The 114,802-nt window shown below is 45.4% G+C and overlaps 2 protein-coding genes across 5 annotated transcripts; both read right to left on the bottom strand.

The window, feature by feature from the left end:
* Window positions 1–5,004: 5,004 nt before the first annotated feature.
* LOC141106542 (uncharacterized) lies at window positions 5,005–60,730 on the bottom strand. The gene is given in 10 exon segments (XM_073597398.1): window positions 5,005–6,173; window positions 21,898–22,347; window positions 36,638–36,655; window positions 47,012–47,837; window positions 49,516–49,620; window positions 49,912–50,001; window positions 53,911–54,016; window positions 54,110–54,228; window positions 58,795–58,895; window positions 60,586–60,730. Coding segments are annotated over 9 exon segments (2,580 nt in total). The 5' UTR covers window positions 58,838–58,895; window positions 60,586–60,730; the 3' UTR covers window positions 5,005–5,350.
* Window positions 60,731–71,070: 10,340 nt separating this feature from the next.
* LOC141106526 (uncharacterized) lies at window positions 71,071–102,907 on the bottom strand. 4 transcript variants are annotated; one of them, XM_073597363.1, is made up of 8 exons: window positions 102,760–102,907; window positions 91,907–92,028; window positions 91,499–91,602; window positions 91,308–91,419; window positions 90,903–91,016; window positions 89,211–90,024; window positions 88,792–89,138; window positions 71,071–71,768 (listed from the first exon to the last, which is right to left on the bottom strand). In XM_073597363.1, the coding sequence occupies exons 2-8, from the start codon at window positions 91,935–91,937 to the stop codon at window positions 71,260–71,262; spliced, it is 2,031 nt and encodes a 676-aa protein (XP_073453464.1). In that variant the 5' UTR covers window positions 91,938–92,028; window positions 102,760–102,907; the 3' UTR covers window positions 71,071–71,259. The 4 variants fall into 4 exon arrangements, with proteins under 4 accessions (XP_073453464.1, XP_073453463.1, XP_073453461.1 ...); XM_073597362.1 differs by lacking the exon at window positions 71,071–71,768 and having other exon boundaries at window positions 88,596–90,024; window positions 91,505–91,602; XM_073597360.1 differs by lacking the exon at window positions 71,071–71,768 and having other exon boundaries at window positions 88,596–90,024; window positions 102,764–102,885.
* Between the last annotated feature and the right edge of the window lie 11,895 nt (window positions 102,908–114,802).

Here is a 114,802-nt window from a genome sequence, read left to right as displayed (position 1 = left end):
GTAGTGTTCAATATTGAGTTGACCCACCCTTTGCAGCTATAACAGTTGCAACTCTTCTGAGAAGGCTGTCCACAAGGTTTAGGAGTGTGTCTATGGGAATGTTTGACCATTCTTCCAGAAGCGCATTTGTGAGGTCAGGCACAGATGTTGGACAAGAAGGCCTGGCTCCCATTCTCCCATCAAATTCATCCCCCAAGGTGTTGAGGTCAGGACTCTGTACAGGCCAGTCAAGCTCCTCCACCCCAAATTAGCTCATCCATGTGTTTATGGACCTTGCTTTGTACACTGGTGCGCAGTCATGTTGGAACAGGAAGGGGCCGTCCCCAAAATGTTCCCACAAAGATGGGAGCATGAAAATGTCCAAAATGTCTTGGTATGCTGCCGCCTTAAGAGTTCTCTTCACTGGAACTAAGGGACAAGACCAACCCCTGAAAAACAAACAACCCCACACCATAATCCCCCCTCCACCAAATGATTTGGACCAGAAGATTTTCAAATACTTTGGCTCATGCACACTGCATCTCAAAGAAGCTGCTCCTACAAGCTTTTCAAGCTTTTTTTTCTGCCTGAAAACTCCCCTCCATGTTAGCCATAGTGGGCATGAACATATTGGCTTTTTCATGAGTTTACAGGCAGAACCCCCCAAACTTACATTTTTGAGAGGAGTTTTCAGGCAGAAAAGACACCCAAGTAGCCAAAACTGTGCAAAAATGTGTGAAAAAACAAGAAAACACACAAAAAAAAATAAAATAAAAAATAAAAATAAAAATAAGCTCAATAAAAATCCACAAAAAAGCACAAGCTTCTTCAAGCTTTTAGACAGAGAAATAAAAGCTGAAAATGCATGTAAAAGCAGCTTTTTTGTTTGTATGAGCCCTAAGTCTTTCATTGTACTGGTAGTGAGAAAATATAGTAGACACAAATACAGGACTATAATACAATTACAATTTTTACTGGTATTTGGTGGGACTATGATAGAGAGGGAGCTAGTTCAACAACAACTCGGTGCAGTAGAGCTGCATGATTAATCATTAAAGAATCAGATCGTGATTCTTCCCCTCGCAATCGTAACAAATCATTTTCCCGATTCTATGCAGAGTTCTCTGCTCGCGGCTGTCTTAAAGAAATAATATAAAAATCCAGGCAGCCCGCCAATTTTATGACAACATCGCTGAGACGGAGATAAAGAGATACAATGGAGTTGATTTACTAAAGGCAAATCCACTTTGCATTACAAGTGCACTGCAAGTGCAGTCGCTTTAAATCTCAGGGGAAGATCTGAAATGAGGGGAAGCTCTGCTGATTTTATCATCCAATCATGTACAAGCAAAAAAGCAGGTTATTTTCCTTGCATGTCCCCCTCAGATCTACAGCCACTGCACTTCCAAGTGCGCTTGTAGTGCAAAGTGGATTTGCCTTTAGTAAATAAACCCCATAGTAACACTAAGGCCTCATGTACACTGCTGCTGGTAAATGGATGTTTAGGAGCAGTTGGGTGTTTTTTTTTCAGCTGTACCTGAACTGTCCTCTATGTTATCTTATCAGTACATGTACACAGGGTCGTTTATAGTCGTTTCTAGGCAGTTTAGAAGCATTTTTGGAAAGCAAAAAAAATAATGCATTCAGGACGGATGTTCAGAGGCATTTGAAATGCCAAACGCCTGTAACAACTTGTAAAACGCAGTAACTCGCGTTTAGTTTACAGGCGTTTTTCATTTTTAACGATTTGGAAAAAACAAAAAAAAAAGATTCTAAAACGCAAACGCGGCTAAACACAGCAAAATGGACGTTTTTAAACGTTGGTTACTATCTGTCAAGTTGAATCGTTCAGGAGAGGTTGTAAAACTGTACATTAAAGAGGACTCCTTAATGTGTCTTCCCTCTTTGCTATACAAATTCGGGTGGTTAAACACCCCTTCCCCCATTTGACACATGGGAGTTAGACATGAGCTGTGCACTGTCTGTTCTCCTGTATATATCCCTCTGTGTTAATCCTAGACACCACATTAGATTATATCCATATATTTTCCAAAAATGTGTTAAATCGCATGTTAAATCGCACATTAGGATTTTAAGTAGACTCTCAATAAGAGGACTAAATTGGAATTATATTTCTTCCCTTGAGCTCACTAAATCAGTTACGCTCTTGTATTGTGAGTCTGTATTATTATTATACTTAATCGAGTCTATAATCCATAGCCTTGTTCGTGGTTGCGAATAGAGTAAAATCGCATCGCAACCGTGAGCAATGAGGGATCTACTGGATCCGATGCAAATTTCCTTATCTGGGTTGTTATACACTTACTATTTTGTGTATCTGGGAGATATTTTTGTGTATTTGAGAGTTATGTCCTTTCAAACAAATCTATTTAAACGTTGAAATTATGTTGCCATTTCTGGGTGGCTGTGGTTCTTACATACTTTTGGGAATATTGTTAGAATTGTCAGTGCGCAGTTTCTAATGTTTACCTTGTATTATTAATAAGTAATTATGTAGAAAACTTTTGTCATTTGTTGTTTTTCACAAATCGCATATGTGAGCTCGTTTGTGTGCCTCTCGATCGGCGCCTCCCCGCTTGCAGCTTGCGCCATTGGGGCCCCTGTGATGCCTGCACTGTCGCATGCTCCCTGGGTCGGGGATCATGTTCCCTGATGTGTCTTCCCGGCAGGGTGGGGAGCTCAGTCACCTGCGCTCCCCTTGTCTCTCCCCTTGGGTGGCCGGATTCCCGGGTCGGCCGCCCACGGGTGTGATTACCCTGCCGGCGGCATCCCTCATCACCTTCGGACATTGCGTGCGGTGTGCGCGCATGTGCGGTTCGCATGTGCGTGCGGCCTCATGATGTCACGTATTTTACGGCGAAGGTGACGACAGATGTCGGGGCTTCGCCTTGATGGATGCCGAGGGAGCCACACGAGGCCTGCCAATGGCGGCCATAGTCTCCCTCTACACTCCGGGGTTAAGGGGCGGAAGAAACGATACCTGTTGTTAATTTCAGTACTAATTAAGGACACTATTTAATGAGGGTGGATTTGGGTGTGATCCCTCCACTTCCTCCTTGGACAGCCAGACTCTTTTCCTCAACAGTAGGAGTGAGTAAGAACTTATGATACCTCTGATTATCAATGCTTTGTCAGACCCCATAGAATAATATTTTACTTATATTTAATTTTGATTTATGTGCACATTAGCTCTGGATGCCGTAGACTTAGATACTTGGCAATATCATGCACTTTTTCCTCAAATTCACACATCACATTCACTGTGCACATCCTTCACTTCTCTTCCTATCACTGCCATTGTCAGCATTTAAGGACAAGGTCATCCCTGACATATTCTATATTAGTTATACCAATATAGTCACTTTACTCATTCTATTATCCTTCACATGATCAATTCAAGTTGCAATAGATTATTACAACACTTTCTGACCGCCCAATAGTTAAATCTAACTACTAACCTATATGGGTATATTCAGGAGCTAACGCTCTGACAATTTTCGTAGGTTCCGGCCCCACCCCCCAGTGGTGTGTTGGTGGGGGGCAATTATACGTGTGACTCCTTGCAAGCCATATCAAGTGGATTCCTGTTCCCCCTTCTTCCTGGGGTACTGCTACGTGCGGGCACACTGGATGGTCTGGCTGCTGTGTGGGGAGGCTCTGATCGAGGGGTACATCCAAACTCAGTGGTAATTATGTGCAAAGTGTTGTTAAACAAACTTGCCTATGCTGTAATTCTTTTAAATAAGCTGGACATACTGTTATAAATTTTTCTTTTTTTTTGTAGCAAACTCATCCTCTGAAGAGACCCCAAAATTCATGGGTCGAAACGCGTCAGGATTGTTATGCAATAGCCTTATCATATGCTGTGTATAACCTATGTTTGCTATTATATGTATTTGGTATGGGTATTTCCCCACTGGAGCTCCCAATTTATATTTATATGTTGTTACATTCATTCATTACCCTTCAATAAAGCACTTTAATATTTTATTTAATGCCGTGTTCATATCTATGGTTAGCTGCCTAAAAACCCCGCTCGGGGGACCTTTTTCCATTTTTTTTGTCCATATTGGGGTGAGCAGCATTGACTCCTTAATGTGTCTTCCCTCTTTGCTATTAAAGAGGAAGTAAACCCCAGCCAGTTTTTCTTTTTTTTTTAAATTATAACATTCAGTAGCTCATTAAAAGTGATAATCAATTGAAAATCGCCCCTAAACAAGGTCTGTAAGTACCTTATTTTGGGTGTTTGTCTTCTCTTGATTTCCGGGTATTGACCGTGCCATTTTTAGTGATGTTTGTTGAATCAGTTCTCTACTTCACTTCTGCCCTTACTAGGTTTCCCTAAGAAAATCTTGCGCATGCGCCATAGCGCCCTGTGGCGCTACGGCACAAGAACTGCTTCCTTCCAATGTGTATCTGCCTGCTCTGATTCACTCCTCTGTGTGACGTCTTATTCAGCCACAAGGGGGAGTTATAGGAAGACGAGAATCATTGCAGCATCGCAAGACCTCTCCTCTGTGCCGTTCAGTGGGGAATCTCGCACACAATAATTTCCCGACATGCAGGAAATACACAAACGGCACAATTTACATGCCGTTAATGAAAGAGCATACTGAGCAATCGCGCATGACGTCATCGACGATAAAAAGACGATTTACATTGAAACTACACGAGTAAGTGCACTTTCACAGGCAGCGATTAGCTGCCTGTGTTATCTATTATCTGCTATGATTAAGTCGACTCTGAGGGTTTACAACCACTTTAAGCCTTAGTCCTTTTAGATCAAAGAAATGAACTTCGGTCCGTAAATGATGTCGGTTTAACCACTTAATGACTAAACCTTTTTCTGACATTTGTTGCTTACAAGTTGAAATCAGTATTTTTTTGCTAGAAAATTACTTAGAACCCCCCCCCCCCCAAAAAAATATAATATATATAATATATATATATATATATATATATAATTTTAGCAGAGACCCTAGAGAATAAAATGGCGGTAGATGCAATATTTTATGTCACACTGTATTTGTGCAACAGTCTTTCAAAGGCAATTTTTTTGTAAAAAAAAACACACTTTAATGAATTATTAAAAAGCTAAACAGTAAAGTTAGCCCAATTTTTTTGTATAATGTGAAAGATGTTACGTCGCAAGAATCATGATCTTTATTCTAAGCCAAAAAAATTGCGATTCTCATTTTGGCCAAAATCGTGCAGCTCTATGGTGCAGTCAGTGAAACCCTCAACCTTTGGTGTTTCAGCTTGACCACAAGACATGGGAGTCATCTCATGACAAAGAAGATAAGATCTAGAGTCACTGGGTAAAAGAAGATGAGGTCTGCAGACATGGCTTCTATCCCGTGTGCACACGCTGATGTCTGATCAGGCACATCTTCCAGGAAAAACATTTCCCGCACTCCGAACAGGAAAATGGCTTTTCCCCGGTGTGAGTTTTACGGTGTGAATTAAGATTTGCTGAGGTGGAAAAACCTCTTCCACAGTCGGTGCAGGAATATGGCTTCTCTCCGGTGTGACTTCTCTCGTGTGTATTGAGATTGCTTCTCTGAGTAAATAATTTCCCACATTCCCGGCATGAAAAAGGTTTTTCCCCCAGGTGACATATTTGGGGTTTCGTAAGTCCATCTTTGTCAGAAACACATTTCCCTAAGTCGGGCCAAGAGCACACCTGAGTTTTCTTATGCGTTTTAAGACTGGACAAGTCGCCAAAACATTTCCCACATTCAGGACATGAATATGGCTTCTCTCCCGTGTGTGTCCTCTCATGTCTTTTAAGACTATGTGACACAGAAAAACATCTTCCACATTCCAGACAGGAAAATGGCTTCTCTCCCGTGTGTACACGTTCATGGTCAAGCAGTGCTAGTTTCCGGGGAAAACATTTTCCACATTCAGAACATGAAAATGGCCTCACTCCGGCATGAATTTTCTGGTGCATTGTTAAAGAATATTTCTGTGCAAAACATTTTCCACATTCAGGACATGAAAATGGCTTCTCTCCAGTGTGCGTTCTCTCGTGTTTAATAAGAATGGACGATTGGGTAAAACACTTCCCACACTCTGAACATGAATAAGGCTTTTCCCCCGTGTGATTTCTTTGGTGCATCTTAAGTTGAGCTTTACAAGAGAAAATTTTCCCACATTCGGAACATGGAAATGTCATATGTGTAAAGGAACCAGACGACAGATCTGCACCATGAGGTGTTGGCTGGATATTTTGGGTAATGGGGTTTTCTTCTGAAGAATTCAATGTGATGTCTTCACCTTCTGTTTTACCAAATGTAGATACGACAGCGATTTTTTTAATGCTATAGTTTCTGTGTTGTCCACCTATGAGGAAGAAGAAGTGACAACTATTCAAGTGTATGTCAAGCCAAAAATGTATATTTGGGTAGAGTAGGAAGCGTTATATATTGCGGTCAGTGTTGCTATTGGAGAGTTTCTTTAACCACTTCAAGACCAGGCCTATTTTGACACTTTGTTTAAAATCAGTATTTTTGCTAGAAAATTACTTAAAGCGGAAGTAAACCCATCCATAAAAAAGTTTTATTTCCAACATTTTTCTTTTTAAATACATTATAATGAATTTTAATGCACATTAACACAATATAATACTCAATTGTTTGGTAAAATATAAAACACGATGTTACGCCAAGTAAATAGATACCAAATTTGTCATGCTTTAAAATTGCGCACGCCTGTGCAATGGCAACAAACCACATACATTTTTATCATCCATAGGCCAGGGCTTGAAAAATTTGCTTTGAATCTAGGAGCCCGCTAAAAAAAGTTAGCCAGATAACCCCCAAATCCCCCCTCTTAGAACAAATCTCTCCCAAATCCCACCACTAGTACAAATCCTTCCCCCAAAGCCCTCCTCTTAGCACACCCCACTCCAAAATTACCCTTTCCGGCACAAATGGAAATACTTACCTATTCTGAAGTCGCTGCAATCACATGATCAGCTGTTTGGTAAAACATTGTCAGCAGGACAGAAAGTGAGGAGGAATCTCTCTAAGGGAGCCCATGGTTAGCAGTCAAATCCCCCTTAGGGGGTGCTAACCCTTCCTTAAATGTTGACTGGACATACATCTTAAAGGGGTTGTAAAGGTTCATGTTTTTTTACCTTAATGTATCCTATGCATTAAGGTGAAAAAACATCTGATGATTAACGGCCCCCCAGCCCCCTGGTTTACTTACCTGAGCCCTCGAAAGTCCCACGCTCGATCGTTGCCTGGGCTTCTCAGCTCTTTATTGGATAGATTGATAGCAGCGCAGCCATCGACTTGCTGTGCTGTCAATCAAATCCAATGACGTGCGGGGGGGCGGGGGCCGAGTCCTGCACTCGGCGGCTATGGACACCGAATGCAGGACTCGGGAGCGCGCCCGCAAGGTAACCCCCCCCGGGAAAGCGCTTCTCCCAGGGGGTTATCTGGGACGGGGAGGAGCTAGGAGAGCTGCCGAGAGACCCCAGAAAATGCCATTCGGGGCCACTCTGTGCAAAACAAGCAGCATAGTGGAGGTAAGTATGACATGTTTGTTATTTTTAAAAAATAAAAATCGAACCTTTAGTGTCACTTTAACTCCTTTGCATTTTAAAAAAAGCAGGATATTTAGATGTCAGAAGGGTCAATTTCTTGAAATATGCAGGCTTCAAGATCAAGAATTCACAATTTTACAGTAGCTGATTTATCAACCTAACACCTCATTGTGGAAAGTCTCTAATAACATTTTAATTATCCCATAAAAGATAAAATGATTTTATAAATCATAACTGTATTTAGTGATTACTGTAGGAATTTCCTCCGTTTTAAACCTAACTTGTCCTTTGATGTCTCTCAGAGGTCTGTGAATAAAGATGAGAGTGAAGCCCCCTGTACTGAGATGTATGAGAGACCCCAGAGAGTGTGTGTGGGGGGAGACTGGTCACATCTCTTGGCTGGTAACACACAATGACATGATGTGAGGAGGAGAGCCGGAGTCTAATAGAGGCTGATGTCTCCTGACTCCCCCACTGGGCACATACTGTCTCCCCATTACTGTCTACTGACAGAGGAGGGGGGAGAAGAAGAGATTGTTGTAGTGACTGAACAAGGAGAATCTGGGACTCTTCTCTGGATTTAGTGTTTATCACTCACCTGTACTGATCTCTGGAGGGATTTCCTCCTCTTTAATCCTCTCAAGTCCTTCTTCCTCCTCCTCAGCTTTGATGTCTTCCCAAATCTCTCCGGGGTCTGTGAATAAACGTAAGAGTGAAGTTCCCTGTACTGAGATGTATAAGAGACCCCAGAGAAAGTGGGTGCAGGGTAAGAGACTGGTCACGTCTCTTTGCTGTTAATACTTACCTGTGCTGATCTCTGGAGTTTTCTCCTCCTTACATAGATCATCACCTCTCACACATGACTCTTTTGTTTCTTCTTTCACTTTAACGCTTAAAGATGCCTTCTTAAAAATACAAATATTACAATAATTCACTATGAATTGTATAAATTGTTTAGTATATTCAGTAAAATGTAAATGCAAGTTACCTGATCCTCCTGAGGGATCTCCTGATGTTCCTGTGTGGAGTCCCGGGAATACAGAGGACGGGGACATCTCTCTGGGGGATTTCTGTTACTGGATCCATCTGTAGGAAACACACACACTGACTGAATACATTGTTTCTATGTCTTTATATCAGAGGATGTGTGTATCTAGGTGGATCCTCAATACTCTTCTCTCCTTTACAAGAAATGAAAGTCTCCTCTTACCCGGTGATGTGAGGGGCGGCCGGTTCTCCATCATGACGTCCTTGTAGAGATCCTTGTTTCTTTCTATATACTCCAACTTTTCTGTATGTCTCTGTATATGAAATATAGGGAGGGGGGCTTAAAAATCTCACAAAATCATAAAAAACAAACCTTACATTTTACCTTGGAAAATAAATGTAGATGGCACAGTGCAGTTTGTGTCCCCTCTGTCTCGGAGAGGACAGTTCCATTAACAGAAGTCAAAACATAGAGTAGAGCTGCACGGTTCTGTCTAAAATGAGAATCGCAATTTTTTTTAGCTTAGAATAAAGATCACGACTCTCTCGGAGTAACATTATCTTTCACATTATACAAAAAAATGGGCTAACTTAATTCACCGCTGTGCAAATACAATGTGATTATATATATATATATATATATATATATATATATATATAAAATGTTTGGTGGTTCTAAGTAATTTTCTAGCAAAAAATAACAGATTTTAACTTGTAAGCAACAAGTGTCAGAAAAAGTTTCAGTCTTTAAGTGGTTAAACTGACCTCCTTTACAGACCGAAGTTCATTCCTTTGATCTAAGCACTAAATGTTACCATGTTTCTCTTTATTTCCACCTAAGATGTTGTGATAAACTTGGCAGCCTGCCTGTGTTTTGTTTTTGTTTGTTTATTTGACAGCTGTCAGCAGTGAGCAGAGAACAGCTCTGCACTGAATTGAGGAAATGCGGTTTTAAGATTGTGAGGGGGGGGTTGAATCACGATCTTGATTCTTTAAAGATTAATCATGCAGCTCTAGCATACAGTATATCGCCATCACACATGCCTAATAAAGGAGTCCTGCGTGGCCCCTAAATGTTGAAATTTACGGCTGTGATCACTTTAATACATTTTTGGACGTTCATTTGAAGATATATGGTGAGCTGGCAATATATGCTATGATTTGTGTAGATACCGGTTCCCAGCTGGTAGTCAATATGGCACCCACTTGCTTCACCCCATCTCCTAGAATGTGTGTAATGGGAATATTCTACTTGGTTTCCCCAACAGGCCACATACTTATCACCACAAGAACTGAATATTAAGCATGGCTTTAATTGAAAGATCAGCAAGACAATAAAACCAGTCAGATTATGAGGCCTAAAAAGTCCTTAATTCCTAAAAGTCATGGCTCCCTGTCCTGCATCGAGAGAGAGACTAACAAGCCTGAAATGTACTTAAAGGAAAAGTCCAGCCAAAGCTGGTTTGGCTGGACTTCTTCTATGAAGTACAGTTCTTTTTGCACTCCTATGACCCGTTTTCAGCTGAGAGCGGGCTGAAGTCCACTCTACTGACGTCACAGAAGTCAGTCCAGGCACCACGTCATCACGACAATGGAAGTCGGGATCCGCCAGGTCCCTGGGCCAACACCCAGCTCAGCCTCTCAGCGAGCCGCTGGAAGGCCAAGCTGGCTGCTCCCGCCCCTTCCACAGCTCGGCACTCCAGTGAGCGAGGACGGGGCAGAGCAGAGAGCTGTGACTGACAGTCAGCAGCTCTCTGCTCGGGGAGATGTCAGAACCGAGCGATCAGCTGTGTTAGATCGCTCGGTTCTCAGTGTAGAGGCTCTGAGGGACAGATGCAGCATCCATCTAGGCAAGTATGATTCTGCAAAAAAGCCCAAACCCTTACTTCTCTTTTAATTCCTAAACGTCATGGCTCCTTGTCCTGCATTGAGAGAGAGACTAACAAGCCTGAAATGCATGCAAGTTGGATTAAATGGTTTAATAATTTTAAGCTGCATCTTCCCCTCTCTGTTCAATGTTGAGAGCTGGAGGAGATATTCATTGTCATTGATAGGGTAAGAAGACCCCATTCATTGGTATTGATAGGATGATAAAAGCCCCTCACTGGTGCCAGCGGAATAAGACCCAATTGATAGCTTTAGTGGGATAATAAGTCCCAGTAATTAGCAGTGATTGGATAAGATCCAACCGTCGGCGGCATCACAGGGGCCCCAACCCCTGACGGCATCAAAGGGGCCCCAATCCCTGGCGGCATCAAGGAGGCCCCAACCCCTGGCGGCATTCAGTTTAGGCCAATATGTATTCTACATATTTTTGGTTAAAAATAAATCAATAAGCATATAATGATTGGTTTGCGCAAAAGTTATAGCATCTAAAAAAATAAGGGATAGATTTATAGCATTTTTATTATTTATTTAGGTTTTCTTTACTAGTAATGGCGGTGATCTGTGATTTTTAGCGGGACTGTGACATTGCGGCAGACAGCTAACTGACATTTTTTTGACACTTATTTGGGAAGCAGTGACATTATTACAGTAATCAGTGCTAAAAATATGCAACTGACATTGTACTAATGAAACTGGCAGGGAAGGGGTTAACATCAGGGGCGATCAAGGGGTTACCTGTGTTCCCTCTGTGTGTTTACTAACTGTATGGGGGATGGGCTGCCTGGGACAACACACAGATCCATCTTCCTGCATAGCAGAGACAAGATCTCAGTGTCATCTCCTGTCAGAATAGAGATCTGCCTCATTTACTTCAGTCTCTGCGGGGCACGATCGCTGGCGGCCGGCAGACATAGAGTCCGCCAGATCCGCTGGCCAATCGGAGCGCCCACAAATGCTGGTGCACGAATTGCCGTATCGGTACGGCGATTTGCGCAGCCGAGCCACCTTGCCGCAGTACATCTGCAGCGGGTGGTCAGCAAGTAGTTAAATGGCAACACAACATACAGACTCAAATACATCTCATTCCCAACGCACACTTTGCAGGGTGACCAGACCCTTTGTCTCCCAGGAGACCACCCCAAAATACTAAGTTTTTCCTATGGCTTTCCAGAGACCAGCCCCAGCAGAGCCCCCCATCTAATGTTCTACACATCAGATCCCCCCATCCAGTCCACACACAGTGCTGGGACCTCCTTCTCTCATAATAAGAAGACATTATTACCTCCTCCTCACTGGACACACACTCTCCACACTCACACTCCTTCACCACGGCTAGTTCCCATCCTGCAGATTAACCTTGTGATGTCACAGGAAACATGTGACCAGGAAGCAGGAAATCGAGGGCGGGAACTTGAAGTGAATAGTAATGAATAGGAGGCTGCAAGCAGAGCAGAGAGAGAACACGTTTTCACCCTGAAGGTCTCTTCCTCCCATCTTCTTTTATATTATATCTTCTCTGTGTATCCCTCTGTATATCTCTCTGTATACCCCTCTCTCTGTATATCTCCCTGTATATCTCCCTGTATACCCCTCTCTGTATATCTCCCTGTATACCCCTCTCTGTATATCTCCCTGTATACCCCTCTCTCTGTAAATCTCCCTGTATACCCCTCTCTCTGTAAATCTCCCTGTATACCCCTCTCTCTGTATATCTCCCTGTATATCTCCCTGTATACCCCTCTCTGTATATCTCCCTGTATACCCCTCTCTGTATATCTCCCTGTATACCCCTCTCTGTATATCTCCCTGTATACCCCTCTCTCTGTATATCTCCCTGTATACCCCTCTCTCTGTATATCTCCCTGTATACCCCTCTCTGTATATCTCCCTGTATACCCCTCTCTCTGTATATCTCCCTGTATACCCCTCTCTCTGTATATCTCCCTGTATACCCCTCTCTCTGTATATCTCCCTGTATACCCCTCTCTCTGTATATCTCCCTGTATACCCCTCTCTGTATATCTCCCTGTATACCCCTCTCTGTATATCTCCCTGTATACCCCTCTCTGTATATCTCCCTGTATACCCCTCTCTGTGTATATCTCCCTGTATACCCCTCTCTGTATATCTCCCTGTATACCCCTCTCTCTGTAAATCTCCCTGTATACCCCTCTCTCTGTAAATCTCCCTGTATACCCCTCTCTCTGTAAATCTCCCTGTATACCCCTCTCTCTGTAAATCTTCCTGTATATCTCCCCGTATACTCCTTCACCACGTTTCTCTCTCAGTCCCAACACTTCCGGGCTTTAACACAATGGCCGCCGTCCATCCCATTCTCAGGACACTTCCTCTAGTCACGTGACAAACCAGCGCCCTCTAGTGATAGCTTCATGGGCTTTAGAGGGCAGTCCAATCACGCCACTGGACGTCCCTGTGGTAACCCGGAAGCGGCGACGTTGATGTGGGCGTGATATAGAGCGGAAGTGAGGAGTGCTTCCAGTGTGGGCGGAGCACATGGATGTTAGAGAGGAGATGTGTGGTGTTGATGGGTTCATATATTACTCAGTTTGAGCTACAATGATAATTAGACCTCAGTATTAAAATGATTCTCTGTAGTGTTCCCCCCAGAGCAGCCAATCAGATTGTAGGTGTCATTGTCCTGCTGCACATCAGGAGATGAGAGGAAATGTCTGGTTGTCATGGCAACACCTCCTATCTCATCCTGCCTAAATGTCATCTGTGTTATGGAAGGAGGAAAGTCCTCCAGCTCGGATATTATTTATTATATTCGTAGATGTGCTCAACTTTCACAAGAAACTATAATATATATATATATATATACATACACTCACTGGCCACTTTATTAGGTACACCTGTTTAGTCGCTTATTTTGTGAAGAAACATCAGCTGGGGACTTTTTTAAATTAATATCGGTAGATGTAAAGTGTATTATGTTTTTTTTCTTGGGTCATAGAAGACTGCATCCATCCAACAAGCCCGCAGGTTATTGATCACTTGACCTCAAAGATTTACCCCCCCCTTCCTGACCAGGCCATTTTTTGTGATACTTTGACACTTACGCAGTCCTAGGACATTGTACCCAAATAAAATATATGTCCTTTTTTTCCCCATGTAGCACCCTGGGGTTTAGTTAGAGATGCCCCTCACAAATTTACTTGCCAGGAGTAGTTACCCTGGTCAGTTGTTAGAAATCCATTGATTTCTCCCTAAGCTTGGCCTTGTTGTATTTTTCTCTTCTACCACTAGGTGGCCAGGCACTTGGTGGTAGTAGATATAAGAAGGATATAAGAATGGGAGAGATGACATCACTAAGGGAGCTAGGGAGGAGGTGAAATCCTTATGGATAGAGCTCCAAAAGGGATGAAGCTAAGGGGAAAATAATACTGGGAGTATTCTATAGGCCCCCTAACCTGAGGAAGGAAGGGGAGACGGATCTCCTATCACAATTTGGATTAGCAGCAAAGGTGGGAAGTGTTATCATAATGGGGGATTTTAAGTATCCAGACATAGACTGGACGGAGGGAACCGCGCATTCATCTAAGGCTCTCCAGTTCCTAAATGTCTTGCAGGACAATTTCATGGTTCAGATGGTAGACGCACCAACTAGAAATAAAGCATTACTAGATCTACTGATTACCAACAATACAGACCTGGTCACGGATGTGGAAATACGGGGCAATTTAGGAAACAGCGATCATAGGTCAATTGTCTTCAGTATAAATCACACAAATAGGAAACATAAGGTGAATACAAAAGACACTGAATTTCAAAAGAGCCAACTTCCCTAAACTATGAACCTTGTTAAAAGGCATGAATTGGGATAAAATCTTAGGAACAAAGAACATGGAGGTGAGATGGGTTTGCTTTAAGAGCATATTAAATAAGGGCATTAGCCAATGCATCCCATTGGGTACTACATTTAAAGAGCGAACAAAAGTCCTGGATGGCTTAACGCCAATGTAAAAATGCATATACAAGCAAAGGAGAAGGCCTTCAAAAAACACAAGGTTGAGGGATCATCATGAGCATTCAGACTTTATAAAGAATGCAACAAGATATGTAAGGGTGCAATAAGGACAGCTAAGATAGAACACGAAAGACACATAGCGGAGGAGAGCAAAGAAAATCCCAAGAAATTATTTAAGTATGTAAACAGTTAAAAAGGGAGGACAGACCATATTGGCCCCATAAAGAATGAGGAAGGACATCTGGTTACAAACGATGGGAAATGGCGAAGGTATTGAATTTATTCTTCTCAGTCTTCACAAAGGAATCAGGGGGCTTCAGTAACCAAAACTGCAGTGTTTATCCTCATGACACATCACAGGAAACACCTCCATGGTTAACAGAGGACAGAATTAAAATTAGACTTGGGCAACTTAACATTAATAAATCACCGGAACCAGATGGCTTGCATCTGAGGGTACTTAGGGAACTCAGTCAAATAATTGCTGACTGGAATGGTACCAGCTGATTGGAGAAAAGCCAATGTAGCACCAATATTTAAAAAGGGCCCAAAATACGTACCTGGGAATTACAGACAAGTTAGCCTAACATCAATAGTATGCAAGCTCTTGGAGGGGGCAATAAGGGACTATGTACAAGATTTTAGTAATGAGAACGGTATCATTAGCAGTAATCAGCATGGATTCATGAAGAATCATTCTTGCCAAACCAATCTATTAACCTTCTATGAGGAGGTGAGTTGTCATCTAAATAAAGGAAGGCCCGTAGACGTGGTGTATCTAGATTTTGCAAAAGCATTTGACATAGTTCCCCATAAACATTTACTGTACAAAATAAGGTCAGTTGGAATGGACCACAGGGTGAGTACATGGATTGAAAACTGGCTACAAGGGCGAGTTTAGTGGGTGGTGATAAATGGGGAGTAATCGGAATGGTCAGAGGTGGGTAGTGGGGTCCCCCAGGGTTCTGTGCTGGAACCAATCCTATTTATTATGTTCATAAACGACCTGGAGGATGGGGTAAACAGTTCAATCTCTGTATTTGCGAACAATACTAAGCTAAGCAGGGCAATAACTTCTCCGCAGGATATGGAAACCTTGCAAAAAGATCTGAACAAATTAATGGTGTGGGCAACTACATGGCAAATGAGGAAAAAATATGAATGCAATCTATACACTGAGAGGAGAACCTCTGGCGGAATGGAGGATGGAAAAGGACCTGGGGGTCCCAGTAGATGATAGGCTCAGCAATGGCATGCAATGCCAAGCTGCTGCTAACAAAGCAAACAGAATATTGGCATGCATTTAAAAGGGGATCAACTCCAGAGATAAAAAGATAATTCTTCCTCTCTACAAGACTCTGGTCTGGCCGCACCTAGAGTATGCTGTCCAGTTCTGGGCACCAGTCCTCAGGAAGGATGTACTGGAAATGGACCAAGTACAAAGAAGGGCAACTAAGCTAATAAAGGGTCTGGAGGATCTTAGTTATGAGGAAAGGTTGCGAGCACTGAACTTATTCTCTCTGAAGAAGAGACGCTTGAGAGGGGATATGGTTTCAATTCATAAATACCGTACTGGTGACCCCACAATAGGGATAAAACATTTTTGCGGAAGGGAGTTTAACAAGACTCGTGGCCACTCATTAAAATTAGAAGAAAAGAGATTTAACCTTACACTACGTAGAGGGTTCTTTACCGCAAGAGCGGCAAGGATGTGGAATTCCCTTCCACAGGTGGTGGTCTCAGGGGGGGGGCATCGCTAGTTTCAAGAAACTATTAGATAAGCACCTGAGTGACCACAACATACAGGGATATACAATGTAATACTGACATATAATCACACACATAGGTTGGACTTGTGTCTTTTTTCAACCTCACCTACTGTGTAACTATGTAACTCAAGGTCAGGTTATGGGTATATGATATGGGGTATCTCAGCCAATGGGCAGGGGATTTCTTGAATCTGCTGTGAGAGCCTATATATTCGGGTGAGGTCAGGTATTCTGTGCCACCTGGACGGCTGTCTGGGTGGATGTGTGTTGCGTGCCCCGGGCTGCTAGGCCAAAGATTGGGCCTATCCCGGGGGCAACCGGCTGCTAGGCTGTCTGAGGGCCTATCCAATAGTGAAAGAGCAGCGCAGGGTTTGGACTGTGGCTTGCAGTCCAACCAGAAGTGACGGTTCTGCCAGCCGGAGAACCTGTCAGTGGTCGGAGGTAGAGGGGAAGCTGTCGCCACAAAGGGACCAACCACCTTGTTACCAGGGACCACAGTGAGTAACTAAAGCAAGTAACGGAGCAGCATTCTCACCGAACGGACATGGTGGAGAATTGAGAATCTTCAGGCGGTGATCAAGTCAGGGACCCAACCAGTGGAGGAGATGCTTGCAGAGCAGCCTTGTGTGTCAAGCCAGGGACCGAGCCAGTCATCAGGGGTGAAGCTTGAGAAGTATCTCGAGTGCCAAGCTAGGGACTCAGCAGAGAGGCGGGGTGACCCTTGAGGGAGATACCACCATGAAGATTGGAGGAGCTCAAGGGATTCAGAGTTAGTGAATCAGTGGGTCTAGTGAGAGATCGAGAGCTCAGTGTTGAAGACTACAAGAGGCAGTTGTAGTGAAGCTGAAGGAACTGTTAAAGACTGTTACCATAGGAGACAGTATTCCTCCATGTGCAGATGTGGTGCCTTGCTGGGGCCTTTCCCTGCATGGCTGTCTTCCTATTGAAGTCTCTGAGTCTGACAAGTGAATCTACAACTACTTAAGGGTGTCCTGGGTCTAACGCGCTTTCCCTCAAAAACATAAAAAGAACTGTTAAGAGAAATAAAACTTCTTTTACATCCAAGAAGTGTCTGGCGCCCAAAAACTTTGTCCACCTTGCACCCACTATGCCTCACAATCCACCCTTTTCAGAAGGATGTCAGCTATCTTTGGCCGGGAATGTTCTCATTGGACTGGACAAGGCCAGAGACCTTGCTACACTCACAAATAGAGCTTTCTTTTGGTGGTATTTGATCACTCCTCGTTTTTTTATTCTTTGCGATATAAACAAAAAACGACCAATAATTTTGAAAAAAAAAAAAAACTATATTTTTTAGTTTCTGCTATATAACATCCAATAAAAAAATGTAAATAATTTAAATTTCTTCATCAAGTTAGGCCAATATGTATTCTGCTACATATATTTGGTAAAAAATACCAATAAGCGTATATTGATTGTTTTGCGGAAAAAGTTATTGTGTCTACAAAACTATGGGATATTTTATTTTACTAGTAATGGCAAATCAGTGACTTATGCAATATTTCAGCGGACAAATCTGACACCTGACACTTTTTTTGGGGACCAGTGACACTAATACAGTGATCAGTACTAAAAAAAAAATATGCAGTCACTGTACTAATGACACTGGCTGGGAAGAGGTTAACATCAGGGGTGATCAAAGGGTTAACTGTGTGCCTAGTCTGTGTTTCAGTGTAGTGGGGGAGGTGCTTGTACTGCTGGAAGGCATGGATCGGTGTTCCTGCTTTACAGGAACACAGGATCTCATGCCTTCTGTACTGACAGAAAGGCAATCTGCCTTGTTTACAAAGTCAAAGTACCAAAAGATCAGCGGGTGCAGGCGGACATCGAGTCAGCAGGTCTCGCTGTGTAAAATCACATAAAATCACAGTGGGAGCGAGCCACTGGTGACACGCACATTTGCACCCGATACCCGGAAATGCAGGATCACACACACACGGGGGGATGGGGGCAAAGGCGCTTCTTTGTTTATAATGTACCCTGGTGTGGAATGATTTGTCTGCAACCATTCACTATCCTAACGTCCTCCATACACTGTGCATACCACAAAAGGGGAATTCCCATATGATTGCCTACTTCCTGTCTTCCTATAAACTAAGGGGGCTTATAGAGGATGAATGAGGAGTTGTTTTTTTTGCAGAGCTCCAATCTCATTTTGCAGAGGCATTTACAAGTATATTTTTTATCTGAGCTGCCTGACTGACGCACACCAGTAATACCAGAGACTGCATGTTACTACCCCACAGTGCACCAGAGACCCTGCATTATTATTATTCGAGATTTATATAGCACCAACAGTTTACGCAGCGCTTTACAAGGTATAAGGGGGACAACACAATTACAGTACAGTTCAATACAAAAGGTACAGGAGGGCCCTGCTCATAGAGCTTATATTCTAAAGGGAGGGGGTGGTGGTACAAAAGGGAATAGCTGCAAAGAATGATTTGATGGGGGTGGCTCAGGGACAGTTATGTGGGTGTGGGATAGGCTTCCCTGAATAAATTAGTTTTCAGGGATCTCCTAAAGGTGGACAGGGTAGGGGCTGATCGGACATACTGGGGCAGGGAATTCCAGAGGATGGGAGAGGCTCTGGAGAAGTCTTGAAGGCGAGCATGGGAGGAGGTAACAAGTGAGCTAGAGAGGCATAGGCACCAGGGACCCCACACAGCCACCAGGGACCCCACACAGAGACCCTGCATAGCCATTAGAGACCCCACATAGTCCCCCAGAGACTCCTCACAGCCACCAGGGACCCTGCATAGTCACCAGTGGTCCTGCATAGCAACCAGAGACTCCACATAGCCAACAGAGACCCCACATAGCCAACCCTGCATAGCAACCAGAGACCCCCACATAGACACTAGAGACCCAACATAGCCTCCAGAGACCCTGCATAGCCACTTGAGAAGGAAGAGGTGGGATATATTTAGATGGGAGGAGAGGGCATCTAATTTTAGTCTTTTGCTAAGCAGAACAAAACCAAAATACACCGCTGACTCTGCCTGTACCTGCCGCCCGCTCACAGTAGAATTACTCTGAGCGGTTGGCAGGTGGTTAACCAAGTGCAAGCAAAGATAAACAAAACCAGACTTTAGGTTGGTGAAACAATTAATCTAACACCTTCCTGCGGACCACACATGCAGCCTCATGGAAATGAGCTTTTTTTCCCCATGGGGCCGCATATATGCAGACTCCCCATTCTGCTGGGAGCGCGCCTCCCAGCACAGCGACCGGTCTTTCACTGAGACCCCCGGGTCATTAATGATCAGAAACTCAGGACTCTCAATTCTGGGTCACCTGATAGCTGGGATAGCCTCTGATTGGCTATCACAGTGATCAGTCACTGTGAGCCCACCCCTGTGTTTAGTTCCTCCTTTGAATGAAGAGAAAGATACATTGTATCTTCCTCTTGCAAGAGAGGAAAATTTAAAAAAAGCCCAAGTATAAAAAAAAAAAAAACAACAAGATCAGGGTTTGCCAGGGTTAGTGTTAGGGTCAAGGTTGGGGGTCACGGTCAGCAGATTTTTGGGTAAAATTAAAAAATAAAAAAATGAAATTAATGTCAGTTAGCATCACTGTGTTTTAGGTAGAGTGAAAAGAAAGCAAAATAATAAATAAATAAATATATATATTTTTTTTACTGTTATGGGACAATTTTTCATTCAAAATACCCCCCCCCCAAAAAAAAAATCAGGAGATAGCCGTTACCATTTACCACCAAAAGAAAGCCTAAATTGTCTTGAAAAAAAAAAACAAGAAACAAAAACAAAAAAAACACGGTATAATCCACCTGGATACACAAAGTAGTTGTGATGATATGTACAGTTTTACTAATACATGTCAAAGTTGCAAAATTTTGCTTTGGACAATATTCTGCTGGGAAAGCTTGGTTCCTTCCATTCATGTGGATGTTACCCTGACACATACCACCTACTCAAACATTGTTGGTGACCAAGTACACCCCTTTGTGGAAATGATATTCCCTGATGGCTGCGGCCTCCTTCAGCAGGATAATGTACCCTGCCACATTGCAAAAATGGTTCAAGAATGGTTTGAGGAACTCAACAAGTTCACGGTGTTACCTTGGACTCCGAATCCTCAAAATTACAGTCCATTGAGCATCTCGCAACTTACAGGACTTAAAGTGGTTGTAAAGACAGGAAGTTTTTTTTTATCTTAATGCATTCAATGCATTAGGATAAAAAAAAAAAAAAAAATCTGTGTGCAGCAGCCCCCCTAATACTTACTCGAGCCCTATCTAGACCCAGTGATGTTACACGAGAGTCTTGGTTGTCCGGGACGCCCCCTCCTCATTTGCTGTGCCATTGGCTCCCGCTGCTGTCAAATTCAATAAGCCAATGAGGAGAAGGAGGGTGGGGCCGAGCCACGGCATTTGTCTGAATAGACACACAGAGCAGCGGCTCGGCTCAGGTGACCCCATAGCTAGCTGCTTGCTGTGGGGGCACTAGGCAGGAGTGAGGGGCAGGAGCGCCGGCGAGGAACACAAAAAGAGGATCTGGGCTGCTCTGTGCAAAACCACTGCACAGAGCAGGTAAGTATAACATGTTTGTTATTTTTAAACAAACATAAAAAAAGACTTTAATATCACTTTAAATGATTTGCTACTGATGGCTTGGTGCCAGATACCACAGCATCCCTTCACAGGTATAGTGGTGTCCATTTTGCTGCCAAAACAGCCTTGACCTGCATGCAACAGGTCAAGGCTGTTTTGGCAGCAAAAGGGGTACCTAGTCAATATTAGGTGGGTCATCATTAATATGGTTGTGATTTTATATATATATATATATATATATATATATATATATATATATATATATATATATACATACATATATACATACATACACACACACACGGCAACTCAAATAAAGGATAACAGTATAATAATGATTTTTTACAAGAAAAACAGAAATGGTAATGCACTAGGTGTGCGCGCCCTCCAACGATACTTTAATAATAAGAATTTTTTGTATAAAAGTGGGTACTCACAAAATGCAACTGACAAAAGGCCATACACACAGTGCATGGACATGCACAGAACACGGGGTACAGCTAATGCGTTTCGGGGGCGCTGAGGAAGGGGGTGCGCACCTGAAACGCGTTAGCTTTCCCCTGTGTTCTGTGCATTTCCATGCACTGTGTTTATGGCCTTTTGTCAGTTGCATTTTGTGAGTACCCACTTTTATACAAAAAATTTCTTATTATTAAATTATCTTTGGTAATGCACTAGGTGTGCACACCTTCCATTTCTGTTTTTCTTGTAGTCCCTTTCGGATTACCCCATCTGAGTAAGGCGGCATCCACCTAGTTTTGGGATACCACATATACCTTTCACACCACCATTTTATCTGACATCTGTTACTCCACACCTTGGAAGACCTATTAGCGCTGGAAGTGACTGTGTTTTTTGTAATAATTAATTTTTATTTAACTTTGGTGTGATGGTGATGAAAGAGTATCCAGTTCAGTATAAGCCCAGACAAATTACTTTTTGGCGTTTCAACTCAGGTATATTGACGACAAGACGAGCAAGACTTCTCATTATATATAAGATCGAGAGACAAGTCATTTTCTAAACACCTAACACCTTCCCTCCTGTATGTACACTTTGATGCCTGATGAGGGATCTTTTACAGGAAAAGCAGCTCCCGCATTCTAAACACGAATATGGCTTCTCTCCGGTGTGAGTCCTCTGGTGCAAACTAAGTTTTTGTTTGCTGGAAAAACATCTCCCGCACTCGGTGCAGGTGAACGGCTTTTCCCCCGTGTGACACCTCTGGTGTCTAATAACGCTGTCTTTGAGCGGAAAACATTTCCCGCATTCGGGGCATGAAAACGGCTTCTCCCTCGTGTGGACAGGTTGATGTCTCATCAAGGCTCGTTTCCGGGGGAAGGATTTTCCACATTCGGAGCAGGAAAACGGCTTCAATCCGGTGTGAGTTCTCTGGTGCATTACTGCAGTCGATTTCTGTCGAAAGCATCTCCCGCATTCGGGACATGAAAATGGTTTCTCTCCGGTGTGTATCCTCTCATGTTTAATAAGACTGGACACCAGAGAAAAGCACTTCCCGCACTCTGAACATTTATATGGCTTCTCCCCCGTGTGAACTCTTGTGTGTCTGATAAGAGACCCTTTTGAAGTAAAACTTTTCCCGCATTCAGAACATGAAAATGGTTTCATTTCATCCTGATCTTCAATCTGAACTTTTTCAATACACTCCCCATGAGTAGAGGGACCAGGTGACTGATCTGCACCATGAGGTGTTGGATGGATATTTAGAGTATTTTTTTTCTCTGAAGAATCTGATGGGACATCATCATCTTCTGTTTTAGAATATGTCATATTACACTTTCTGTATCGTCCATCTGCACAACAAGAGGAGAAAACCATTAACTGCTCTGCAATTAAAACAGCAAGACATTGCTTAGACGTGAGAAGGTCTAAATATCATGGACTATATCCAAGAACAAGGATTGACAATTTTATAGTATCTGAACTACGATCCCAAGAGTCCATATTTTGGTTTACCTCTCAATAGATACAATCACTTTATAAATTGTTACTGTATATTTTGTTACTCACCTGTGTTGATCTCTATAGGAACTTCCTCCTCTTTAATCACACATGCTTCATCCTCCTCCTCAACTTCTGAGCCATCTGTGAATAAAGAAGAGAGTGAAGCCCCCTGTACTGAGATGTATGAGAGACCCCAGAGAGTGTGTGTGGGGGGAGACTGATCACATCTCTTGGCTGGTAACACACAATGACATGATGTGAGGAGGAGAGCCGGAGTCTAATAGAGGCTGATGTCTCCTGACTCCCCCACTGGGCACATACTGTCTCCCCATTACTGTCTACTGACAGAGGAGGGGGGAGAAGAAGAAATTGTTGTAGTGACTGAACAAGGAGAATTTGGGATTCTTTTCTGGATTGAGACTGTATTCACACCTGAAGGACGCAACGCGTTTGGCTTCATAGTAGCTTTTCTGAGTTTAGTGTTTATTACTCACCTATGGTGATATATGGAGGAATTTCCTCCTTTTGAATAACTTGTAGTTCCTCCTCTTCACGTTTGACCTTTGTCTGAGTGGCTCTGGTGTTTGTGAATAAAGATGAGAGTGAAGCCCCCTGTACTGAGATGTATGAGAGACCCCAGAGAGTGTGTGTGGGGGGAGATTGGTCACGTCTCTTGGCTGGTAACACACAATGACATGATGTGATGAGGAGAGCCGGAGTCTAATAGAGTCTGATGTCTCCTGACTCCCCCACTGGGCACATACTGTCTCCCCATTACTGTCTACTGACAGAGGAGGGGGGAGAAGAAGAGATTGTTGTAGTGACTGAACAAGGAGAATCTGGGACTCTTCTCTGGATTTACTGTTTATTACTCACCTGTGCTGATCTCTGGAGGGATTTCCTTCTCATTACCTGGATCATCACCACTCATGTATGACTCCTCTTCTTCTTTCACTTCAACTTTAACAAACGTTAGGCCTTCACCCTATAGGAGACAAAATACAGACTTTATTATATATAACTCATCCACTTGCTGACAATACATATTACTGTGATAGGGTGGCTCTTACGGGCACAGGGATGTACCCGAACGTCATCACCTGTTTCCGTGTTTCAAGCACGTGTGCGCTCTGCCCGCCTACTCTTCTGTGATTTGTCACAGCGGGAATTTGTTAGCAGATCCTAGCCAATGATTCATGGCTGGGACCTGCTGATCGGCTGTGTTGAAACACAGCCCAGAGCTCTGTGTTGACAAACAACAAAGGGGCTCTGTACAGAGGGAACACTCGCTTTGTTTTTTTTTTCCCGCAGGGAAAAGAAACAAATTGATCTGTAGTAAAAAGTAGCATGCATTACATATTGTTAAGCACATAATTAACCCCTCGACGTTAACCCCTTCCCAGCCAATGCCATTAGTACAGTGACAGTGTATAGTATTATCACTGTATTAGTGTCACTGGTGATGTCAGTGGCAGTTAGTCAGTTCCCACAAAGTGTCAGATTGCCTGCCGCACTATCACATTCCTACTATAAGGTCGCTGATTGTCGCATTTACTAGCCACTTGCCAACCGCAATACGCATACTCGCCGGACACTTTATTAGGTACACCTGTTCAATTGCTTGGTAACACAAATTGCTAATCAGCCAATCACATGTCAGCAACTCAGTGAATTTAGACTACTTGCTGAAGTTCAAACCAAGTATCAGAATGGAGAAGAAAGGGCATTTAAGGGACTTTGAACGTGGCATGGTTGTTGGTGCCATCTGGGCTGGTCTGAGTATTAACAAAAACTGCTGATCTACTGGGATTTTCACACACAACCATCTCTTGGGTTTACAGAAAATAGTCAGAAAAAGAGAAAATATCCAGTGAGCGGCAGTTGTGTGGAGGAAAATGCCTTGTCGATGTCAGAGGTCAGAGGAGAATGGACAGACTGGTTGAGATGATAGAAACAAGAACAGTAACCACTCGTTACAACCAAGGTATGCAGAATACCATCTCTGAATGTACAACACATCACACCTTGAAGCAGATGGGCTACAGCAGCAGAAGACCACACTGGGTGCCACTCCTATCAGCTAAGAACAGGAAACTGAGGCTACAATTCACACAGGCTCACCAAAATTGGACAATAGAAGATTGGAAAAACGTTGCCTGGTCTGATGGGTCTCAAATTTCAGCTGCAACATTCAGATGGTGAGGTCAGACTTTGGCATAGACAACATGAAAGCATGGATCCATCCTGCCTTATATCAATGGTTCAGGCTGGTGGTGTAATGGTGTGGGGGATATTTTCTTGGCACACTTAAGGCCCCTTAGTACCAATAGAGCATCATTTAAACACCACAACCTACCTGAGTATTGTTGCTGACCATGTCCATCCCTTTATGACTACAGTGTACTCATCTTCTGATGGCTCCTTCCAGCAGGATAATGCTCCATGTCACAAACCTCCAATCATCTCACCACTGGTTTCTTGAACAAGACAATGAGATCACTGTACTCCAATGGCCTCCACACTCACCAGATCACAATCCAACAGAGCAATAGGGCACCGTTGGGATGTGGTGGAACGGGAGATTGGCATCATGTATATGCAAACGACAAATCTGCAGCAACTGCTTGATGCTATCATGTCAATATGGACCAAAATCTCTGAGGAATGTCTCCAACACCTTGTAGAATCTATGCCATGAAAAATGAAGGCAGTTCTGAAGGCAAAAGGGGGCCCAACCCGGGACTAGCAAGGTGTACCTAATAAAGTGGCCGGCGAGTGTGTATTATATATATAGATATATCTATCTCTCTCTCTATATATAATACACACTCGCCGGCCACTTTATTAGGTACACCTTGCTAGTCCCGGGTTGGGCCCCCTTTTGCTTTCAGAACTGCCTTCATTTTTCATGACATAGATTCTACAAGGTGTTGGAGAATGGAAATTAGCCGATGAATGGCTTTTTCATGAAAGCAGTTTGGCAGTTTGGGTAGCTCATTAAATGTCCCTTCCCGGGACTTGCCGTGTTTCTCAGGCTTAGTGTTTTTACCAGCGAACACGGGAAACAAACCTTCCAGGAGTGCTTACAGAGAAGATGAATATCGGTTCTAATTAAAATCCTCAGTTCCACCTACCTGATCCTCCTGAGGGATCTCCTGATGTTCCTGTGTGGAGTCCCGGGAATACAGAGGACGGGGACATCTCTCTGGGGGATTTCTGTTACTGGATCCATCTGTAGGAAACACACACACTGACTGAATACATTGTTTCTATGTCTTTATATCAGAGGATGTGTGTATCTAGGTGGATCCTCAATACTCTTCTCTTCTTTATAAGAAATGAAAGTCTCCTCTTACCCGGTGATGTGAGGGGCGGCCGGTTCTCCATCATGACGTCCTTCTACAGATCCTTGTGTCCTTCTATATACTCTGTCTCTGTATTTGAAAGGGATTGTAAAATTATAAGTAATTAAAAATAAAGTTTATGCTAAAAAAAAATGTAAACCTTACATGGGGCTGACTGCCATACATGCCTCTGTCTTGGAGGGCGGGGCATTTCCAGTAACAGAACAAAGCGAAAGAGGACCTCGGCACAAGCTTAACTACTTGCTGACCGGCTCACGCTGATATGCTTCGGCAAAGTGGCACAGGTGCGCAAAACAACGTACCCGTACGTCACTGCATCACCCGCGGCTAGCAGACGCGTGCCTGTGGGTCCCGCTGACTCGATGTCCGCCTGTGGCCTGCGATTGTGGCACGGAGAGGCAGAACGGGGAGATGTCTATGTAAACAAGGCATTTCCCTGTTCTGCCTAGCAACATGACAGAGATCTACTGCTCCCAGTGATCGGGAGCAGTGATCTCTGTGAGTGATCTCACAGATCCCCCCCCCCCCCAAACAGTCCCCAAAAAACATCTGTCAGTGCACAAAACATCTGTCTGTCCCCATCACATCTGTCTGTCCCCATCACATCTGTCTGTCCCCATCACATCCGTCACAGTGCACAAAACATCTGTCTGTCCCCATTACATCTGTCACAGTGCACAAAACATCTGTCTGTCCCCATTACATCTGTCACAGTGCACAAAACATCTGTCTGTCCCCATTACATCTGTCACAGTGCACAAAACATCTGTCTGTCCCCATTACATCTGTCACAGTGCACAAAACATCTGTCTGTCCCCATTACATCTGTCTGTCCCCATTACATCTGTCACAGTGCACAAAACATCTGTCTGTCCCCATTACATCTGTCACAGTGCACAAAACATCTGTCTGTCCCCATTACATCTGTCACAGTGCACAAAAAATCTGTCTGTCACATCTGTCTGTCTGTCCCCATCATATCTGTCACAGTGCACAAAACCATCTGTCTGTCCCCATCACATCCATCACAGTGCACAAAACCATCTGTCTGTCCCCATCACATCTGTCACAGTGCACAAAACATCTGTCCCAATCACATCGATGACAGTGCACAAAACATCTGTCTGTCCCCATCACATCCATCACAGTGCACAAAACATCTGTCTGTCCCCATCACAGTCTGTCCCCATTACATCCGTCACAGAGCACAAAACATCTGTCTGTCCCCCCGTCACATCTGTCTGTCCCCATCACATCCGTCACAGTGCACAAAATGTCTGTCCCCATCACATCTGTCACAGTGCACAAAATGTCTGTCCCCATCACATCCATCACAGTGCACAAAACCATCTGTCTTTCCCCCATCATATCTGTCACAGTGCACAAAACATCTGTCTGTCCCCATCACAGTCTGTCCCCATTACATCCGTCACAGTGCACAAAACATCTGTCTGTCCCCCCGTCACATCTGTCTGTCCCCATCACATCCGTCACAGTGCACAAAACATCTGTCTGTCCCCATCACATCTGTCTGTCCCCATCACATCCATCACAGTGCACAAAACATCTGTCTGTCCCCCCGTCACATCTGTCTGTCCCCATCACATCCATCACAGTGCACAAAACATCTGTCTGTCCCCCCGTCACATCTGTCTGTCCCCATCACATCCATCACAGTGCACAAAACATCTGTCCCAATCACATCGATGACAGTGCACAAAACATCTGTCTGTCCCCATCACAGTCTGTCCCCATTACATCCGTCACAGTGCACAAAACATCTGTCTGTCCCCCGTCACATCTGTCTGTCCCCATCACATCCATCACAGTGCACAAAATGTCTGTCCCCATCACATCTGTCACAGTGCACAAAATGTCTGTCCCCATCACATCCATCACAGTGCACAAAACATCTGTCTTTCCCCCATCACATCCGTCACAGTGCACAAAACATCTGTCTGTCCCCATCACAGTCTGTCCCCATTACATCCGTCACAGAGCACAAAACATTTGTCTGTCCCCCGTCACATCTGTCTGTCCCCATCACATCCATCACAGTGCACAAAACATCTGTCTGTCCCCATCACATCCCCCATCACCGCTGGTGGCCGATCAACATCTGTCAGTGTACCAACGTCCCATCAATTAATAAAACATTTAAAGCGCCCCCGTCCCCCATGCTCACATGCAAAGGTGAATGCACATGTTGGTCCCATGTGAGAGTGGGATCCCTAACTATCTGAATCCCCAGCTATAGGACATACACCAATCAGCCATAACATTATGACCACTGACAGACAAAGTGAATAACATTGATTATCTCATTACAATGGCACCTGAAAGCGGGTGGGATATATTAGGCAGCAAGTGAACATGTTGTTCCTGAAGTTGATGTGTTGAAAGCAGAAAACAAAAAAAAAAAAAAAAAAAAAAAAAAGAAAAAGGCAAGCGTAAGGATTTGAGGGACTTTGACAAGGGTTGTCATGGCTGGATGACTGGATCAGAGCAACTCCAATACTGCAGCCCTTGTGGGATGTTCCTGATTTGCAGGGGTGAGGACCGGCCAAAAGAGGTCCAAGGAAGGAAAACAGGCCAAGGCTCATTGATGCACATGGGAAGCAAATGTTTCCTTCTGTAGACCAATCCAATAGAAGAGCCCCATAGTTCAAATTGCTGAAAAAGTGAATGCTGGTTCTAATAGAAAGGAGTCAGAACACACAGAGCAGTGTTGTTTGTTGTGTATTGGACTGTGTAGCCGCAGACTTGTCAGGGTGCCCATGCTGACCCCCCATGTCCACAGCCAAAAGCTCCTAGACCTAGAGCGGGCACATAAGCATCAGAACTGGACCACGGAGCAATGGCAGAAGGTGGTCTGTTCTGATGAATTCAAGAATGGTTGGAGGATCACAATGAGTTTGAGGCGATGTGTTGGTCTCCAAATTCTTCAGATCTCGAACCAATAGAGTACCTGTGGGTTGTGCTGGAAAAACAAGTTCGATCCATAGAGGCCCCACCTCACAACTTACAGGACATAAAGGATCTGCTACTGATGGCTTGGTGCCAGATATCACAAGGTACCTTCAGAGATCTAGTGGAGTCCATGCTTGTATGGGTTATGGTGGGTGGTCATAATGTTATGGCTGATCAGTGGCAGTGTGCTTTCAACATGTATTTGCAAACGTATACAACGGAAACCTCTGTCTTGGCTTGGTTCGTTTTTTTTTTTGTGCTGACTAGCTTGAAAATGTGCTGGGGATCTTTTGTATTGATTGGTATGTTGCCCTGCCCATGTGCACCTTTCCCCTTTTTTGCTGCTATTCAATCCAATACCCAATCAAAAGAGAGAAGAACCTAAAGAGGAACCGGTCTCAAAGCTCCTCATCAGGCTCTGGCCACCCCACAACAAAACTATCCGGATGCTGCCCCTGTCTGTGTACTGTGCTGCACCGAGGAGAAACATTCAGTATGGACACTCCAGCCTCAGTGCCCGTGCCCTGCGACAAATTCCAGAGAGTGAATACAGTGTGCACAGGTCCAGGACTGAGGAATGTACAACATAATTATATACGGCACATGGGGTGAGGACTATGTAAAGCACAACCTAGTGCATAAAGTGCAGGGGTGAGGACTGGATAATGTACAACATACTGTATACAGTGCAGGGGGTGAGAACTGTGTAATGTACAACATAGTGTATACAGTGCAGGGGGTGAGAACTGTGTAATGTACAACATAGTGTATACAGTGCAGGGGGTGAGAACTGTGTAATGTACAACATAGTGTATACAGTACAGGGGGTGAGGACTGGGTAATGTACAACATAGTGTATACAGTGCAGGGGGTGAGAACTGTGTAATGTACAACATAGTGTATACAGTACAGGGGGTGAGGACTGGGTAATGTACAACATAGTGTATACAGTGCAGGGGGTGAGGACTATGTAATGTACAACATACTGTATACAGTGCAGGGGGTGAGAACTGTGTAATGTACAACATAGTGTATACAGTACAGGGGGTGAGGACTGGGTAATGTACAACATAGTGTATACAGTGCAGGGGGTGAGGACTATGTAATGTACAACATACTGTATACAGTGCAGGGGGTGAGAACTGTGTGATGTACAACATAGTGTATACAGTACAGGGGGTGAGGACTGGGTAATGTACAACATAGTGTATACAGTGCAGGGGGTGAGGACTGGGTAATGTACAACATAGTGTATACAGTACAGGGGGTGAGGACTGGGTAATGTACAACATAGTGTATACAGTGCAGGGATGAGGATTGGGTAATGTACAACATAGTGTATACAGTGCAGGGATGAGGATTGGGTAATGTACAACATAGTGTATACAGTGCAGGGGTGAGGACTGTGTAATGTACAACAGTGTATACAGTACAGGGGGTGAGGACTATGTAATGTACAACATAGTGTATACAGTGCAGGGGGTGAGGACTATGTAATGTACAACATACTGTATACAGTGCAGGGGGTGAGGACTATGTAATGTACAACAGTGTATACAGTACAGGGGGTGAGGACTATGTAATGTACAACATACTGTATACAGTGCAGGGGGTGAGGACTGTGTAATGTACAACATACTGTATACAGTACAGGGGGTGAGGACTATGTAATGTACAACAGTGTATACAGTACAGGGGGTGAGGACTATGTAATGTACAACATAGTGTATACAGTACAGGGGGTGAGGACTATGTAATGTACAACAGTGTATACAGTACAGGGGGTGAGGACTATGTAATGTACAACATACTGTATACAGTGCAGGGGGTGAGGACTGTGTAATGTACAACAGTGTATACAGTACAGGGGGTGAGGACTATGTAATGTACAACAGTGCATACAGTACAGGGGGTGAGGACTATGTAATGTACAACATAGTGTATACAGTACAGGGGGTGAGGACTATGTAATGTACAACATAGTGTATACAGTGCAGGGGGTGAGGACTATGTAATGTACAACATAGTGTATACAGTGCAGGGGGTGAGGACTGTGAAGAAATAAATGTCCAGACATTGGTGATCAGTCGGGGAAAGCCCTCTAAGTTGGTGTGAGGAAATGATGGTTAAATTGCAGCATCAGTCGACTCTAACATATATAGAAAGCTCACCCCCACCACCCCTCAGTGCCTATATATATATATATATATATATATATATATATATATATATATATATATATATATATAGTGAGTGCTCATCAGTTTGGCTCCAGTTCTTGTACACAACACAGAAATACCAGAATTAACTGGGACCTGGCCCCACCCCCAAGGGAGACATGTCTCCGCCCCCTAGGGAGACAATGCCCCACCTCTGCGGCACAAAACAACATCCTGGAACATTTCTGACAAATGGGATGTAATTAGGAGCTGACAGGTAGCCAATCAGTGTGTGGAGGGAAGTCACGTGGGTGTGTGTATTGTGTAGCATTGGAAGCAGCCTTCCATCACATGGATGTGAGGACTGTAGTCATCCCCAGGTCACTTCTGCAGGATGTGGGATGGCTGGGGGAGTCTGTCCATAGAACTGTGTAGGCTGCAACCCCTGTACCCCATAACACACATAGAGGATTCCCAGCGGGAGGGTAGGGAGAGTGCATGTAGGGGCTGAGGAAGTCTGCATATAACCCAGTTCACACACAGTGCTGGGACCCCCTTCTCTCATAATAAGAAGACAATATTACCTCCTCCTCACTGGACACACACTCTCCACATTTACACCGCTTCACGAAGATTCTTCCTCTCCAAACAAGTCTTCCGGGCTCCAACAAAATGGCCCCCAACCCACCTTTACTAAGGACACGTCTTCCTGTCTTGTGGCGGACTTGCGCCCTCTAGTGCTAGCTCTGTCTCTATACGGTTCTGGGTCATCCAAGCTCAGCAGCTCGGCGACCAGTAAGCAGCCAGAGTTGAATTTCAGTTTCAGGGGGACACAGTAATGAAAGAGGAAGCAGGGTGATGTGTGGTGGTGAGCTACAATAATAATTCCATCTGAGTATTAAATTATTATTATTAACCACTTAAGGACCGAGCCCATTTCACTTGGTTACAAGTTAAAATCTGTATTTTTTACTAGAAAATTACTTAGAACCCCCAAACATATATATATTAGCAAAGACTGGAGGAAAAAAATGGCGGTCATTGCAATATTTTATGTCACACGGTATTTGCGCAGCGGTCTTTCAAACGCAATTTTAAAAAATACACCTTTTTGAAATAAAAAAAAAAAGAAAACTGTAAAGTTAGCCCAATTGTTTTGTACATTGTGAAAGAGGATGTTACGCCGAGTAAATAGATACCAAACATGTTACAGTTGAAAAATTACGCACACTTGTGAAATGGCGAAAAAAGGACGGTACTTAAAAATCCCCATAGGCGATGCTTTTTTTTTTTTTTAACAGTTACCAGGTTAGAGTTACAGAGAAGGTCTGGTGCTAGAATTATTGCTCACACTCTGACGATCGCGGCAATACCTCACCTGTGTGATTTGAATAGCGTTTACATTTGCGGGTGCGACCTACGTATGCATTTTTTTTGCTGCATGAGCATGTAGGGACGGGGCGCTTTAAAAAAAAAAAAAAAAAAAAAAAATATTTATTTTATTTTATTTTTATTTTTTGACACTAACCCTTTAAAAAAAAACAAATAAATCTGATCAGTTTTATTACTGTCACAAGGAATATATACATCGGAGACCCGATCGAAGCCAAATCCGGCTTTGTTCAGGTGACAGCCTACCTGGGACAACGGCTGTGCGGCTGCCAAGCTGGATTGGCCGATATAACCAGATAGCCGACCGCCCGTTCCGAAAAACGGTACCGGGGTATAGCCTGCAGCTGCAACTGCAGAGAGCGACCAATCAGATTGTAGATATAATTTTCCTAGTGAAGATCAGGAGATGAGAGGAAAAATCTGATTGAAAGCTCTAACAAAGCGGAGCCCTCTGATTCCTCCTGTATTGAATTGTTTTGTAACGGTACTGTCTGCCCTCATGTTGTAAAGTGCTGTGCAAACTGTTGGCACTATATAAATCCTGCAGAGCTGGCTCTAGGCTTTGTGAGGCCTTAGGCAAAACTTAGACATGAGGCCCCACTCACACCCATAATGAGAAAAAATAATTCAAGAGATAAAAAATAACGGTGCCCCCCCCCACAGCGCTGCCGACTTCCCTCCTTTGTCTCCCGCTGACTGCTGTGGGGGATCTTCAGGATGGAGGCTGGAAAAAGGGGCTGGTAATTTACCAGCCCCTACCTTTTCTAAAAGAACACAGTGAGTGATCGAGACTGATCACTCACTGTGTTCATTTATAGCTGAAGCATAGTAAACTGTTTACTATGCTTTAGTTTATGAATTAACAGGAGCCTCTGTCTCCTGTTCATTCATCTGCAGTGCAGCTGAGACAACAGAGAAAGGAACTGGGGAATGTGTTTCCTCAGTCCCTTTCTCTGTCTCAAAAGTGAGAATTCAGGGGTCTGTTTAGACCCCTAATATCTCACCAAAGCAACCAAAAAACTCTCACCAAAAACGTAAAAAAAAAAAAAAACTGTAAAAAAAAAAATTTAAACTAAGATTTCTAATCAACCTAAAAAGCAATGCCTAATATGTAGCCACGCTCACAGTTTTTTTCTGTATGCCACAGGTTACCATCCCCGTAGTAGGGGCCCCAGTGCCTTACTTTACCCATGAGGCTATTATGATGGTACTGTACAATGGCGGTAAAGTAGGAGAGGAAAGTGGAGGGTATGACGGCGGGTAATATGTACATGAGAGGGGTACAGAGTCTATGGAGGCAAGTAGTATGTAGTAGCAAGTAGTATGTAGAGGAGAGAGGTGCCGAGTGTATGGCGGTGGGTAGTATATACATGAGAGGGGTGCGAGTGTATGGCGGTGGGTAGTAAGTATATGAGAGGGGTGTGGAGTGTATGGCGGTGGGTAGTATATACATGAGAGGGGTGCGAGTGTATGGCGGTGGGTAGTATGTACATGAGAGGGGTGCGGAGTGAATGGCGGTGGGTAGTATGTACATGAGAGGGGTGTGGAGTGTATGGCAGTGGGTAGTATGTATATGAGAGGGATGCGGAATGTATGGCGGTGGGTAGTATGTACATGAGAAGTGTGCGGAGTGTATGGCGTTGGGTAGTATGTACATGAGAAGGGTGCGGAATGTATGGCGGTGGGTAGCATGTACATGAGAAGGGTGCGGAATGTATGGCGGTGGGTAGCATGTACATGAGAAGGATGCAGAGTGTATGGCGGTGGGTAGTATGTACATGAGAAGGATGCAGAGTGTATGGCGGTGGGTAGTATGTACATGAGAAGGATGCAGAGTGTATGGCGGTGGGTAGTATGTACATGAGAAGGGTGCAGAGTGTATGGCGGTGGGTAGTATGTACATGAGAAGGGTGCGGAGTGTATGGCAGTGGGTAGTATGACATGAGAGAGGTGTGGAGTGTATGGTGGTAGGTAGCATGACATGAGAAGGGTGCGGAATGTATGGCGGTGGGTAGTATGACATGAGAGGGGTGCGGAGTGTATGGCGGTGGGTAGTATGTACATGAGAGGGGTGCGGAGTGTATGGCGGTGGGTAGTATGACATGAGAGGGGTGCGGAGTGTATGGCGGTGGGTAGTATGTACATGAGAGGGGTGCGGAGTGTATGGCGGTGGGTAGTATGTACATGAGAGGGGTGCGGAGTGTATGACGGTGGGTAGTATGACATGAGAGGGGTGCGGAGTGTATGGCGGTGGGTAGTATGTACATGAGAGGGGTGCGGAGTGTATGGCGGTGGGTAGTATGTACATGAGAGGGGTGCGGAGTGTATGGCGGTGGGTAGTATGACATGAGAGGGGTGTGGAGTGTATGGCGGTGGGTAGTATGACATGAGAGGGGTGCGGAGTGTATGGCGGTGGGTAGTATGTACATGAGAGGGGTGCGGAGTGTATGGCGGTGGGTAGTATGTACATGAGAGGGGTGCGGAGTGTATGGCGGTGGGTAGTATGTACATGAGAGGGGTGCGGAGTGTATGGCGGTGGGTAGTATGTACATGAGAGGGGTGCGGAGTGTATGGCGGTGGGTAGTATGTACATGAGAGGGGTGTGGAGTGTATGATGGTGGGTAGTATGACATGAGAGGGGTGCGGAGTGTATGGCGGTGGGTAGTATGTACATGAGAGGGGTGTGGAGTGTATGATGGTGGGTAGTATGACATGAGAGGGGTGCGGAGTGTATGGCGGTGGGTAGTATGACATGAGAGGGGTGTGGAGTGTATGGCGGTGGGTAGTATGTACATGAGAAGGGTGCGGAGTGTATGGCGGTGGGTAGTATGTACATGAGAAGGGTACCAGTACTACTAATGCAGCACAAAGGGGTTAATTAAGTGCCACTGGTCACTAATGCATCAGTGACCAATGGCAGTACATTAACCCCCTCCATGCTGCATATTACAAATACCATTGTAAATTACCCCCCCAAAGAGTTAATCACTTCCGGCAGTTATCACAGCTAAGCCACTGACACAATAGTGCCTTATGCCCCGTACACATGATCGGAAATTCGGCCAGCAAAAGACCGATGAGCTTTTGGTCGGAAAATGCGACCGTGTGTATGCTCCCTCGGACTTTTGCTGGCCGATTCCAGCCAGCAAAAAATTGAGAGCAGGTTCTCAATTTTTCGGTCGGAAAAAGATACGATTGGAAATTCCGATCGTCTGTACACATTCCGACGTGCAAAATTCCTACGCATGCTCGGAAACAATTCAACGCATGCTCAGAAGCATTGAACTTCATTTCCTCGGCTCGTTGTAGTGTTGTACGTCACCGTGTTCTTGACGGTCGTAAGTTCAGCAAACTTTTGTGTGACCGTGTGTATGCAAGCCAAGCTTGAGCGGAATTCAAGCTTGGCTTGCATACACACGGTCCATCCAAGACGAAAAACCATCCAAGATTTTTCCGACGGAAAACCCGCTCGTGTGTAGGCGGCATTAGGTAAGGTTTTTAGCCTCTGCAAACTTGCTTGCACTGTTGCACGGGGCTTCACTGGCTGCTAGCAGGTCTTGGAAGCAGCACTCTGCTCTGCTCTTTCATCCGCCTCCCGGCCTGTGAATGACATCACGCCGGGTGGGCCTAGGAAGCTCCTGTCCGGCGGAGATCGCTCCGCCTGACAGGGAAGTGACTGCATTGGACTCAAAGCATGTTGGCACCGCTCTGCTGCAGATATAACAGTGTAGCGGTGGCTGGCGGGTGTCATGCCTGTCTGCAGCAGTGCAGAGCAAGCAGCATCTCGTCTGCAGCAGGCATTGCTGTATACTAAAGACTGGGACCCTTTACCAGCCAGGCCCGCTCACCCTGCCACCTTAGGGACACTGACCGGGACATTCCCTCCCATTCTACCACATGCATCAGGCAAATTAGGCGGCTGCAAGGCCCCTGGGAGCGCGAGGCCTTAGGCGACTGCCTTATTTGCCGAATTAGAGAGTCGCCTCTGGCTCACACTACACGTCACCATCTGAATGAAAAGGGATACTACGGTAGGAGACCCACTGCTGACACAGAAACATAAAAAAGCCAGAATGGAGTTTGCCAAAACTTACCTGAGGAAGCCAAAATCCTTTTGGGAAAATGTGCTGTGGACAGACGAAACAAAATTACAGGTTTTTGGTAAAGCCCATCAAAAGCCCAGAAAAAGAAATGAGGCTTTTAAAGAAATAAATACAGTCCCTACAGTTAAACACGGTAAAAGTTCACTGATGTTTTGTGGTTGCTTTGCTGCTTCAGGCACTGGATGTCTTGACCGTATGTATGGCATTATGAAATCTGAAGACTACCAATGATCTCTGGGGTGGACTGTAGGGCTCAGTGTCAGAAAGTTGGTTTTCTGTCAGAAGTCATGGGTCTTACAGCGGGACATTGACCCAAGGCAAATGTCAAAAAGCACCCAGAAATGGTATAAGACAAAGTGCTGGAGAATACTGAACTGGTCAGCAATGAGTCCAGATCTAAATCCCATAGAGCACCTGTGGAGAGATCTCAAAACAGCAGTTGGGAAAGGGAATCCTTCCAATCTGAGAGACCTGGAGCAGTTGGCTAAGGAAGAGAGGTCCAAAATTCCATTAGAGAGGTGGAAGAAATTCATTGATGGTTACAGGAAGCAATTGATTTCAGTCATTTTTTCCATGGGATGTGCTACCAAATATTAAATTGAGGGTGCCAATAATTTTGTCCATAGCATTTTTGGAGTTTTGCCTGGAATGTGTCAGATTTGCTTTTTGCTTCTCCACTTTTTTTTTCATACCAATACAAACAAAATAAATAAACATGAGAATGCCTAAACATTTGTAATTGCAACAATTTTTTGGGCGAAGTTGTACATTATCTGACAGAAATGCAGGGGTGACAATATTTTTGGGTATGACTGTATCTATATATACATCAGATACACAACAGATCTCAATGAAGATAAAAATCATAGTTGCCAACATTGTAGAAAAAATTAAAGGGATGCTTTTTTACCTGTAGGCGGGGTCTTGTTATAATTAGAGGGCAGGGCATGCGTTTGTAGGCATGGCATAGCTGGAAAGAAAAATGAGGCTCGCAAAGCGTGCCGCAATGAAAATTTGGCGTGGTTTAAACTAAATATTGCGTGTGGCTTAAAGGGGATGTGGCTCAAAGGGGGTGTGGTTAGAGTCTGAGATGAAAGATAGATGGAGGGAGAAAGAAAGGGAGAGAGAGAAAGAGGTAGGGAGGGAGGGAAGGAGAAGAAAGGAAAGATAGAGGGATGGAGGGACAGCAGGCCCAGATCCTACACCACAACAGCAATATTCGTATTCCAGAATGTATAACAATCAGCAGATAAAGATACTCCAAACATCTGGTGTTAGCGCTTCAAAGACAAAAACAGAACATTCCATAGCTCAACTCACCGACCAGTCTGCCAACTGACCAAATTAACCTGTCCAACAGTCTGCGTTAAAAACAGGGATTTAGTTAGCATGCATTTGCAAACGCCTGTGTAAGCTGCAAGGCCTCTTCACGGAACCCTGTGTATTGCTTGCAGTCCTAACGCTACTGAATTTATAAGCGTCTTCACAATAGAAGCACATGCATTAAATGGATAGATGAGGGGCAGGTGGACCTGGAGGCAGCCCAATCCCCCTTAAAGGAACAGGAGCACACTGGAACCCAGCAATAGCACAGTGTCAGTGAAGGTGCCCAGTGTGTCCCCGGACCATATTTACACTGTTAGCACTTCAGTCATCACAGCACCATGGTTGTTATGGTGTCAGGATGATTGAAGTGCATTACTTTCCACGTTACCTGCTACCAGATGCCATAAGGGGTCCCCAGCAGAGTCCCTCCTTACACCAGGCATTCCCAGCAGAGTCCATCCTTACATCAGGTGCAACAGCAGAATCCCTCCTTACACCAGGCATTCCCAGAGGAGTCCGTCCTTACATCAGGTGCCTCCAGCGGAGTCCCTCCGCTCCTTACATTAGGTGTGCCCAGCGAGGTCCCTCTTTACATCAGGTTCCCCCAGCAGAGTCCCTCCGCTCCTTACATCAGATGTGCCCAGCGGAGTCCCTCCTTACATCAGGTGTGCCCAGCGGAGTCCCTCCTTACATCACTAGTGCCCAGTGGAGTCCCTCCACTCCATACATCAGGTGTGCCCAGCAGAGTCCCTCCACTCCTTACATTGTGTGCCCAGCGGAATCCCTCCACTGCTTACATCAGGTGTGCCCAGTGGAGTCCTACAGCTCCTTACATAAGGTGTGCCTAGCGGAGTCCCTCCGCTCCTTACATCAGGTGTGCCTAGCAGAGTCCCTCCACTCCTTACATCAGGTGTGCCCAGCGGAGTCCCTCCGCTCCTTACATCAGGTGTGCCCAGTGGAGTCCTACAGCTCCTTACATAAGGTGTGCCTAGTGGAGTCCCTCCGCTCCTTACATCAGGTGTGCCTAGCGGAGTCCCTCCGCTCCTTACATCAGGTGTGCCCTGCGGAGTCCCTCTGCTCCTTACATCAGGTGCGCCTAGCGGAGTCCCTCCGCTCCTTACATCAGGTGTGCCCAGCGGAGTCCCTCCACTCCTTACATCAGGTGTGACCAGCAGAGTCCCTCCACTCCTTACATCAGGTGTGCCCAGTGGAGTCCCTCCGCTGCTTACATAAGGTGTGCCTAGCGGAGTCCCTCCGCTCCTTACATCAGGTGTGCCCAGTGGAGTCCCTCCTTACATCAGGTGTGCCCAGCGGAGTCCCTCCACTCCTTACATCAGGTGTGCCCAGCGGAATCCCTCCACTCCTTACATCAGGTGTGCCTAGCTGAGTCCCTCTGCTCCTTACATCAGGTGTGCCCAGCTGAGTCCCTCCTTACATCAGGTGTGCCCAGCGGAGTCCCTCCGCTCCTTACATCAGGTGTGCCCAGTGGAGTCCCTCCGCTCCTTAGATCAGGTGTGCCCAGCAGTGTCCCTCCGCTCCTTACATCAGGTGTGCCCAGCGGAGTCCCTCCACTCCTTACATCAGGTGTGCCTAGCTGAGTCCCTCCGCTCCTTACATCAGGTGTGCCCAGCTGAGTCCCTCCTTACATCAGGTGTGCCCAGCGGAGTCCCTCCGCTCCTTACATCAGGTGTTCCCAGCGGAGTCCCTCCGCTCCTTAGATCAGGTGTGCCCAGCAGTGTCCCTCCGCTCCTTACATCAGGTGTGCCCAGCGGAGTCCTACCGCTCCTTACATCAGGTGTTCCTAGCAGAGTAGCAGAGTCCCTCCGTTCCTTACATCAGGTGTGCCCTGCGGAGTTCCTCCGCTGCTTACATCAGGTGTGCCCAGCGGAGTTCCTCCACTCCTTACATCAGGTGTGCCCAGCAGAGTCCCTCCACTCCTTACATCAGGTGTGCCTAGCGGAGTCCTTCCACTCACTACATCAGGTGTGCCTAGCTGTGTCCCTCCGCTCCTTACATCAGGTGTGCCCAGCTGAGTCCCTCCTTACATCAGGTGTGCCCAGCAGAGTCCCTCCGCTCCTTAGATCAGGTGTGCCCAGCAGTGTCCCTCCGCTCCTTACATCAGGTGTGCCCAGCGGAGTCCTACCGCTCCTTACATCAGGTGTGCCTAGCAGAGTAGCAGAGTCCCTCCGTTCCTTACATCAGGTGTGCCCTGCGGAGTTCCTCCGCTGCTTACATCAGGTGTGCCCAGCGGAGTCCCTCTACTCCTTACATCAGGTGTGCCCAGCAGAGTCCCTCCACTCCCTACATCAGGTGTGCCTAGCGGAGTCCTTCCACTCCTTACATCAGGTGTGCCCTGCAGAGTTCCTCCACTGCTTACATCAGGTGTGCCTAGCGGAGTGCCTCCACACCTTACATCAGGTGTGCCCAGCAGAGTCCCTCCTTACATCAGGTGTGCACAGCAGAATCCCTCCACTCCTTACATCAGGTGTGCCTAGCGAAGTCCCTCCGCTCCTTACATCAGGTGTGCCCAGCGGAGTCCCTCCTTACATCAGGTGTGCCCAGAGCAATCCCTCCACTCCTTACATCAGGTGTGCCCAGCGGAGTCCCTCCACTCCTTACATCAGGTGTGCCTAGCGGAGTCCCTCCACTCCTTACATCAGGTGTGCCTAGCGGAGTCCCTCCGCTCCTTTACATTAGGTGTGCCCAGCTGAGTCCCTCCTTACATCAGGTGTGCCCAGCGGAGTCCCTCTGCTCTTTAGATCAGGTGTGCCCAGCAGTGTCCCTCCACTCCTTACATCAGGTGTGCCCAGCGGAGTCCGACCACTCCTTACATCAGGTGTGCCCAGCGGAGTCCCTCCGTTCCTTACATCAGGTGTGCCCTGCGGAGTTCCTCTGCTGCTTACAACAGGTGTGCCTAGCAGGGTCCCTCCGCTCCTTACATCAGGTGTGCCCAGAAGTGTCCCTCCCCTCCTTACATCAGGTGTGCCTAGCAGAGTCCCTCCGCTTCTTACATCAGGTGTGCTCTTTCGTCGGACACACAGGACGGAGGGTTGGCAGCAGCTTCATTTACAGGTCTCGTTCCCCGTATGTTCAGTGGAGAGTGGAGGGGCCTCGGATCGTGCAGCTAACTGGCTTCAGTGTACAAGGAAATTGCCTACTTGTACAATGAAGAGAGAAGCCGATTGGCTGCACGGATCGGAGACCCCTCCCCACTGAACACACGGGGAAAGAGACCTGCTAGGATCTGAGTCGCGGACATGTTTTCGTAGCCCACTGCGGTGCCAAAAACAGTCCCGATTCCCAGAACAAAAGTAAAATCCCGGCATTTTGATTGGGACGAGGGTCCAATTATTGGGATTATCCTGGGAAAATCGGGTCTGTAAGCAAGTATGAAATATCTGGATATCTATACTGATATGGATTGGGTAACGTGTTAGGAATGAAAGGATGCCACATCATTTGCTGGAAATGACAATTATCAACCTACAAAAGGCTGAATTCAAAGACACCCCGAAAATCAAAGTGAAAAAAGTATGCAGCAGGCTAGTCCATTTTGCTGAACACAAATGCATGCCACACTTTTCAGATATTTATATTGTAAAAAATGTTGAAACCCAGTTTTAATTTTTCTTCCACTTCACAATTATGTGCCACTTTGTGTTGGTCCACCACATAAAATCCCAATAAAATACATTTACGTTTTTGGTTGTAAGATGACAAAATGGAAAATTTCAAGGGGTATAAATACTTTTTCATGGCACTGTATATAAAGTATATATTCTGTATATACCGATCAGCCATAACATTGTGGTGACCCATGAGTGGGTCCCCCTCCTGAGGTTTGAGAAAGAAGCAGATGCTATGAAACGCATAACTATGTTCATCTGCGGCACCCTGGCTCCCAGCTAACATCACTTCTGGTCCGGCCTCCCTTGCGCTCCACGCTGGTTATCACTGCTTCTGGCTGCATCTCCTCACCATTCGCCAAGTACGCTGTGGAACAGGAGCACCACGCTACACCAGGATGACCACAGGATGCTTTAACACCTTGCCACAGATCACCAGATATGCCTGTTTGTCTTTTGCACGTGTAAGTTGCCAACTGGCTGTTAATAATTGTGCTCTTTTATTCTGCACTTAGTTTGGCGCCCCCTTGTTTTTCCTTTTGTATCTCACCGTGGATTAACACCTGTCATCCGCAGGCAAGTCCACCCGTGTGTAATTTCATCTCAGTATAAATACAGCTGCTCTGTGAAGCCCTCCGTTTGTTGGAGAACCTTAGTGAACAAACAGCATCATGAAGGCCAAGGAACACACCAGACAGGTCAGAGATAAAGTTGTGGAGTTTAAAGCAGGGTTAGGTTATAAAAAATATCCCAAGCTTTAAACATCTCACGGAGCACTGTTCAAACCATCATCTAAAACAGGGATCCTCAAACTACAGCCCTCCAGCTGTTGTAGAACTACAAATCCCATGAGGCATTGTAAAACTCTGACATTCACAGACATGACTAGGCATGATGGGAATTGTAGTTCCTGAACACCTGGAGGGCCGCAGTTTTCAGACCCCTGATCTAAAACATAACAACTGCAAACCTACCAAGACATGACCGTCCACCTAAACTGACAGGCCGGGCAAGGAAAGCATCAATCAGAGAAGCAGCCAAGAGGTCCATGGTAACTCTGGAGGAGCTGCAGAGATCCACAGCTCAGGTGGGAGAATCTGTCCACAGGACAACTATTAGTCGTGCTCTCCACAAATCTGGCCTTTATGGAAGAGTGGCAAGAAAAAAGCCATTGTTGAAAGAAAGCCATAAGAAGTCCCGTTTGCAGTCTGCGAGAAGCCATGTGGGGGACACAGCAAACATGTGGAAGAAGGTGCTCTGGTCAGATGAGAACAAAATTGAACTTTTTGGTCTAAAAGCAAACCGCTATGTGTGGCAGAAAACTAACATTGCACATCCCCCTGAACACACCATCTCCACTGTGAAACATGGTGGTGGTAGCATCATGTTGTGGGGATGGTTTTCTTCAACAGGGAGAGGGAAGCTGGTCAGGGTTAATGGAAAGATGGATTGAGCCAAATACAGGGCAATCTTAGAAGAAAACCTGTTAAGGTTTGCAAAAGACTTGAGACTGGGGCGGAGGTTCAAATTCCAGCAGGACAATGACCCTAAACATACAGCCAGAGCTACAATGGAATGGTTTAGATCAAAGCATATTCATGTGTTAGAATGGCCCAATCAAAGTCCAGACCTAAATCCAATTGAGAATCTGTGGCAAGACTTGAAAATTGCTGTTCACAGACGTTCTCCATCCAATCTGACAGAGCTTGAGATATTTTGCAAAGAATAGGCAAAAATGTCCCTCTCTAGATGTGCAAAGCTGGTAGAGACATCCCCAAAAAGACTTGCAGCTGTAATTGCAGCAAAAGGTGGTTCTACAAAGTATTGACTCATAGCATCTGCTTCTTTCTTAAACCTCAGGAGGCGTTATGGCTGATCGTACCGTATCTGCATATACAGAATATATACTTTATATACAGTGCCATGAAAAAGTATTCATACCCCTTGACATTTTCCATTTTGTCATGTTACAACCAAAAACGTAAATGTATTTTATTGGGATTTTATGTGGTAGACCAACACAAAGTGGAACATAATTGTGAAGTGGAAGGAAAATTAAAAATGGGTTTCAAAATTTTTTACAAAATAAATATTTGAAAAGTGTGGTGTGTATTTGTGTTCAGCTCCCTTTACTCCGATACCCCTAACTAAAATCTAGTGGAACCAACTGCCTTCATAAATATTGCCTTCACCTAATTAGTAAATAGTCACTCTCTAGATGTGCAAAGCTGGTAGAGACATCCCCAAAAAGACTTGCAGCTGTAATTGCAGCGAAAGGTGGTTCTACAAAGTATTGACTCAGGGGGCTGAATACAAATGCACACCACACTTTTCACATATTTATTTGTAAAAAATGTTGAAAAAAACATTTATCATTTTCCTTCCACTTCACAATTATGTGCCTCTTTGTGTTGGTCTATCACATAAAGTCCCAATAAATTACATTTATGTTTTTGGTTGTAACATGACAAAATGTGGAAAATTTCAAGGGACTGTATATATTACAGAACAAACAGTGCACAGTTCACTGTGGTTTTTCTGCTGCTTAACTGCAAACAGGAAACTTTATTATAGAAAAAAAGACAGAGTTTACCATACAGCAGCTACAAACATATAAACATTTCCATAACACTGCCATCTACTGGCTGATGTAGTTGTTGCACAAAATACATGAACAACATATTCCAACAAAATTATTTTTTCACCCAATTTACATGTATGTACATACCATCAAATGCTTTAAAATACATTGGTAGGTTTTCCAATCCGTTGTTTCCTCTATTTTGGAGAGACATTCCCTCGATACCCTGCAGCTGCCAAATATTGGGAAAGGTCTAGAACTTCTAGAAAAATGGATATGGTATAACGCCCCCTACAGCCACAGCCACTGCTTATAAAGCTCTCACAAATTCTCTTTATCCACTTGTGAACCGCCCACCGACACTGTACTGTGGACAGGTCGCATGCAGAGGTAAAGCATTGTACTGGAACGTCACTGCCTGGTTCTGGGATTTGTGTGCGCGCATGTGCGCCCCCCGACACCCGCTGTGATTAGGCACAGCGGGAGTCTGTCAGAAGGTCCCGGCCAAAGATTCATGGATTCAAAGATCAGCTGCGTTCAATGAAAGCCCTGTGTTGGCAGTTAACACAGGGCTCTGTACAGAGGGGAAAAGCTCTCCGTTGCAAAGCAGGGATAAGAAACTTAGAGATCTTTAGAGATGTCTCCATAAAGAGGACCTGTCACTGCCTTATTTCTATCACAAGGGATAATTATATTTCTTGTGATAGGAATAAGAGCGATAAAAAAAAAATGTAAGAGATAGAGTAAAAAAAATAAAACATGTTTGTAAACAGTGTTCACACCACATATGCGCGTTATCGCCACAAACATTACAGCGAGAGCACTAATTCTACCGCTAGACCTCCTCTAACTCTAAACTGGTAACCTGTAAAAATTTATAAAGCATCACCTATTGAGATTTTTATGTAGCGTGGTTTGGCACCATTCCACAAACGTGTGCAAATTTAACCCGTTCGCCGCCAGGTCTGTCATACGGACCTAACGGCGGGGGATATGGCTGCAGCCACTGGGATTGTGTTTGAATCTGACAGACTCCTGCCAGTCAGGTGAGAGAATTCGGGTGGCTTCGCTGCCACCCCCGATCACTCTCACACACCCCGAGAACCAGCGCTCGTCTCCCCCCGCCACGGCGCCCGCCATACTTACCGGGCTCCCCTTGCCCATCGGCGGGCCTGGGATCTCCATGGCGGGTGCCAGCTGGTAGAGGGGGAGGAAAAGAGCAGATACACGTCTGCTCTCCTCCCCTTCTTCTTGTGACCCGGAAATCGACATCTCTGACGACACTTTAGGGGCAAGCTCTCGATGTCCCCGGCTCGCTTTGCCGAGAAAGGATATATTGAAATGCGTCCTGCATTGTAAAACATTCAGTGGAGTACAGGGGAGACATTGGGGGTCTTTTAGATCCTGCATATCTCAATAAAGAGAACCTGTCACCTAAAAATCAACATATAGGGGACTGTTTGTCCCCTATGTGATGAAAAAAAAAGTTAAGTAAAAACATTTTTTTTTTTTGCAAAAAAAAAAAAAAAGTTACACCCAAGCACATAACCCTCCCCAAAAATTTTTTTGAGGACGCCTACGCGTGAAAACGTTGATAGTGATACATGTTACATATCGCCACGTACCCCGGAGTCAGAGCAATAATTCCAACACCAGACTCCTCCTCTGTAACACTAAACTGATACCTATAGGGGGCTTTTGAAGAGTTGCCTATAGAAAATATAGGGTACTGAAGTTTGTCGCCATTTCACGAGCACACATAAATTTAAAGTTTGGCATGTTGGGTATCTGGGATTGTCTGGATCAACTGTGGGTATAGGATTGGGTATATGGGATTGTATGGCATTTTTATTTTATTTTTTTATGGTTGAACTAGATGGACTTGTCTTTTTTCAACCTGACTAACTATGTATCTATTTACTCGGTGCAACCTCATCTTTTAGATTGTGTAATCTTCAGGCCTAAAATTATTTTTTAAACGTGTGCAAAAAAAACCACAAAAACGGCTCTGGCAGCGAAAGAGTTAAAGCATTACATGTTTAGATATCTATTTACATAGCAAATCTTTTATATTTCACCAAAAATGTATTGTGTTTTTTTTTGCATTAAAATTGAATAAATTGTATTTTTTCCCAAAAAAAAAAGTGTCTGAAAAACCACTGTGCTAGTGCTACGTGAAATAAAAAAAAATTGCAACAACCACCATTTTATTCTCTAGGGCCTCTGTAAAAAAAAAAAAAATATTATTTATATATATATACTGTATATATATATATATATATATATATATAAATAATATATATTTATATATAGTTCCAAGTCATTTTCTAGCAAAAAATGTTGATTTTTCCATGTAAACAAAAAGTGCCATAATAGGTCTTCAAGTGGTTAAAGCATACACAGTCTGCTCTCGGTCTCCTAAGTGTAGTTACACAGATTTGACCACCCTGCTGCTGATTCCTGACAACTAGTAGTGAGAAGGCAAAGATAGATACGCACACAACTACAGGATAATAAAGATCTTTATTGAACTTTAGTGTGATGGTGATAAAAGAGTAGCCAGTCCAATGACAACATTAAGGTGAAAATGCTCAACCTTAAGCGTTTCAGTTCAGGTAAGTTGTTCACAAGATAGGGCACTCCTCATATGGTAAATAGGATCTAAACACAAACATTTTCTGAAATCCTAGGAATACGGCTACTCCCCTGTGTGTACACATCGATGTCTGAGCAAGGATCTTTTCCAGGAGAAGGAGTTTCCACATTCAGAACATGAATATGGCTTCACTCCCGTGTGAGTCCTCTGGTGTGCACTGCGATTTTGCGTGGTAGCAAAACATCTCCCGCACTCGGTGCAGGGAAACGGCTTTTCCCCCGTGTGACATCTCTGGTGAATAGTAAGGCTCATTTTGTGGGGAAAACATTTTCCGCATTCGGGACATGAAAACGGCTTTTCCCCCGTGTGCACAGGCTGGTGTTTGATCAAGGCTCGTTTCGTGGCAAAACACTTTCCACATTCAGAACATGAGAACGGCTTCACTCCGGTGTGAGTTCTCTGATGCATTACTGCCGCCGATTTCTGTCGAAAGCATCTCCCGCATTCGGGACATGAAAACGGCTTTTCTCCAGAGTGTGTTTTCTGATGTTTAATAAGAATGGTCCTCAGGCAAAAAGATTTCCCACATTCCGAACATGTATGTGGCTTTTCCCCCGTGTCGACTCTTTGGTGTCTTATAAGAGATGCTTTAGAATTATAACTTTTCCCACATTCAGAGCATGAAAATGGTTTCATTCTGCTTTGATGTTCAGCGAGAACTTTTCTAGAGGAGGAGGAACAAGTGGATGTTTTCCCCGCTCTACCAACTGTCTGATGGGTTGTCTGGGAGAGATCTGAAAAACATTCCCCTTGAGTAGAAGGACCAGATGACAGATCTTCACCATGAGGGGTTGGATGGAGATTTATGGTACTGGGGTTTTCTTTTAAAAAATCTGATGTGATGTAATTTTCTGTTTTAGTATATGTTAAAATAACGGGACTCTTTCTCATGTTACACTTCATGAACCGTCCATCTGCATGACATATGAAGCGGAAACAATTAACTTCTACAATTAAAACAGCAGGAAATTAAGACATCAGAAGGTGTTAAAGTTTCAGTAAACCCAGACTATAAAAACCTCTCATGCTATATAATGGATGGTGCAAACTTACAAAGCCACTGAAGCATTTGTTTTGTGTAGAGGGAAATATACCTGGTTGATCCTGCCTTCAGCTGTCCCTCCCATCTTCTCTGTTTTTCCCCATTGCAGCCTGGGATTTTGTAGATCAGCTGGTGTCCTCTATGGGGTATGCTCCAGTTTCAGTTCCCCTTTAAGCTCTTAATTTCCTCCTTTTCTTATCTGTGCAGCCCACATGACTATAGAGTCACACGTGTGGGTGTATACACGGTGGTAAATGACACTCTCCTCCCTCCTCTTTCAAGTCCTCCTATTGCTAAACACTATGGGGGTGGGATATAGTATGCCGATTGACAACTTTCACTTTTTTTCACAAAAACGCTTATTTGTAATATGGATCAGTAAGAACTATATCAAATTTAATTGCTAATACCTGTAAAATAAAAAAGCCTTGGATGCAGATGCAGTCAGAACAAAGTGAAAGCGCAGCCCCCCCGAGGATGCCCACCAGGGATGCCACTAGGACCACCAGGGATGTCACCACGAGGTATGCCACCCTAGACCAACAGGGATGCCAATCAGTGCCCACAATGAATGCCAATCAGTGCCCATAATGGGCATCACTGACCGAAAATTGTTTCTCTTAAAATTTTTTGTAAATAGGTACGTTTTCTTCTTCAATGACGGGCACTGATATGGCTGCACTGACGGGCACTGATAAGGTGGCACCGATGAGGTGGCACTGATGATGGGCTCTGATAGGCGGCACTGATGGGCACTGATAGGTGGCACTGGTATGCAGCACTGATGGGCACTCATAGGAGGCATTGATGGGTACTTATGGGTGGCACAGATGGGCACTGATAGGTGACACTGAGGGACACTGATACGTGGCACTGATTACATTGGTGGGTGGCATTGCTGGACATCACTGATTTTATTAGTTCTATAACAGTGCCAGTCAGTGCCCATTTGTGGGCACTGATTGGCATATGTTGGGCATAAGTTGGCACATGTGGATAGCCATGGGGGATGTACCTGGGCGGCCACATGTTATGTGCCTCTCTGGTGGTCCTGGCGGCTTCTCTGGTGGTCCAGTGTGGGCATCTGAGGGGGAGCTGCGCTGATAAACAATCAGTGCAAAACCCCCCTGGTAGGAGAGCCACCGATCTGCTCTCCTCTACTCGTGTCTGTCAGACGCGAGTGAAGAAAAACCGATCAACAGCTCTTCCTCTTTACATCGTGATCAACCGTGATTGGACACAGCTGATCACGTGGTAAAGACTGCATCCGTTGGAGGCTCTTTACCGAGATCGGTGTAGCAGTGTGTCAGACTGACATGCCGCACCATCGACCGCTGCGATCATATGACGTCCAGTCAGGATATCCTGACTGTTAAAATAAACCTCCCATTAAAAGTATAGACTGATCATTTCTTTATCAATGGGTAAACGTACAAAATCAGCAGGGGATCAAATACTTTTTTCACTCACTGTATAACATACTCTGCTTTACCCCTCAATGAATGCTATTATTTTATTAAATGTTTCTTCATTTTGAGTTTATTGCTCACCTGTGCTGATCTCTATAGGAACCGCTTCTTCTTTAATCATCACATGTCCTTCATCCTCCTCCTCAGCTTTGACATCTCTCTGAGTCTCTCTGGTGTCTTCGGGGTCTGTGAATAAAGATGAGAGTGAAGCCCCCTGTACTGAGATGTATGAGAGACCCCAGAGAGTGTGTGTGGGGGAGACTGGTCACGTCTCTTGGCTGGTAACACACAATGACATGATGTGAGGAGGAGAGCCGGAGTCTAATAGAGGCTGATGTCTCCTGACTCCCCCACTGGGCACATACTGTCTCCCCATTACTGTCTACTGACAGAGGAGGGGGGAGAAGAAGAGATTGTTGTAGTGACTGAACAAGGAGAATCTGGGACTCTTCTCTGGATTTAGTGTTTATTACTCACCTGTGCTGATCTCTGGAGGATTATCATCCTCTTCAATTTTCATATGCTCCTCTTCCTCAGCTTTGACATTTCTCTGAGTGTCTCCGGGGTCTGTGAATAAAGATGAGAGTGAAGCCCCCTGTACTGAGATGTATAAGAGACCCCAGAGAGTGTGTGTGGGGGGAGACTGGTCACGTCTCAATGACATGATGTAAGAGGGAGAGCCTAACGCTGGCCATGAATAAGTACATTTTTTTAGTTATTTTTAACTAAATAAAAAACCTGACCCAATTCTCCCATCTGTCATGAACACGCTGCGCAAAGAGCTGTAACTGATCACAGGCGCACTGGTCCATTGAGATGTGTTCCAGCTCACAGGCATCCAGCGGTGAACAGACTTGTGCCAATGCGCATGTGCATGTAGCGGAGATCGTGCACGCGCGCACAGTGACGCTGCTTTGGTGCCCAGTGATCTTTAAAAGGGGCCTCTTCTGAATGCATCCTTGCTGTTTGATCTGCAGCTCATCCTGTAACCTGATCCTGAACCCGCATCTGATCCAGTACTTACCCGGCTTCCTGACCTCGCTGCTGTCTCCAGTCCTGACCCTTGGCTTGCCTTTGACCCTGCTCTGTCTGTCCGTTTGCCTGACCTCCTGTTACCGACCCTGCCCGAACTTTGACCATTCTTTGCCTGCTGCTTCTGCCTGATTGATCCGCTGTTGTGACCTGGGTAGTCTGACCCTGCTCCTGCCTGCTGTCCTGCACCTGCCTGCTGCTGCTCAGGGTACCTGCATCCACAGCAGTCAAGCCTGTTCCTGTCTCTGTTCCTGTCCTGTACAAAAAAAAATCGTAAGAGCAAGACTCCACATGCTCAGAAATGAAAGAACACATACAAAACTAGTCAACACATTACATCACTTCTGAAGTTGTATTCTGTCGTACAAGAATTTTGATAGGGTGAGTAACCTCTTCACTTTCGACATGAGACTAGCATGCAACAAAAATCGGACAAACGGTCGTCTGAAAATCCGATCTTGTTTACAAGGCTTTAGTCAAATTAGGCAACAGGCACAAGCCATAGGTGATTGGGAATTCCCACCTAGACAATGCTTTGATTAATCAGGGATCCCAGACTGTCCAGCAACAGTATTCAAGAAGACCCAGGGCTGTCCAAATCTCATTAGCCAGCTTTTATTTCTGTTTCAATCGTTTTTTATTATTATTTTTTGAAAAGAACAAAAAGTAAGTGATCACTTTCCAGAGCAGCAAACAATCCTTGCATGCTCTGTGCATAAAACAAAAATGATACATAAAAGTGGAGGTGAGAGGAACAAATATACCAAAAGGGGAAACCATAGAAGATCTTGCTAGTTAGGTTAAGTCCTTCATAAGGCCACAGGTGTATACTCGATCTCCATATAGCACAAACTTTATTAACATTTGGAAATAGCTGTCTAGACAGCTGCTCTTAAAAACTGAATAAAAGCAACAAGTCATAAAGATCTGGAGGTCAACACCTCACCAATGTGTAATCACTATAAGGAGGCCTGCAAAGGAGAAAAGCCTTAAGCCAGTGCGTATAGCTTCTTAAGTATTTCCCGTTATCATACAATAAAACAATCCCACATAAGAATCTCAAACCCCCCAGCTGTAAACGTGAGCAGCTCTGTTAAGAAAAGGACAGAAGAGCTGCTAGAGCATGAAGCCAAGACTGGCAAGAATGAAAAGAACAATAGAAAAGGTAAGGATAGGAAAAAGAATAAAGAAAGAAGTCTTCTGTTCGGGGATCCTCCATACAATTGGGGGTGTTGAATATAATCATAGCATCGATGCATCGCGATTCGGGTGTCCACGATGAGGCATCAATGCTACAACCGGCATAATCGATTGGCGGGTTACGTCATCCCGACTTGCCCCGCCCCTCCGGGGAGAGCGCTCCCATCGTACTCCACTTACAAGTTTTAAACTGTGTCTTATTGAATCCCGTGGTATAGTTCATTAAGCGCACCACTGTACATGCCTTTTAAAAACATGTAGCTACATACCGCATTTTAGACTGTCCCTCCGCTCTCATGTGACTCAGATTGCCTGGCCCTCCACTCTGAGAATCCACTGCTGACGTCAGCCGAGAGGAGAGCAGCAAGCGGCGAGCCAGGCAGTCTAATTCACATGACAGCGGAGAGACAGTCTGAAATGCAGTATGTAGCTACATATTTTTCAAAAGGTATGTACAGTGGGGCACTTAATGTACTATAACACGGAATTCAATAAGACACAGTTTAACACGTGTAAGAGTACTTATGGGTGTACTCTGCTTACAACTCGTACTGGCCCCGTGCTGAAAGTTCAGCTCCATCTTCCTCGTTCACACCTCCCAAAGTGTGTTAACTTCTAGTGTGCTGGAATGTGCAACAGGGAAGAGCTGAACTCCCAGCATGGAGCCAGTACAGTACTTCACAGGGCTGTTTGTCAGCTGTGGATTCCATCAATCCTGTCCTCCCAGCAGCAGTGTGTTTGCCTGTACCCTGAGTGCCAGTGTCACTGATCCCATCCCTCCACTACCATCACCCCTCTGCCTGATTCCACCATCCGTCTGCCTGATCCCACTATCCCTCTGCCTGATCCCTCTGCCTCTGATCCCACCATCCGTTTGCCTGATCCCTCTGCCTCTGATCCCACCATCCATCTGCCTGATCCAAACCATCCCTCTGCCTGATCCCACCACCTCTGATCCCCCCATGCATCTTCCTGATCCCCCCATCCCTCTGCCTCTGATCCCACCATCCGGTGTCTGCCCAATCCCACCACCTCTGATCCCACCATCCGTCTGCCTGATCCCACCACTAATCTGCCTGATCCCTCTGCCTCTGATCCCACCATCCCTCTGCCTGATCCCACCATCCGTCTGCCTCATCCCACTATCCATCTGCCTGATCCCACCACTAATCTGCCTGATCCCAAGACCCCTCTGCCTCTGATCCCACCATCCCTCTGCCTGATCCCATCTATCCCTCTGCCTGATCCCATCTATCCCTCTGCCTGATCCCATCTATCCCTCTGCCTGATCCCATCTATCCCTCTGCCTGATCCCATCTATCCCTCTGCCTGATCCCACCATCCCTCTGCCTGATCCCACCACCCGTCTGCCTGATCCCACCACCCGTCTGCCTGATCCCACCATCCGTCTGCCTCTACCCCTCTGCCTGATCCCACCATCCGTCTGACTGATCCCTCTGCCTGATCCCATCTATCCCTCTGCCCCTGATCTCACCATCCTTCTGCCTGATCCCACCACCCGTCTGCCTGATCCCACCACCCGTCTGCCTGATCCCACACCTCTGCCTCTGATTCCACCATCCATCTGCCTGATCCCATCTATCCCTCTGATCCCTCCATTCGTCTGCCTGATCCCCTCTATCACTCTGATCCCACCATCCATCTGCCTTTGATCCCACCATCCATCTGCCTGATCCCACCACCCCTCTATCCCATCCCATCTATCCCTCTGCCACTGGAGAAAAATGAATTGAGTTTTTCTGACTGCTTGAATTTCTGGATAAAAAGTTTTTAACAATGCGCAGTAATCGTGATGCATCGCGGAATCAAATCAAATTATAGCCAGGATAATCACATTTGAATCAAATTGTGAGACCAGTGAAGATGTGCACCTCTACATACAACAGCCAGCTTTCTTTTCACATACATCTGCTTACTGATGTTCAAATTAGCAGAAACCGTCATGGCTTCCTTGACTGGTAAATGTGATATTGTCCTTTTACATTATATAACAGGACATCCTCCTGAATTCTTGTAGCTCCCTTGAATGGCAGGGATCATAGTCAGTAGGTGTGGGGCTACCCTGCAGCCTCCTCCAAAAGCCCCTGTCCTGGTTGAGTTTTTCATGAGTCAGTCTCCCCATTACTGTCTACTGACAGAGGAGGGGGGAGAAGAAGAGATTGTTGTAGTGACTGAACAAGGAGAATCTGGGACTCTTCTCTGGATTTAGTGTTTATTACTCACCTGTGCTGATCTCTGGAGAGATTTCCTCCTCTTTACATGGATCATCATCCCAAACATATGGCTCTTCTTCCTCTTTAACTTCCACTTTAACTATTAAATCTTCACTCTTCAAATTACAAAATAATAAAGATATTACAATGATCCATTATGCCTTATATAAATACTATAGTATATTCATTGAAATGAAAATACAAACTACCTGATCGTCCTGGGGGAAGGTGTGATCCTCCTGAGGGATCTCCTGATGTTCCTGTGTGGAGTCCCGGGAATACAGAGGACGGGGACATCTCTCTGGGGGATTTCTGTTACTGGATCCATCTGTAGGAAACGCACACACTGACTGAATACATTGGGGGAATAAATAAGCTTGCTGTGCCAAATAAAAATAGGGTAGAAACTGGTGCAAGTGGCATGTGCCATAATAACAAAGCAGAGAGACCTAGATGGATAGATCATCTGCTCTATATCTGTGCCACCCATGCCACTTTCTATTTCAAAAAACAATAATGGCCAAAGCTTTATTGCCCATACTTCTCTTCTGAGTTACTTTTGCTCTCCTCTGACCCAGAATAAGCAGACAGCTAGCTAAGGCACCAATCAAACTCGCACAACTCCAAAGTTGCACGACTCAGACCCACTGTTGCACATAAAACATTCATGTAGGACTTTCATGCAGCTTTTGACGGTTAACATTAAAGTTTATGGCCCTCAAGTTGTATGAAAGTCGGACCAAAGTAGTGCATGAACTACTTTGAAGTTGATGCAACTTTAATTCGCACATACACTCACTGGTCACTTTATTAGGTACACCTGTTCAATTGCTTGGTAACACAAATTAATAATCAGCCAATCACATGGCAGCAACTGCTGAAATTCAAACCGAGCACCAGAATGGGGAAGAAAGTGGATTTAAGTGACTTTGAACGTGGCATGGTTGTTGGTGCCAGATGGGCTGCTCTGAGTATTTCAAAAACTGCTGATCTCTACTGGGATTTTCACCGGGTGCCATTCCTGTCAGTTAAGTACAGGAAACTGAGGAATTCACACAGGCTCACCAAAATTTGACAATAGAAGATTGGAAAAATGTTGCCTGGTCTGATGAGTCTCGATTCCAGCTCCGACATTCATATGGTAGGGTCAGAATTTTGCGTAAACAACATGAAAGCATGGATCCATCCTGCCTTGTATCAATGGTTCAGGCTGGTGGTGGTGTAATGGTGTGGGGGATATTTTCTCTGCACACTTTGGGCCCCTTAGTACCAATTGAGCATCATTTAAACACCACGGCCTGCCTGAGTATTGTTGCTGACCATGTCCATCCCTTTATGACTACAGTGTACTCATCTTCTGATGGCTCCTTCCAGCAGGATAATGCACCATGTCACAAAGCTCAAATCATCTCACCACTGGATTCTTGAACATGACAATGAGGTCTCAGGACTCCAATGACCTCCACAGTCACCAGATCTCAATTCAATAGGGAACCTTTGGGACGTGGTGGAACGGGGGATTCGCATCATGGATGTGTAGCCGACAAATCTGCAGCAACTGTGTGATACTATCATGTCAATATGGACCAAAATCTCTGAGGAATGTTTCCAACAGCTTATGGAATCTATGCCACGAAGAATAAAGGCAGTTCTGAAGGCAAAAGGGGGTCCAACCCGGTACCAGCAAGGTGTATCTAATAAAGTGGCCGGTGACTGTATATGAATGGTTATCACTTGCCTGATAAAGGTGCCTTGCGTGGCATTGCTGTATATTTATCATGTGACCATGAAAAAAAGCTTTGATCGCGGGCTACCTGTCAACCACCGACAAGTAGATCATGAAGACATCCCGCAGTTGCAACCCGTTTCTTGCTCTAGAGCGGTGCATGCGCACGCTCACACAATCCAGGCTGCAGAGGCAGTCCCCACCCTTGCATACGTGCGGCTGCGGGGCAAGCCTCCGGGATAGCTTGGGCGGGTCCAGGCTCTTCTCCGAACATGCCCGAGCGCTTCGTAGTGCTGTTGCACGTCCCTCGCCACCGGCCCTTCTCCCCGATGCACGGATTGGATACCATGTGGGATGGTGAGAGAGGATTGCTGGGAGGAATCAGGAATCGTTCCCTGCGCCACTCTGCATTAAGAACTTCTCTGCTCTTCAAGCCCACCTGACTCTCAAAGCCCTCCTGACCCCCCCCCCCCCCCCAATACCACACCATCCTGACACCCTAGCCCTCCTGATCCCCCCCCAATACCATACCCTCCTGACACCCCAGCCCTCCTGATCCCTCCAATACCATACCCTTCTGACACCCCCAGCCCATCTGATTTCCCCCCTCCCCCCAATACCATACCCTCCTGACACCCCCCCAATACCATACTCTCCTGACACCCCCAACCCTCGTAATCCCCCAAATACCATACCCTCCTGACACCCCAGCCCTCCTGATCCCCCCAATACCATACCCTTCTGACACCCCCAGCCCATCTGATTCCCCCCCCCCCCCCCCCCAATACCATACCCTCCTGACACCCCCCAAAACCATACTCTCCTGACTGACACGCCCAACCCTCTTGATCCCCCTAAATACAATACCCTCCTGACACCCCAGCCCTCCTGATCCCCTGAAAATCATAACCTCCTGTTGCCGCCCAATACCATGCCCTCCTGATCCCGCCCAATACCATACACTCCTGAGACCCCAGCCCTCCTGATCTCCCCAGTACCATGCCCTCCTGACACCCCAGCCCTACTGATCTCCCCAATACCATACCCTCCTGACACCCTAGCGCTCCTGATCCCTCCTGACACCCCAGCCCTCCTGATGCCCCCCAATACCATAACCTCCTGACACCCCAGTGCCATGCCCTCTTAAGACCTCAGCCCTCCCGATTCCCCTGTACTGTGCCCTCCATATCTCCCAGTACCATACTCTCCTGACCCCCCCAGTACTGTGCCCCCTGACCCCCCTATACCTTGCCCTCCTGACCTCCCTGTACCATACATCCTACTGACCTCTGTACTCCGCCCTACATCCTAACGACCTCTGTACGCCGCCCTGTATCCTAACGACCCCTGTACACTGCCCTACATACTACTGATCTCTGTACAGTGCCCTACATACTACTGACCTCTGTACACTGCCCTACATACTACTGACCTCTGTACACTGCCCTACCTACTACTGACCTCTGTACACTGCCCTACCTATGACTGACCTCTGTACACTGCCCTACAGATTACTGACCTCTGTACACTGCCCTACATATTACTGACCTCTGTACACTGCCCTACCTATGACTGACCTCTGTACACTGCCCTACAGATTACTGACCTCTCTACACTGCCCTACAGATTACTGACCTCTCTACACTGCCCTACAGATAACTAACCTCTGTACACTGCCCTACAGATTACTGACCTCTGTACGCTGCCCTACAGATTACTGACCTCTCTACACTGCCCTACAGATTACTAACCTCTGTACACTGCCCTACAGATTACTGACCTCTGTACGCTGCCCTACATATTACTGATCTCTCTGTAAACTGCCCTACATATTACTGACCTCTGTACATTGACCTACATATTACTGACCTCTGTAAACTGCCCTACATATTACTGACCTCTGTACACTGCCCTACATATTACTGACCTCTCTACACTGTCCTACAAACTACTTGCACTGGCCAGAAATTGGAGCAGATAGCCAGTCAAGCCTGCAGTACCAGATGTTATTCTTCCATGATGAATGCTGGCATCAGATTTGTGGGGGGTGACCAATTACTCCCCAGGCATGAAAAAATGTGAATGAAAGTGAATTCCGAGTTTTTCACTGAAGCTAACTTTAAAGGTAGGCTAAGTTTATATTTTTACAGTGACATTAGTTTTAGTAGATTTTTTTAGGTTTTTATTGCTGTCTATACTTTTTATTGGGGGCTTGCCAGGTAATTTTTTTTTTTTTTTAAAAAGGGGGCGCTGGATCACGGTGATCTTTGATCTCTTCAATGTTGTCCAGGTAGATCTCCATTTCTCAAAGGTTGCCTACCCCTGCTTTGGACCCTTTCAAGGAATCCTTGGTGTGCTGATGTAACTTTCTTCACTCTGATCATCCACGGTTTCCAGCACTCAACATTACTGAAAAGCCAGTTTCTTAAATGTGTTGAATATTGAGCTTGGAAAACATGAGGTACGACTTACCATGCGACTCTGATGTCCAAAGTCATATGACAAGTCCCACAAGTGTGAATAGTGTGTAAAGTCTATTGTCAGGTAACATTACAGAGCTGCTCCAGGTTCTGGAAGGATCCCAACCATATTCTTGGGATTCACCCAGCTGCCTATTTGACATCTAGCTCTGAATCTCAGGGCTTGGCTGAGGGCTGAAGCCAGCTGCTCCTGTCCCCACTCCAGCCTGGTGCTCCAGTAAGCCCTGAGCGCGGTAACTGACAGTCACCATTCTCCACTCAGAGCTGACAGAGAACTGAGCAGTCAGCAGTCATGTGATCATTCAGTTCTCAGGCTTAGAGCTGGCCGGGGATAGCTTGCAGCATCACCCCGGTCCCTTCTTAAGGACTGAGAAAGAAACTTGCAAGGGGTCTGCAGGGTGCACTCAGCTGTACATGGGGGAACTGTACAGGGATCGGAGCAGGCAACTCTAACTGCACTGCTCTCTGTGCCGTGTCTGTCAAAGATGATGGTTGCTAATTACCAAAGGGGCTTGTGGCCCTTATATTTAGTAGAAACAAGATCTGCTCCATTTTCTCAGTTTAAAAGAGTGGTGCAGGCATAAAGTCTGCACCACTCTTTGTTAGTTCTCCTGATTGTTTCTACTTCTTTCTAGAGGATGTGAGGATACTCTTCTCTCCTTTACAAGAAATTAAAGTCTCCTCTTACCCGGTGATGTGAGGGGCGGCCAATCCTCCATCATGAGGTCCATCTACAGATCCACTTTTCTGTATGTCTCTGCTGTACGCAGATGGTTTATAAACCTCACACTGTCAAAAAAAAAAAAAAAGTTAAAGGAGTTGCAATGGCGCAGCCATTGGCTCGCGCTGCTGTCAATTACATCCAATGACAAGGCCTCTCCCGCCACCTCCACAGCCCAGTGATCTGAGCCGGCCGCTCCCGCCCCCTCCACAGCCCATTGATATGAGCCGGCCTCTCCCAACCCCTCCACAGCCCAGTGATCTGAGCCGGCTGCTCCCGCCTCCTCCACAGCCCAGTGATATGAGCCGGCCCCTCCACAGCCCACTGATCTGAGCCGGTCGCTCCCGCCCCCTCCACAGCCCAGTGATCTGAGCCGGCCTCTCCCAACCCCTCCACAGCCCAGTCATATGAGCCGGCCGCTCCTGCCCCCTCCACAGCCCAATAAACTGAGCCGGCCTCTCCCGCCTCCTCCACAGCCCAGTGATATGAGCCGCCCCTCCACAGCCCACTGATCTGAGCCGGTCGCTCCCGCCCCCTCCACAGCCCAGTGATCTGAGCCGGCCCCTCCCGCCCCCTCCACAGCCCAGTGATCTGAGCCGGCCCCTCCCGCCCCCTCCACAGCCCAGTGATCTGAGCCGGCCCCTCCCGCCCCCTCCACAGCCCAGTGATCTGAGCCGGCCCCTCCCGCCCCCTCCACAGCCCAATGATCTGAGGCGGCCTCTCTCGCCCCCTCCACAGCCCAATGATCTGAGGCGGCCTCTCTCGCCCCCTCCACAGCCCAATGATCTGAGCCGGCCCCTCCCGCCCCCTCCACAGCCCAATGATCTGAGCCGGCCACTCTCACCCCCTTCACAGCCCAGTGATATGAGCCGGACGCTCCCACCCCCTCCACAGTTGGTGACTGATAGTCACCAGCTCTTTGCTCAGGGAGCTGTAAGAACCAAGTGATCGGCTGTATCCATCTAGGTAAGTATAATTCTGGAAAAAAACAAAACATACTTCTCTTTTAACTGGAGGAGCAACAACAAAATATAAATTGTCAGATAATAGGGCTTAAAGAAAACCTGAACCCCGGAAGTGATGACTCCCTGTATTAAGCTGGCCATAGATGGATCATAATATAGTTGGTTCAATTTCGATCCATGTACGGACACTGTGGTTGTAGAAAAGTCAATCTACCAGTCATACAAACGCCGGTCAGATTTTGCCCAATAGATCAGTGCTGCCGGCTACATCCTGCAATGCTGATCAGTGTATTCTGGGGAATACAATGAATGTATAGATGGGGGAAGCGGGTCAGTTTCCTTCATTCACCCCGCTGGGCTGCCTTACACTGATGATCACTGACAAGCAAATAAATCCTTCCATCATTTTATTCAGTATCTTCCCTGATCTGTTCAGTGCGGAGAGCGGAAGGAGATGCCTGGTACTTCCACATATGAAGAATCATGTGACTCTGATCATGTGACAGCGCTGGGCCAATCAGACAGAAGTCTATAACTTTGTAAAGATTACAACTCCAGTGCACACAGGTCATTGGTAGCAGCTGAACAGAGCGGGGGAGGGGAAGTCTATGTGTGCATATAAACATCACAGACCTATTCCTATATAATATATGGATCTCTACAGCACCCTGACCTACACTACACATCAGAGGACAGCAGGAAGATGATGATAAGTGGAGGTGACATGATCCCCCCATCCAGTCCACACAGAGTGCTGGGACCCCCTTCTCTCATAATAAGAAGACATTATTACCTCCTCCTCACTGGACACACACTCTCCAAACACACCTATCCACAGAAATGTTTTCGTCTCCTAACATCATTTCCAGGCTTCAACAAAATGGCCGCCGCTCTTCACTACACTGACGACACTTCCTCCTTCACGTGGTAGACGTGCGCCACCTAGCGGTGTCTCTAATCTTTGCACTGGTATAATCGGCTCTATGGAAGACGCATATGTTGGGCGTTACTATGGCGACCAAGAAGCAGTGGAACGCATGGAGCGGAAGTGAGAAGAGAGTTTCCGGTGTACAGGGAGCATAGTGATGATAGAGAGGAGACATGCAGATGTTTGTTGTTGGTTTCCCACATTTCTCTAATATGAGCTAAAAAAAATAATTAGATCTAAGTACTGAATTATTAATGTTATTATCTACAGAGCAGCCAATCAGATTATAGGTGTCATTGTCCTGGTACAGATCAAGAGATGAGAGGAAATGTCTGGTTGTCATGGCAACACCTCCCATCTCATCCTTCTGTCCAAATTGTCCTCTGTCTTAACCACTTGATAGTTTTACCCCCTTCATGACCAGGCCATTTTTGCTATTCAGCAAGGCACTACTTATAACTGACAAATGTACGATCATGAAACGCTGTACCCAAATTAAATTTATATAATTTTTTTCCCACAAATAGTTTTATTTTTGGTGGTATTTGATCACAACTGTTTTTTTTTTATTTTTAATATATAAACGAAAATAAAGTTTGAAAAAAAACAAAACCAAAACAATATTTTTTCCTTTCTGCTATAAAACATATCCAGTAAAAAAAAAAACAAAACCAACTTTCTATGGAGTGACGGATGTCAGCGGTGACATGTCTACAGACATCCAATCCGCTCCACTAAATCCAGACAGATGGAAACGCCACATAGAGGAGAGCGGAGATCTGACAGCTCTGTCTTTGCACAGTGAGCAGAGACGGACCTGTCATCCGCCGGCTCATCGGGGATCAGCGGATTGATCCTTGCTGAGCAAGCGGAGTCAGTGAAAACGGATCCACATGTGTGAAAGGGACCTAACAGACACTGGGTGAGAACTGAAACTGACATCACCAGTGACACAGTGATCAGTGCTAATACTATACACTGTCACTGTCCTAATGACACTGGCTGGGAAGGGGTTAACATCACATGGTAATCAAGGGGTTAAGTGTGTGCCTAACAATGTGTTATTGTGTGCTGCTTTTTACTAAAAATCTGTTTATTCCTTCTCCCTGCTTTTCAGGGGGAAGAGACAAATAAATCATTCCCTCTGCACGGAGCCCTGTGGTGCCTGTCAGCACAGGGCTCTGGGCTGTGATTGGATACAGCAGCAGGTCCCAGCCAATGATTCTTGGCTGGGACCTGCTGATAAAATCCTGCTGTGTCCAATCGCATTGGGAGCTGGTGGGAATAGGGTGTGTGCCCCTAAAACCAGGCAGCGACATACATGTATGTCTCTGTGCCTGTAGGAGCCGCCCATCCATAGTACAATGTAGGCCCGCGGGTGGTCCTAAAGCAGTTATGGCAGGAGAAGTGTGGGAAGAAATCTGAAAGGTGCCTCCTCACATTAGTTGTCAGTGAAGGCCCATCTTCCATTGTTGACATTGAACATACTCCCTTACTGTGGTGGTCAGTAGGATTAATTGTTCAGTGAGAAGAGTGTCCTCCTTTCAAGACTATTGGTGTCAGCAGTTGTTTTTCTGAGAATCAGAAGTTGCCCAAGGAGCCCCTAGCAAGCTCTTGAGGGACACTAGTTGAGAAAGACTGACTTAGTGGCTTAAAGTCATCATATGGAATAAGGAACTCCCTATAGAAATTATAATGAGTGTTATAAACCCCCCTTTAGAATCCCATCTGTGCTCGCTGACTTTTATCAAAATGAATGAGTCCTGGATTAGCAGCAGCTATCAAGGCCCTGATGCCGATGTCGCTGATTAAGTGTTTTCTGGATCTGGAATTTATGCAAGACTGTCTACACTTCCTAGCTTTGCGGGTGTTGATTTCATCTGGAAGACAGTAGTCCACCTATAGGACAGCTAGCACAAAAGACTATTTTCTGCTACACCATAAGGGCCCACGGTTTCTGCCTGCAAAAGGCAAGTTACTTGGGCCTGGCTGAGTCAATGTCGGGCCTAACCATGTGCTAGCATAGTTGCCAACATTGAAAAAAATGTATAGGGGCACTTTTTTGTCTGTAGGCGGAGTCTTATTATATTTAAGGGGCGGGGCATTCATTTGTCGGTGTGACGTAGCGGGGGAAAGATAAATGCAGCACATAAAGTGAAAAATGGATGTCGTTTAAGCTATGTGTTGGGCAGGGCTTAAAGGGGGCGTGACTCAAAGCATATAAAGATACTCCAAACACCTGGTGTTAGCGCTTCAAACATCCCGCCACCATGGTTGTTACAGTATCAGGATGATTGAAGCGCATTATTACTATTATTACATTGTAATATAGAATTAAATAGTTCAACTCACCATAATGTAGAATCAGTGGGAGCCCTGAGCGTGTCTCTTGCCAGAGTCTCTCTTTACACCAGGCATTCCCAGCACAGTTCCTCCATACACCAGGCATTCCCAGCAGAGGCTCTCCTTACATCAGGTATCCCCAGCGGAGTCCCTCCTTACATCAGGTGTCCCCAGCGGAGTCCCTCCTTACATCAGGTGTCCCCAGCGGAGTCCCTCCTTACATCAGGTGTCCCCAGTGGAGTCCCTCCCTACAACAGGCATTCCCAGCAGAGTCCCTCCATATACCAGGCATTCCCAGCAGAGTCTCTCCTTACTTCAAGTGTCCCCAGCGGAGGCTCTCCTTACATCAGGTGTCCCCAGCAGAGTCCCTCCTTACAACAGGTGTCCCCAGCGGAGTCCCTACTTACATCAGGCATTCCCAGTAGAGTCCCACCTTACATCAGGCATTCCCAGTAGAGTCCCTCTTTACACCAGGCATTCCCAGCAGAGTCTCTTCTTACATCAGGTGTCCCCAGAGGAGTCCCTCCATACATCAGGTGCCCCCAGTGGAGTCCCCCTTACATCAGGTATCCCTCAGCGGTGTCCCCCAGTGGAGCTCCCTTTACATCAGGTATCCCCCAGTGGTGTCCACCTTACATCAGGTGCTCCCCAGTGGAGCCCCCTTTACATCAGGTATCCCCCAGTGGAGCCCCCTTTACATCAGGTGTCCCCCAGTGGAGCCCCCTTTACATCAGGTATCCCCCAGTGGAGCCCCCTTTACATCAGGTATCCCAGCAGCGGAGTCTCTGCCACCATTACAGAAGACCAAAAGTAACAGGCTGAGTGGAACAAAATAGAGGCGGAGCCGGCCGGGTGGCTGCTAATAGAAATTGAGGTGCGGCGTCACCCACCCCCTGTGGCCTTTCCCACAACAGGTCACAGACAGACCGGCAGCAGGGAAGGGGGGGGGCGGCCGTTTGCAGTGGCGGCGGTGAAAATTCAGGAAAAAAAATGATTTCCCGGGACATTTCCCGGGAAACGCTAAAACCAGGAAAAAGGTCTAAATTCCAGGAATGTCCTGGGAAATTCAGGACAGTTACCTAGTAGGTGAGGTCGAAAAAAGACTCAAGTCCAACCTATGCCAGTTGGCAGTAATGTGCTGGAGAGAGAGAGATAGTAACAGTCTGCAAGCAAGAGTTGTGCTGGAGGAGACTGGTGTAACAAAGTGTATATAGCCGTCCCAATTGATTGTATATCAATCCATTAGATGATTGTATAGCAATCAGCCAACTGTTCATTCTACTGGGCATCCCATAAATTCCCTTACCCATCCAAGTTACATTCCCTCAATAAAACACCAAAAACAAACATATGGACTGTTCAATGACTCCAAGGTAATTGGGAAGTGAATGCCAGGCTGGGCAGGGTGACAGGTGGGCCACATCACTCAGCAGCCCCTACGGGGGTACCACTACATTTGTAAAGCAAAGCAAACACAACGTGTGAACAGGACTGTAAGGTAACCAATTTTATTTAGTGAAAGGGGCTTTGCTTGGCATTCAGAGTGCTTTAAAAAAGCGTGTCCAGTGCCACATTTTAAAGCAAGTATAGATGACCCCTTATGCCTAAACTTTCTGAGGGGGCTTGGACAGAAGTTCTGGCAAAATATTTGGACACTGACACTGTCGTACTTTTGTTTTGCTCTTGTATCATAGTCTCTTTTTCGTCTTACCTTTTTTTTTAAAAAATCCTAATGCACTGCAAGACAGAACTTAAAGAATCCCTGTCTCTTAGATAAGTGCTACTATAGTGTGTACATCTGAATTATTTTTGTATGCCTGACAGTGAACATTCACTCAAACAAGTCTAACCGTTTAAGTAGGGCTCCTTTGGCTTCAACACTCAGCTAGTTTATACTTGCTTCAAAACATGGCTTCGGACACGCTCTGTTAAAGCGCTCTGAATGCTAGTCAAAGCCCAGTGACTAAATAAAATGGTTAGCTTACAGTCCTGTTTACACCTTGCTTTTGCTTTGCTTCGGCTTCACTTCAAAAATGATACCCCATGTAGCTTTAGTGGTGCTTCAAACCGTCTTCAAATCCTTCATAGAAGTCTATGGCAAAGCTTGCTTGAAGCCCCACTGAACAGGGCTGGTGCAAGGACTTTTGACACCCTAGGCGAAACTTCATTTTGCAGCCCCCCCTTGGCTCCACCTCTAACTCCACCCCCTTTGCCCTGCCCATGTATACCCCACCTTTTTAATGAAGCACCCATCAAATGCAGCCCAGCAGCATCCATCAATGCAGCCTCACAGTGCCCAAATGCAGCCTCACCAGTGCCCGTCAAATGCAGCCTCACCAGTGCCCATCAAATGCAGCCTCACCAGTGCCCATCAAATGCAGCCTACCAGCGCCCATCAAATGCAGCCTACCAGCGCCCATCAAATGCAGCCTACCAGCACCCACCAATGAATGTTTGCTTGCTTCCATTCATTCGGGAGTCTGGACACAGACACAGTCCTCTGCCGCCGCTTCGCCTCTGACACTATGTGCGAACGGAGCGGCGGCTGCCTGCTAATGCTGAGACTTAGTTGCTTGCTGCAGAGAGAAGAGAGTAGGAACACCAGTGGTTGGGCCGGGGGGGGGGGGCAAGTGGGGGCCAGGGAAGCACGCAGGGGCCTGGGGCAGCAATACAGGGAAAGGGAGGTGGCGGGAGTGGCATGTAGAATAACCCATGCCCTCCATTTTCCTCCTGCAGCCGCTAAATGTCTGCGGGAGAGAGGAGGAGAAGTGGGCATCCAGTGGCTACATGGAGGGATCGGTTCTTCTACATGCCGCTGCCACCCCCACCATCCTCCTATCCAGGTGTACAGGGGGGCCGCACGGCCCACTGGAGCATGAGCCCGGGAGACCCTGTAGGTAAGCCCCCTGAATTAAGGCTCTAGGATACCCTAAAATGCAGCACTTAGGGTCAAGAGGTATAGTGGCTTAGAAAACAGAGTTGATCAGGTCAACCACCTCCTTCCAATAGACATGCAGTTTTGGACACCGCCACAATAATTGGATCAGGTTTCCTTTAACATCTAGTGTACATGGGATCCGTCAGACTTCCCAACCTATTCAATCTATGCAGGGTGTAGTGAGTGCACAGGAGATATATTATTCAATCAGTTTTTAAAATATGTTAAATGAGCAAGTTACCACAGACTTAAAGCCTTCCTTCCATTGGTCTCCTGTAACCAAACACACATCCAGTGTGAATTTTGGCAGCAAATTTCGATTTAGTCTTAGCCTTTTGACTAAAACGACATTTTAGTTTTAGTCCCATTTTAGTCATCTGCAATTGTTTTAGTTGTATTTAGTCAACTAAATCTGCAGTAAATTTTAGTTGACTAAAACGCCCTACATTTTAGTCGACTAAAATCATTTTAGTCAACTAAAATCGAATACGTTTAGTTAAATTGTAATGGATTATTTAAGTATTTCTCTGGAATTTTCAAACTTATTCTAATATGTTATTATTTATGATATGAAGGTTTGAACAAACTCACAGATACAGATTTAGCCACTCTGGATGGTCTGAGGAGGCCTGTAAAGCACAGTGCTGTGGTTTGGCCACAGTGGTGATGGACTTGCAGTTTTCCTGCATGTTACTCCTGGTTATAGCCGCAGTCCCATATACCAGTGGTACTCAACCCTGTCCCCAAGTACCCTCAACAGGCCATGTTTTGGGAATTTCTCTTAGATAAAATAGCTGTCCAAAATACAGGGAGCGAGAACGGATCCAGGGGAATGTGCCGCCCAGACGCTCGTAGCCCAGGCTCAGTGAGAATGGAAAGCAGACACTCGTGTGGTGTGAGAGGGTAAACGTCCCTCCTTACCAATTTCGTTCATTAACGGAATTGATTTTTGTCATAGTTTTAGTCAGTGGACGAAAATGTGCTGTACTTTTCATTTCACTTGATGAAATTACCACTGTACACATCTCTTTTCCACTGCTCTCTTACCCTCATGGGATGGTCGTGGTAAAAATCCGTCAAAAGCATGGCACAACATTGTGAAATGAATCCCTTGGAAAATTCTGATGACTGAACGAGGTTAAAAACTGGGTTTGGGGACATATGCTATTCACTCGAGAAATCCTGAGCCCAAACTGCATGGTATAAGTGTCCAATCGCAGTCCAGAGCTCTGTGTTGGGCTCTCCCGGGTGTTCGATCTGGTGGTGCCACCGGGTTATCATAGAGCTGGCTGAGAACTGGAAGGTTCCCGCCGTCTCTATGGTCTAGGGAGATCAATTTTAATTTTTTTATGTCATGCTTTCCAGGGTAGAGGAGAGAGCTGGGGTCTTATAGACCCCAGATGTCTCAATAAAGAGGATCTTATTTCATCATAAGGGATGTTTACAATTTTTGTGATAGGAATAAAAGTGATCAAAAAAATTAAGGGACATTGTAAAAAAATAAAAATGTAATAAGGAAAAAAAAACGTTTAAAGCACCTCCATCCCCGCGTGCAGAAACTGCAAGGGTGAGGTATCGCTGTGAACGTTATAGCGAGAGCAATAATTCTAGCGCTAGACTTCCGTAACTCTAAACTGGAAATCTGTAATCATTTTTAACTATTGTAGTTTGTCGCCATTCCACGACATGCACAATTTTAAAGTGTGCCATGTTGGGTATCTATTTACTCGGCGTAGTATCATCTTTTATATTTTACCAAAAATGTAGTTATATATAGTGTTTTGCATTAAAATTTATTATAGTCTATTTTTTCCCAAAAAGTTGCGTTCGAAAAACCGCTGCGCAAACACCGCGTGACATAAAAAATTGCAATGACCACTATTTTATTCTTTAGGGCCTGTGTTATATATATAATATGTTATATATTATATATACACAGTGCTTATATATATATACACACACACATACAGTGCTGTGAAAAAGTATTTGCCCCCTTCGTGATTTTTTAATTTTTTTGCATATTTCTCACACTTAAATCATTCAGATCATCAAACAAATTTTAATATTACACAATGATAACCTGAGTAAATCCAAGATGCAGTTTTTAAATTACTATTTCATTTATTAAGGCAAAAAAAGCTATTCAAACCTGCCTGGCCCTATGTGAAAAAGTAATTTCCACCTCCCATGCTGAATCATGAATGAACTGTGATTAACCACAATTTTTTGTAAATCTGAGTTAAATTTCACTTGCCACACCCAAGCCTGATTACTGCCAGACCTGTTGAATCAAGAAATCACATAAATAGAAGCTGTCTGACGAAGTGAAGCACGCTAACAGATCACAAAAAGCCACACATCATGCCACAATCTAAAGAAATTCAAGAACAGATTAGAAACAAAGTAATGTACAAGTATTGGTCTAGGAAGGGTTTAAAAGCCATTTCTAAGGCTTTGGAACTCCAGTGAACCATGGGGAGAGCCATTATCCACAAATGGAGATGACTTGGAACAGTGGTGAACCTTCCCAGGAGTGGCCGGCCTACAAAAATTAATCCAAGAGCATGACGATGACTCATCCAGGAGGTCATAAAAGAAACCTGAACAACATCTAAAAAACTGCAGGCCTCACTTGCCTCAGGTAAGATCAGTGTTCATGATTCAACAATAAGAAAGAGACTGGGCAAAAATGGTATCCATGGGCGAGTTCCAAGGCCAAAGCCAATGCTGACCAAAAAGAACACAAAGGCTCATCTCACATTTACCAAAAAACATCTTGATTATCCCCAAGACTTTTAGGCAAATATTCTGTGGACTGATGAGACAAAAATGTTACTTTTTGGAATGTGTGCGTCCCGTTATGGCATAAAACTAATACAGCATTTCATAACAAGAACCTCATACCAACAGTCAGACATGGTGGTGGTAGCGTGATGGACTGGGGCTGCTTTGCAGCTTCAGGACCTGGATGACTTACCATAATTGATGGAACCATGAATTCTGAGCTACACCAGAAAATCCTAAAGGAGAATGTCCGGCCATCAGTTCGTGACCTCAAGCTCAAGTGCACTTGGGTTATGCAGCAGGACAATGATCCGAAACACAACAGCAAGTCCACCTCCAAATGGTTCAAACAAAGCACAATTTAGGTTTTGGGGTGGCCTAGTCAAAGCCTGGGCTTAAATCCAATTGAGATGCTGTATCATGACCTTACACAGGTCGTTCATGCTGGAAAACCCTCCAATGTGGCTGAATTAAAACAATTCTGCAAACAAAAGTGGGCCAAAATTGCTCCACAGCAATGTGAAAGACTCATTGCCAGTTATCGTAAACGCTTGATTGCAGTTGTTGCCGCCAAGGGTGGCACAACCAGTTATTAGGTTTAGGGGGCAATTACTTTTTCACATAAAGCCAGGCAGGTTTGGACAGCTTGTTTGTCTTAATAAATGAAACCATCATTTAAAAATGGCATTTTGTATTTACTCGGGTTATCTTTGTGTAATAATAAAATTTGTTTGATGATCTGAGCCATTTAAGTGTAACAAAAAAAAAAAAAAAAAACAGAAAGGGGGCAAATACTTTTTCACAGCATTGTATATATAATGTTTGGGATTAACTAAGTAATTTTCTAGCAAACAAAATGCTGATTTTTTTTTTTTCTTAACCGCTTCAGATCCGGACCATTGCCAAATGACGGCAACAGCGCGGATCTAAATTGCCGGGACGACGTCTATTGACGTCGTCCCGTGCACGAGCGGCCTGCGCGCCCCCTGCAGGGCGCGCGCGGCACGCTCGGTGATCAGCGAGTCTATGAGACTCGCCTGATCACAGATCAGAGTAAGGGGTTGGTCCCGACCCCTTACCACATGATCAGCTGTCAGCCAATGACAGCTGATCATGTGATGTAAACAGAGCCGGTAATCGGTCAGCGCGAGGAGGAAAAAAATAACCCGATCACCGGCGGCCGTGATCGGGACATCAGTCCTGATCACAGGGATCTTCTAACACAAAGCAATAGGCAGCAGTGCTGCCTACCAGTGCCCACCAGCGTCACCCATCAGTGCCCAAAGTGCCATCAATCAGCGCCACCCATCAGTGCCCACAGTGCCACCCATCAGTGCCCACAGTGCCACCCATCAGTGCCCACAGTGCCACCCATCATTGCCACCCATCAGCACCCACATCAGTGCCACCCATCAGCACCCACATCAGTGCATCCAATCAGTGCCCATCAGTGTCACCTACCAGTGCCCATAAGTGCCCATCAGTGCCGCCCATTACTGCCCATCAGTGCCACCCATCAGTGCCCCCCATCAGTGCCGCCCATCAGTGCCCCCCATCAGTGGTACCTATCAGTGCCCATCCGTGCCACCCATCCGTGCCGCCCATCCATGCCGCCCATCCGTGCTGCCCATCCGTGGCCATCAGTGCCACCTTATCTGTGCCCATCAGTACCGCCTTATCTGTCCCCATGAGTGCCGCCTTAACTGTGCCTATCAGTGCCGCCTTAACTGTGCCTATCAGTGCCGCCTTATCTGTGCATATCCGTGCCCATCAGTGCAGCCTATCAGTGCCCACCAGTGCCGCCTCATCAGCGCATATCAATGAAGGAGAAAAATTACCTGTTTGCAAAATATTATAACAAACTATTAAACATGATTTTTTTTTTTCTCAAAAATTTCCATCTTTTTTTGTTTGTTTAGCAAAAAATAAAAACCCCAGCTGTGATTAAATACCACCAAAAGAAAGCTCTATTTGTGGGAAAAAAAATGATAAAAATTTCATTTGGGTACAGTGTTGTATGAACGCGCAATTGACATTCAAAGTGCGACAGCGCTGAAAGCTCAAAATTGGTCTGGGCAGGAAGGGGGGTTTAAGTGCCCAGTGAGCAAGTGGTTAAAACACTTTAAGTAAACAAAAAAAGTGTCAGAATAGGCCTGGTCTTCAAGTAGGTAAAGCATACACAGTCTGGTCTCAATCTCCTAAGTGTAGCTACACAGATTTGACTATCCCTGCTACCGATTCTTAACAATTAGCAGAGAGAAAGTACAGATAGATACACACACAACTACAGATTATTGAAGATCTTTATTGAACTTTAGTGTAATGGAAATTAAAGAGTAGCCAGTCCAATGGCAACATTAAGGTGAAGCATTAAACCTTCGGTGTCTCAGCTCAGGTAAGTTGTTCACAAGATAGGGCACACCTTTAATAGTGAATAAGAACACAAAACATTTTCTGAAATCCTAAGAATACGGCTACTCCCCTGTGTGTACACATCGATGCCTGAGCAAGGATCTTTTCCAGGAAAAGGAGTTTCCACATTCAGAACATGAATATGGCTTCACTCCCGTGTGAGTCCTCTGGTGTGCACTGAGATTTTGCGTGGTCGTAAAACATCTCCCGCACTCGGTGCAGGGAAATGGCTTTTCCCCCGTGTGACATCTCTGGTGAATAGTAAGGCTCATTTTTCGGGGAAAACATTTCCCGCATTCAGAGCACGAAAATGGCTTTTCCCCCGTGTGCACAGACTGGTGTTTGATCAAGGCGCGTTTCGTGGCAAAATATTTTCCGCATTCAGGACATGAGAACGGCTTCACTCCGGTGTGAGTTCTCTGGTGCATTACTGCCGCAAATTTCTGACGAAAGCATCTCCCGCATTCGGGACATGAAAACGGCTTTTCCCCCGTGTGTACAGGCTGATGTTTGATCAAGGCTCGTTTCGTGGCAAAATATTTTCCACATTCAGAACAGGAAAACAGCTGCACTCCGGTGTGAGTTCTCTGGTGCATTACCGCCGCAGGTTTATGTCCAAAACATCTCCCACAATCCATACATGAGAATAGCTTTTCTCCAGAGTGTGTTTTCTGATGTTTAATAAGAATGGTCCTCAGGCAAAAAGATTTCCCACATTCCGAACATGTATGCGGCTTTTCCCCCGTGTTGACTTTTTGGTGTTTTATAAGAGATGCTTTAGAATGATAACTTTTCCCACATTCGGAGCATGAAAATGGTTTCATTCTGCTTTGATGTTCAGCGAGAACTTTTCTAGAGGAGGAGGAACAAGTGGATGTTTTCCCCGCTCTACCAACTGTCTGATGGGTTGTCTGGGAAAGATCTGAAAAACATTCCCCTTGAGTAGAAGGACCAGATGACAGATCTTCACCATGAGGGGTTGGATGGAAATTTATGGTAATAGGGTTTTCTTCCAAAAAATCTGATGTGATGTTGTTTTCTGTTTTAGTATATGTTAAGGTAATGGGGCTCTTTCTCACGTTACACTTCATGAACCGTCCATCTGCATGACATAAGAAGCGGAAGCAATTAAAGCGTCACTAAAACCGCATCAATAAAAAAACCTTTCAGTAAATGGTGTATTACATGCTTTTCATACTCGCTCACTCACTATGAGATTCGTTTTCTTTATTCTGCAAAAGACCTGGTAGATCTTGTTGTCCTCCATCCCTCCCTTATGTCCATTACCCCGGCTGCAGTTGGGAATTTTGCAGAGCTGTGTTGGCAGCACATGCTCAGTTTTCAGTGAGTTTCTATGCTGAGCATTTCCCCCCTATCACATTTGATCAGCCCATGTGACTATAGAGTCCCACTAGAGCTGCACCCACCCCCCTTTTCCCTCTCAAGTATCCCCCTATCCTCCTTTCAGGTGCCCCTACTTATCTCAGGTGTCCCCCCTTTTCCCACTCTCTCTCTCTCTAGTGATCTCATTCCCCCTGTCAGGTGCCCCCAATCCCAGGTCCCCCCCCTCTATGTTAGGTGTCCCCCTTGCTCTCTCAGGTGTCCCCCCCTCCCTGTCTATTCCTCTGTCATGTGTTCCCTCTCTGTCAGGTGTCACCTCACCTACTGCTAGATCTTGCCGTCCTCTGTCACCACCCAGTGTGTTGTGGCGCCGGTGGGACACACCTGGCATAGCAGGCAGAGCACCCCGAGAAGAGAGACCCCCATCCGGGGGATCCGGTCAGGGCTCCGGTCTCGGGGGGGCTGTACGGCCCCGCTCTTGCTCTCCGCCATGTTTCCCGCTGACATCACATGCTCGGACGCACACAGGAAGTGCCCACCGCCATCTTGGCAGAGGCAACGTCCCCTACCTACCAACACTGGGGGGGGGCAGGCGTGTCACTCTGACATACTTACCGACCAATCACATTCTTCTTTGCTGACATCAGACGTTTCACGCTGGCTCCGACGGCTTCCCCTCCGCTCCGAAACAGGCGCAAGCTTTGAATGGTCAGAATCATACAAATCTGGAGTTGCGATCGTGGCGGGCGGAGAATCGCGATAACGATTCTCTGCGATTAATCGTGCAGCTCTAAGTCACACATGTGGGCATACACACAGTGGTAAATGACAACCCATTCCCTCCCCCCTCCTCCATGCCCACTAACCAGCTAAACACAATGGGGGTGGGATATTACATCTTGACTGATGGAGGCTTCACCTCCCTCTTATTCTAAGACCCCGCCTGGAGGGGCGTGACAGCCTGTGACTGGCAGAAATCTGGCCACATCATGCAATTGCCAAAAGTAATAAAGATTTAATTTCAAATACAGTAAAACCTTGGATTGAGAGTAACTTGGTTTGAGAGCGTTTTGCAAGACAAGTAAACATTTTTAATAAATTTTGACTGAATAAACAAGCGATGTCTTGATATACAAGTAGCTTAATGTCACAACTGAGTATAAAAGAAAAGAGAGGCGCCTCTAAGTGTAGCAATATGATTACATTTAATGAAGGTACAACATTAAGCAACTCACATGGTTGATGATTAAAACAGGCACATCTAAGTATGCAGGCGTCCGGGCTAAAGCTGTTAACATAGACTGTTCTCCGTACCACCATTGACATCATCCTTTCCACTCTGCGCTCCACGAGCGCTTCAGGCCTCGCTTTCAGACCGCTCTACTGCAGAGTAGTCTTCTCGGTTGCGATTGCAGACTTACACCGGCGAGAGTCGGCGGTGCAGAGGACGGTCTATGTGGACAGCTTTACCCCGGACGCCTGCATACTTACATGTGTCTGTTTTAATCATCAACCATGCAAGTTGCTAAATGTTGTACCTTCATTAAATGTAACCATATTGCTACACTTAAGAGGCGCCTCTCTTCTCTTTTATACTCTGTAGCTCCTGATGGATTTTGCTTCTAATCCCCTTGCGGAGGCTTCCATTTGTGGATGGACATTTTATGGTTACACAACCTATCACATTGCTATAATCTTTTTATATGGACTATAAACTGAAGGACTTATAAAGAAATGGTTGTGAAACAAATCACCTGAGTTTCCATTCATTCTTATGAGGAAATTCGCTTTGATATACAAGTGCTTTGGATTACAAGCATATTTCCTAAACTACTTATGCTCGCAATCCAAGATTTTACTGTATATATTTGTATGACAAATTTAAAACAGGTTATTGATATTAATTATTTATTTTTACTCTGTATCCTAAAGGCTGTTTTTCTTATTTTGAACATGTGACTAGCAGCAGAGGACTAGAAGTTCCTCCTGCCACTGTTTCCCTGCGGACAGGCTGGGAAAGAGCTGGGTCATGTGAAAGCTGTATATTCATTAGGAAAAGGGTACTTAGATGTTTTTTTTTTTTTTAATTAATAATTACAGTGCCATCATTCACATATGGAAACAGAAGGGAGAATGTAAATTATACATTTTGTGTTTAGTATCACTTTAACTTGTGCAAATAAAATAGCAGGAAATCAAGGCAAAAGATGTTGTTCATATCGCTGATGATACCAAGAACAAGGATTCATAATTTCATATGATGTGAATTATGATCCAAATATCCCTTCTGAAAAAATGTCTGAAGGTCTTTGTGTAAGATAACATACTCTGCTTTAACCCTCAATGGATGCTATTATTTTATGAAATGTTTCTTTTAGAGTTTTTTTACTCACCTGTGCTGATCTCTATAGGAACTTCCTCCTCTTTAATCATCACACGTCCTTCTTCCTCCTCCTCAGTTTTGATGTCTCTCTGAGTCTTTCTGGTCTCTCCGGGGTCTGTGAATAAAGATGAGAGTGAAGCCCCCTGTACTGAGATGTATGAGAGACCCCAGAGAGTGTGTGTGGGGGGAGACTGGTCACATCTCTTGGCTGGTAACACACAATGACATGATGTGAGGAGGAGAGCCGGAGTCTAATAGAGGCTGATGTCTCCTGACTCCCCCACTGGGCACATAGGGAGAGATTTACTAAAACTAGTGCATTCAGAACCTGGTGTAGTGGTGCATGGTAGCCAATTAGCTTCTAACTTGTTAGGCTTTGACAATAAAACCTGGAAGTTGATTGGTTTCTATGCAGAGCTGCACTAGATTTTGCACTCTCCAGTTTTAGTCAATCTCCCCCCATACTGTCTCCTGACAGAGGAGGGGGGAGAAGAAGAGATTGTTGTAGTGACTGAACAAGGAGAATCTGGGGCTCTTCTCTGGATTTAGTGTTTATCACTCACCTGTGCTGATCTCTGGAGGAGTATCATCCTCTTCATTTTTTACATGCCCCTCTTCCTCAGCCTTTATGTCTCTTTGAGTCTCTCTGATGTCCCCGGGGTCTGTGAATAAAGATGAGAGTGAAGCCCCCTGTACTGAGATGTATGAGAGACCCCAGAGAGTGTGTGTGGGGGGAGACTGGTCACATCTCATTGACATGATTTGAAGAGGAGAGACGGCTGGCCATAGATGAGTCAATTATTTTTTTTTAACCAAATGAAAAAAACCTGACCCAATTCTCCCATCCATGCAATTGATGTGGTCGGCAAAATCCTCACTGTTGTGTTCCTGTATTCTGACAGCAGGAAGACTTCCCCGATGTCAGAATACACTAATCAGCTCTGCAGTCTATAGACCGCAGCACTGACCGAGCGGAAATTTCCCAACAGGGCAGTTGAACAAAAGTCGATTGGTAGATTGACTTCCTTTCAATCTCAGTGACCATACATATATTGAAATTCAGCCAGTCCATGCTGACCTAGCCAAATTTTGATCATTATATGGTCAGCCTAATAGAGTCTGATGGTTCCTGACTCCCCCACTGGGCACATACTGTCTCCCCATTACTGTCTACTGACAGAGGAGGGGGGAGAAGAAGAGATTGTTGTAGTGACTGAACAAGAAGAATCTGGGACTCTTCTCTGGATTTAGTGTTTATTACTCACCTGTGCTGATCTCTGGAGGGATTTTCTCCTCCTTACAGGGATCATCATCCCAAACATACGGCTCTTCTTCTTCTTTAACTTCCACTTTAACTATTAAATCTTTGCTCTTAAAAATACAAAATAATAAAGATATTACAATGCTCCACTATGCCTTTATATAAATAATATAGAGAGTATATCCATTGAAATGAAAATGCAAACTACCTGATCCTCCTGAGGGATCTCCTGATCTTCCTGTGTGGAGTCCCGGGAATACAGAGGACGGGGACATCTCTCTGGGGGATTTCTGTTACTGGATCCATCTGTAGGAAACACACACACTGACTGAATATATCGGGGGATAATTAAGCTTACCGTGTCATAAAAATAGTGTAGAAAACTAGTGCAAGTGGCATGTGCCACAATAACAGCACACGGACCTGGATGGATCCTTTATATCTGTCACCCACACCACTTTCTATGTAAAGTATGGTAAAGCTTTTTTGGCCATGCTTTTCTTCTGGGTCACATAGGATTGCACTTACTTCCAGGATCTGAAAGGAACCCAACCATATTGTTGGGATCCACCCAGCTGCCTGATTGACAGGGGGCTCTGACTCTCAGGGCTTTGCTGAGGGACCCCTCTCCAGCCTGGTGCTCCGGTGAGCACTGGAGGGGTAGAGCTGAGAGAGGTGACTGACAGTGGTCATGTGATCACTCAGTTCTCAGGCTTAGAGCTGGCGTGGGATAGCTGCAGCATGGAGGTGAATATGTATTTGTTTTTAAGAACCCCAAACTTCTTCTTTAGGAATAAAAATGAATCTGGCGCAGGGTCTGCAGGGAGCACTCATCTGAACATGGGGGAGGGGAAACCATAGAAGGATCAGAGCAGGCTGAACTGCTCTCTGTGCCGTGTCTGTCACACACATGTTACAGAACCCGGAGCTGATGGCTGCTAATCACCAAAGTGGTTTGTGGCCCTTATATACTTGACCACCGGAAGGTTTTACCCTTCATAACTAGGCCACTGAAGTAGAGAATGATCCCCTCCCGTCGGAGACTGGGCCGCAGGGCAGTATTCCAACATGATAACGACCCCAAACACACCTCCAAGATGACCACTGCCTTGCTAAAGAAGCTGAGGGTAAAGGTGATGGACTGGCCAAGCATGTCTCCAGACCTAAACCCTATTGAGCATCTGTGGGGCATCCTCAAACGGAAGGTAGAGGAGAGCAAAGGTCTCTAACATCCACCAGCTCCGTGATGTCCTCATGGAGGAGTGGAAGAGGACTCCAGTGGCAACCTGTGAAGCTCTGGTGAACTCCATGCCCAAGAGGGTTAAGGCAGTGCTGGAAAATAATGGTGGCCACACAATATATTGACACTTTGGGCCCAATTTAGACATTTTCTCTTAGGGGTGTACTCACTTTTGTTGCCAGCAGTTTAGACATTAATGGCTGTGTGTTCAGTTATTTGAGGGGACAGCAAATTTACACTGTTATACAAGCTGTACACTCACTACTTTACATTGTAGCAAAGTGTCATTTCTTCAGTGTTGTCACATGAAAAGATATAATAAAATATTTACAAAAATGTGAGGGGTGTACTGACTTTTGTGAGATATTGTATGTCCTTATATCGGAGGATTTGTGTATCTAGGTGGATCCTCGATACAAGAAATGAAAGTCTCCTCTTACCCGGTGATGTGAGGGGTGGCCGGTTCTCCATCAGGACATCCTTGTGGAGATCCACTTTTCTGTACGCAGGATGGTTTTATAAACTTCACACTGTCAAAAAAAAAAGTTTATCTTAGAAATAAATGTAAATGACACAGTACAGTGTACATAGTGGGGATTGTCATGACATGTTTCTGTCTTGGAGGAGGCAGTTCCAACATTTTCACCACCTCTAATACTGAATATTGTGAACTGTTAACTGGAGGAGCAACACATTATAACTTGTCTGATAATGGGGCTCAGAACTCCCCCCGACTCCTGGAAGTGATGACTCCCTGTATTAAGCTGACCATACATGGATCGTAATATAGTTGGTTCAGATAGGACCGGCCCAATTTCGATCCATGTACGGACACTGTGGTTGTACAAAAGTCAATCTACCAGTCATACAAACGCCGGTCAGATTTTGCCCAATGGATCAGTGCTGCCGGCTACATCCTGCAATGCTGATCAGTGTATTCTGGGGAAGCTTCCCAGCTGTCAGAATACAATCACTCATTAGGAAGGATTCCTCCCATCCCCCATGCACACAATGAATGTATAGATGGGGGAAGCGGGTCAGCTTCCTTTATTCACCCCGCTGGGCTGCCTTACACTGATGATCACTAACAAGCGTGAAATGTATAAAATCTGTAATAAATCCTTCCATCATTTTATTCTGTATCTTCCCTGATCTGTTCAGTGCGGAGAGCAGAAGGAGATACCTGGTACTTCCACATATGAAGAATCATGTGACACTGATCATGTGACAGCGCTGGGCCAATCAGACAGAAGTCTATAACTTTGTAAAGATTACAACTCCAGTGCACACAGGTCATTGGTAGCGGCTGAACAGAGCGGGGGGAGGGGAAGTCTATGTGTGCATATAAACATCACAGACCTTTCTAATTCTCTACAGAGAATAGAATACAGTGTATTCCTATATAATATATGGATCTCTACAGAACCCTGACCTACACTACACATCAGAGGACTTGCAGGAAGATGATGATGTGTGGAGGTGACATGTTCCCCCCATCCAGTCCACACAGAGTGCTGGGACCCCCTTCTCTCATAATAAGAAGACATTATTACCTCCTCCTCACTGGACACACACTCTCCACAGAAATGTTTTCGTCTCCTATCATTTCCAGGCTTCAACAAAATGGCCGCTGCTCCTCACTACACTGACGACACTTGGCAGACGTGCTCCACCTAGCGGTGTTTCTAATCTCTGCAGCACTGGTATAATCGGCTCTGGGTCTATGGCAGACCCCTGTTCTGTTGGTCGTTACTATGGCGACCAAGAGGCCGTGGAACGCATAGAGCGGAAGTGAGAAGAGAGTTTCCGGTGTACAGGGAGCATAGTGATAATAGAGAGGAGACATGCAAATGTTTTGTTGGTTTTCTAAATTTCTCAAAGTCTAAGCTAGAAAATTAGATCTCAGTACTGAACAGGTAAACCTATTATAGGTTACCTGGTAGGTAAAAAATGTGCAAGCGGTGTACAACCTCTTTAATAATTCAGTACTGAGATCTAATTATTAACTATTCACCCTACATGCAGCCGCTGACGTCAGTGGCACAGCGAAGGTGCTGCGTATCGTGCCGGAACGGAGGACTCCCGCATCCATTGCAGTGCCGGAGCCCACGACCCTGGAAGAAACAGCGAGACAACATGTCAGTCACCTCATCGCTGACCGGGTCAGGCTTCATTCTAAGGTAAGTATTTCATAATGTGCTAGTATGCGATGCATACTAGCACATTATGCCATCGTCTTGCAGGGTTTTTTTTTTATTTTCTTCAGCGGTTTACTATCGCTTTAAAGAGGTTGTAAACCTCAGAAACAAAGGCATAATGAGCTAGTATGCATCGCATACTAGCTCATTATGAAATACTTACCTCAGAACGTTGCCCTGAATCGGCGTCGGCACTCCGAGTACATGGCGGACATCTTCCACCGGAGTTACTTCCGGGGCTGTAATTGGCTGGAGCCGCGATGACGTCACTCCCGCACTTGCGCATGAGAGCCGCCAGTGTCCTTTTAGAAAGCTGCTATCCATCAGAATATGTAACAGAAGTGACATTCCGGCACGGCCATCTTGGTACACCCCGCACTCGTCCGCAGTAAGCCTACAGTCAAAAGGCGGCAAGCAGACATCTTTTTACACACACCGGCGTCTTGCAGTTACAGTCCGTGTGACTGTTTTGATGTTGAATTTTAAAAGCACCGGCAAGCCTGCTGATCTCACAGGTTTGCTAATCTGGCTGAACACTGCTGCTTTTAAAATTCAACATGAAAACAGTTTGATGGATTTCTAAATCCTGTATTTCACTATATAAGCTCAGTTGACTGATAGAAATAAGTGTGAAATGCAATACTTCAATGGGTGTAAAAAGATGTCCGCTTTCCGCCTTCTGACTGTAGGATTACCACGGATGAGTGCGGGTGTACCAAAATGGCCGCGACGGAACGTCACTAAGGTTGCGTTTTCTGATGGGTAGCGGCTTTCTGATAGAACACTGATCACAGCACGAGTCCTGAAGAAACAGCACCAGCGGCTCGTTTCTTCAGAACGCATGCGCCAATGACGTCGGCAGCAGCGCATATACTGAATATCTCCTAAACTGTGCAAGTTTAGGAGATATTCACGGTACCTACAGGTAGGCCTTGTTGTAGGCTTGCCTGTAGGTAAAAGTGGTGTAACAGAATTTATAACCACTTTAATGTTAGTATCTATAGAGCAGCCAATCAGATTGTAGGTGTCATTGTCCTGGTGCAGATCAGGAGATGAGAGGAAATGTCTGGTTGTCATGGCAACACCTCCCATCTCATCCTTCTGTCCAAATGTCCTCTGTGTTAACCACTTGATAGTTTTACCCCCCTTCATGACCAAACTCTTTTTGCTATTCAGCACAGCACTATTTAAGTGTCAGTCACGTGGTCATGCAACACTGTACACAAAATATATGTCATTTTTTTCTCCACAAATTAAAAAAACTTTTTTTTTTTTTCCCCTGCTATAAAACATATCCAATAAAAAAAAAAAAAATCGAATTTCTTCATAAATTAAGGCCAAATTGTATTCTGCTACATGTCTGGTAAAAAAAAAAATCTCAACCAAATGATGGCTATAGCGCAGACGGCTAGTTCTGGGAGGTCATCATAAGACAGCCTCCCATGATCACGCCTGTTGCACGCCCGCTGCTGGGCGCAGGCGGCATGCTCTGTGATTGCAGTGTGTGGAGGACACTGCTGATCACAGATTGAGGTAAAGAGCCAATCAACGGCTCTTTACCACGTGTTCAGCTATGTCCAATCAAAGCTGATCACGGATGTAAATAGAAGCTGGTTAGCAGCTTTCCTTTCCTCATGCTCACAGCATGAAGAGTGGAGAAATAAGCCGATCATCAGCTTTTCTAAAAGAGACACACACACTGATAATCAGGGCGATTATCAGTGCCCTGATTATCAGTACAGTCCAAACAGTGCCCACCATTCTTGCCAATCTATGCCCATTAGTGCCCACTAATGCTGCCAATCAGTGCCCACCAGTGCTGCCAATAATTGCCCACCAGTGCTGCCAATGTGTGCCCACCAGTGCTGCCAATTAGTGCCCACCAGTGCTGCCATTAAGTGCCCATCAGTGCTGCCAATCAGTGCCCATAAGTGCTGCCAATCAGTGCCCATAAGTGCTGCCAATCAGTGCCCATTAGTGCCTCGCCATCAGTGTCACCTATCAGTGCTGCCTATCAGTGCATGCCTATCAGTGACGCCTACCAGCGCTCATCAGTGCCACCTATCAGTTCAGCCTCATCAGTGTCCACCAGTGCATGCCCATCAGTGATGCCTTCTAGTGTTCATCAGTGCCAGCTATCAGTGCCACCCAACAGTGCCCATCACTGCAGCCTCATCAGCGCACATCGGTGAAAGAGAAAAAATACCTGTTTCCAAAATTTTATAACAAACTATGAAAAAGGGTTTTTTTTTTTCTAAATATTCAGTTTTTTTTGTTTATTTAGCAAAAAATGAAAAACCCAGTGGTGATTAAATACCACCAAATGAAAGCTCTATTTGTGTGAAAAAAGTATAAAAATGTATTTTGTGTACAGTGTTGTATGACCTCGCAATTGTTATTCAAAATGTGACAGCGCTGAAAAGTATATACAGTACACATACAGTATATATACTGGAATTTGTATTTATTTATTTTTTTTTACAAGTAATGATGATGGTGATCAGCGACTTATCCTGGGACTGTGATTTGGGAATCAGAAGCTGCCCAAGGAACCCCTAGCAAGATCTTGAGGAACACTGGCTGATAAGGATGAGCTCAGGCGTGTTCGCAACTCCACGTGCCCGCCAGGAAGCTGACACTCTGCAACGCTAATCACAGGCAGTGAGACATTTGCCGGTCCTCGGCTGCACAGATCGTGAAATGTCTCACTGCTCGTGATTAGCGCTGCGGAGTGTCAGCTTCCTGGCAGGCACGTGGAGTTACGAACACGCCTGAGCTCATCTTTACTGGCTAAGAAAGACTGACTTAGTGGCTTGAATAAGGTATAAGGAACTCTCTGGGGAAGTTATAATGGGTGTCATAAATCCATCAACCTCCTTTAGAATCCAATCTTTGCTCACGCCCAATTCATGGACCTGTCTGTCCATAACACACAGAAGGTATGTGGCAGAGGTAGGGATGAGCCGAACACCCCCCCTGTTCGGTACGCACCAGAACTTGAGAACAGGCAAAAAATTTGTGCGAACACCGTTAAAGTCTATGGGACTCAAACATGAATAGTCAAAAGTGCTAATTTTAAAGGCTTATATGCAAGTTATTGTCATAAGAAGTGTTTGGGGACCTGGGTCCTGCCCCAGGGGACATGGATCAATGCAAAAAAAAGTTTTAAAAAGGGCCGTTATTTCGGGAGCAGTGATTTTAATAATGCTTAAAGTGAAACAATAAAAGTATAATATTCCTTTAAATTTCGTACCTGTGGGGTGTCTATAGTATGCCTGTAAAGGGACGCATGTTTCCCGTGTTCAGAACAGTCTGACAGCAAAATGACATTTCAAAGGAAAAAAAGCCATTTAAAACTACTCGTGGCTATTAATGAATTGTCGGTCCGACAATACACATAAAAGTTCATTAATGAAAACGGCATGGGAATTCCCCACAGGGGAACCCCAAACCAAAATTATTTAAAAAATGGCGTGGGGGTCCCCCTGAAAATCTATACCAGACCCTTCAGGTCTGGTATGGATTTTAAGGGGAACCTCGCGCCAAAATTAAAAAAAAAAAATGGCGTGGGGTCCCCCCAAAAATCCATACCAGTCCCTTATCCGAGCACGCAACCTGGCAGGCCGCAGGAAAAGAGGGGGGACGATAGAGTGCCCCCCCCTTTCCTGAACCATACCAGGCCACATGCCCTCAACATTGGGAGGGTGCTTTGGGGTAGCCCCCTAAAGCACCTTGTCCCCATGTTGATGGGGACAAGGGCCTCATCCCCACAACCCTTGCCCGGTGCTTTAACAAGGGGGCCCCCAGATCCCCCCCCTGTGTGAAATGGTAAGGGGGTACATTTATACCCCTACCATTTCACAAAGAAACTGTTAAAAATTACAAGAGACAGTTTTTGACAATTCCTTTATTTAAAGTCTTCTTCTTTCCATCTTCTTTCTTCTATCTTCCTTCGGTTTCTTCCTCCATCTTCTTCTGGTTCTTCCTCCGGTGTTCTCGTTCGGCATCTTCCTCCGCGGCGTCTTCTTCCCTTCTTCTTCTTGGGCCGCTCCGCATCCATGATGGGAGGCTCCCGCTGTGTGACGCTTCTCGTCTTCTGACGGTTCTTAAATAACGGAGGACAGGGCCACCCGGTGACTCCACCCCACTCTGACACACGGGGACTTCCCTGTGGCATTCCCCATGATGGCAGAGGGAGGGTGGGGTCAACGGGTGGCCCCGCCCTCCGTTATTTAAGAAACGTCAGAAGACGAGAAGCGTCACACAGCGGGAGCCTTCCATCATGGATGCGGAGCGGCCCGAGAAGAAGAAGGGAAGAAGACGCCACAGAGGAAGATGCCGGACGAGAACACCGGAGGAAGAACCAGAAGAAGAAGATGGAGGAAGTAACCGAAGAAAGATAGAAGATAGAAGAAAGAAGATAGAAGAAAGAAGATGGAAAGAAGAAGACTTTAAATAAAGGAATTGTCAAAAACTGTCTCTTGTCATTTTTAACATTTTTGACAGTTTCTTTGTGAAATGGTAGGGGTACAAAAGTACCCCCTTACCATTTCACACAGGGGGGGATCTGTTGGTCCCCTTGTTAAAGGGGGCTTCCAGATTCCGATAAGCCCCCCGCCCGCAGACCCCAAAAACCACCGGGCAAGGGTTGTGGGGATGAGGCCCTTGTCCCCATCAACATGGAGACAAGGTGCTTTAGGGGGCTACCCCAAAGCACCCTCCCAATGTTGAGGGCATGTGGCCAGGTATGGTTCTATCATCCCCCCTCTTTTCCTGCGGCCTGCCAGGTTGCATGCTCGGATAAGGGACTGGTATGGATTTTTGGGGGGACCCCACGCCATTTTTTTTCCATTTTGGCGCCGGGTTCCCCTTAAAATCCATACCAGACCTGAAGGGTCTGGTATAGATTTTGAGGGGGACCCCCACGCCATTTTTTAAAAAATTTTGGTTCGGGGTTCCCCTGTGGGGAATTCCCATGCCGTTTTTATTAATGAACTTTTATATGTATTGTCGGACACACAGCGGGAGCCTCCCATCATGGATGTGGAGTGGCCCGAGAAGAAGAAGGGAAGAAGACGCCACGGAGGAAGATGCCGGACGAGAACACCGGAGGAAGAAACCAAGGAAGATAGAAGAAAGAAGATGGAAAAAAGAAGACTTTAAATAAAGGAATTGTCAAAAACTGTCTCCTGTCATTTTTAACATTTTTTTTGTGAAATGGTAGGGGTACTTTTGTACCCCCTTACCATTTCACACAGAGGGGGGCAGGGATCTGGAGGTCCCCTTGTTAAAGGGGGCTTCCAGATTCTGATAAGCCCCACGCCCGCAGACCCCCACAACCACCGGGCAAGGGTTGTGGGGATGAGGCCCTTGTCCCTTATCAACATGGGGACAAGGTGCTTTGGGGGGCTAACCCAAAGCATCCTCCCAATGTTGAGGGCATGTGGCCTGGTACGGTTCAGGGGGGGAGCCCCCCCTTTTCCTGCGGCCTGCCAGGTTGCGTGCTCGGATAAGGGTCTGGTATGGCTTTTTGGGGGGACCCCACGCCATTTTTTTTAAATTTTGGTGCGAGGTTCCCCTTAAAACCCATACCAGACCTGAAGGATCTGGTATAGATTTTGAGGGGGGACCCCCACGGCATTTTTTTTTTTTAATTTTGGCCGGGGTTCCCCTTAATATCCATACCAGATCTGAAGGGCCTGGTATGGAATTTAGGGGGACCCCCCCACGTCATTTTTTTTTTTTATTTTGCTTCGGGGTTCCCCTGTGGGGAATTCCCATGCCGTTTTTATCAATGAACTTTTATGTGTATTGTCGGACCGATAATTCATTAATAGCCACGAGTAGTTTTAAATTACTTTTTTTCCTTTGAAATGTCATTTTGCTGTCAGACTGTTCTAAACACGGGAAACATGCGCCACTTTACAGGCATACTATAGACCGCCCCCAGGTATGATATTTAAAGGAATATTTCACTTTTATTTTTTCACTTTAAGCATTATTAAAATCACTGCTCCCGAAAAAACGGCCGTTTTTAAAACTTTTTTTTACATTGATCCATGTCCCCTGGGGCAGGACCCAGGTCCCCAAACACTTTTTATGACAATAACTTGCATATAAGCCTTTAAAATTAGCACTTTTGATTTCTCCCAGAGACTTTTAAAGGGTGTTCTGCGGCTTTTGAATTTGCCACGAACACCCCAAATTGTTCGCTGTTTGGAGAACTGGCGAACAGCCGATGTTCGAGTCGAACATGAGTTTGACTCGAACTCGAAGCTCATCCCTAGTCAGAGGGGACTTCACAAGACCAAAGAAAGAACTTCACATGGGGATGAAACTAAATTTACACTACTAGAGCACCCAAATTCCTGAAACTGCTTGAGTAAGAGCCTGGAGTCTTGTAGGTTACAGAAATCATGAACTACAACCCAAGCTAAGTAACTTTTTATTGTATCCCTATCACATACGGCCCTTTGTCAATGCTCATTTGCTAGGAAGGTTAGGTAGCATGCATGCTGTATGCATATTTTGTAGTACTCTGTATGTCTTGTGTGGTTTTTCTTACAATTGTAATAAGTTTGTATGTACAGCATTCAAGTTTAGTAAAACACATTAATATACTTTAGGGGTTTCTGCTTACAAGAAAAATATCCGCTGCTCCAGGTGTATAAAGATAAGGCTGATGGGGGTATCTTGCAGAGTGCTAGCCCCGGCCCGCCTCCTTGGGAAACCTGGAAAGAAGAAAGAAATGGCTGCACATCCAGAACTTCCGATTGCCTTTTATTTAGTTTTACAAAGATCACACCAAAGACACCAAACTGTGGATACGTAGACGCATTTCACACATACATCTTGTGCTTAATCATTACGTCTAGGTTTGGTGTCTTTGGTGTTATCTTTGTGAAACTAAATAAAAGGCAATCAGAAGTTCTGGATGTGCAGCCATTTCTTTCTTCTTTCCAGGGGTTTCTGCTTCCTTGCTTTAGTGCAAAGTAACATTAACCACTTGAGGTCCGGGCCATAGCTGAATGACGGCCACAGCGTGGACCTCAATTTCCGTGAGGCCGTCATGGGATGTCCTCCCCTGTGCACGCGCACCGCGCGCACCCTGCAGCTGGATCACCGAGTCACGGAGACTCAGATGATCACAGATCCGAGTAAGGGGCCGATCCCGATCCTTACAGACCTACAGTCTGTAAGGACATAAGACAGAAGCAATAGATACGTTTGGAATCATTGATGTAGGACAGTAAGGTACGCATCTGTAGATTTTATGGAAAGCTTTGCAAAAAAAAGTACATGAATGCTATATTGGTAGGGGAGCTGGAATTTAGAAAAAAAAAAAAAAAAAAAAAAAAAAAAAAAGGTGAACTAAGCCTTTAAGGAAATTACCACCAGAAATTGTCATTAGGACTTTACAGAATTCCCCTGTCTGTGTTTATAATGAATCTAAAGCTGGGAGCACAGTGAAGCCTTGTAGAAGAATTTAATGGCTTCCTCCAGTTGATCCACCACATACTAGAGGAGGCCACCTGAGACCAGAGCCTGTCGGAGAGTTCTTGGCCATTCTGCAGAAGCCCTGCTTATCTAAATGCCAGCAATGGAATGTTTTCGAGTCCAACTCAAGGTTTGGCAGGTGGCTCCCACCCCCCTCCCCCACATGGTCCTTCCCTGCCCAGATTAGTTTTTTGTACACTTAGCTTTTTTTCAGATGTCTTCTGACATGTTACATGACCTGTGGGGTCCTCTTCTTGTCCGGTGGTGGGTAGGTTTCTGATGATATCAGTGCCATTCTCTGCAGCGCTGTCCTGGGAGCCATGTGCAGAAAATGTAGAAACTGATCTGCTGACAGCCTAAAGATTTTCTGCTGTTCAGGGACTCCGGGCTTCTGCAAAATGTCAGCCTCCAGCAAGAAGAAACAGGGGCAATGCTTGAGGCAATTTACAGCATACACTATTTTTGGTAGCATAAATATTAAAGTGGAATGTATGTTTCGTGCTAAAGAACATAATTTTTTACCGTGCTGTTTTGGGTAAAGTTCTACTTTAAGAAACTACTGTAAGTACACTCATTCTTACAACAGCCCGCTGCCCAATTGCCTCCAAGTGAAAACCATCTTCTCCCCTCTCCATTAATGATCTACCAGACTGAATGAGAGATGTACGTCTTATGGAGCACCTTACAGCTGGGTTCTACAAATGACTAAACCAGTACAGCAAAATCTGGGATCATTGGGACACTTTTTTCAGTCTACTGAACAAACTTAATGAGTGTTCTGTGGTTATCCTACCTTCCCTTCCCCTATCTCTGCATTTGAGGCTCCAGTGTGACACTGCTGAGATCCAAGAGTACTAAAGAGTACTACAGCAAGGTTCCAAGAATGAAAGGGAATAACTCTTAGAACAGTGGTCTCCAAACTGCAGCCTGTGGGCCAGATGTGGTCCTCTGATTTTCTTTATCCAGCCCTTGGTGCACTGTTCTGGGGCACTATTTCTTCCACTGACACCAACAATGGGGCACCATTTCTTCCACTGACACCAACAATAGTGTACTATTCATTGCACAAGTACCAAATGATGGGGCACCATTCTTTTTTCTACTAACCACAGCCATGTCATTTTACTCCCACTGACAACCAAGCCTGGGGCATTATTTAATCCCACTCATGCCGGGCCATTTTCTACTCCTATTTGCTACAGTGTGGCCCCCCTGATGTCGAAAGGATAGTCATCTGGCCCTTTGCTTACAAAGTTTGCAGACCCCTGTCTTTGAACACTAAGAACTCATAGGAACCCCCCCATCACAAAGACAGTTCATGGGAAAAAAGGCTTTCCTCTTAGCATTGTCTAATAAGGAGGGATCTTTCAATAAACAGACACAAGGGTGATAGATAAGAACTTCTGGTATTCAAGAAATTGTAGTGGAGTTTTTTTAATATTCTGGCAGTAAAAAAATTATGTAAATACACACATATATAGGATAATAACACAATAATAATCTTTATTGAGGTTTGATATGATGGCAATAAAAGTGTAGCTAGTTCAGCATCAACTCAGACCAGTCACTGAAACCCTCAACCTTTGGTGTTTCAACCCGGGTAAGTTGACAAGACGAGCGAATGTTATTGTGATAGATCAGATCTCAAGACAAAACCTTTTCTGACCTCCTAACAGGAAAATGACTGCTCTCCTGCATGTACACGTTGATGCCTGATCAAGGATCTTTTCCAGGTAAAAGAAATCCCACATTCCGCACATGAATATGGCTTCTCTCCGGTGTGAGTTCTCAGGTGTGAAGTCAGATTTTGTGTGGTGGAAAAACATCTCCCGCATACAGTGCAGGCAAACGGCTTCTCTCCTGTGTGGCATCTCTGGTGTCTAATGAGATCGCTTTTTTGAGAAAAAGATTTACTGCATTCCCGGCAGGAAAACGGCTTTTCCCCCGTGTGACATCTCCGGTGCTTAGTAAGACGGCCTTGGTGAGGAAAACTTTTCCCACATTCGGGGCAAGAAAACGGCCTTATCCCTTGTTGTAAAATACGATTCTCTCTCTCAGGGATGGACGTCCCACTTTCAGAAGCGGGAAATTGCTTTTCATCAATGTGAGTCTGCACATGATAGCGAAGATGAGTGCTGATGGAAAAACATTTCCCGCATTCAGAGCATGAATAGGGCCCCTCGCCCCTGTGCGCGCGCTGATGTGACATCAGAGCTCCTTTACAGGCAAAACACTTTCCACATTCAGAACATGAAAACGGTTTTACTCCCGAGTGAATTCTCTGGTGTATTACAGCGTCTGATTTCTGTCTAAAGCATTTTCCGCAATCAGGACATGAAAATGGCTTCTCTCCAGAATGTGTTCGTTCGTGTCTGATAAGAGTGGTCAACAGGGAAAAACATTTCCCGCACTGTGAACATGAATATGGCTTCTCTCCTGTATGAACTCTTTTGTGTGTCATAAGAGAATATTTCCTCGTAAAACCTTTCCCGCATTCGGAACACGAAAGCGGCTTCATTCCATCGTGAGTTTTCTGATGTTCAATAAGAACTCTTTTAGAAGAAAAACACTGACCACATTCAGAACAAGAGTGGGCTTCCTTTGCTACATGAGACCTCTGGTGTGAAGCAAGATGAGCTTTCTGGTTAAAACATTTTCCGCACTCAGAACAAGAGAATTTTTCGCCCTTTCTATCGGCTGTTTGATGGGTGGTGGGGGGTGATGAAACAGAAACACGTCCCTTCCGTTTAGTGGATTTAGATGTTAGCTTTACTCTCTGAGGGTCTGTGTGGCGATCTGGGGTGGTGGGGCTTTCTTCTGTAGAATCAGATGAGGCGTCATCTTCTATTTTACCATACTTTGAGATAACAATAATCTTTCCTACGTTATACTTTCTGGGTTGTCCATCTGCATAAAATAAGAATTGAAAAAAACTTTTCGTAACTTTTTGTAACCTTCCTATCATTTTCAGCCAAGGAAGCTGCCATCATGGCATCTGTTTGGTCTTCAACTGCCATAATGCTGCATATGTGATCAGTTTTGACACCAGACTTTGGATGGTTTGACAGTTTGGTTAAAAAGCACAAGCAAATGTGACAGTAGGCAATCCTGTAATGCCAGGAATGTAACTGTTTTTTGAAACCTTTAAATTGATGCTCTTAGTACAGCTTTAAGGCCCCTTTCACACTGATGGACTGATCGGGTCCGCCTGTCAGTTTTTCAGGTGGACTTGATCGGACCATCCATTGCTCTCTATAAAGCATGTCGCTGACACCCACCGACATCCGATTCCATCGTGTCTGCTAAAAACAGATGGGTGGGGATCAGTTCCCCATCTCTCTGGCGGATTGGATCGTGTGACAGTTGGATGGAAACGGACAGGCGATCCGTTTCCATCTGACAGCCAATAAAGGATAGCCGGCTGTGCCTGTGTCCGCTCTGTATTCTGACACCGCCTTCAGAATACACTGATCAGCACCGCCGGCTTTAGACAGTGGCACTGATCAAGCAGAAAAAGACTGGTTGTACAGAAGTCAATTGGTAGATCGGCTTCCATACAACCAACCTGCCCATACATGGTTTAAAATTTGGCCAGTCCCTCATACCCGCCAAATTTTGATCCATGTATGGCTGGCTTGAGTTTGCTTTGTTGCAGAAGAGATGTAGCTGTCTCTTCAGTCCTCCCATATCTAAGTTTGTACTTTAATTCTGCTTTATTATCATCCCAATAAAATCTTCACGAGCAATACCATACTCTAATGTTGTATTTAATGTTTGTTACTTACCTGTGCTAATCTCTATAGGAATTTCCTCCTCTTCCTCCTCTTTAATCCTCACATGTCCTTCTTTCTCCTCCTCGGCTTTGGCAACGCTTCGGGTGGCTCTGGTGGTTCCGGGGTCTGTGAATAAAGATGAGAGTGAAGCCCCCTGTACTGAGATGTATGAGAGACCCCAGAGAGTGTGTGTGGGGGGAGACTGGTCACGTCTCTTGGCTGGTAACACACAATGACATGATGTGAGGAGGAGAGCCGGAGTCTAATAGAGGCTGATGTCTCCTGACTCCCCCACTGGGCACATACTGTCTCCCCATTACTGTCTACTGATAGAGGAGGAGGGAGAAGAAGAGATTGTTGTAGTGAATGAACAAGGAGAATCTGGGACTCTTCTCTGGATTTATGTTTATTCCTCACCTGTGCTGATCTCTGGAAGAGATTCTTCCTCTCTGCATGGTTCATCACCCCAATCATATTCTTCTTCGTCTTCTTCTTTTACTTCAACTTTAACAACAATCAGGCCTTCACCCTGGATAAGACACCATATAGACTTTTTTGTATATGTAACTAATTTATTGAGAAAACATATCAGTAAAATCCTCACTTACATCTACCTGATCCTCCTGAGGGATCTCCTGATCTTCCTGTGTGGAGTCCCGGGAATACAGAGGACGGGGACATCTCTCTGGGGGATTTCTGTTACTGGATCCATCTGTAGGAAACACACACATTGACTTAATACATTGAGGGAATTAACTAAAACTGGAGCAGACAGAATCTGAAGCAGCTGCACATAGTAACCAATAAGCTTCTAGCTTCAGCTTGTTTTGTTAGGCTTTAAAAATGAAGGCTAGAAGCCGACTGGTTTCCATGCACAGTTGCTTCAGATTCTGTCGGCTACAATCTTAGTAAATTCTCTCAATTGCTTCTAGGTCTTAATATCAGAGGATATGTGTATCTAGGTTGGATCCTTAATACTCTTCTCTCCTTTACAAGAAATTAAAGTCTCCTCTTACCTGGTGATGTGGAAGACAGTTGGTTTTCCATTGTGACGTTCCTGAACAGATCCTTGTGTCTTTTTTCTTACATGCTCTCCTCTATATATGTACCTTAGGGTGGTTTATAAACCTTTTACTGCCTAAAATAAAAGGTTTATTATGAAATGCACAGAGAAGTAGCTGATACATAGAGTTATTTTTTGATTATATGTGACAAGTGAAGCCATGTTTACTGTAAACATGTAAAACGTATACATGTTATGCATCTATAACTGTTAAGATATTGAACCTTATGTGAAATGCACAGATTCACATCTGTTGTGGCAGAACTGTATACTTATGTGATTTTTTTATATCATCACGTTGAAGGTTTGGTTGTCACATGCATGCATTGTGGTAGCTAATACCCATTTTTGTGTTTAGCACTGTATTTCTAAATATAGTTAAGCTTTTCTCACATTGTTATCACACTGTTGATGCTGGCTGCTATTCCTATTTTTTATTTCATTTTTGTCTTTATAGTAGCGCAATAATATTTTGTTTATTTTTTGATACTTATGTGATATCTGGTAAGGATTGTTTGTAATGTTCTATTGATTATCTGTAAATAAACGTTCCCTTGAAAAAAAAAGTTCATCATATAAATAAATGTGGACATTGTTTTGTGTACATAGCACATATGTCAAACACAAGGACCGTGGGCCGAATCCGGCCCGCCAGGCCATTTCATGTGGCCCTCGCCCCCAGGGGAAGGAGTTGAGGTGAGATGTGGACAGCTTGTAAAAGAGAACTGAACCCCACACACTGTGCATAGCACACCCTGAAACCCTGCACTCTGTGCACAGCGCACCCCTGAACGCTGCATTATGTGACACGGGATCATACAACTGCAAGTGTGTGTGTTTTTTTTTTCCTTCACAGAGACAGAGGGTGTAGGTTTTTTTAGACCTTGCCTGGATGATGGGGAAAGGATCTGGGTTCCCTGGGTCTGTTTTCTTTCCCCAACTGGGGGTCTGTCTTCTGAAGAGCCCTCACTAGTTATTTGGAGGACTTGCTTCGGCAAGTCCCTAAGGGCCCTTTCACACTGAGGTGGGGGCAGCGTCGGCGGTAAAGCGTCGCTATTGTAAGCGGCGCTTTACCGTCGGTATTCGGCCGCTAGCGGGCGGTTTTACCCCCGCTAGCGGCCGAGAAAGGGTTAAAAACCACCATAAAGCGCCTCTGCAGAAACGCTTTGCCGGCGGTATAGCCGCTCCTGCCCATTGATTTCAATGGGCAGGAGCGGTAAAGGAGCGGTATACACTCCGCTCCTTCACCGTTTCGAAGATGCTGCTAGCAGGACTTTTTTTACCGTCCTGCTAGCGCACCGCTCCAGTGTGAAAGCCCTCGGGGCTTTGACACTGGAATCAAAGCAGCGGCACTTTCGGGTCGGTTTGCAGGCGCTATTATTAGCGCAATAGCGCCTGCAAACCGCCCCAGTGTGAAAGGACCCTAAGGAGCAGGGTCCACGTGGCTTCAGCCTAGGTAGACAACAGTACCTTGCCCTTGTCAGGAGCCTTACGCCCTGGGGGATCAGGTATGCATGTCCTTCCTCTTTGGAGGTTGGTCCTATTCTGCACCCTTATGCACTTTTTCCATGTGCTGTGTTTTCACAGTTCATTTTTTTTTTTTTACACAGAGTTTTGACAACCATGGCTCAAAAAAAAAAAAAAAAAAAAAAAAAAAAAAACACTAACCTGTTTTTTTCTTGTTGCAAATGGTTACTGGCTCTCTCTTTTACCCATGTGTCTTTTTACATATCTGGACTCATGATATCCCCACCAGTAGCCATCTGCTATCTCATACCTTAACCACTTGCTTACTGGGCACTTAAACCCCCCCCTCCTGTCCAGACCAATTTTCAGCTTTTAGCGCTGTCGCACTTTGAATGACAATTGCGCAGTCATACAACACTGTACCCAAATTACATTTTTATCATTTTTTTCCCACAAATAGAGCTTTCTTTTGATGGTATTTGATCACCTCTGCGGTTTTTAGTTTTTGTTAAAAAAAATTGAAAAAGTCCGAATTTAAAATTTTTTTTTTTTTAATATTTTGTTATAAAATTTTGCAAACAGGTTATGTGCCTCCTTCCTCTTCGGGACCGATGTCCCTTTGACATAAGCCGGTGATCGGCTTTTTTTTCCTCCTCACGCTGTCAGCGTGAGGAGAAAACGAAACCGATCACCGAGCTTTTGTTTACATCATGTGATCAGCTGTCATTGGCTGACAGCTGATCACATGGTAAGGGGCCGGGACTGTCCCCTTACTCGGATCTGTGATCATCAGAGTCTCCGTGACTCGGTGATAAGGGTGCGCGTGCACAGGGGAGGACGTCCCATGACGGCCTCCCGGAAATTGAGGTCCGCGCTGTAGTCGTCATTCGGCTATGGCCTGGAACTCAAGTGGTTAAAGGTAGCACCACTGCTTCCCCAACCCTCCACCCCAGGTTTCTCTTTCATCATATCTTTGCCAGATCACTCTAATCCAGATATTCTCAACCAGAGGTTTCTAGGAGTTCCTTGAACTGTGGCTGGTTGACCTCCCATTTTATGTGCCTGGGCCAACACCACTTGGCAAAGCCATCAGCATAATACTAATTATCTTTTTGGCTGTAAGGGTTCTGACCACCACTAAAGGGTGTTACTCTTTCTGAGGACTACCAATGTGTAAGGCCACTTTCACAATGAGGCGCTGGCCGCATTAGCGGTAAAGTGCCACTAGTTTTAGCAGTGTTTTACCATCGTTTTAGCAGCGCTTTTCAACGACTTGCAGGTTAAAAGGGCCCGCAAAGTGCCACTGCCAAAGCGATTTGTAGGCTCTTCGGCAGCGCTGGCCATTGATTTCAATGGCAGGGGCGTTTTGAGGCGGCTCTATACAGCACTCCTAAAACGCCCCAAATATGTTGCTTGCAGGACTTTTTTTCCAGTCCTGCAAGCGCACCGCCCCAGTGTGAAAGCATTCACACTGGGGCTGCAGAAGAGGCAATCTACAGGCGCTTTTCAGGTGCTATTTTTAGCGTGAAAACGCCTGGAAAGCGCCTCAGTGTGAAAGTGGCCCAAGGCATTTTATTCCCCTGCCCCTAGATGAACTGGTTTTAGTAGGAGCTCCTTAAGACCTGAACATTATTTTAGGGGTTCCTCTTGAGGTTGAGAAAAGTTGCTCTAATCCTTTGCTGTAACACCCTAATAATTTATCCTCTTTTTCCAACTTTGTGTTGTCATTAAAAGATAGAAATATGTGGCGCTAGTCTAAATTAGCCAATCATCATACCTCTCCGAAGAAATCTCAATGTTTCCTTGATGCACAACAACCAATAATATCTTCTCTCATTAGGGGGCAGCTAAATCAGCCAAAATAATAAATACCATAATCCTCACATTAAATCATCCTAATAAATAATGGGTTCCTCAATCAAACTAAGTATAAAAAAATGTGGCCAAAATTATTAAGTGATACTAGTGGGAATTCAACTTAATAATTTTGGCCACATTTTTTTATACTTAGTTTGATTGAGGAACCCATTATTTATTAGGATGATTTAATGTGAGGATTATGGTATTTATTATTTTGGCTGATTTAGCTGCCCCCTAATGAGAGAAGATATTATTGGTTGTTGTGCATCAAGGAAACATTGAGATTTCTTCGGAGAGGTATGATGATTGGCTAATTTAGACTAGCGCCACATATTTCTATCTTTTATTACGTTACCCCTTAGGGTGGGTGAGACCACCTCTTATGTTGGCAGCTTCTCTAATCTGTGTACCCTTGATCTTTTGAGAACGTGGTTGTGCGCATTAGTTTTCTATTATTTCGATTTGTGTTGTCATTGATATTCTCTCTACTTTCTAGTCCTGACCTTCAGACCATCAGCACCCTTTCTCTTCACAAACTGGGCAGCTATCAGTCTCTCAAATAGGTGTAGATAAAGGAGTGAGAAACAGCAAATTTTGAAAATGAAAAATACTTGTTGTGTCCCTCATTTTTTTATTGAAATAATGATCCACACACAGTTCTCTGTTGCTCATAGTTTTATAAAACCAGAGCCACTCTTTGCTGGGGCTGCTATGTGTTGTTGCCATCCATCCCTCCTGTTCTCTTGAGCTTTTAGCCATATTCAGGGGTGTCAAACTCTATTTCATTGAGGGCCACTTTAGCATTATGGTTGTCCTCAAAGGGACGCTTGTATCTGTAAGACTTTTTTTTCCCCCAGAGATTAGGTGCAGGAACAAAATCAGAGTTCAGGGATGTACTGTGTACAGAGCGCAGAGTTCAGGGATGTACTGTGTACAGAGCGCAGAGTTCAGGGATGCACTGTGTACAGAGCGCAGAGTTCAGGGATGCACTGTGTACAGAGCGCAGAGTTCAGAGATGCACTGTGTACAGAGCGCAGAGTTCAGAGATGCACTGTGTACAGAGCGCAGAGTTCAGAGATGCACTGTGTACAGAGCGCAGAGTTCAGAGATGCACTGTGTACAGAGCGCAGAGTTCAGAGATGCACTGTGTACAGAGCGCAGAGTTCAGAGATGCACTGTGTACAGAGCGCAGAGTTCAGAGATGCACTGTGTACAGAGCGCAGAGTTCAGAGATGCACTGTGTACAGAGCGCAGAGTTCAGAGATGCACTGTGTACAGAGCGCAGAGTTCAGAGATGCACTGTGTACAGAGCGCAGAGTTCAGAGATGCACTGTGTACAGAGCGCAGAGTTCAGAGATGCACTGTGTACAGAGCGCAGAGTTCAGAGATGCACTGTGTACAGAGCGCAGAGTTCAGGGATGCACTGTGTACAGAGCGCAGAGTTCAGGGATGCACTGTGTACAGAGCGCAGAGTTCAGGGATGCACTGTGTACAGAGCGCAGAGTTCAGGGATGCACTGTGTACAGAGCGCAGAGTTCAGGGATGCACTGTGTACAGAGCGCAGAGTTCAGGGATGCACTGTGTACAGAGCGCAGAGTTCAGGGATGCACTATGTTAACGGGCATCCACTCACCTGCTGCCGCCATGTCCCTCACTTTGTTGTGTCACTGCCGCATCACCATCTGTCCCATTAAAGTGAATGGGACTGTCGGTGAGTCAACAGCAGGTCAGAGGAGGAGCGGCTCCAGGACAGAGATGACAGCTGCTCTTTAACCACTTCAGCTCCAGAAGGATTTATCCACTTCCTGACTACAGCACTGCGTTGCTTTAACTGACAATTGCGCAGTACCCAAATAAAATGTATGTTCTTTTTTCCCCACAAATGGAGCTTTCCTTTGGTGGTATTTGATCACCTCTACAGTTTTTATTTTTTGCACTATAAACAAAAAAAGGCCGACATAAAAAAAAAAAAAAAAAAAAAAAAAAAAAAAAAAAAAAACACACAATAATTTTTTACTTTCTGCTATAAAACATATCCTATAAAAAAAAAAAAATGTAAAAAATCGAATTTCTACATCAATTTAGGCCAATTTGTATTCTGCTACATCTTTTTGGTAAATAAAATCCAAAAAAGTGTATATTGACTGGTTTGCGCAAAAGTTATAGCGTCTACAAACTATGGGATAGATTTAGGGACTTTTTAAATTTTTTCTAATTGTTTTTACTAGTAATGGCGATCGGCGATTTTTAGCGGGACTGCAACATTGTGGCGGACAAATCTGACACTAAGTAACACTTTTTGGGGACCAGTGACACCAATACAGTGATCAGTGCCAAAAAAAAATGCACTATCCCTGTATAACTGGCACGGAAGTGGTTAACATCAGGGGAAATTAAAGGGTTAAAGCGGAGTTCCACCTAGAAATGGAAATGATCCGCGCCCCCCCCCCCCCCCCCATGGTGTCACATTTGGCACCTTGCAGGGAGGAGCAAATACCTGTCTAATCCAAGTATTTGCTCCCACTTCTGGCGAAAGAGCGCCACAAAATCCGCAGCAAACTTTGCCATGTACGGCCCCTCCTCTTTCTTCCCTCCCCCCCGGCTGTCTTCTGGGAGACACACAGGTCCCAGAAGACAGCAGGGACCATTCAGAGTGCGCAGCTTGACTTGCGCATGCGCAGTAGGAAACAGGCTGTGAAGCCTCAAGGCTATACTTCCTGATCCCCTTACTAAAGATGCCAGCACCTCCACCCGAAGCCAAGGGACGGTGAGGACATCGCGGGTGCCCTGGACAGGTGAGTGTCCTTATTTTAAAAGTCAGCAGCTGCAGTATTTGTAGCTGCTGACTTTAAAAAAAAATGTTTTGCAGGCGGAACTCCGCTTTACGTATGCTCCTAGGGAATGCTTTCTCACTGTGTGTGGGATGGACTGACTGGGGGAAGAGAGACGTCTGTGTTCCTGATTAGCAGGAATCACAGATCTCTCTCTCCCTCTCTGACAGAACAGTGGTCTGCCTTGTTTACAAAGGCAGACCGTCGTTCTGTCCCTCCTATGAACGATCGTGGCTGGCTGGCGGCCATTGCGGCCCCCCAGACCTGCTGATTGGCTCCTGCTGTGTCCGATCACAGTGAGAGTGCGGCCCCGGTGGCACGTGTGGGCCTCAGAGCGGAGAAGAGGAATCACATACAGGTAAGCAATTTTGCGCTTAAAGTGGTTGTAAACCCACTTTGAAAAAAATAAAATAAAACTAACACCTGCAAGACAAAGGAATAATGAGCTAGTATGCACAGCATACTAGCTCATTATGTAATACTCACCTGAGATCGAAGCCCTCGCTGCCATGCCGTACACTGAGCAACATCACTAGCGGGGGTTACTTCTGGGTATTGCGGCTCAGGCGTGCCGTTGCTTCAGTACGCATGTGCCGATGACGTTGGCACATGCAAATACAGGGAATATCTCCTAAACCGTGCAGGTTTAGGAGGTATCCTGGGTAGCTACAGGTAGGCCTTATTATAGGCTTACCTGTAGCAAAAAGTGGTCTGTAAGGGTTTACAACCAATTTAAAGCGGTAGTAAACCCATCTTGTGCTATTTCTGCCATATGAAGCTTTCCTAACTAGTGAACTTTTTGCTCTGTGTACAATGCTTCCTACCTTTTTCCTTTCTGTGCAGTGAGTCCTTTTCTGAGCAATGACATAATTGGCACAGTTAGTCCCATTTTTCCGGCAGGCCATGGGCGTCTGCAGAACTTTTTCGGGGGGGGGGGGGGGGGGCATCATTTTAGGTCACCCATGCTCTGCTCCTTTTTGACAATGTCATGAAGGGGGGGGGGTCATTATCATATAAAGCGCAGGCATGTGCCCACTATTTGCAGCCTCATTGTGCCCATCAAATGTAGCCTGTACAGTATGGAGGGTGTATGGTATGTGTATATATAGGGGGTGGATGGTATTAGTATATACAGGAAGGAAGATGGATGTATATAGCTGTATACAGGACAGATGATATATATCTGCAGTCAGTGATAAAGGAGGAATACAGGAAGGAAGATGGGTGTATATAGCTTTATACAGGGCAGATGATGTACAGTGGGGACGGAAAGTATTCAGACCCCCTTCAATTTTTCACTCTGTTATATTGCAGCCATTTGCTAACATAATTTACGTTCATTTTTTCCTCATTAATGTACACACAGCACCCCATATTGACAGAAAAACAGAATTGATGACATTTTTGCAGATTTATTAAAAAAGAAAAACTGAAATATCACATGGTCCTAAGTATTCAGACCCTTTGCTGTGACACTCATATATTTAACTCAGGTGCTGTCCATTTCTTCTGATCATCCTTGAGATGGTTCTACACCTTTATTTGAGTCCAGCTGTGTTTGATTATACTGATTGGACTTGATTAGGAAAGCCACACACCTGTCTATATAAGACCTTACAGCTCACAGTGCATGTCAGAGCAAATGAGAATCATGAGGTCAAAGAAACTGCCTGAAGAGCTCAGAGACAGAATTGTGGCAAGGCACAGATCTGGCCAAGGTTCCAAAAAAATTTCTGCTGCACTTAAGGTTCCTAAGAGCACAGTGGCCTCCATAATCCTTAAATGGAAGACGTTTGGGACGACCAGAACCCTTCCTAGAGCTGGCCGTCCGGCCAAACTGAGCTACTGGGGGAGAAGAGCCTTGGTGAGAGAGGTAAAGAAGAACCCAAAGATCACTGTGGCTGAGCTCCAGAGATGCAGTCGGGAGATGGGAGAAAGTTGTAGAAAGTCAACCATCACTGCAGCCCTCCACCAGTCGGGGCTTTATGGCAGAGTGGCCGGACGGAAGCCTCTCCTCAGTGCAAGACACATGAAATCCCACATTTTTTTTACTAAAAAACACCTGAAGGACACCAAGATGGTGAGAAATAAGATTCTCTGGTCTGATGAGACCAAGATAGAACTTTTTGACCTTAATTCTAAGTGGTATGTGTGGAGAAAACCAGGCACTGATCATCACCTGTCCAATACAGTCCCAACAGTGAAGCATGGTGGTGGCAGCATCATGCTGTGGGGGTGTTTTTCAGCTGCAGGGACAGGGTGACTGGTTGCAATCGAGGGAAAGATGAATGCGGCCAAGTACAGGGATATCCTGGACGAAAACCTTCTCCAGAGTGCTCTGGACCTCAGACTGGGCCGAAGGTTTATCTTCCAACAAGACAATGACTCTAAGCACACAGCTAAAATAACGAAGGAGTGGCTTCACAACAACTCCGTGACTGTTCTTGAATGGCCCAGCCAGAGCCCTGACTTAAACCCAATTGAGCATCTCTGGAGAGACCTAAAAATGGCCGTCCACCAACGTTTACCATCCAACCTGACAGAACTGGGGAGGATCTGCAAGGAGGAATGGCAGAGGATCCCCAAATCCAGGTGTGAAAAACTTGTTGCATCTTGTTGCATCTTTCCCAAAAAGACTCATGGCTGTATTAGATCAAAAGGGTGCTTCTACTAAATACTGAGCAAAGGGTCTGAATACTTAGGACCATGTGATATTTCAGTTTTTCTTTTCTAATAAATCTGCAAAAATGTCAACAATTCTGTGTTTTTCTGTCAATATGGGGTGCTGTGTGTACATTAATGAGGAAAAAAATGAACTGAAATGATTTTAGCAAATGGCTGCAATATAACAAAGAGTGAAAAATGTAAGGGGGGTCTGAATACTTTCCGTCCCCACTGTATATCTGCAGTCAGTGATAAAGGAGGAATACAGGAAGGAAGATGGGTGTATATAGCTGTATACAGGACAGGGCAGATGATATGATCTTTGCTATATCTGGCACCCCCCTTCAGCGATCATACCTGTATGCACTCAGCTGCCCCCCTCATCTGTATATATGTCAGGCCCCCACACACACAGTGCTCTGCCCCCCCCCACCGCCGTACACAAACAGCCTCCTTCCTTCACTTGTACTCACAGACTCCCCTTGTAAGATGGTCTTCCTTCTCCTAAGTCCTGTTTCCACATGTCCCTGTAAAAATACAACAGGCAGCAAAGCAAACACGAGGGGCGCACATACAGGAAGCAGCCAGAGGTGGCAGTAAAGAGCTCTGTGAGTTCAGTGACACTGATCTGCAGCAGCTGTGGAGCCGACTCGCACAAACCCAGAGAGCCAGCACAGCTACAGATGCGGCCATGGTAGACCCTTGCTAATTCCATAGGGGGGTTCACTCGCCCCCCCCCCCTCCCCTTGCCCCTACCTGTGGACGCCCATGCGGCTGTCTCTTCATGCCGAAAAAATGGTGTTTACATGCCGGGGCTACGTAGAGTTGCCACCTCATTCCTATAAAACCGAACATATATTAATTACACAGGTTTTGAGGCTAATTTATTGCAGATAAGGCGCCAAGTGAGTTTAATTGCCACCTTAATCAGCCACAGAACCTGTGTAATTAATATATGTTCGGTTTTAAAGGGATGAGGTGGCAACCCTAGGGCCACGTCATTCCCTTTGCCTGTCAGGTCCGAGATCCCGCAAGACTAGTTCCCCATTCACAAGCTGGGCCTTAACCCCATGTGTCTCGCTACGTCCCAGGGGTTGTGGAGGAGACCAGTGCGGCACACGACTGAGCCTGAGAGAGCAGTAATGCATTACTGAGCATGCCCCAGATTATGGATATGGAGAGGGAGTAAGGGCGGAAGTAAAAATCCTATTGAACGCGGAAGACAGCAGTCAGTATGGCGGCGTCTGCAACCGAAAAAGAGCTTTACAAAAAAGAATGTTTTTTTACAAGTAAGAAGCGTTTTATATGTTTTCCCTGTGTGGCACTTTGATTTAAAATAACTTAATACACTTCATTCTATGTAATTTTGGGTAGAAGTATCTGAGTTTACTACCGCTTTAAGTGGTTAAAAAATGTTGATTTAAATCGAATCCACCCTGGTCAATGAAACACTAAATTTCTCAATGTCATGGCTCCCTGTCCTACACCGGTAATGACCAACAAGCCTGAAATGGATCAAATCTGGAATGGCTCCATCATTTTTGGCTGTGTCTCCCCAGCTCTGTTCAGTGCAGAGAGCAAAAGGAGATACCCAGTACTTGCAGGTATGGAAAAGCATGTGACCCGTCCACCTGACACTGCCGGACCAATCAGGACTGGCCATACAACTGTGAAGGTTTCAACTCCAGTGCACACAGGTCATTCCTAGCTGCTGAATAGAGGAGGGAGGAGGGAGCAAACAAAAGGCAGATATATGAATTCATGGAGGTCCACATATAATCACCATGGATCTTTCTACCTCTGTGCATGCAAGAGAATCTATTTCTGTAAAATATGTGTATTTACAAAGCACCCTGAGCTGGGCTACACATCAGAGGACTTGCAAGAAGATGATGATGTGTGGAGGTGACATGATCCCCCCATCCAGTCCACACACAGTGCCGGGACCCCCTTCTCTCATAATAAGGAATAGTATTAACATTACCTACTCGTCACTGGCCACACACTCTGCACAATCACACCTCTCCACGGAGAATCTTGTAAAAAAAAAAAAAAAAAGAATCCTCCTCTGGTTTCCGGGCTACAACAAAATGGCCGCCGCTCCTTCTGCATTGAGGACACTTCCACCTGTGAACTAGCAGATGTGCGCCCTCTAGTGGTGGCTCGGCTTGCATTAAACAGCGCTTTGTTACAATGTAGGACTTTGAAAGCTGGGCCAGTCAGGTGTTTCGTAGGAGCTGGGTGTTACTATGGCAACCAGGAAGCCACAAGATGGTGTTCTGTCAGCCGTGGAACGCACAGAGCGGAAGTCTGAGCAGCATTTCCGGGTTCAGGGAAGAACACAGTGATAGAGAGGAGACAGGTTATGTGTTAATGGCTTCATACATTTTTGCGGTTTGAGCTAAAATAATAATTAGATCCTAATACTATATCTGTGTTTATATATATATCCACATGCGATACCACACTACGTTACTTTAACCAGCTGAAGACCGGGAATTTTCTGGCACTTTTTCTTTACATGTGAAAATCAGTTTTTTTTAATTTTTTTTCTTTTATAGAAAATCTGTTAGAACCCCAAAAACATTATATATATATTTTTTAAAGCAAAGGCTCTAGAGAATAAATGAGTGGGTTTTGCAATTTTTTTATGTCACGCGTTTTTTGCGCAGCGTTTTTTTGAAATGCATTTTTTTGTGAAACAAATTTAAAAAATACACTTTTTAAATTTTTTATGCAAAAAAAAAACAAAATACATAACCCATTTTTTTTTGTAAAATTGATGATGTCACGCGAGTAAATAGATACCAAACATGTCACGTTAAAGCTGCTGAAAAACTGCTGCGCAAAAAATGCGTGACATAAAACAAATTGCAAAACCCACAAATTTATTCTCTAGGGCCTTTGCTTTAAAAAATATATATATAATGTTTTTGGATTTCTAACAAATTTTCCTTAAAAAAAAAAAAAAAAAACGATTTTCACATGTAAAGCGCTACATAAACTGTTGTCGCTACAAAACTCCTGTATAATAATAATAATAATAATAATAAAGTGCCAGAAAATTCCCGGTCTTCAGCTGGTTAAAGTAACGCAGTGTTGTATTGCATGTGGATTATATATATAAATATAGATATAGTACTAGGATCTAATTATTATTCTAGCTCAAACCGCAAAAATGCGCAGAACCGCACAACGGCGTCAAATGATGTCAATTTTACTATCCATGGGCGACACTTTAACAGCCTTTACAGGTTACCACTTTAGATGAACAGAGAAGGTCTGGTGCTAAAATTACGGTCCATGATCTGACGTTTGCAGTGATACCTGACATGTGTGGGACGATAGAGGTTTGCGTGTATTCAGGACCGACGCATGCATTCGCCTAGCACAGGGGGCGCGGGAGCACTTTAACCACCTCAATACCGGGGCACTTACACCCCCTTCCTGCCCAGGCCATTTTTCAGCTTTCAGCGCTGTCACACTTTAAATGACAATTGCGCGGTCATGCTACTCTGTACTCATGTGACATTTTTATCATTTTCTTCACACAAATAGAGCTTTCTTGGGGGGTATTTAATCACTTCTCTGATTTTTATTTTTTCCTAAAAAAAAAAAAAAAAAAGACGAAAATTATGAAAAAAAAAATTTTTTTCTTCGTTTCTTTCAGTAAGTTTTGTAAATAAGTAAATTTTCTCCTTCACTGATGGACACTGATGAGGCTGCACTGATGAGGAGGCACGAATATGGGCACTGATATGTGGCACTGATGAGCACTAATTGGCGGCAATGATAGGCGGCACTGATGGACATAGGCTGCACTGGTGGGCACAGATGGGCGGCATGGATAGGCGGCACTGATGGGCATTGATGGGTGGCATTGATGGGCAGCAGTGATGGCCACCACTGGCTGGCATTACTAATGGCCACTGATTGCTGGCAATGCTGGGCACTGATTGCTAGAATTTGTGGGCACAGATTGGTGCCAATTGTGGGCACTGGTTAGCACTGATTGCTGGCAGTGATGGGTACTCATTGCTGGCACTGGTGGCACTTAATTGTAATCAGGGCACTGATGATCAGTGCCCTGATTACATACCTAGATGTCCCCCTGTGAGGAGATGCCGCTGGCTCTCCTCTCCACACACTCTGTCAGTGTGAGGCGAGGAGCGCCGATTACCGTCATTTCCGTGTTTACATGTGACCGGCTGTGATTGGACACAGCCGATCACATGGTTAAAGAGCTGCGGCTCTTTACAGAGATCGGGGTCGTGCCGTGTCCTAGCAACACCGCGCGGCAGCGATCGGCGCGCTGCGCACCTCCGCAGGCACGTGAGAGCGTTTGTTCTGGGAGGCCGTCCAGAACGAGAGCCGCACCGCCCAGCTGCCATTTGACGGTGAGTGGGTGGCAAGTGGTTAAAAAAAATGATTATCAATTTATATTATTTTTTTTTTTTTTTTTTTTTACACTGTTACTTTAAATTTCTTTTTTTTTTTTTATCACTTTTATTGCTGTCACAAGGAATGTAAACATCCCTTGTGACAGTAATAGGCGTGTGACAGGTACTCTTTATGGAGGGATCTGGGGTCTATAAGACCCCCCCAAATCCCTGCTTTGCACTTGAAAGCATTCAAAACGCCAAGATTGGCATTTTTGAATACTAAAAGTCAATTCATTTTATAGGGTAAGTTAAAAATGAGAAAGGAGAAATGGTGCACCTAATAATGGAAATAGCTCAGGCTTTCCAAAGTTATTATAGGGCATTATATGCAGTATGGCAAGAGGACACACAAAAAGTGGAATTAACTAGTTAGGGACCGAGCCTATTTTTCAGACTTGGTGTTTACAAGTTAAAATCATTTTATTTGCTAGAAAATTACTTAGAACCCCCAAACATTATATATATTTTTTTCAGACACCCTAGAGAATAAAATGGCGGTCGTTGCAATACTTTATGTCACACTGTATTTGCGCAGCGGTCTTACAAGCGCAATTTTTGGGGGAAAAAATACACTTTTTTGAATTAAAAAATAAGACAACAGTAAAGTTAGCCCAATTTTTTTTTTATTATATTGTGAAAGATAATGCTACACCGAGTAAATTGATACCCAACATGTCACGTTTCACAATTGCGCCTGCTTGTGGAATGGCGACACACTTTTACCCTTAAAAACTCTCAATAGGCGATGTTTAAAAATTTCTACAGGCTACCAGTTTTGAGTTACAGAGGAGGTCTAGCGCTATTATTGCTCTAGCTTCACCGATCCCTTACATGTGTGGTTTGAATACGGTTTTCAAATGCGGGCGCGACTTATGCAAGCTCAGCGGGACGGGTCGCTTTCAATTTTTATTTATTTTTTATTATTTATTTTACTTTGTATTATTTTTTTTACACTGTTATTTAAAAAAAAGAGATTTGGGTCACTTTTATTCCTATTACAAGGAATGTAAACATCCCTTGTAATAGAAAAAAGCATGACAGGGCCTCTTAAATATGAGATCTGGGGTCAAAAAGATCTCAGATCTCATATTTACACTAAAATGCAATACAAAAATAAAAAATAAATAATTGTCTTTTTTTTTTTTTTTTTTTGCAAAAATTTTTTTTTTCCCCTTTAACTACTTCAGCCCCGGAAGATTTTACCCCCTTCCTGACCAGAGCACTTTTTGCGATTCGGCACTGCGTCGCTTTAACTGACAATTGCGCGGTCGTGCGACGTTGCACCCAAACAAAATAGACGTCCTTTTTTTCCCACAATTAAAGCTTTCTTTTGGTGGTATTTGATCACCTCTGCGGTTTTTATTTTTTACGCTATAAACAAAAAAAGAGCGACAATTTTGAAGAAAAAAAAGCAATATTTTTAAAATTTTTGCTATAATAAATATCCCCCAAAAATATATCAAAAACATTTTTTTCCTCAGTTTAGGCTGATATGTATTCTTCTACATATTTTTGGTAAAGAAATCGCAATAAGCGTATATTGATTGGTTTGAACAAAAGTTATAGCGTCTACAAAATACGGGATAGATTTATGGCATTTTTATTATTATTTTTTTTTTTTTATTAGTAATGGCGGCGATCTACGATTTTTATCGTGACTGTGACATTATGGCGGACACATCGGACACTTTTGACACTATTTTGGGACCATTGTCATTTATACAGCAATCAGTGCTATAAAAATGCACTGATTACTGTGTAAATGATACTGGCAGGGAAGGGGTTAAACACTAGGGGGAGATCAAGGGGTTAAGTGTGTCCTAGGGAGTGATTCTAACTTGGGGGGGTGGGCTACAACTCACATGAGAACGATAACTGCTCCCGATGACACCCCTGTCATGTCACTAGGCAAAACTGGGAAATGCCATGTTTACATAGGCACTTCCCCATTCTGCGGCTCCGTGACACGACCGCCGGGAGACCAGCGGACATCGAGTCAGCGGGTCCCACAGGCGCGGTCACAGTCACGTTGTACGCGGCGGGTGCCCGCCAATTAAAGGGGATGTACAGGCACGCCCATTTGCCCACCGCTGCCATTGTGCCGATGTATATCGGCATGCAGCGGTCGGCAAGTGGTTAAGACCACTGGTCGGAAGTGACATTTGATGTTGGTTCCGCCATCCAATGGTATGAAGCCGAGTGGGAGCCATCTTTCCCTCACTTGGCTCCAGACGGTTGAGGGTAAAGGACGCGATTATCTCCGCCGCTAAAGACGTCTCCGGTAAGCGGCGGAAATGACTGAAGTGCGGCGGGAGGGGGGCCCCTCTCCCGCCCCTGATAAAAGTGATCTCGTGGTGAATCCGCCACAGAGACCACTTTTATCTGAAAGAGGACCGTCCAGCATTGAAGAGGATACAAGGGTTATGGCAGCTATCTGCTGCCATAACCTGCATGCTTTGAGACCCCCCCCCCCCCGCCAATGCACCTGACCTGCATGCTTTGGCTATTCACAGCGTGCTCTGATGTGAGAGCCATGATTGGCCAATCATGGCTCAGGGGGCTAAGTCCACACCCCACACTATATAAGACTGCTTACATGGCGGCCGTATATAGTGTAATAAATGAGAGAACGTTAGCTAGAGGCAGGTTAGTTAATGGCGTGCAGGCAGTTTAGTATGTGTGTATGTATGTGTATATATAAATATATATACTCTGCATTCAGTGTAGAATATATATACAGTGCAGGCAGTGTACAGTATGTAATACAGTGTATTGAAGTGGTTAAATGAAACCATATGACAGAATTAAGAAAAACAACGGCATGGCTCCCCCCCCCCAGCCCATACTAGGCCCTTTGGGTCTGGCATAGATTTTAAGGGGAACTCCACGCCAAAATGTAAAAAAAAAAGAATTGACGTGGGGTCCCCCCCCAAAAATCCATACCAGACCCTTATCAGAGCAAGCAGCCTGACAGGCCAGGATAGGGGGGGATGAGCGAGCGCCCCCCCCCCCCTCCTGAACACACCAGGCCACTTGCCCCCAACATGAGGAGGGTGCTTTGGCGTTGATGGGGACAAGGGCCTCATCCCCACAACCCTGGCCATTGGTTGTCGGGGTCTGCGGGCGGAGGGCTTATCGGAATCTGGAAGCCCCCTTTGACAAGGGGGCATCCAGATCCCACCCCCCCTAACTGAATGGGTATCTGGTACATTGTACCCCTACTCATTCACCAAAAAAAGTGTCAAAAAGTAAAAACCACAATACAGAGTTTTTGACAATTCCTTTATTAAAAAAGAAAAAAAAAAGTGTCCCGCAATGTAAATCCATCATCATTCACGTCGCCCAACGGACCCGAACAATCTAAAAAAAAAAAAACCTCTGCCTCGATGGGAGGCGTCCCGCCGACTGCTGTCTGTTGGCTGTGACCGGTGACATAACCGAGTGACCTCACCCCTTCTGACGTCATGTGCCGTAAGAGGGGGGCGGGGTCATCCGGTTACATCTGCGGGTGGCCCCGTCCTTGCCTATATAAGAGCTGTCACAGCGAAAAGACAGAAGTCGGCTGGACGCCTCCTACGGAGGCGGAGTATTTTTGTCTTTTTTAAAAAAAAATTTCGGGTCTGTCGGGCAGCGTGATTGACGATGGATGTACAACGCATGTATTGTTACATAGTTAGTCAGGTTGAAAAAAAGACACATGTCCATCTAGTTCAACCATAAAAATAAATAAATAAAAAATAATGTCAAACAATCCAATATACCCAATCTTATACCCACAGTTGATCCAGAGGAAGGCGAAAAACCCCAGCAAAGCATGATCCAATTTGCTACAGCAGGGGGAAAATTCCTTCCTGACCCCCGAGAGGCAATCGGATTTTCCCTGGATCAACTTTACCTATATTGTGGTTTTTACTTTTTGACACTTTTTTTGGTGAATGGGTAGGGGTACAACGTACCCGATACCCATTCACATGGGGGGGGGGCCCTTGTTAATGGGGCTTCCAGATTCTGATAAGCCCCCCGCCCGCAGACCCCCACAACCAATGGCCAGGGTTGTGGGGACAAGGCCTTTGTCCCCATCAACATGGGAACAAGGTGCTTTGGGGGGGACCTATCCCTAATATCAGCCACAACTCTGGTATCGTTATTTGCAGCTGGCAGCTGGCTTTCTCATGAAAGCATTCCGAGCAGCTCATAAGCCACTGGAACAGTTTACAAAGTGGCGGGAGGAGATTCCCCCCCCTTTCCACCAATGTTTCTCAAGCTCTCCGTTTGCACCAGTTCTCCCGAGAAACAATCAAACGGTGTAGCCGGCTTCTCCTATAGGCAATCAGAGTTAATAGTCTTTGATCGCCTTTATGGCCTTGGAGGACAAGAGCAATGTCATGACGTCACTTCTGGTCCAGGCTGGAATGAAATATATATATTTTTTTAATCTTTTGCTTTTAAAGGTAAAGAAGAGACACCGTGGTCAGTTTACTTGCCTCCGTCATCCTCAGCTCCTCTGTCCTCCTCCCTCCTCCCCTCCCTGCCTGCCTGCCCCTGTGTCAGTGTGAGGCCCCTCCGCTCCTGCTGCTCTCATAACTTTTAAAACTTCATATCAGCCCCTCTGTGTTCCTGTTTGTGTGCTTTATTTAAATAAATGCCTCCTTTACCCTATATTACAGCAGTTCCCCGCAATCATGGGACGGCCGGCTCTCTCTCACCGCTCCTCCTCATGTCTTGACTAATGTCAGCGGGGGAATCCCGGCCCCGCCCACTGCATCTGTCAGCCGGGCAGAGAGGAGACACGGCCGGTAACTTGATCGAGGGGAACCGCTGTGAAACAAGGTAAAAGATGTTTTTTTTTAAATAAAACACACAGACAGGAGCACTTATTATTAGAACACAGAGGGGCTTATATAAAGTTATGGAAGTGAGTTAACAACCACTTTAAGGCGTCAGCATACCAAGACATTTTGGACAATTTCATGCTCCCAACTTTATGGGCCCCTTCTTGTTCTAACATGACTGCCCATCAGTACACAAAGCAAGGCCCATAAAGACATGGATGAGCGAGTTTGGGGTGGAGGAACTTGACTTTCCTGCACAGAGTCCTGACCTCAACCCCATAGAACACCTTTGGGATGAATTAGAGTGCAGACTGCAAGCCAGGCCTTCTCGTCCACATCAGTGCCTGACCTCACAAATGTGCTTCTGGAATAATGTTGAATGTTCAAACATTCCCATAGACAGATTACAAACAAATATAGATATGGGAGTCCTGCTCAAAATGTAGATCAGTGTCCTGACAGAGTTTCTGATGGGCGGGACGAAACATGTAAACGCAGGGACATGCCCACCAATGGCCCAACCACCATATGTTCCAGGAGAACCCATGGATATGACATCAGAGTACCCGTATCTCATCTGACCACCCACGTGACCGGAGACCAGAGCCACTGCTACTCAGTCCAGCTCACTCGACACAGCGTGGAGATCCCGTTTGCCTTGAGTGACATGTGAATGATCTGCATGAGTTGGGAGGCGGCTTAGCGGTCTTACACCAGCATACTTGGAAGGGAGCATGGCTGGGGGGCTGTGAGTACATCTAACACCACTATACTGAACACAGGCTACACAGCTACATGACCAACAGGTGGAGAGCTACCTTACAGACTTGGGAATCTCCCTGTGTTTGCAAGCCGTCCTATATGTATATAGGTAGTCCTTTAGCCCAGTTTTCAGGACTTGATTGTTACTGTTCCCTTAGTCATATGGACTCATATTACCCCAGCACGGATTAGCAGTTTACTGCTTCACGCTATGAGGTCTATTATATCATTCCAGATGGGCCACTGTCACCAGGGGTCAGTGTCACAGACTATGACTTTATGACTGACAATATATGACTGACCATTATTGGGTGGATTGTTGGGCCTATTGTTGGGGGGGGGTCTAGTTGGGGAGGGTAGGCTCAGCTCCCTTGCGGAGCTTCATCCCCCTCCTCCTCCCTTCATTGGTGAGGGGTGGTTCTAGTTGAGAGTGGGTTCTGTGGAGGGTGTTACAAGGGAGGTTTTAGGGTAGGGTGGGGAGGTGGAGCATTCCAGTTCTGGTGGGAGCGGGGCGGTCTATGGTGTTTCATGCTGATATGTTTTTGCCATTTGATGCTTAACATTTTGTAGTTAACTCAGATTGGGTGTGTTGAGTCTTCCCCGTTTTTTGTTTGAGGTTTTCATGGATTCCCATAGACACACTCCTAAACCTTGCAGCAGACAGCCTTCCCAGAAGAGTTGTTGAAGCTGTTATTGCTGCAAAGGCCAACTCAATATTGAACCCTACGGACTAAGACTTGGATGCCATTAAATTTCATAGGCGTGTAAAGGCAGGCGTCCCAATACTTTTGGTAATATAGTGTATATTTTAGGGGTCGACCAATAAGGTTTGTTCAGGGCCGATACAGATTTTTCGGCTGCCTTTAAGGCCAATAGCCGATACCAGGTGCTGATGTTCCGTAGATTTAAACTTTTTATTTTTACACTGTCCTTTTAATTTTTTGAATCACTTTTATTGCTGTCAAAAGGAATGTAAACATCCCTGTGACAGTAATAGGCAGTAACAGGTACTCTTGATGGAGAGATATGGGGTCTATAAGACCCCAAACCTCTCCACTGCACTTGAAAGTATTCAAAATGTCAAGATCGGCATTTTTAAATACTTTCTATTTTTTAAAACTGGTGCCTTTAGGATGAGAGTAATCCGGGTTACTAGATCTGAGATGCTTTGTTTGGGTCTTCAGCCAGCTTGCGGACGTGCCAGCTGGTCGCTCAGGCCTCCTGGTGGGACGGGGGACACGGGCGGAGCGGCAGAAGTCCCCTCCCATGACTGCTGAGCCGCATCAGTTGTTATTACAAGAAAGCTGCATGCATCACCCCGATACAACCCCTTGAAGCAATATCGGTAACATCGGTAAGTTTGTGACCGATACCTATGCTTCAAAAAAAGTAAATATCGGCCGCACCGATAATCGGTCGACCCCTTGTATATTTACTAATAAAAATACCTCCTGATGAATGCTACAGCAAGGTCCATTTGCAGGGGCCCCTGAGGACGATCGCAATGTGGCATCAGTCTGGGTGTTACAAACAGAATCAGAGATGAAGGGAAGATCCCCCAATCATCATCCAACCACCCTGAAACGTAGCCTGTCACTAGCAGTAACCATGGTGTGATACTGGCACTCTGAGTCAGCCAATCTACTCTGCATCTTAGTCCCTAGTAACCTTTAATCTGCTATAGCACCGTCCTACAGTCATGTAGATCAGGGCTCAAAATTTCAAGTCCTGAGCTACTAGCCAGGCCTCAAGGGTTACTCGCCACCAGTTGCCCCACCCAACCCCGCCCCACAACATGCCCTGTTCACCCCTAAACACGCCCCACTCTGCCCCTAAACACGCCCTCAGAAATTATCTCATTAAATGACACTTAAATGTTTTATGCAGAATTAAGTTATAAAAATAAATATTAACAACAACTTTATCCATGCCCACCAATGCAAGCTGCCTGTGCCCACCAATGCAAGCTGCCTGTGCCCACTAATGCAGCCTGTGTCCACCATCCAGCCTGTGTCCACCATCCGCCATGCAGCCGGTGCCCACCATCCACCCTGTGCCCACCATCCACCATGCAGCCTGTGCCCACCATCCAGCCTGTGCCCACCATGCAGCCTGTGCCCACCATCCAGCCTGTGCCCGCCATGCAGCCTACCTGTGCAGGAAAGGAGAGGAACAGGAGAGCCGCCCGGATGTTAAGAGCGCAGGGAACACAGCGCTAACAGCTTTCATTTCAATTTCTGTGTTCCTGCCGCCATATACAGCCCCGCCCCCTGGCTGGGGAACTTTGACAGATCACCAGTCCCTGAATTGGACGTGTGATCTGTTTATCAAAGTCCCGAGACCAGGGGGCGGGGCTGTATCTGACAGAGAGCGACAGGAAAATGGCAATGTGAAATGAAAGCTGTTATTGCTGTGTTCCCTGCGCTCTGAATATCCGGGCGGCTCTTTCTCTCTTTCCATCCGTGATCGCTGGGAAAAGAACTCCCATTCCACCCAGGCTGCCGGCAGTGCTCCCCCCCCCCCCGCTCCAGGCAGCTCTTCCTCGACCAGCCCTCAAAATGCACTTGCAAAATGCAAGCAGGCGAGTGCAATTTTTGAGGGCTGATGTAGATTGTTAGGTACATTTACTTGGCTCCTCTGTAATCAGTGGAACAGGGGTTGATTGTTCAGGCCTGTTCAGTGTCCCACATGCTGCTGCTCCGATTGCTTCCCCTGTATTCTAGAGTTATAGTGGGAGGAAAAACAGACTGAACAGCCTGAATATTTATGAGGAATCTAGCCAATCCCTGGGGAGGTGTGCCCAGTAGGTGGCTGGGGAGCCCATAAAAAGGCTGAGGCAGAGGGAGAGTTCCTAGATCTAGTCCTGCTGGAGAAGACCCCTTTGTAGGGGCTTTTCCCCCGGGGGCATGATTACTAGAGGTGCCATCTAAAAGACACTGAGGTCCCAGCTGAAGCTTTAGCAGGGGGGGGGGTGCTATTCACAAAGCCTAGTCCTGGAGTCTTTTTGGGTCTGGAGAAGCTCACTGGAGAGTACCAGGAGGAAGTTGGTGGAAATGTGTCCAGCTGTCCTATGGTGGTGTGAGTCTGCATCTCTCTCACTGAAGAGTGCCCAGAGAACATCAGGAGGCAACCGATGAACATGTGGCTGTGTGAACAGATGACCCAGATGTGGGAAGTTATTGACTGTGTGCAGCTTTTGGGGAAAGTCCAAGTCACCTGTCAGCATTAGAGTTTCTGTGGGACATTTTGTGCAGCTCAGCAAGATAGAGGAGGAGTCTTCAAAGTGTTCAGTTCACCAGTTTATCACCCCTTAGGGGGTGAGAACCACAGCTGTGCAACAAGACCTCTAGCTACCTGTCACATGCCTAACCTGGCTGTAGAATCCTAGACCAGAAGGGACAGGGTTAACTAAAATAATAGGAGCTGCATATAAACTCTATTGCAATAATAATGTTCACCTACTAAAGCAAGGTAAGCACTACACATGCACACCATATCACAGACTTAGCTATGTAGATCTTCCCATGGACACATATCAATTTAGAGATTGTGACATATTTAGTAGCATTTCTCAGTCTAGATCAGGGGTCGGCAACCCCCTGCTCATATGCCAGACATGGCACGCCTCCACATTCATTACACCACGGAAGCAGGTTCACCAACCATCTCCATTGCTGACAGCGCAGTGAGTGAACTATCCTGTGTTTTCACTCTGTACACAGATTCCACCCGCTACTCACCGTTACTAGTGGTAGTGGTTACTAGGACCGCCCGGCATCCTAGCATCAAACACAAGCTTACCCTGCCCCATGGTCCCGAATTTCAGAGCAGGAGGACAGAACTTCCTTCTTCAAACCTACTCTTTTCTAGTGCCCTGCCTCCCAGCATCTACCTATTCTGTAGCTCCCTGCTGCACAGAGGACTGGACCCTGATGTAGGGTGGGGATGGAACTCTGGGAACCCTGATTTCATTTTTGGTGGAACCTGATCT

The sequence above is a fragment of the Aquarana catesbeiana genome, linkage group LG08 (assembly GCF_042186555.1).
Source record: "Aquarana catesbeiana isolate 2022-GZ linkage group LG08, ASM4218655v1, whole genome shotgun sequence".
Taxonomy (NCBI): Eukaryota; Metazoa; Chordata; class Amphibia; order Anura; family Ranidae; genus Aquarana; species Aquarana catesbeiana.
The sequence above is the reverse complement of the archived record's forward strand: the minus strand, read 5'-3'. Positions and strand labels throughout refer to the sequence as shown.

Coding starts and splice junctions, on each gene's coding strand:
- LOC141106526 (XM_073597363.1), bottom strand. CDS start 91,937: ATGGAAAACCAACTGTCTTCCACATCACCAG. Junction 91,420..91,498: donor CTCAGGAGGATCAGGTAGAT/GTAAGTGAGGAT, acceptor TGTCTTATCCAG/GGTGAAGGCCTGATTGTTGT. Junction 90,025..90,902: donor TCCTATAGAGATTAGCACAG/GTAAGTAACAAA, acceptor TATTTTATGCAG/ATGGACAACCCAGAAAGTAT.